General features: G+C 40.2%; 1 protein-coding gene across 2 annotated transcripts; it reads left to right on the top strand.

The window, feature by feature from the left end:
• Positions 1–24,630: 24,630 nt before the first annotated feature.
• TJP2 (tight junction protein 2) lies at positions 24,631–101,351 on the top strand (the record flags this gene model as incomplete). Of its 2 annotated transcripts, XM_079548568.1 has the most annotated exons (25): positions 24,631–24,744; positions 28,146–28,243; positions 47,972–48,092; positions 77,702–77,755; positions 79,988–80,112; positions 81,989–82,091; positions 82,786–83,356; positions 84,806–84,909; positions 85,053–85,206; positions 86,243–86,351; positions 86,459–86,598; positions 87,145–87,211; positions 88,967–89,117; positions 90,451–90,559; positions 92,159–92,369; positions 93,649–93,836; positions 94,719–94,814; positions 94,921–95,000; positions 96,013–96,223; positions 96,575–96,675; positions 97,048–97,260; positions 97,647–97,757; positions 98,729–99,067; positions 99,496–99,581; positions 101,183–101,351. In XM_079548568.1, 24 exons carry the CDS (start codon positions 28,179–28,181, stop codon positions 101,349–101,351), a joined length of 3,678 nt encoding a protein of 1,225 aa, XP_079404694.1. The 2 variants fall into 2 exon arrangements, with proteins under 2 accessions (XP_079404694.1, XP_079404693.1); XM_079548567.1 differs by lacking the exons at positions 24,631–24,744; positions 28,146–28,243; positions 47,972–48,092 and adding an exon at positions 56,436–56,498.
• Positions 101,352–118,636: the final 17,285 nt, after the last annotated feature.

The following is a 118,636-nucleotide window of genomic DNA, read 5'->3' as shown; positions in this document are numbered from 1 at the left end:
CAGTTTTTCAGCAAATCTACAATCCATTATGTAATCCAGTATTATGTTTAGATTTGTTGATCTCCAGATCTGAATCAATCACTTCAGTTACCCAAAATGTTACCAGTAATGGAACCTTACCCATCATTACCTTATAAAATCAGAAGAGGACTGTAGTGTTTGCATTTAGTTCTGTTTTATCAGTACAAAATGACATGCTCTTTATCAGGACAAACCTTGCGTCAGTATTCATAGATGTGTCTCTCTCCATGTCTTATGTCAAACAGGGGACCTTGCCCTATAGGCAGATCTTACCACTCCAATCTCACATCCTTCTTGATCCACCTTAACTTCTCAGCCGAGTTTGCTAGTGCTGAAATCTTTTTAGCCAAGTTTCCTAGTGATTATTTTTTCTCTGAGCCAAGTTCTAATTGATGTCACAATCTGAATACAATTAACAAGGATTAGCTTCTATGTCAGAGCAAATGGCTTTCTTTTACAAATTAAGAAAGCTGCTATATATGCTGAGTATTAAACTCATTTCAAGATCATCAGCTTGGTACCTTCTGCACCAGTGCAGGGTGATCCTTTTTTCATGGCACTAAATGATATGTAGTTTTGCTCTGAAAATGCCTCCTATTTGTTTCCATGGAAACTATAACAGATACAAAGAGTACAATAACACTATTTGATGGAGCAAATCCTCAGCTACAAAACACCATCATTTTAAGCATAGTCACCATCATTAGCTCTGCATGTTCACCAGTGATGAACAAGAGCCTGCATGGCTGTACAGAGCATGGCTTTTCCGCATAGCTGTGGCCGCTGCTGAAATACACCACCCACTGCTTCATTCAGCGCGCTTACATCCACTGCTTGATCTCTTGCCAATGTTCAGCATGTGTTGGTGAGTGGCACGGTGCTGCACGTTTGTTTCATCTGCACTTCCATGTCAGATGCCATGGTGTCAGAGTGCCCCTCTGCTGCCTTGTGTCACTCAGCAACAACATGTAGTAGTGGAATAGTGGCGGGAAGCCTCTACTGCCGTACCAACTCTGACATTGTAAGCCAACATAATAAAATGGAAGCATTACTTTCAGAGCAGCTCTTGTGAATGCAGCTGAAACTTTTGTTTTTATGGCACACTGGAGACATTTCTGTGCTACCGTGAGAAAAGCTGGTAGGGAAATAAAAACACCAAATAATCATGCCGTAATGATGTCTTGAGGCTTAGATGCCTTAAATTTTTCTCACTGGAGCTCTGCTTTTGAATAACCCTGCAATTTGCCAATTGTCTCTGATAACATAAAACCCACAGCAGTCTTTGAAACAAAGCCTAAATGAATTATTTGTTTACAAACATGAGCCTGCTTTCAGTTCTTAAGTACGCAATTGACTATGAAATTTTACTCTAAATTATTGAGTAGAATTAGCGTGGCTTTTTTTTTTTTGTGCTGTTTTCTTTCCCCTTTTAAAGTGTCCTAGCACAAAGTAATGAGTACAAGAATTTCCTCTTAACCACTCAGCAGTTTCTGTTTTATGATATCGAAAGGAAATAATCCCATAGTACCAGTACAGTATATGCATAGGTCCGTAATTCCCAGTAGTGCTAATGAGCAGTGTCTGTCAACACAGTGAGAGGACAGGAGCTGTTGTTTGCCTCACTGAAAAAGAGAGTACCTTGAATATCTTGAGGCACACATTCACATTTTTAACTTTGGTGTTTGTTTTTTTTTTTTTAATTACCTGTTTGTATCAATCATGAATGTCATCATTTTGTAAGGAGAGGGCTGATTACGTTCAGTTCTTGGAGTTTCTGAGCATCTGTGATGTAAGGAATTGCTGCCAGTGTGGCTAACAAGAGGTGATTTGCTGAGCTGGAGCTGACTCCTGAGACTTCATCAGCTGAGGAGAGTTTATCTAATCCTGATTTGGCATGGATTAGAACTAGTGTAATTGGTAGATAATATGGAGAAGTATTTGGGGACTAGTTACTATGGAAAAAAGAGGAACTGAGCAGCAGTCATAGAAATACTGCTTATTCTGAATGTTTGTCTAGGCTGCTCATTGCTTAATTTTCAAAGTATTTGGTCCTTGAGGAATTAGGGAGACTTTAGGTGTTACCGTGGCAGTATGAAGGAGTGGCAACAGGATAAGCGTGGAGGGGAAGGTGGCTGCTTTTTTCAGCATGGAAGGAACTTCATCCACAAATGATGTGGTATTCAGCAAGTGTAGGCTTTTTTTGTCAAAAGGCAGCTGGATTCTGTTCTATGAAGCTGTTTCTTAGTTAAGAGGTTCTATTGTTAGCAAGATCAAGTATTCATTTAGTAAAGTAACAGAAGTAACAATATTTTTACTTCTGTTTAAATTGACAAAGATTTTCTGTTCTTGTGTTCTGACAGAAAGTATGTTTAGTTCAATCAAAAACCCAAATAAAGGCCACGAAGTAGTAAGGGATACTTCACCTCTCTGTCTTACAGCTTTGCCAAGGACCTGGCTGATAGGAAAGGGAACTGCTGAATAAATCTGACTCATTTTAGCCTAGGATCTATGTGAAATGTAATCTTGTTTCTCTTCTTCTTAATGTATTCTGTACCTATCAGTATGTGTATCTTACCATCTTATGCATGTCATACCATATGCATATAAAATGGCCTTCTCTTTCCTCTTCTTAATGGAGGAAATGGCCCACTAGAGATGAGCGTGGAGGAATGATGTCAGGACTGGGGGCAGAGCAAGGGGCTCAGCTGAAGTGTATCTGTACCATTGCACGCAGTATAGGCAACGAACAGGAGGAGCTAGAAGCCATCAGGTGACAGGTAAATTGTGACTTAATTGCCGTTACCAAAATGTGGTGCGACCATTCCTATAATTGGAGTGCTGCAATGGATGGCTGTTCAGAAAGGACAGGCAAGATAAGAGGGGCGGTGGTGTACTTCTCTGTGATAGTGTTCCAGTGTTGTTGAGCTCAGGACTGGGAATTACAAGGTAGAATGTCTAGGGGTAAGGGTCAGGGGGAGGGCCAACAAGGCTGATGTCCTGTTGGGGTCTGTTATAGACTGCCTAGGCAGAATGAAGAGGTAGTTGAAGTGGTCTGTGGGCAGCTGGCAGAAGTTATGCAATCACCAGCCCTTGTTCTCATGGGGGACTTCAACTTCCCTGACATATACTGGAATTAGAATACAGTGCAGCAGAAGCAGTCTGAGAGGTTTCTGCAGATAACCTACCAAGGGATGTGCACTGCTAGACCTGCTGTTCACAAACAGAGAAGGACTGGTGGGAGATGTGGAGACTGGGAGCTGTCTTGGACAGAGTGACTGTGAAATGGTAGAGTTCTCAATTCTTAGTGAAGTCAGGAGGGGTGCCAACAAAACTGCTCCTTGGACTTCTGGGGGGTGGAGACTGAACTGTTCCGGACCCTGGCAGGGAAGATCCCTTGGGATTCAGTCCTCAAGGGTAAAGGCATCTGGGAAGGCTGGATGCTCTTCGAGAAGGACGTCTTAAAGACGCAGGAGCAGACTGTCCCCCTGTGCTGCAAGATGAACCGGCAGGGAGGAAGACATGCATGGATGAACGCAGTATGTTTTCTGAGGCTACAGGAGAAAAAGGGGCAGGCAACTTGGGGAGTGGAGGGGAGAACAAAGAAGCATTAGGATGCGCAGGGGAAAATCAGAATGGCAGAAGCCCAGGGTGAGCTCATCTTAGCCACTGGTTACGTCTGTCTTTTAAAAGTCAGACCAATTATCATAGAGGTATTCTACCCCCTGACTTGGAAGTCTGGAATAAGGAGCAGAATAAACCAGGTGGAAGCAGTTAGAAAGCTACTGCTCCACTTGGACTGCCACAAGTCCTTGGAACAGATGGGATCCAGCCAAGCACACTGTGGGAGATGGTGGAAATGACAGCTGAGCTATTTTCCATCATTATCAGTATTTCTGGTCAGCCAGAGAGGTCCCAGGGGATTGCAGGCTCGCCAGCGTGATTCCCATCTACAAGAAGAGTCATAAGGAGGATCTGGGGAACTACAGTCTTGTCAACCTGACTTTGGTGCTAGGGAAGGTTATGGAGCAGATCACCTTGAGGGAGATCACACAGCACGTGTAGGACATCCAGGGGGTCTGGCACAACCAGTGTGGGTTCATGAAAGGCATATCCTACTTGATCGAGTTACCTGCCTGATGGATGAGGGAAAGGCTGTTGAGATAGTCTACCTAGATTTCAGCAAAGCCTTTGATACTTGTCTTCCAAAGTATTCTCCCAGAGAAGCTGGCAGCCTGTGGCTTGGACATGTGTAGCCTTTGCTGGGTAAAGAACTGTCTGGATGACTGGGCCCAGAGCATGGTAGTGGATGGAGTTAATTTCTGCTAGAGACCAGTTGTGAATGATGTTCCCCAGTAGTCAGTAGTGGGGCCTGTCCTGTTCATTATCCTTATTGGTGGCCTGGATTGGGGCATTGAGTGCACCTTTTTTAAGTTTGTAGATAACACTGTCAAAACCTGCATAAGGGATTCAGAGGAGAGAGTGTGAGCCTGCTTAAAAATCCCAAGTTCTGTGAAATTAGCAGCTCCCTCTGCAAACAGGTTTAAAAGAGAAAGCGGGATCATTTTTTATTCTCTTTACAGAAGCAAGATAGCAGTGCTCAGAGTTTACAAATATCCCAGAACATTGGCACTCCTCCTGGAGTTTCAAGGTCAAGGTTTCAGTGAGCACCTGTGAAACAGAAACTTTCCCAATGAAGCTCTCTGAGAGTAGAGAGAGATTTGCTCTGAACAGCTAAAAGGCAGCTTCTGCCTGCATTCTCCGCCAAGAATGTCAGTGGTTTACGGGCTGGTTCGGCCCAGTTCCGTCACCAGCGGGGTGGATGGATTTTGCAAAATCCGCACCTCTGGAAAAAGGGAACAGGGGACCCCAAAATAATTAAAAACAGCAGCAACGATCTGAGGAGAAACAAACTAATTTACTAAATATAGTATCAAGTATGCAAGATAACACACCATAATACAATATGATCAGAATTGAAGATAATAAATCAAATACAATGAGAATGTCCAAAAAGTGGATAGGCCTCACCATCACACTGAGGTGAGCTGCACAGTCCAGCTGAGCAGCAGGGAGACGGGAGGAGAGCTGAAGAAAAAGAGCGGATGGAAAAGAGTGCATCAGGTACCTTGCCAGCAGTTCTATCTCCTCTCTGTGACTGCAGAGTCCCCAGGGGAATGTAGTTCTTCTCTTCTGGGCAGGTACCCAAAACTTGAGCATTAACAGTTAAACTCCCAGAAAGATGAATGGTTGGACTTGGATGATCTTGGAGGTCTTTTCCAACCTTGGTGATTCTATGACTCTTACTTGTATTTAAATTTCAGTGAACAATTTTTCATGTTTTATTTGCATTTCTGTTTTTTTGGTGCAGATCACTTGAAATTTTGGAGGTCTTCAAAGGATTGTTTTCTCTTACACAGTTAAAAGTTCCTTGAACTTCGCAGCTTGAGCTGACATGTCCATGACCTAATATTTTATCAAACAATCTTTTTAAAGACAGCTTAGGAAATAAAAGCAGCTTTCTATCTTTTCAGTGGAAGGAATTTATAGGTATTTTCTTGCTAGGAAAAATATGCCTTGTGTGAGTCTTGTTTTCTTATGGGCAAACTCTTATACGTTGTATTTAAATGTTCTGTCCGTGTGCCCACTGCCTTTAGATTCTGAAGCTTAGGCAAATTTGCCTAAATTTGATTAAAAGAGGTGCATGCTAGGTGAATGTAAATGAGCAGCTAAGTGGAGGAAGAAGACTTCAGTGCTTAAATGCTAGAAACAGATGCACTGAAATGGTAGGGAAATCCATGTGAAAAAGAAAGGAAACTTGACTGTCATTGAAACAACATGTAATACAAGGCTTAAAGAAAATCAGGCTTTCCTAGTTCTTTGATGGGATTTCTTCTGCTTTTTGTGTGCTTTTTGTTTTTGTTTTGTTTTTAAATTAAGAACCAAGATATAAAGTAGACTGCTTTAGAAGATGAGAGCAACAGCACAGTTGAGCTCAGTCATGGGTGATCATTACTGAGTGGGAGAAAATAACTGTAGAAATAAGTTTTTGCTTGGCTTTTCATTCCCTTTTCCATGTACAAATTAACGAGAACTCTGCATCACTGAAATTGTTCAATACCTCTGTTCCACTCTAATGTATTCTTCTTAATAAACTGTGTGTATAGGGTCTTATTCTCTTCTGATGCTTCCTCACCTTCAGATTCTCTTTGAATGCTCTTCAGGTGTTCTGCCTTCAAACTGAATGATTATCATTCAGTTTGAATGATGCTACAATGATGCTGTTGCAGAAAATTGAACTTTAAGGACTGCTTATAGCAAATGTGTTGCACTAAGAGATTATATACTTAGATACGTATTTTACATGCATACCTTCTTCCATACATACATACTTAACATACGTATTTTTTACCCCTATGCGTAAGTCTCATGTGCATATCAGATTCAGCTCAGTCATTTAATTTGGGAAAAGACTAGTTTGGAAATCTCACTAATGTGCTGGTAGAAGCTGTACTTTGTAATATCTGCAGAGCTTGGTATGCATCAGTTTTGTTTTTTTCTTCTCTTTGGTATAGGATTGCTACTGTAGTAGTCAATAACATATAGATAAAAAGCCATCATGCCTAGAAATATTCTGGGGTACTTAATGGAGTTAAAAAATTTTTCCCGCTTATCCATTCCATTCTGCTGGAACAGCAGTTCTGTGACAAATTTAATAAAAGAAGAAACATAGCAGAAAAGCAAATTAAAGTATACCAGTTTAAAAGGCAGAACCTGCTACCTGCATTCCTGGAGAAGCATCAAAAAACACTGTTAGAGAAAAGATTAAAATGTATTTAATCTTACAGTCTGTTATTTTCTTTGCTCTTCCAGTGCCAGCACATACAATACTGTTGTCTAAGCACACAGAATTCTCCCCCTCTCCAGTGGTGTCAAAAGTTAGTATTGGGATTTATTGGAGGTGTTTTATGAAGTGTTTGTGGAAACAGAAGAGAGAATCTATCTTGAGCAGTAAATGCTTGCTCTGGACATGTAAAAAACAAACAAACAAACAAAAAGTTTCTCACTTGAAATGCAAAGCAAAGTAAATCTGGATGATGTTCAAGTTTTGCTAATTATGCCTTTATTAAGGCATGTCTCAATTTTAATGACATTAACATCATATTATACCTAGTATAATGATCCCTGTCTTGTGGTCCTTATAGTCTTGAGAAAAATTAAACTGAAATCAGATTTTTCTGGCAACTAGCAGGAATATTTCCTTAATGAAAGTTTGTAAGACAGCCTTTTGTAAAGCTAGTCTTTTGTAAAGTGTCTTTCCCTGGAGGGGATCAGTGCTGACTTAAAAAGCAAAAGTCGGTGCGTGTTACAATGGAACTAGAACCAGACAAACAGTAAAGAACTAGCCTTGTGAACACAAGTTCATCTGTCTGTTTTGAGCAAGTGATATGTGCAGTATGGTGCTTTGTAATTGCCTTGAGTAACTCTTTGATTTCATCTGTTCTGTACTCCAGTCTTATATGTACACATGCAGAAGGCGCACCATTTTAGTGGAGAACGAGCCTATGTGATTTCATAAATGAGCATATTTCCTTAAGAAGTTAGTCCTTTAAAGCATCTTTAGAAAGATGTTATTCTACTTCAGCTGCAAATATCTACAAGGTATTAGTCATATTTAATAATTATCAGAGAGCAATACATATAGTATTTGCATCATACCTGTTTATTTTTTGCTCAAAAGAGCAGTCTGTGTCTTTAAAAAGTTCTGGTGAATAACAAGAGGTGTCACCTGTGTTTTCCTTAATTCCTCTAGTGTCAATCATAAGCTTACACATGCCCATGCAGTCGCACTGAAGGACCCTTCTTTTGGTAAAAGCATTCACGAGGTGGTTCCTCCAATTCAGAAAAGTTAAATCCTCCTGAAAAGTGGAAGTTCTGTTTGCAGCAGGCCTGTGTACATCTGCGATTCTGTTGGTACTTGTGACATTAGCTGACCGAACCATCAAATGATTGGGATTAGCAATTTTCAGGTAATAGGTATTAGCAAAACACGTCTCACTAGAACATCACTAGCACACCTTTGTGCTGATTTTTTTTTTTTTTTTTTTTTAAATCTTGCTGTTTTAAGTATAAAAACAGTACTACATATCTGACCACAGTGAAACTTCCAATGTCTTCCCTTGGGACATACTGCCTACCACATAGTAAGTCAGTACGCAAAGGTACTATAGACTTCATCAACATCACTTTAAATGCTGAGTTCTCACATTTGTGTTTCCTTATTTAAGGAGGCCCCTTGTCCTTTAAGCTAGATGAGCGAAGTGACTGCATTTGACATTGCAATTAGAAGAGAGGGAGTTTTGTTGTTGTCGTTCTTTTCAGTACCTCTTAAAAGAAGCCTATTGCATTGCTTTGAGTTTTTCTAGGAAGATCTCTGCATTATATAATAAAGTAGGCATGCTTCTGTCTGCCCTTACTGAATTAATTGGGCATAATCCCATTCAGCTGTTGATACCCTGTGCTCTCAGATGCCTCAAGCATGGATGCTTTCCTTCACAGAAAAAAAGAGCAAGTGTTTTCTTGCATGAATTTGTCTCTGTAGGTCCATACTCATCCTTGCAATTCTCATTTCACAACTAATTATTTCTGAAAGGAGGATTCTGAGGACCGTCTTTGAGCAGAATTCATGTAAATCCCTCCACAAGCTGCCATTACTCAAGAATGCACAATCTAGACTGAGCTTCTGAATGCTGATTGCTTACACATGCAGTCTCTTCAACTGCGTATACATGTCAGCTGCAAAAATAACAAGCCTTTATGATTTTAATTGGCAATTGCAGCAGAGTATGAGTTTGTTCACCTTCATGTAATCATAGTCATAGAATGACTTTCATGACTCTGTTCACACATCATGGTTTGCCATTAGCATGAGTTTGGTGGCACAGAATCTCACTGTCAGACTCCATTACTTGGAAGATAAAAGCAGCATTTAGATCAGTCCTATTTACTTTTTTTCAAGTCTATAGCTTTGATACCTGTGAACAACGTTATTAGAAGATGACTTGCAAGGGTTTTTATGTTTGTCCCAATTCTTCAGGCATGTGTGAAATTTAGGGAGTGCAAGATTGGGTTTTAGAAATGATGTCTACATTGTCAACATGAGCCCCATGTTGAACAGACCCATAAATATCTGTTGTATCCATGGTAGATTTTCCACACTCATCGCTGTTTGAGCAGTATCTTCTAGCAGTAGTTCTACTGCCCATTGTTCTATGTGACATTTTTCTGATTAACCCCTATAAACACATTTTAAAGGTTATGATGCAATAAGCTGATAATTTTCTTAAAATTTTGTGTAGAAATTATGTAATAATCTTACTGAAGATTTTGCATCCCAAACCCCATTTTCCATACTTCCAAGAAGCAAACCCTAATTAACTTCAACTTTTTGAGCTAATTTTTGCCTCTAATGTTCAGGAGAACAAATCAGAAGGACTCTGAAAAATGCAGGGTTTATTTTATTCTCTACCAAAGAAGAAGACGAAGACTTGAGCTTTTTTATTATTCCTATTCAGTGTGTTAAAGTATTCTGTTTTAGAAGGTCCTAAGAACAGCTTTTCCCCTTGTTTAGTCCTAAGGTCAAAATAATTATTGTTTCTGAGAACAGGAGGACATTAAAACAGACTTAAAAAAACAAAACAAAGCAAAACTTATTTTTCCTCACTTTTCATAGGTGAATTGGAAATCTTGTTATATTTATCTTGGGGATGCATTTTTTCATGCTGTTGTTACAAGGCAGGTTCAATGAACAAACATGGTTTTCTGCCATGGAAATCATTTCTAACTAAAAAGATATAACTAAAAAGGTGTTATTACATTATTGCACATAAGCAGTATACTGTAACTGTGGCAGAGTTCAGCTTTTGGCAGAAGTCATTGCTTTCCTCCAGCATGGGCTCCAGATGCAGACTAGGATAGCAGTGACGTTAAATTTCCACTTTCTGCTTTATGCACTTTACTGATTAGCTTCCCAGAATGGACTGCATATGTTCATTTTAAGTTTTCTTAGAGAATTAAATTTTCTTAGAGAATTTTTGGAATCCATCCAGTCTCTGGTTATTGAATTTAGGATTTATGAAAGAAAGCTCTGTCATTCAGCAGTTCTTCTGTACTTCTTTTAGAAAGCGGTTCTTCATACGTGAGTATTAGAGTTGATCTCTGACTGTTCAGTGTGAAAGTCACAGTAGCAAGAAGATTGTTACCTGCAGATAAGTTGTGGGGATTTGATTGTAATTAAAATATGGAGCAGCATCTCTGTATTATTTTTGCCTCTTCTTTCATGCCTGTTTTTGTGCAGGGGCCTTTATCCCATGCTGGTTTTCTGTGCAAGTTTACTCTGTACTTTCTTCTATCCCTTTTCTCCCTTTCATTTCTGTACAGTATTATCTGTTTCTATATGTTCTCGCTTTTTTAGGACATTCACTAATGAATAACCAAGCTGTAACATTAATGGGAGCTGTGCTTTGACTTCTCTTTCCGTATTGTTTGTGTGTTAGCCTTCATTTGCTTCCTCTCTGTGTAGTGGATTCCTGCAGCAGGCAGATCTGCATGTCTCCTTGCATACCATAAAAAGAGGAATGCTCTGAAGGGCAGATGGCAGTCTTTATTATGTGCCATAGAGAGGTAGTTTAACAATCCCATCCCAGAGGTCATCAGAGCTCATCAGTGCTGAGGTCATTTTGCTGTTGCTTGCAATGCAAAGCAGACTGTGAAGTAAAGTAGATGATAACTTAACAAACTAGCAAATTAGCAGCAAAAAAACCCACAACAAGCTAGTGCATTCTAATGGGAAAGTGGGAAAGGCAGAAAGGAAAGTAGATACAGGAGTAAACTCGTGAATTAACCAGAAAAGAACAGTAGCTCTAGGTCTTGGCCTTCTGATCCAAGAAGGCTCTAAAATAAAACGCACTGGTATGAATTGTGGAAAATCTCACTTCATCTGAGTGCAGGTGCCAGAAGTTTTCTGAGTGAGAGAAGTTAAATCACAGCAGTGATGTGGCTTAGTACATAGCAAATAACTATTTCAATTTTTTTTTCTTTTATACTTGACATAATACAGGTATAAAAGCCTGGTATATAAAAGCAGGTATAAAAGTATATGCTGCAGACTGCCTGACCTGCTCATAGTAGTGCAGAGCACTGTTTTCCAGAAGGGCTGACCATTGATTTTGCACATTTTTATAAATACAGTAGCTGCTCACTTCATGTTCGTCCTTTGGCACATGATTTTCTTATATGGGCCTTGGCACATTCTGAGGCCTGAACGGAGCATCCCTGTTTGTCAAAATTATGCAAGCAAGCAAAAGCGATTTTTTTTCTTTCACCAAAAATAGTGTATTTAATGCCAGAGCTTGTTTTGTGGGAGATGATAAAAACATAGTCAGTGTTTGGCAGTAGCTCCTTTCTTTCCTTCCTGTCCTTCCCTTTCCTTTTAGTAAAATGTAGTGTTGGCAGAAAACTGATATGACTGAAATGTTCCATAATAGAATACAAATAGAGGGTGTTAGGAAACTGCTGCTAAGCCAATGGGAGCTGCATCACCGTTGGGACAAATGAGTTAGTCTTACAGTTGAAGGGATATACTATATAGTAAAAGGAGCAGTGTATTGTGGTGAATGTGGTATTGTGCACTTAATACTAATATGACATGAGGATGACTGATGATTCATTATTTTGTTGAGCATTTTTATTTGCTTTTTGCTATGGATTCTAGTTGTACCCTTTCTGATTTGATGTCCAACCTGGAACATACCTAAACGATGAAATACTGCAAAGGGAGGGGAAAATTAATCCTCCTTTCCCCATTTACAGGCTGATGGCTGTGGCCATGTTTTAACAGCCGGTTATAATGCAGAATTGTTAGCTGTTCACTTCTTGTGTACATAGGTAAGAACATTTGAAATATGGTTCTACGAAACTGAAGTCCCTTCATTGCTGACAGCTGGTAAAGGTGGGAGATTAAGGTGCTTAAATCCGATAAAGCACCATGGACAGTTTCAGCTCTGTGGTTCCAAGTATTTACAGAACAGGATTCTTGTGCGGAGGTGTTTGTGTTTTCGCATTCTTTCTCCACAGCAGCAAACATAAATCATATGCCTGACTGAAATAATTCAGCACACCTCTTCTGCCAACATTCCTTGCTTGCAGAGCTGTACTAATTACAATGCACTATTTTTCTTCTCTCACTATCCCATCTGAACTGTTGGCTGAAAGTGATGTCTTATCTATGTGAGAAACTCCAATACTACTGTGCTTTATTACCGAGTCTCTTTTTTCCTCTGTTTTAAATTAAAAAAAAAGTTCCTAGGATTTATACCATTGCGATGTAGAAATTAATGAAGTTACCCCACTAATACAGTGGCACAGATTCATTGTTCCAGCAGAGTTCGAGAACAGTATTACTTCTTGATAACATTCTAATTACAACAAAGGTAGAAATAACATGGTTTGCACATGTTAGTAAAATGTGCGCCCCCAGTTAACTACCTATACACTTACACTTGTTTATTTTTCTACTTTTCAAGTATTTTAAGCTTATTTGTTTGGGAGAAATTTATTTTAAGATTTCAGCTGTGACTGAGCTCTCTGCAACTTGTATTTTTTTGTTGACTGTAGTCTCCCTTCTCTTTCCAGTAAAGAGTTGCCTTCAAGTTCAACATTCACTCTAGAAGATAGTGCCATCTATTTGACATCAGAACAGAGCACACTGGAAACGGAAAACGATAATGCTTCTGTTTTGGATGTCTATTTGGTAAGTTGTCAGTCTGCTTCTTTTTTTCCTGTTATTTCTCTGATTGAGGCTTAGCAGGGGACTTGAATAAATACTGAACTTAAAGAACCAGAGGTTCTTTGAGGTATTTTTAAGTTAGACATATGCTTAAGGATCTTTGCAAAACAAATCATTCAGTAATCTTCTGTCTATTTCTGTTGTGTTAATAACAAGTTACACTAAAATTTCTTTCAGGTTTTTTGTAATGGTAGGAGGAATGGGAGTGGCTTATTACTTGCTTCTCGTGCTTACAGGAGGAAACAAAACATCTTTTGTCTTCATATCTAATATTCCACAATTGAGAAAGTAAATTTTTCCAGGGAGACAAGCTTTGTATTTACATCAGTGATTTTGAAGAAAAGCAAGCACAATATAAAGTATATAAATCAATAACAAAGTATATGAATTGCTTACTTTTCTGCTATGAAGGGTTCTTCAGTGTGGTGTCTGGAATGCACTCACAGAGCTGCATAATCACCCCCTCAATGGGGTGGCGAAGAGAATCATAAGAGTTAAAGTGTGAAAATTCGTGGACTGAGATAAAGACACTTTAATAGATAAATCAAAAGCAGCATGTGAAATCAAAGCAAAATAAGGAATTCATGCACTACTTCCATCAACAGGCAAATCTTTGAGCACTTCCAGGAAAGCAGGGCTTGTCACATATAACAGTTTATTGGGAAATCAAACACCATGAATCCAAACATCTCCTTTCTTCCTCTTCTCCCCAGCTTTTATAGCTGAGCATGACACCATGTGGTACAGCTTATCCTTTTAGTCACTTTGGGTCAGCAGTCCTGTCCTGCTGTTCCTTCTGCACTCACAGCCAGTTACTGTCTGGACAGAGTGAGGAACTGAACATCCTTGGCTCTGTGTAAGCGCCACTTTGCAGCAATTAAACCATCCATGTATCAGCATTACATCAGTTCTTATAAGAAAAATTAACAGACAAAACTATGGGAATTGCTCATATTCCACAAACGTAAAGGCACTGGACACCCACTGCTAGTTGCATTTGAGCGAGGTTTTGTGCATTTGCAAGCCCATTAGAAAAACTCAGTATGAATACAGGAAGCAGTGTGCTGCTTGCTTCTTTTTACCTGAGGATTTATTTTCCTCAAACATAAACAATTCTGACATTATGCTAGAGATCTTTTACTCATGAAGAAATGACATTTGTGGCAAGAATTATATACGGAGGAAGTGAAAAAGCAATCATTAATTAGGTTACTAACAAGCATTTCACTCAAGCATGGCTGTTTTCCTTTTAGTAGAGGTTCCCTGCATTCATTATTAAGTGTTTACTGTTAGTTAGTTTGGTATTTTTTTCTGTAAGAAATACAGTGAAATACAGAATATGTTTTATGTTGTACATAGAATATATTGTCTGATTGCTGTGCTATTCTCTGTATAAAGAAAAACTGAGTTGTTTGTTTTTGGTTTTTTTAACTAAGCCAGCAGCATTTAGGTAAATATAGTACCCACTGCTTAGGGTAGGTTTTGTCTGTTCTGCCTCAACTGAATCAACTCAGTAGCAAGTACAAGCAGCCAGTTGGAAGTAGAATTGACTTAGTTAACTGTGGCTTCATGTAGCCCATTAAATCAGCTTATTCCTGTAGGACTTGTGTTAAACAGGCCTGTTGATGATACGATGTTGACTTGAAAAGTCTGTAAAGACTCAGAAATCCTGAAATGTTGCAGGAAATGGACAAGTAAATCACATACAGTCTAACCTCCTGAAGCTGCCTAACAGACACCACTTCTTTCTGAAAAGAAAGACTTTGGTTAGTATGAAATACAGACCCAACACTGCAAAAGCTTCATTGTGTAGATCAGCCAACCATAAAGACCTTAGTGCAGTTTTTAAGGTATCTAAAATTGAGAAAAGCAGTACTTCCAGTTAGGTAATTAAAAAAAAAAAAACAACCCACCTTAAGTCATCCTGTTGTGTCTGTCCGCAATGTTAAGCTTTCTGTCCATGAAAGAGCAACATGAAATTAAAAACTACTCCTCTGTTCTCTCAGGTGACAAACTACAGTGTCAGTGAAGTCAGAGTAGTAAGGCTTAAGAAATAGGATAACTGATGTCTTGAGGTCCCTTCCAACCCTTGTGATTGTGTGTGATAATTGTTTCACTGTAAGTAGTTTGATACCCGTTATGCTTACAGTGGGATAAGAATATGCACGTAAATAGTAGAGTGACAGACATAAGTTTGCTCCATTACGATGCTCTACAGCTTAAATCAACTGGTGGTAAATGCAGATCTTAAACAAGTATATATCCTGCCTATAGGATTTCATTACTGAACTATTTCGTTTGAAGAACTCCTGTGTTAACTATGACAGAAGCTTCCTTGTTAGGAAAGGAATAGTTACGTGGAAACGTAACATTACCCGCTGTTATTTGTGTATGACTTAGGAGTCACTACCACTGAAAAGAGGGCTGCAAAGGATTGAAAAGGATTTAGAGTGGAAAAAAGGAGTAATTGTAGTGATGAGCAAGCTCTGCATATTTGAAGTCCAGTTAGTACAGCTATGATTTGTCAGATGAATTGCACAGATAATAATGTTAATTCAGAATTACCCATACTGTGGCTTATGACTAAATACCAATTTTACTATAGGATTCTGAAGTTATAAATCCTAGGTGGAGATCTGTTTTCTGTGTATTGTGGCTGTAGATGCATAGCTAAATAGACTGATGAGTGCTTGCCTCTCCCTATTTGGAAATTTGGCAAACACGTCTCCCTCTTCTTACTCTTCACTTCACTGTGCTTCTTTTCCTCTGTTTTCACTCCTATAGTTAGTACTGTGCCTGGTTCTCCTTTTGAACACTCATAGTTTGTATTCGATCCCTTCCAACTGCCAGTTTACTATCTAATCCCTCATCTTCACAATTACTGTCTCTTAGAAATATTTTCACTCCTTCAGCTATTTTTGGATAAGCAGTCTTTGCGCTCTCCTAGCGTGAACTTTCCTTGCAGAGAAAAAAGAATTCTTACCTCAAATCAAATAAATACCTGCAGTTCTGTGTTCAGTTCTGGGGCTCCCAGCATAAGTAAGACTTGGAGCTGTTGCAGCGGGTCCAGAGGATGGCCACAAGAACAATCAGAGGGCAGGAACACCTCTCCTGTGAAGAAAAGCTAAGGGACTTGGGCACATTTAGCTTAAAGAAGAGAAGTCTTGGGGAGACCTCATTGTGGCCTTCCAATACTCAGAGGAAAGATGAGGAGGGACTTTTTATCAGGGATGTAGTGGTCAAGAATGACTGTAGCAGCCAGGCTCCACCTCTTCTGGTCACACAGCTGAATTGCCTTCCCCTATGCTCCCAGGGCTGACCGGGTGCTTTCCCCAGGTGCTCAATCAGGGGTTCAGGCTGTGATTTACAGTTATTATACAGGGTTGTACGTGCTACCATAACTCCTTGACAAGGTGTTCCTTTTTCATTCAAGAACTTCTTGCTTCTCTGTCTTCCACAGCATTTGATTCAATTCTAATCATATTGCAGATTTCTTCAGAGTGCCGTTGTGAAGCAATAATAACCAGGACTGAAGTTAAAGCATTTCCCAGGCAGGATACATGTAAGAACAAGCAATTAAATGTACAGTCACACTACGATGTACACCTCATATTTTGACACATTGCTCTTTCTGGAGCTTTGCTATCTCCATTGAAGATACTGGTAGAAAAAGACAGCAGATTGAATATTAACTTCAGTACTGTGAGAAAAGAATTTAGGCCTCCTTACTTACAGACATTTTGAGTGAATTTCCCCTGAGAGCAGAAAAATCCTTATGTGTTCTGTGCACATACTGGAACCAGTTAAGCACCCTTTCCTCAAAGCAGGGTTTACATAAGGCTGAAAGAGGGAAGATTTAGGTGTTCCACACGGTGAGGAACAACTCACTCTTCCTCTCCTCTCTTACCTATTTGATGTCTGTATTCAATTATCCATTATCTTGTCCATCAGGGGAAAAATAAGCCTATGTCTCTCATAAAACCGAAGGCTGATGCAAGGTGAAACAAAAACCAAGCTCTTGAATATCATTCAGTAGAAGAGTTTTTGCAGAAGCAGTTTTACATAAAAAGCAACAGCAATACTTCCATGAAAATCAGATAATGGAATGAAGTGTTAGAGTAGATTAAAAGCATGTCATTTCTGATTGCAATTAGTACATTACCTGCGTAAGCCAGGTGCTAAAATGACAGCTTCTATTGTTGCTAAACTACAGGTTCTCATGCCCTAAGGATTTTAATGCATTATATGGAGAAATCAATTTACTCAAAACCAAATCCATGGGAAGACAATTGAAGTACAAAAAGATTCCCAATACTGAAAGTACACTATAGAACCAGCATGAGAGATCTCAGATAGCTATTGCAGGAAGGCATCTGATGGGGTCATTTGCCATTAATTATCATATTAAAGTAATTGCTATGGTCAAATGCAGTCTTCATCAGAAAATGCTGCTTTTTACATCAAAATAACGCCACACATTGTGCAGTGGTGACAGAGATGCTCATGTCATGTGCATTCCATTGTAGACTTTTCCACAGTAATGCACACAGAAGTGGATTGTACCTGACACACAGAAGGATATTTAAATCCTGCTGTATGCACAGCATTTCTGTGACTCACACGCAGCTGCTCTATGTTTCTATCAGGGCAATCTTTTCCAATTCTGTAATGCAAATTTTGCAGGTATTTTTTCAATCCTTCATCCTTCTGAAATGCTTTGGAAGGATAAGAGTTAAAGTAATAAAAATGCATATGTTATAATTGTGTACTGCTGGAATAGCAAAAAGCGAGCATTGGCATTATTGCCGAGAGTAGAAAGAAGTGCTGTCCAAACAGAATAGTCTCTGAGAACCTAGTACTTTGCTCACCAGCAGTGAATTGATTATGAATGCCCTGTCCATAACAGTGGTTCACAACACAGCTTAAAGTTTGCAGCACTTAAAAACCTTTCTTTAAGGTTCAAAGTCTAATGCTAGAAATCTTAACTATTTTTGGGTTTTCATTTTTGTAAGATAAGCTTTTAGAATGCCTTCTGAGCTTCATTGTTGCTGTTCACAGCCAAGATTAGATTGTTACTGAAATACTTACTTGAAGGTTAGTTAGACGCTTGTACTGAAAAAATACAGTTTGGAAGGGACTTTAAAAAAATCTGATTAATAAATGCAGACTTGCATCTTCTTTATACTTTTATCAGGTTCTAGAGTGGGGTCAGTCCAGCTGTCTTTGGTTTGCTTTTGTGTCCTTTTCCACATTTAATACATTAGCTGAGATACGTTTGATTCGCTGCAAGATTTTGTTCAGCAAAATACACTATTGTGTAAATGCTAGTAATAAGTTGTTCAGCAGAGAGCAGCTTCTCTTCATCTGTGACTCAGTAGAGATACTAGGGAGTAATCGACTGTTTATATTATTTAACAGCTGCTTCTTTGGAAGGTATTGTAGAAAATGAACTCGCAAATATTGTCATGTTTTTTGTGAAATGGAATGATAGAGAACATCAGCTGTGTCTGAAGAGTTTTGGATAGCTATGTTTTTCAACAGAGGATATCCTGTGGAAGCTAGCAGGACTTTTGCAGAAGACATGCAAAAACTGCACTTTTCCCCCCTGACGCTTCTAATCAGCCTCAGGTACTTCTGTCAAGTGAAAGAAAGTTAGGAGCTGCTGAGTGCTCTCAGTTTGGATTGTCTTCTGTGATGCCCAGAGTGTTCAGCATTTTGCATAAACAAGTGGTTGGATTTTGGTAATTTAAGTGCCATGCAACATCTGCAAGACTGTAGGGGTTGGTTCTTGTACAGAGAAGTACCTGGTGATTTTGATTAGAGGATCACTCTTGAACTGTGCTTCAGCTTCTTCAGAGGAATAAATATGTAACCAATTTATAATTCTATAAGAAAGCAAATAAACACAACTTCTAACTTAGCTTCTTTTTTTGTTTGTTTTTACAGTAATAAAAAACACAAGAATGAAAACTGAGATAGAGAAGTGACCATGGTTAACGAAGAGCACTTTCTGCACTCCTGATTTGCTGAGCCTTGTAGACAGAGTAATAATCAGTTGAACTTGTTCTAAGAATTGTTAGGATCTTTGAATTATAGAAAGGATGGGTAGACTTGGCAAAAGTGACATGAAACATTCCACACTCTACTATCATCTGCTCTTGCTTGCTGAACTGTGAAGACCTGTGTGTTTGAGCTGCTTTCTACTATCTTGCCAATCAATTTTTTTGGACTTGAAAGTAATATTTTCTTATTGGCTCTCTAGTGATTTCATTTGCATGCATCTTGTAATTATGCAAACAAAATATATTATCTGCTTTACCTATTAAAAATAAGCACAGTGGTGAATAAAATTAATTTTTGCATATTTTCACCCTTCAGTTCTAATCGCTTAGATCCACAGAAGTGGAAATTGGAATTGATAGGAGGGTTAAGGTAAGCCTCTGCACATGGGATATGAAAATAAGCCTTTAAAGACATTTTCACTGTCGGTGAAAAGAAAAAATGTTATTTATAACAAGGCCTTATGTTGTGTATATATATTGTCTTCGAAATATTTTTGATTTTAGTTTATTTCTTGTAAGAGAGAAATTATATAATTTATTTAGTAAACACTACTGTAAACTATAGTTTTATTGATAAATAAAGTATTTTGTTCTCAAGACTATCTCAGCTGTCAGTGTGCTCCTGTTCTGGTATGTCTCATGGACTTGAGAGGCATCTCAAGAGATGCATCAACCAGTCTGTAAGATGGCATCTGAACTTACCTTCTGCCTGCTCTTTAATGAAGGGGGCAATCTTAAAGTTGCACAGCAAAGGGAAAGGAAAAAGCAAAGGGCATAACAGTGCCTCAGGTGCTTCATAACAACGTGTCAAGTTTTTCTCTGAGCAATTGTTTCAAGACAAATTCAGATACTGTTCTGTTTCCCTTAATTTCCCTTGCAGCTGAGAGACAATCACAAGCACAAGTTACAAGTTAAAAGACTTCTTACTTTGATACAACAGTGTTTAAAAACAAACAAACAAAAAGAAAAAGCTATGTAGCTGTCGCTTTGAAAGTTTACGGAAGTTACAGAGAGTAGTAGCTATTCTAGGAGTAAGTGCAGGTAAACCTGCTGCACTGCCAAGCCAGAATTTGGCACTTTAATTCCTAAAGTTCTGCTTTGTATCCCTGAAGAATTTTGCACTGGTACATTTTGCACTGATCTAATCCAGTAACATTAACGAGGAGGAGGTTATTTCTCCTTATGCACAGAAAAGAGAAAAGTAACAACGGACTGATGTCTTTTCTTAGAGCCTCTTTATTAACCTAGAGTCTGTGTTTCATGATTACCCCTTTTCCATGCTTTGAAATTGGATTGCTCAGTCTCAGCAAGGTAATGATCTTGTGTCATTCCTCACAGAAATGCTAGGGACAAATCTGCATGCCCTAAGGGGAAAAAAATTTGTAGATTAGAAGTGTCTGTTCAATCATGCATAGTGTGTAGTATATTTAAAGTGTGGACATATGCAAAGTAGATAATTATCATTGGTTTTACTGGGAGTAAAATAAAAAGGTTTTCAGCAGTAGGTTATCCTCCAGAAGGCAAATATTTGTCACATTTTCCCCAACGTTCCCAGTAGTGTCCCAATCATCTGTCTGTGAGAAGACTCCAGAGGACACCAAATTTAATGCAGCCATTCTGTCTGAAACCACTATGTCTATAATAAATGATTCGGAGAATGAACCACCCTTAGTGTACAGTGTCTTTAACATTTTATTGTAAATGGAAACAGTCATCGAGCACTTGAAAAAGGAAATCCTTACAGACTATGGAGCGTACTGAGAAACCTTCACTAAAGCACACACAATTGCAGCTCTTTCTTAATAGTCATTCCCAGTTTAAAAACAAAACAAAAACAACAACAACAAACAACTAGTACTTCACTTTCTAGCCCTAAAACTCTGCAGCTTGAGAATACAAATTCCTGACCCAAAATGTGTTTTCTTGTCGACTTTCTTTACGCACGGGTAACTTCATTTAACTCAGTACTACTTGTCCAGTCCTGAACGACAGGTGGTGATAACGAGCAGCTGGTAGTGCACCGCCTTTTCTGCATGTAGGCTATTTGCTGACCCCTCTGCTGTGATGCATGCATTTGCTTGCAAAAGGACATCAGCTCTGCCCACAGTGAGGGCACAAGACCTGGTCTCACAGCTGCTTTGCACCTGGAGCTGCTGGGCAGTTACTGCAAGCCAGCTTAAGTGCTGACACCAAAGTGCTGGCATGTGAACATTAAGGAACAAAAATCAAGACTAAAGCCATAATAAAAGCATGCCAAAATTGCCCTCTTCATGCCCCTTGTGTGAACACTGTTGACATTTTCTTGGCAGTTTTGATACATGAGACTGCTAATAATGAAGAAAGTGCTCCATCTACACTAATTCGTGATTCATGACCTATCAAAGCACTGGAACTGGCACAAACCACTGGAATTACATGGGAACTGCCAGAAAACACCTATCTGAGGATGCTATATAGGAACAACAGTGTGAACAAGAGCTACCTTTTCCTTAAATCAAATGTCACATGTAAAACAAACAATCTGCCGTTCTTCCTTCTGCTTTGCTCACCGATGTATGAAGAAGAAGCGGCTTTATGAGTGTATTATTGGATCTGATGAAAGTTTTTCCCTATCATCCTTACCTCAGTATTTAGACTACTGCAGTTGTGAAAATATCACTGTTTTTCTTCCAGAGGTGTTAAGCACGTGGGATCCGTCCTCAAGGAACAAGAGAGCATCTCTTCATGTACCACTCCAGCAGGGGAATGCAGCGAGCACACAGATTCACACAGCCCCATCTCCTGGGAAGATCTGAATTTGTTTTTGTTTCCACACAAAACGCGCTCTTTTATAAACTTTCACATCAGAACTAGCTCTTATCTCTCGCCTCTCCAGCTACGCTCACCGCTCTGTCCGCTTCGCCTTTATCTTTACCGTTTATCCCCCTCAGCGCACTGCCAGTGATCGCCACACACCTGCCGCTTGGGGGCGCTCCGCAGCTCGGACCGCCCCGCTCGTTCGCTACCCGCGCCGGGGGCGCCGCACGGCGGGAATCGGCTTCCCGCGCTGTGCCCGGGCCGCCCGCTGCGCTCAAATCCCAGCCGCGGCACCCGGCTCCGCGCTGCTCTTCAGCGCCGGCGGAGGGCGGTAGCGGCCGCGCGGCGCCGGCTCCTCCCCGGCCTCTTCCGCAGCGAGAGGGGCGGCATGTGGAGGCCGGGGGCGGCCGCTGCCTTGCGTGCGGCGCGGTGGGCGGCGGCGGCGGCGCGGCGGAGGAGCGGCGGCCCCGGGGAGGGCCCGAGGGCGGGGGCAGCCGCTGCTGTCCGCGGCCGGGCGGTGAGTGCGAGCGGGAGGGAGCGGTCTGCGCCCAGGGCGGAAGGGGGCGAGCCGGCGGCGCCGGGGCGGGTGGGGTGCTGCCGGTCCCGGGGCGGGGAGGGCGCGGCGTCGGGCTGGGCGCTTCCTCAGCCCCTGCGGTCACCACCGCGAGGGGCCGGCCGAGGCCTCGCCGGGCCCGCCCCTCTGCTAGGCCGGGGCTGCCGGCAGCCTCCGACGGCACCGAGTGCGGCCGCGTCGGGAGTGCGAACAGCGGTGAAAGCCGCGGCCTCGTGGCCTGACGCTGCGGGCTGGCGTGGCGCCGTGCCTTTTGATCCCGGGAGTGTCGAAAACGCGGAGGTGTCGGTGTGTATTTGATCGGCGTCAGGAGTTGCGGCCGCACGGCGCGGGTCTGTGCTCCGTGCTGGAGAGAACCGAACCGAGCAGAGTAATTCTGTGTTAGAGGAAGAGGAAATAGTTCTTCTCTTTCCTGGTTCTCCACTGTGTGACTTCGATTGTAACAGATGAGAGTGCCCCAGTCTGCCTGGGTCAGTGGAGGATTCCCTCTGTGTTATTCCGCTCTGCAATATAAAATATGAATGTTTAATGTGGAGACAAAGCCTTCAAGGAACCATTTGGTTGTGTGACCAATGTACAGTTCGTGGTCTTCACGTTCCATCTTTTAATTCCCTTTAACTTATTTTCAGCAGCAATTGCAATATGCTTCAGAGGTGAGGAGCAGTACTGTTCACTTCATGAGTTTAAGAAGTACAGGAACTCTGAATGACAAAAGGTAAATCTCGTTCTTAGGATATTCTGGGAATACTTCTATTCATATGAATATACATTTGTCTTTGAACAGCTGGTAGGACTGTCAAAACTAATGTAACGTACAACACAGCTGTGAACAGGAACAGTGTAGTTCTAGGGAGAATCATTTGGTGTGAGTGGGAAATAACTCATGCCTAAACACAGGCAACTCACCATTTCTCACAGAATCATAGAATTGGTCAGGCTGGAAAAGACCTTAAAGATCACCGAGTCCCACCACAACCTAACTTTCTACCCTAACAGCTCTCCTCTAAATCATGTCCCTGATCACCACATCAGTTTTTAAACACATCCAGGGATGGTGACTCAACCACCTCCCTGGGGAGCCTATTCCAGTGCTTAACAACCCTTTCTGTAAACAAGTGTTTCCTGATATCCAACCCAAACTTACCCTGGTGCAACTTGAGGCCATTTCCCCTCATCCTGTCTCTGGTGAGAAATAACATGCATTGGGGAACGTGGAATTGCTGACGTGCAGTGGCAGGGCATGATGTGATGCTTGCGAGAGACCTCTTCTCATGCAGTGCAGCAGTTGAAGGCCCAGGCAATGCTGCTAGGTGCCTGGAACAGTGCATGAGTCCCCACCTGATCCTAAGGCCCTCAGTTCTCCACATCTGTAGGTGTTCCTGGGGCATCCATGACTCAAGTGGTGTGCAGCGTTTTTTGGCAACTGTCTTACAAGAAACTTAAAAAAGAACAAAACGTTCCAGTCAGTTGAAAGATACTGAGTCACCTATTCAGTTCATTGTAACAAACTGTTTTGCCGCACCCATTAGCAAAATACGTGGTTTCACCCAGTTGTCTGTTGCTAGAGATACCCACCTACACACTCGGTTAAAAATGACTGCTACGGATAGGAGAATGTAGGTGACTAGATTACATTTACTTAATTAAAATTATTTAGACTTTGTTCTCACTTCTTTAGTTGCTTAAAGATGATAACAGAAGCTGTCTCACAAGTGTTGTAAACCTTAATTATGGGCTCTAGATGTGCTTTGAGGCTCTCTGAAGGAGGTAATTGTAAAAGGATTAGTTCATGTGCACATTGCAGATGATGTCCCACTCCTGGATTGCATTGCTGATCCCTGTTGAGAAATCTAATGCTGCATGTAGTGATAGCATTTGACATTGATGTTTCTAAAGCTCTGCTTGTAGCTGTATTTTTTTCCTTATTGTCAAATGGCATATATGCTTCAACAGGAGGTGCTGGAATCTATTTGTGGGGCCTCAAACAGTGCTTCTTGCACGGCATTTTCATAAGAAGACTGTATTTTGAAGTCTGGGTCTGTCTCCTTAATACTCAGGGGCCATGATATCTATAAAACAACACAGTTTTATACACATAGTACACAATCTTTAATTAGAGGTCTATACTGCTCAAGTACTAAAACTCCACCTCCACATGTAAGGTGCATTGTAACCTCCATTACCATAAGGAGGATGATTATTTGTGTCCTTAGACGTAATGCTAACTGTGAAACAATATTGATATTTTCACTGTGATAAACACAGTAATAAAATATCACCTTCCGTGTTTTACCTCCCTCCTGACTATGTGACTGTGCGTTATTTGTAGCTCTTTAGATGAGACCACTTATGAAAAACTGGCTGAAGAAACACTGGAATCCTTGGCAGATTTCTTTGAGGACCTCACAGATAAGCCTTTTACCCCAGAAGATTATGATGTCTCCTTAGGGGTATGTTTTAAAGGTTTTGTTAACCGTTCTAATTCCAGTAGACTATTTTTTTTTATTATTATTATCTTATTTTTTTTTAACTTCGGAAGAGAATTTTGCACTAGTCACCTTAGTACCAGCACTTAAAATGTCTTATTTATTTATTTACAGCTTTACTGCTAAAAATATGCCTTTTGCTAAGAAGTAGCTTGTGGTCCGTATAATTTGAGGATTTACAGAAAGTTTATTCTGTTTATAAAAAAAAAAAAAAAAAAAAAAAGACATGGGCTCATCTACTGTTCTATACTAAGAGGAGAAGAAAACTGATTTCTAGTTCTTTCTATATTTCTCCAAACTCACGCTGACCTCAGACATCATCAGCATCATCAGTCAGTTCACTCAAGGTAAATGCTAGGGTGGACCTACATGGCACAGTGCATGTGCATCACTGTATGCTACTGGTGGAGCAGTTTATGTGATCACTCTGAGTACTGAGAGGGAATGCTGGTCTCCACCAGGCATTACATAGTGCGTTTGACGTGGCTGTGCTGGAGAAGAGCAACAGAGGATGCTACATTGCAGTAGGTAGCTGCAAAAATGAGAAGCGAGTCTGCCACAGTGGGAAGGCTGCAGTCCGATGGGAGGCAGGGTAGCTGTTAGCCTGACAATTGGAGTCTTTGGTAGGTCACCCTCTCAAATTCTTTGACAGAGGTGACAGGCTGATTAGAAATGCCACTGTGTTTCTTTAAGGAGTTTGTCAGTTTCATATAAAAGTCCTGAAATGGGCTGTATCTTGCAGCTTCTACGTGACTTGGAGGAAACCGCGTTTCTCCCTGCACTGACAGCTGCAGCACAGGTCTTCCTTTCAACATGTTTCATCTGTTTTGCAAAATTGCTGCAGTCAGTTCATATCTTACCACTCAGAGATTGCTGACCACAAGCCCCATCAGTCAGGGTTCGGTGCTCAGGATATCGGGCCATGTGATTTGGGTTGCACTGTGCTAAACAAACAGATCAACCCTGTAGTTTGTTTCTCTGTAACCATGTCATCCTAATGTTCATTGTTCGTTTTGCATAGCTAGGGTAGAAATACTGTTAGTTGGATACCACTGATGCACTCAGCAAGTATTATTTGTTGGTTTAATCAAATGTGCAATGTTGTGGCTAATTACTTTTCTGGTGAATAGCTTAACCATTATCATTCAGCATGTTTTGGCGTATCAGACAAAAATGAGCAAAAAAATTATCGTCAACCTCTTCGGTATTTTTTAACACTTCATTACATGAGAATCGTGACTCATCTGTCTGCCCTAGTTTTATCTTCAGGCACAGAAGAGTGCTTTGTGCTTGACATTCTCTCCCTGTGAGGTTGGACAGAATTATTTGTACATCCATCCTAATTTTTAATAAGTAATCTTTCATAGTATAGGCTCTGTGATGACGTATCATCTTAGAAGTCTCAGTTAAGTCTACCGAGGATTGTTTCACACAAGCAAGACCAGTACTGTAGCATGCCACGAGGTGGCAAGCATGAGAAGGGTCGTCTGGCACCTGTGAGTTCTTAGGAACTTCAGTTCCTCACGCAGTTTGTAACTTTGAATCCAGGCAGGGGGAGAGGAGAGTCTCCTTTCATGAATAGGTACGTTTTTCCAGGAGGTCACAAACATCCGTCCAGTAGTACAAAACACATGCAAGAGTATTGAAACAATTCAAATTTATTGTATTTTAAGTTCCTAAAAGCTCAACTTGTGTCTTCTGGTGTTTCAAAAGTATTACAAAATACATGATTCAAAGTTTTAAAACCATCAATAAAAGCTGACTTTTATTTAATTTGCAATGACAGAGCACTCTCCAACAGCTGACACTATAAGCACTGGTGAAAAAATGTTAATTCCTCACAAACCGATTTGCTTACAAATAGGTTTGTGTGTTTGTAGTACACAGCTTAATATCATGCTGAGTACGGAATATATGGCACTAAGGAGCCCACAGAAGAATGCTGAGATGATTGTAGCCATATTCAGGGCTAATTATCCCCATGTGCTCTTGTTCTGCTCTATCTCTACAGATCTAAGACTGTTGAGGTATGGAAAACATCGAGGTCATGGTGACCAGAGAAGTCACCTACTCTTGTACTTCTAAAACAATTTCCAGTTAATATAACTGACTGGGCAACCTGATGGCTGCAGTAACCAGTCATGCCTTTATGTATGTATTATTGCTCACGCCTGTAAGGGTATCATCAAGCACAAGAAGAGCATGGGGATTGGAATAAAGAACTCAGACCTTGAGAATATAATTTCACTGCTGATAATTCCCAAGATATGTCAGAGATTAGGAACATTTAATTACTCTATAGGAGAAGAAAGCACTAAGCTGCTGCATGCTACAAAGTAAGATGGGAGGGCATTAGGTAGTTGAAAATGATAGGTAATTATTTATACATTGGTAGTAGCATTAGAAGTAAGAGTAGCTCTAGTAGTACATTCTAAGGTGTAAAACATACAGATCCATTAGATAAGCTTTTTTGTGCTGGAAGCTGTGAAGTATTTGAAAAACTATACATTAAATGCGACCACATTTTCTACCCAAATTATCAAATTACAGTCTGTAAAGGTCGAATTTTTGACCAACATAAGTTCAGATCACTTGTCAGTTAATTTGTGTCAAAATATTGTGGGTTTTTTTTTGTTTCAAGTTAGAGCATGAACATTTTTGTTGTCTCCTCTTCTGCATATGCTTGTGAGAATGTCAAAAAGATTAATCATGTTGTCACTTAGAAATGTGCATGAGAGGGAGACCAGAAATTCTTGCTGGGATCATGGCCTAACACTGGTACACCTGAAAGAAAACAGGCCTTCTGGAGTTCAAAAGGGGAACATTTTTAAGGTGTGATTCAGGATCTAGGCACTTCATCAGAATTATTGCAGTGAAGAGTTGTGTTTATTCTCTTGGGAACTGTTGCAGTTTAAAAAAAAAAAAAAGTAAAATTGGGAGTCTTGGGAATTCAGTCTCTACACAGAGAGATCCTTGACTCTGAAACACACCAGCTCATGCATAGAAAACGTTGGTTTTGAGTTGTGTTTCAGCCTTTCTAAAACAAACTACCAGCTATTCCATGATCACAGGTCAGGGCTCAGATGTATTCTCTGAGCAGTGCTATTGTGAGTGGTACAAACACTAAATAAAACTAACCAGAAGGTTTGAAGTCTAGGTCAGGCTCAAAAATATTCAGGTTGCCTTAAATATTAGCACGTGTTGTTTATTCTTAACTTTAATTCTTCCAGGCTATTGTTACCTGGACAATATTTGGGAGTGTAGTGCAGATGTGCGAGTTTCTGTTTATTTACTGCAATTATGTATTTCTTGTCAAGTAACAGGTTACAAATTTAAATTTCTGTTTATTTTCTTTGTGATTCAAGAGTGGAGTTTTAACAGTGAAATTAGGTGGAGACATGGGAACATATGTAATCAATAAGCAAACACCTAACCGGCAGATTTGGCTGTCCTCTCCCACAAGGTGAGTTACATGTGAGGTATGTCACACCTGAAAATGGGGTGGAAATGTACTTCCCCTTTTTCTTAGCATTGAATGGATTGGATTATCTAATGCCACAAATAGCCCCGTTCCTTAACGTATGCTCTAAATATGGTTTAATCTAAATGTTTGTTAAGAATTTGTTAGTGAGGTTTGTGGCATGGTGTAGTATGCTGATATGCCTAAATTAATCGAGGAGATGTGTTAACAGAGTTTTCATGTGCTGCTCCAGTCTGAAACCAATGTTTGCAAGAGTATAACCTACTAAAAGGGTGAAAAAAACAAAACAATAACAAAAAAAACCCAACCACAACAACAACAACAAAAAAAAAACAAGCCAGGCATGGTTAAAAAAAGCACAGAAAAGCTCTGTTGGAAAAGGAGAGATGGTGATGTTATAATCTAAACTGCTCTTTGTATTTAGACAGGGTGGCTCCTTCCCTTTTAAGCTTGTAGGATTTCCTGCTTTATGTGCTCTCCTACTAGTTGTTTTTGTCAAGCTTCTGCACTTTATGGGAGTCTTGGCTAGCTGTTCCTCTGCCTTCTCTAATGCTCTGTTTTGATCCATTTAGTTTTTCTAGCTGGTTTCAACAGGGAGGGCAGCCAGATATGTGGAGAAGATATTATAGCTGACTCCCTTTCCAAAAAAGAAGTGTCCTCTGCCACCATTCTTCACAGAGCACACAGGGAGTCAGTGGCTGTCACTGGTGAAGGAACCAGCTAGCTGGAAACTGTGAGCATGCCCAGTAGCTATGCAGGCACACTTCTTGAAGGCTGTTTGTAGAGAGTGTACTAATTGCAAAGCTGGGAATATTTTTGCAGTAGTTGAATTCTGTAGAAGGTTTTTGTAAGACAAAAAAAGAAAAAAAAATAAATCAGATTTCAAGAGAAACAATTTTAATAAAAGTGAAATTTGCCTAAAGAAAATTCTAACTGCTGTATTAAACTTAGGTACTGCTTGGTGCACAGCTTATTTTGTGAGTCATCTTCCTCTACAAACAACTCCTCTCCAATCCCAGAATGCTTTGTTGTTTTTTTTTTTTTAATTAAATAACTTTAAATAACTTACCAAAAGTATGTGACTTTTTAAGGTACTGGCCTAACAAGCCTATTCTTTTGACAGATGCAGGGTGCGTGTCACCATTCATTCATTCATTTCATGTATTTTGCACAAAACAAAATTCCTGGGCTTGGATTCTGCTTCTGGTTTTTGTGTCGCTGACACAAAGTTTTCATCTGCTTACAGAAGCCAGAATTCAGAGGTTTGTTACCTATCTGGAGCCAAATCTCAGCTAAGACATCCAAGCACTGGAATGTGGAATTTGTGAGCACATGCCGGAGTTCTAGCATTTTTAATTGATCTGTTAGTGAGAAAAAGGGAGAAACCTGAATATTCTTGGCATTTTTTCAGCATTATGAAGAATGATTCATCAACAAGTGTTCCTTTTTGTGCTTCCTTAACTGATAGTAGTGAAATTTCCTTGAGTATTGTTCATTATGTTGTTATCGTGTGTCAGTACACCCAAGTGAACTTGTTTTTCTTGAGCCTAATTTTGTTGACAAGTTGAGAAGAGAAAAAGTGTGTGTGCAATCTGGCAGCAGTGCAACTGCAGTAATTTGATGCAACTCCTTTGACTGGAAAGATTTTTGAACCTTACACAGCACCTTTTAAGGTGATACTGTACCTCTTATTCTTTAAAAATGTATGCAGGCTTTGTGTGAGAATATAACATTTAGCCCTTGTAAGCATTTGTAGAGCTCACAAGATTCTTGCTTAAATTATAAGTGTGTAAATGAAAACATTGTATTTGTACAGTATTTTGGGGATTCAGAGAACTGTGGCAGTGTTTCACTGCTAATTCTTATTACTAATACTTAGCAGGTAACATCTCTGGGTGTAAGACAGTACGAGCACATGATAATGCTGCAAAGACAAAGAAGATCCCCATTCACATGCAGCAAGTGAGATAGCAGTGGAAGTCATTTATTATTTCTTATAGCTTGGTTAGTGGTTTAAAAGCTCATTTAAATACTGTGAATACTTCAGGGTATTTGAGGTTCAGGTTAGTTTTGGGGTGTGTGTGTGTGTGTGTGTGTGTGTGTTTGAAGAGAAACTGCAGGTTGTTTCTGTGTGTTTATAGGACAGTCTGCCATCTAGCAGACCTGTGTGCAGGTTGTCTGAGTTCTAAGTCACTTTGTCCTCTCTATGAGCTCAAGTCCAGGCATAAGAGTGATGGTTCACCTATTTATCCCTGCTGAACATTTTGTTTCCTTCTGTTTGTTTTTTTTTTTATAGCTTCTGTAGCTGTTGCTAGAGGTAGTGAACACCTTTCAACCATTGCTCCTGTTTCAGATGTGGAGAGTTAGGTGGCTACAAAAGTCTGTAATGGAACCCAGGTGTTCTGGTTCTTACTTTCTTGACACTTAATGCAAGAATGAAGAATCAAGCCAACAACTGTATAGTAGTAGAAGGAAAAACAGATTTTTAATGCAGAACTCCCACATGGCAGTACATATTTGCATTCAGACGATAAATTGCATCCAGAAAGTGAGTGAGAATGGTGATAAGTGTTCTGCTGTCTTATCTGCATATAACTGTGCTAAAGCAACTAATCAACAGCATTAATTGAGCCTCACACAAGCATCCCTTAATGATAGTTGTGTATGAGATAATTATGTGGGTGATGGAGGAAGTGGGGGAGACTAGTGCCAATAGCAAGAAGGACAGGAGCTTGTATCGGCTTGGAGTAACTGGTACGTCTTGCCACCTTTCACACAAGTCTCTCAGATGGCGCAGCAGTTCCTGCCAGCTCTGGCCTTTTCTGCTTTGCTTCCTCACACAGCCTGCACATCTGTCTTCACAGTCTTTCTGGGCACTTTCTGGGTTACGTTATAAATGCATGCCTCCAGCATTTCCGTGTGAATAACCTGTACTCACAGCGTGTGTTTTGCTTTCCAGTGGGCCCAAGCGCTATGACTGGACTGGACGGAGTTGGGTATATTCTCATGATAGAGTGTCCCTTCATGAACTACTATCAAAAGAATTTTCAGCAGCACTAAAAACTAAATTGGATTTATCCTGCTTACTATATTCTGGGAAAGAAGATACCTGATGATGTGCTACCTCATGCAAGTTTAAAGACTTTAACTACCAGTGCTTCCGTGGTTTCTGAGTACCTGAGCTTATTTCTGTTGGTTTTTTCTTGACACCACTGTGTGCGAGAACATGAATATAATATTTTTTTTTCCTCTAGTATTCAGTCTTTGAGTTTCTCTGATGCAGCTTGAATGTGTATCCATGCAGTACAGGTAGATTAGATGTCCATTCATTGCAATCACTGCATTTTTTACTTTCTTACTGTTGAAATCAACTGCGGTCCTGTTTGGATGTAAGGACTGGCGTCGGGTGACCTCTGCCCAGTGCACAGAAGCCATATTTTTTGGTGAGATATTAACCCTAAACAAGAAATGTCTGTGAATCACAGTGATGTAAGTTACTGTACTGTGATGCATGGTATTAAAATTTGCAGCTATTGATAAGGTTTTAGTGCTAGTGCAAGTAAATAATGCAGGGGAGCCAAACTGAACATATCATACAGGAAATGACTGTGGCAGAGGAGAACTTTTAGTTTTGCAAGATGGATGTAATTTTTCTCTCAGTATTGCAGAACTTGCTCACTTCTCCAAGTTCTATATTCTTTGACATCGGGATATTTTTCTGAACAAAATTACCTACACATCTGTGTGTTTGTAAGCATCGTGTGACTCAAAAAGGCTGGTGTGCAGTGTTAAAGCTGTGCGGCAATCTCTGCCAATACTTTGTTCTCTTCCTGTGATTTTTTTTTTTCTTCCTGTTTCTACTCTTTGCAGAGCAGAAAGATGTAATTTATTGCCTGTAAGTTAGTTGGTAAATGGAGATTGTGTCGTGCTAGCAAAAATTTGCACTGCTGCATTTCTTAAGTGGGTTTAGATTTTCACCACGATGCAACATGGAAGCAATTAAAAGCTTTTACACATTTTGAACCTCGAGAATGCTTTAACACTTGCAGTGTTGCATTATTGCCACTGACTATTTTTAATTGCCTTTAAAATGGAAGCACAGTTGTTGACTAATTACTGTGATAACATAAAATATTTTTTCATTGTATTATAAGTATGTGGTGTAAGATGTTTCAATGCAAGTTACTTTTCTTGCTCATTCTGACACTTCTGATTAGCTTGTCTGGATGCTTTTGGCTAGCTAGAATTTTACACATGCAGATAATTTCAGATAGCATCATTGCCCTGTACTTGCATTTGAAGTGTATGTTGTTCCAACTATTTCTCACCATGAATTAAATAGAAGGAACCATTTCCTTGGAACACGATCATGATTGAGTCTGCAGACTGTGATCATGTGAATTGTGCAAACTGTTACACAAACTGTTTGGTTTTTAAATCAAAATAAGAAAGGCCAGTATTATCTGAAATAGAAGCTGCAGAATGATTCGTAACTGGTATATAAGATTTTTTATTTTCTCAAATGAAGGCTAAAACAGGACATCTTTTTGCTATTTGAAATTAAAATTTAAAAAATACAATGCATGGAAAGTGATGATATTCTGATCTGTCTCCTAGCAATTGAAAAAGCTATTTAGACAAACCTGGATAGATGCTCATTACCTAATACGAGAATTGGGGATGTTTCCTCCCGGTTCTTCCTTTGCCTGATCACACACAACTTGTCTAATTATTTTTTGACTTTTCAAAAAACTACTTTCCCAAGTAATTTGCATGCAGCTTACCCATCAACATGTATCTGATTCATATTTTGAGACTCATTCTCCATGCCCTCTCATCATCATAGAATCATAGAATCCTTTGAGCTGCCAGGGACCTTTAAAGGCCATTTAGTCCCACTCCCCTTCAGTGAACAGGGATGTGCACAGCTACATCACGTTGCCCGGAGTTTGATCCAGCCCCTCTTTGATGGTCTCCAGGGATGGAGCATCAACCACTTCTCTAGGCAAGCTGTTCCAGCGCCCTCACTGTAAAAGACTTTTTCTGTATATCCAACCTATATCTGCCCTCTTCAAGCTTGAAGCCATTTCCCCTTGTTCTGTCACAACTGACACCACTGAAGAGTCTATCTCCCTCATTCCTGTAGCTTCCCTTGACATACTGAAAGGCCACTGCCAGGTCACCTTGGAACTCTCTCTTCTTACACACTTGCACCAAAATGAAGCTGCATGTAGAACTCATTGTGTTAAGGTGTTATTTCCATGTATGATGATGAAGACCACAGTTATGCATATTATGCTGAATTATTAGTGTTTCTTAAAATGCTCGCTTTATTCAGGACTTGGCTAGCCAGGATGGCCTTTCTAAGAGCACTTCAGCTTTCATGTTTGAAATGCCTTCCCCTTCTCCTGTAGCACTACTGCTATTTATGCAAACTGTTTCCTGGTTTTATCTAGCTGAATAACAATGTGATTTAATCTAACTGGGAAAGATGAATAGCATCAGTGAGATAAAAGGAGGGATTCTTATCCATGTATACAAAGTGAATCATAGGACATGACTCATTTCTGCTCTAATACTGGTATGGCATTCTAAGTAAGGGCAAGGCCTTAAACAGCCATCGTGCCTGTGAATGGAGGCACAGGAGGAGTTCTTATCCTGATGTCAGACTTCTTGTATTGCCCCAAGACAAAATAAGTCTTCTGTAGTATTTTTTTATTTCTGTAGCTTACCTGTATTAACTGATTGCCCCACAGTTACAAACCTGATGTCGTGTCAATTGATTCTTTCTTCATTTCTCTGAAAAGGAAGACCTGAAGGAAAATCCTCTGATACTCATTACAGACAGTTAATAAGAATACTTGCGTTACTGGTGGCTTTTTCCCCACAAAACAGTTGCTCTGTCCTCAGTAGAGGAAAACATGTAAAATGCTTCTGAAAGGCAGATTTTGGTATCTGAAATTATACTGAATGCTCAGGAGAAAGGGAGGTGTGTTTGTTTTTTTCTTAAGGTGTATCAGAGTTTTCTTCAACAGCTAATCACCCTTTCTGCAGCTGGTGATAGTGTTTGCTCCTGTCCTACAGCCTGAACGTCTCAGCATTTCTAACCTTGCTAAAGTCATTTCCTGTGTACCAGCAAGTCCTCTAGAAATCTGTATAGATTCAGGTAGTGGAGCTTAGCATAGCACAACTGCTTTCCATCTGTGATGGTTGTAACATGAGTTATGTGCCTAAATGCTTAGCTGACGTTTCTTGTTTGAGTCTCCTTTCTGCTTGTGGTAACTCTTAAGCAATGATATCTGCTGTCTGCAGGGTTGTTCCATACATTAACTCGTCTTGTTCTTTAACATTCCTGAAGCCCTTTAGCAGCTTGAGAAATTGGACATAGACGTGTTCTGAAGAACTCATAGGTGAGTAGGGGTTGGGGAATGGTGGGGCAGGGGGACGGCATGGAAATCCTGTGTAATTACTGTCAGCTTTGCATCATTGTACTAACCAGTGCTGGAACATGAGGGAGTCTGCAGGAGTGAGTTCTTGGAAGGAAGGCAGAGGCCTGCCAAAATACTTAAAAGAACATTGAAAATAAAGAAGGAAGCATGAGAGGGGTGGAAGACGATCAGAAAGATGCCCAGCGGTTGGTGTTGCTGGCAGGACACAGGGACTATGGGCAAGCTGTGTCTTGTTGTGGCATTTGGGAATGGCATTTTAATTTCGCTCTGCACACCACTATGCACATCAGTTTAACACTATTATTTTACAGTTTTACCTTATCGAACAGATGTTCCAGTCCCTGTTGCTTGTTGAGACTGTTCAACTCATTTAAAAATAAGAAAAGTTATTTGGAGTTATGTCTCTCTATGCCAAACCATCAATGTAAACTGTACTGTTGGCCATCTTAAAATAAAGACAAGATTTGTGGAGATAGATGCTGCAGGCTGTTTCCCCGGGGGCAGAATGAACAGAGCTATGAACAAATACTTTTTTTTTCAAACGGTACTTTATTCCAAATCTCTTCTGGAGCTCAGGTTAAGCGATGACAGATAAAGTACATCAGGAAAGAACAGATTTGTTGGCATGAGCCATACAGAGGTGCTGCTGCTCTCTCCAGTTTGCTCATTAAAAAAAAAAAAAAATACTATTGTTGTAATTATACCAGGTGGTCAGTATTACAGTATTACAGTGAGTAATTCCATAAGCATTGTTTGCTTCCAGATGTAGGTTTCTGTATCAGCCACCTGTGTTCTCTGCTGTTCTTCTAAAAAGTAAAAGGGAGTATACTAAGTCAGTAGCATTACTCCTCTCCAGAACATACCAGCACCGAGCATCATACAGCCAGCTTTGCCAAAGTAGCTTCAGAACAGGAAAACGTTCTAAGAATGAACAAAGTTCTAAAATATTCATTAAGGAAAAAAGACACCCGGCACGGTGTAAACCAAATAATCTGGCGTGCCTGGGTATCACACTGCATTTCCACCCCTTAACGCCTCGATTCGGGCTGCTGTTGTGCTACTGATGGCAGAGCCTGTCAAGAGCTGACAGAAAACATCGAGTTGCTTAATTTGGCCCTTCTGCTCATTCGTTTTTGCTGTTTAGAGCATTTAGAGAGCTGTGGTTGTTTAAAGACTGTGGTATGCACAGGCATGTTAATTATTAACAACAGCTACCATTGCCTTTTGAAAATAAATAACATTTGAATCCAGTCTCAACGTGCTGTCAATAAAATGGGCGCTCTCTTCCTTCCCCCCCCCCCCCCCCCCCCGGCCTCCTTCCAAAGTCCAGCGCCTGGGCGAGTAGCAATGTTTGCCTTTCCTTATCTCGGTTTCTGCCTGAGGCTCCTTGTGCAAACAAACCTAGCGAGAAGGAAACGAGGTCTCAGCGAGTGCGGAATGCTCCGGGAATCCGGAATATTTAGCAAGAAACACCTGCCCTTGACAAAAGGCGAATGGCGCGGTGCCAGGGGGCTTCCGAGCCGGTTCTCTTTCCCAGATTAATTTTAGAGAAGCTCTCGTGGCTAGAGGAGATAAGGGACTCTCTGTGACACGCAGGAGAAACACGACTCCAAAGAATCTTGTTCGGGCTGTTTGGTTTCGCCTTCCCCCTCCTTTCGGCTGCAGGACGGCAGAAAGCTGATCCCGGCCGAAATTCCAGCCCGAAGCACCGGGGGGACGGGGCGGGACGGCGCTCCTGCTGCGCTGCGCTGCGCTGTCGCTGCCCGCCCTGTCCCGTCCCGTCCCGTCCCCGCTGCCCCACCTCGGGGCGAGGCAGGCACCTGCCCCGGGAACCCGCCCCGCTCTGCCCCCGCCCTCTACCCGGCAGGAAATCGCCCGACTCGGCGGCGCGGCGGGACAGGAGCGGCCGTAGCCGAGACCCGGCTATCTGCAGCCCGCTGCGGGCCGGCGGGACGCCTTCTGCGGGCGAGGCTCCGTCAGCAGGCGAGAGCAGGTGCGGCTCTGGTCCCCCTTTCCCCTCCCCTTCGTCGGCGGGAGCGGGGCGAACACCTGGGGCGGGCGGGGAGAGGCTGGTCGCTAACAGGATTAGGCGGTTCTCGGTGACTTTTTCCGCGCTAAGTGCTTCTCGGGAGAGCGCGATACGACGTGGGAAGCGGCGGCGGCGCCTCGGATGAATCGGGGATTTTGTTTACCCGGTCTCGACCCCCTCCGCAGAGGCGGGACCCGGGAGGCGCCGAGCCGCGACGGCGGGGTTGGGGCCGCCTTTGTTTTAGGCGAAATTCCTCCGGTCTTTCTGTTGGCGCATCCTGAGCGGATTCCTGCCGTGCCTTGGGCTGTGGCTAACTGGGTCAGGGGAAGTTTCGAGTTAGTGGCGCCGTGAAACAAAGGAGCGGGCGGCTTCGGGAGCCGGCCCCGCGCATCGGGCCGGGGGCGGCGCTGCGTCTCGGTGCGTTGTGCTCGCGCCGTCCGCCGGAGCCTCCGGTGCCGGGTGGCCGCTCGCTGGCGTCCTGCCTCAGACCTGTTCCTTCTTTGTGTTCTTCCAGGGCGAAGCAGTACGTGCTGTTCGGGTGCGGAAGGATCATACCTAGAGATCTTTCACGCGGGTTATCTGAGAACCTTCGTTCCCCCGGTGCGTCTTTCTAACTATCGCTCCTCTGGAATTTCTGAGTAACTTCCTGCACTCGGGGAGCCGCTGGCGTTGGACGCGGCGGCTGGGCAGCGCGGGGGAAGGCCCGCAGCAGCGCTCCGGTAGGGGCCACCAAAGGGCTTCACTTTAACCTCTGGGCGCAGCCATCGAGGTGGCGTAGCGACACATTGAAATGGCTTTGCTTTTCTTTTATGTAACCGAGTTTTATTTTCGAGGTAGTTATTTAGGTCTGTGATTCAGAGCAAAATAAAAAGGAGCGGCCACGTGTGGTGCGGCTGGTGAAACTGAGGCGTTCCGAATCGAAGGCTCCAAGTGCGAGCTCCTCCAGCAGCAGCACCTGCCAGCTCCCACAGGGTGTGGGTGGCAAGGGGCTGCGCTAGCACAAGAAGTTTGTGTGTGCCTGTTTACAGGGCTTCAGCGTTCTTGAAAAGAGCTGGAGTTGCTGTGTGTGCGTGTGTGTCATTTAGAGATGGTGAGGTTTGTATTCAGTATCATCTAGTGCTTACTGCAGCTTCTGTCAGGCTCCAGAGGAAGCTTTCCGCATTCATTTGACTTGCGGGCTGTTATAATTGCTTACAGACTGTTACATGCAAAATTGCTCTGCGCCCTCAGCACTGCATTCCCTGGCGGAGCTGTGGCTGCACATCCCTTGTGATACAGCTGCTGTGGGTCAGGCACCGTGATGTGCTTCAGTGGCACAGGGCTGCCCCACGCTGGGTGCTGTGGGACCAGAGACAGACTCTGGAGTTATGCAGTGGGGTCAGGGTGATCCTGGCATTCTGCACGGCCTGTAATCTCAGCAGAGCTCCTCAGAATTGCAGCACTGAAGTAATTAAGTGTCTGATACTTTTTTTGATTGCTTAATACTCCTTTCCTGGTTTGGTGTCTGTAAAGACAACCAGGAAATCTTTTTTAGCAATTTAAATGGATAGGTGCTGATGTGGCTCCCAAAATGAGATGTGTAAGAGCAATAGAAATTTCCTGAGTTATTATTCAGGGTAATCCCTGAGTGGGAAGTGAGAAAGTACTCCAGGACTGCTTCACAGCAGCCTCCAGCTGGGTAGGAATTCAGAGGACAGACAGCATCTGTATGTGCCCACAGCCACAGGCAGTGTCTGTCCCCAGCACTTCCTTGTGAGGGAGGGAAATCTCTTGTTACAAGACTGCGCTGTGTAATTGCTACAACAACAGTCTCAAGGACAGTGTAACTTTCATCAGGCCTGGCTGCATCAGTTTTGTGCTCTTGTATCAGTCCTGAAACCACTCCTTTCAACAGAAAGGAAGCACCGACATGGTGCGTTGTTGGTAGAGTTTGCTGAAGCTGGAGACTTTCTTGTCTGGCTTATTTTTAAACAGGTATGAAAACATGCTTTTATAGGAGGAGAAGGGGGAGAAAGAATGCATTAAATCATTTATATCAGCTGCATTAAGGCCTGTGCATCCTAACCAGCAAATTACAGCAAACTACTAACTTTGGAGGGCTTCTCAAAAATGAGGCCGTTGATTTGCCAAGCAAACATTTATGGCAGTGAAGCTGCAGGGGATGGTTTCTAGGTCTGTGTTCTCATGTCTGTCTTGCTTGAGAGTGGGGAATGACTGGGTGTGGGGAGTAGCCCAGAGGGCAGCCACACCACAATGGGTGTTGGTGGTTTTCATGGCCACAGTGAAGTAAATTCATGTCATCTGTCACAGTAAAGGTTTGGTTTCAGCCCTGTGGCCATGTACTTTGAATTGTTTGGGAATTTCCAAGAGAATTATTTGAGTCTTCTGCTTCTACTTGGATTTCTGTCCCTAATGCTTTTGCCAGAACAGAGCTGTGGAACCCTGGCATGCTCTTTCTCAACTGTCTGAATTCATACACCTTCTACTTTCTAACATGCTTGTGTCTTGTCCCCAGAGTCTGCAGAGCTTCCTCTTGTCTGATAACAGTGTGGGGTTTTGTTGTTGTTTTTACCAGTTCTAAAGCTATCCCTACACCCATGTCGCACATCAGAAAGTTTTATTTGTTTGTTTTTTCGGTGAATAGATAAATCGTGATTTATTATGTGCTGCAATTAATTTATCTTACTTACTTGTTTGTTTCCAAAACAAAGCCTGCATTTAATAGTCAAAACCGAGGTTACGTTTGTTTTAGATGTTGCATAATTAACGCAGGCGCTGCTTGTAGTGTGGGAATGGAGCAGCTTTGTGCAGCTGTGAGGACCACTGTAGGTCACTTCACTACTTAAACTGTTACACTTGGATTGTTTTTTTGTGTTTTTCTTTTAAATCAGGTTAGGTTTCTGTTTCAAGTGAGAACGCAGAGTGTGCTGACTCCTTTCTGTCCAGTGCTTACACAGTGTTTATGATCTGAGCTTAGAAAATCAGGGAGCTGTGGGAGCTCTGTCTGTTATCTTGTATGCCATCTACCCTGCTGTATATTCATGAGCTGCATGTTTTGTTTTAGGAAACATGAGCTACCCAAGGCTTCCTGAATTTAGGTCAGGTTGTCATTGTGTATGGGAGTGTTGGAACCACAAAGATAACAGCAGTTCCTAATCTGGAGCTGCGGAGAGGATGAAACTCATCAGTGATGTATTTCCACATGTATAACGTCATAATGCAAAAATGCTGCGTGATTAGTTATTAGGGTCAGTCAGAAGCTGTGTGATATGAGGAAAAAGGCAGAAGCCCATCTGACACCCTCATTTTGTTCTGATTTTTCCTTTCTGTTCTGTTGTCATTGCTTCTCTTGCCCCACCAAATAATAGTTGCTTTTGAGAAATTTATTTCTTAAAAGCATGAGCTTTATCTCAGGTGTGGTCTCCATACACGTGAAATAGCAGATGCAGGATCGTAGCTTGGAGGTGGCTGTGCTTCCATGGAGCGAAGCATGAGGTCAGGTATTTTGGATTTATATTTTTCCTCACATTGGCTTAGTAACACTTCTCACAAAAGCTTTCTGTCATTATTCTGTCACCCCAAACTAGTTCTTTAACATCAGACCCCACTCTACTGAAAAACGGAGCTCAGTAGTGCCTGAGTACATGTTAACCAAAGCTTCGTGTTCAGCCTTTTTTTTTTTTTTTTTTTAAGGGAAATCATTAGAGAAAACCGATAAATCTCCCTTGAATGTCAGTGTTGGCAGCAAGACTGTCCGTAGTCCAGCTTGCTCTCTGTTCTAACATCTGCTTCATCATCTAGCTCTGCTTAATAGCCAGCAGATTTGACTACTGGTGTCTCTAGCCTCCTTAGCACAACTTTGTATAAGCTGATTCTGAGAATCTCCAGGAACATATGGGCTGTTCAGGCGAGGGATGCTGTCTAGGGAGGGGCCAAAAGCAATTTCAATCACCACAGTTGTGTGAAAGAAGTTTCCAAGTCCTACTCTTTCTGTGGAATTCCCCCCTCACTCCCCAAAATCTGAACCTTAGTGCTCCTTTGCCTCAAGACTGTTTGCAGCTTTACGTATGCGCTGACTGTTTCCCATACTGCTCTTGTCTGTACGGTCCAAACAAAACACACGTGCTCTGCAGGTTAACAATTGTCAGCTGTTGTTATTTTCGTCACACAAGAATTAGTGTGTAGGAGAAGACCTTTGGTTTTTAGCTCGCTCCAAGACAGAATTCTTTGCTCTGTAGGTGTTGGAGAGATTTTTGTTGTTGAGAGATGAGGAAAAAAAGGATTCTCACTTTCCAAAGGCTGGAAGTAATTTTTCTCTACACTGGGCAATTGTGGTTTCATTTAGAGTTGAGTCTGAAGTGACTGAAGATGTGATCGTGCTTCTGTCATCAGTTTTACAAGAAGTGTGCTCTATATCCAGGAAGGGATAGAATAGAAAGAAGCTTTTGCTTTGATCTTATGTTTCTTCAGTGCAGGAAGGAGTTTTTGTCATTTTTTCCCCTCTTCCTGAAACACAGCTTGCTTTACACTGCAGTTGAGTCTAAAGTTTTTAGAGTATTTCTGCAAAACACTCTAAAATGCTTAGAGTGCTTCTGAATTGCTCTTGAAAGGTTGAAATCCTCCGGACTTTTTTGTTTCAATTCTTCCATTCTTTTTCTGTGCTTCCTTAGTTGAAACAAGTTTAGGGAAACCTAACAATTTTCACATGTCCTTTTTCCCTATAGTTTATCTTAGTAAGACTGTGGCAAATGTTCCAAGCTTTGATATATTGCCACAGTGCGTTCTATCCATTTACTAAAAATACGTGTTACTGGGTATTCTTAATTTTGTGAATTGGGTGGCAATTAACATGGAATCCATGGGGAGAAGGTTGGCAATGTACGAATACACTGAGTAACCAAGTAATCTTTTTGGCTGAACTTCTAGCTAAAACTTCTGGTAGCTTCTTGATGTTATCTATGTGGATATGGCTGAGGGCCACAAGTTCCTAAAGTTGATACAAATCCTTTTTTTTATCAGCTTAATTCTTAGATTAAGTTTGCTCATTAGTATATATGTGTCCAGTTAGGAAAATTGTGTTGTGTCCTTTCAATAAAACTCATTCTTCCTGAAACAGTACAAAGTTGGAAGAAGGGGAGTGGATGACATTCCTCGGCAGGACACAATGGATGAAAGTATCTTTTGTTTGCTTTGCAAAAGTAGACCTTCATTAACAATGGATGTACTATAGTAGCTTTGAATTTCTGTTTCAAATAAAGTTGAAGGAAGTTGATGAACTGTTTCAGCCCTTACTCACTCTAGATAGCCAGAATCAGTCCTTGGAAGTAACAAGCTTCTTGTATGAGTTTGGCTGTGATCTGTCTGTACAAAGAGCACATGCCCTGCAACTAGCCATTAGGATAATTGGTCTTTCTCTAGAGAAACAAAAGGTAGACCAGAGCTGCCCTGCATGGTTTTCAGACTTTGCTTAGGACGCTGAGAAAAGCACTTTGGGGAAACTTTTCTAAGAAAGATCTGTTTCTTAGATCTGTGAGGGAAAACTTCAAGGTTAAAAAAGTGCTACAGAAAACAGGAAGAAGAATCAAAAGTTCTGAGAAGAAATTGTAGGGATAACAAAGTTGATAACAACACTGACTTTGAAGGAAGATTGGATTTTATCAAAACATTTTTATGTTCAGTAAAATTGGGTATTAACGTAGACTATTGCAGCTAAAAGGTTCTCAGCAAAATGGAATTGTCAAAAATACTGCCTACTTCCTATCTTTTCCTTCCCTGTAGTAGACCTCCAAAGCTGTCAGAAGTTAAAATGCATGCAAGCTTAATTACATCAGCTGTGCTTAGAGACGTCTAGTAGTACTTCACTTTCTTAAGCTTCTTAAACCTTTCTATACAGATGTTTGTTGTTGTAGTTAAGTGCTTTTTTGGACCTTCAGAAGCAATTCATTGCTTAACTTATTTTCTGCATGTTTCATATGTTACTTTTCTTAGAACTCTGCAAATTTTCACTCTATATTCTTTGTACATAAGCATGCTAGGTAGGTATATGTAAGCAGCTAGGTAGGTGAAAACTGAAAGTTTCCCTTTGCTGGTTATTTGTAACAGTACTCCTTCAATTTAAGAAATGCTTAATTTTGCTTTGCTCTTCCAGGACCTGTCCCATAGATTGCCTATTAGTATTAGTTAGCAGTAGTTCTGTATGTGCATATTTGTGTGAACATAACCTACACATTTGACTAAATGTTTAACACCTAATGTAGCTAAAACAGGAGTGTAAGTAGCAAAGGACACGGCAATTGCTATACAAAGAAGTTGTTGTCGAGCTGAAATCTTTTACAACTTAAGTAATGAAAATTCATGTTTTTCATCTTAGAAGTTTGTAAATGCAATGTGAAGTCACCTCAACAGAAATACAGATGTGTCCAGTAATAATAGAGAATAACTAAGCTATGTGATGTAAAGGAGTTGTAGCTAAAGTCTTTAGAAGGACCTCCTCTCCCGCCTGTTCTTGTAGTATTTTCATATAAATATTGTGCACCTGTGTAGTAATGTAAGTAAAATTATACGTTGAATATTTGTATTTGCCACGTTGGGGTCTGAACAGCATTAAAGCAGTTCCTTAATTGGCCTTTCTGCAATCAGATAAGCCTACTGAGGCTTGAAGGTACTGCAGCGTTTCCGACACATCACTATTAATTTAACTTCTGCATCATCTCCTGGTAGGTACTACCTGGGGCCACCTACCTCACAGCTCAAACAATTTTCTTATACTAAATGGCTTCTGGCATTGTGTGAGGCACAATAGAATGACTAGTAGGTGTCCTAATGGAGTCGTTAGTGTTCTTAATTCCTTCACGAGTCAAGTAAGGGAAAGTTTTGCCAGGCCATTTTTGGGCAGTTTAGATCTCACTTTCAATATTTTCTTAGTGCTGAGGAGAAAAATTGGAAAAAAAACAAAAACCAACCCAAAACTCTTTGTCTTCCCTAGTATCTTAATTAAAAAAAAAAAAAAAAAAAAAGTCTCAAGTTTTCTGTGCAGATTTGACGAGAAGTTACCTAGTGTTCCATTAGTACTTGGAAGATTATAGGCAGCAGAGATTTAGCAAGGGATTAGTCAATTGGAGAGTGTGCATTATCCGGCCAGGCTTAGAACCGTGATTGTCTCTTCAATCATTTTCATTAGTGTCTTATTCAAAGATCGAATTATGTAACAATGACGTTTCAGGGGAATCCGGTAGGAGTTTTTCTTTGTTTTGTTGTTTTTTTTTTCCTCTCTTGCTAACTCTGGAAGAGAGGGAGAAAACATTATTTCTATGCTTTGAACTTGCAGCATGTTTTGAAAACGGCAGTTCAGATAAGTGAAGAACCATGACTTCAGCTGCAGAATCTGCATTTGGAGGATACCTTAGCTGCTGAGAGAGGCAGGATGCGCTACAAGAAATATATTACTATTTTAGAAGCAGCAATAGGAATCACTCCCCTTAACAAGAGGGAGCTGCTTCCTGAGGGTAGACATGCAAACCTGTGGCAACATCCAGGGTAAGTGTGAAAGTGTTATCAGGGAAAAACAAAAGGAAAACCTGTGTTCATCTTGCAATTTGAAAACTTTTCATTAGGAAAGAAGTGTGTTGTTCAGACAGGTAATCTTTTTTCCATACCTTCAGTACAGTCTGTCTCCTGCAAGTGTAGTAAATCATGGTTTTCTTAGAGATTTCTGTGTACCTTTTTCTCCCTGGCTACCAGAATAATCAGATGTTCTTCCTAAGTGAGGTATTTGCTCAAGAACAGAATGAAAATGAAATAGTTGCTGTTTTACGTTTGTTGCTTTTACTGCTAAATCTGCTATGTGTGTGTCTGTCCACTCCCCAAACTGCCCTTTTTGAGAAAATACATACTCTACTTTTATCCATGGGAGAACTGGCAGTTTCTAAAAGTGGAAGAGAAACATACTTTTCCACACGTGTGCATCTTTCCTTCTCTGCTATGAAGCAAGAGTTCCTCATACCTAGAAATACTGTTTTTTTCCTGAAGGAAAGTTTTAGTTATTAAAAGATAAATTAGTGAAGACTACTAAATATTCAAACTATGAAATGCAGAGCATTCTGTTTTGTTTAAGAGCAATACAGAATGCTTCCTTCTGCCGTACAGCTCAGTATTACATTTCAGAAAGCCTTGTTCATTGGTGTTGCCCTCAAAAACCAATAGCCTGAAAAGGACGTTGATCATTTTTCTGCCCCTCTACAAGTAGCCTCAATGGATGGTCATCTTCACAGCCCTCTGGTCCCTCACCGTCCGGTTCTGTGTTAGAATGTCGCTTGGTTTCAGACGTAGCACAGAATGTGTGAGGCTTTTGTTCATGAGTAATGGTTAGACACGTTTCTACTGGCTCAGGTTAGTTTTGTGTAAACAAGACTTCAAAGTGAAGATTGAAGTAAAATGTGAATATTAATCTATGACTGATGCACATTTACTCTGTAATTTTTTCTGCAAGAGAACTTCTTCTAATGGTGGCAGTGAAAACAACTCCAACCCAAAGCACAGGATGATTTTTCATCCTGTGTGCCACCCAGCCCATAACAAGTAGTCTAGCCGTTGCATCAATGCCAACAGTTTCCAGACTTACCAGCATTAATTCTGCAAGTTTTTCCTATGTTTCTGATATTATTCTGAAGAGCAGTTGGTGTTGTTATTGCTAAACTTGGCCTGCTAAAAGGGATTCTTAGTACAATGTATTTGGACATGGGACAGTGTAGTGTCCTAGACTGTGACTTTCTTTGATTGTTCGTGTATGTAATCTACAAGCCAGTCTCTTTGAATTTTGCAGCCGTTCCTTATGTGCTGACAAAAGACTTCTGTGATTGCTCTCGAAGCACTGAGGAATTGTGTTGGAAAGCGCTGGTGTATTCTTGCTTAATTCCTCTTTATTTTCAAGGAGGCTTGTTTGGCCAGAGATGCAGCTTGAAACAAGCAGTCCAAAATGAAAGTACCTAGCTGCAGCTTCCATTATTTTCTGTTTGGTGACTCAAACATGTGGCTGCTTAGCTTTCATCTACTACTGAGTATCAGTATAAAAGAGACGATTTCCAGTGTTCTTAATCAGGCATCTCCCTCCTTTCACAGAGATTTAGTTGATACAATTGTTGTATACACTTGAAATTCCAAGCTGTTTAAGATGCATTTGGATTACATCTGGATTTGCTATTCTGACTGCTTCACAAAAGCAGAAAAGCTGTTGTCGTTGGACTAAGGTGGGGATCCTGTTGTATTTTCACTGAGTACTGGTAACCAATAATTGCTGTAACGTAAAAGAAGTTCAAGAGAGAAAATAAACACTGATTTTTTTCATATTTGTGGGTGGCTTATTCTGTGCAAAAGGAATAAGCAAATTAATAACTCAATTTGTTAACATCAGTTTATCACTCAACTTCTGTCAGGTTCACATCAGGAAAAAGTCAAAATAAGCATTTTAGAAGTGTGTATTTTTACATCATAAAACAGTTTACAAAAGCTAATACTGAATGTTAGGTGCACAGGTCCCCATCTGACAACTGCACACTGTGCAAATTCAGGTGCATTCCTAATTTCTTCCTTTACTGCACTTAATTATTTCCTAAGACAAAAATTAGCATTAGAGCATGGTGCCTGCTCCAATACTATTACTTGAAAGTTTTAAAAGGAAAATACACCATTTTGCTAAGGCAATTATTTGCATTTCTGTATCAAAGGCATTAGAAAATATGTTTTCCTATTTCCATTTTTACTTGGAATAGTGATGTGATTTCTGTGACAGGTGGATTTTCATAAATGTTGACATCTGCATGGTGTCAACTTATGATACTAATAATGACATGGTTTCAACTTTCTTGTGTAACTTTTCTGTTGCTTCCAAAAGAGTAGTATTCTGCATACAGCCTGGAACTATGAAGACTGGAACACCAAAGCTGATGTTTACTCATGATTTGTATATGTTGTTGCTCTTTGTTGATAATAGAAATCCATATTAAGCACTGTTTTGTTCTGTGACTTCAGAAATCCTACCTTGTTTAAAAAAGTAGTGTTTGATTTTGAGAAATGTACTTTTGTGCTGGAATAGTCAGCAGAGAGGGAAAATTACATTTTATCTTCACAGTGTAAACTGCACAGGTGCTTGCATTTGTGAGGCTTTGAAGAAATTAATGAGACTGTTTAAAAAAAAAAATCTGAAGTTTGAAGTGTCCCTTATTGAACTGGGAAGCTCATTTTGATTGTACTCGGGGGAAGAGTGAGACAAAACACATCAATAAAATAGGTGGACTTGTAGATATTTGGGGAAGTTCTGCAGAGTGTTTTCACTATTTATTTCTTGTGGCTTTCCTGTTAGAAAGTAATAGCTAGGGATTATTAACCTAAAAAAAACATAGAAATTATTTAAAGAAAGAAAAACAATCCATCAACTGCCATGCTTGCACTACTTCTCTAGGGAAGTCTGGCTGCATCTTTGAAAGTGGGATACTTTGCAAAGCTGCCCTTTGAGAGGAATTAAGACAATCAAGAGGCATTGAGGGGAAAAACATTCTAACCAAGGACTTTGTATTTCTTTTATGAGTTTGCCCTTCACTGTAGTGAACCATTCATTTTTCTCTTCTCCTACATAACATAATGAAGGGCTATGACAAGGGGTGGGGAGAGGAGGAGCACTCTAAGAGCGATACTTAAAGGCAGTGAAAATACTGCCTGTGCAAAGGAAGGTTAATGGAGGCCTGCTGAGCAGTCCTAAGCAGGGAAGGAGTAGGCAGTGCAATTGCAGCTGGCAGGTGGATCTGTTAAATTAGCAGCTGAAGTAACTGAAATGCACGTATTTGTTCTTACTGGGATTATGCTCAAGATAGAATGTTGTTACTAGTTTAACTCTTTACAGACTAAGTCATAGGGAGTACAAGAGCAACAAATGGAAAATGAATGTGCTTCTTGTCTGTACCTTGTTTTGCTTGCAAAAATGCCTTATGCCCTTATGTGCAGGCCTGTGTGGTTGCTTGATGAGGGTCAGTGCTTGACTTGAAGTTTGTAGTGGTGCTGCAAGTGGGTTTCTCCTTTGTTTGAGGACTTTTTCAACCTGACTGCCAGGGAAGCTAAAGCATGCCAAACTAACCAGGAAAATACATTTTATATCTTCTTTATCTCAAGGACCTATGCATCCCAGGCTTTCAATCACTCTCCTGTGGTTGAACATAACTAAAATGAGGCTTTGTTTTTCAGGGAACAAACTACTGCACTGCCATCTCCTTGTGAGTGGGACTGGGAGCACAGCTGTACTTCACGCCCAAAGTATTTCACTGCAAACAGACCAAAACTCTCAAAAATCAACATTCCTCACAAGGTACTGGTCAAGTTATGTCAGCTAGAACCACTCGTTAGTTTGAAACGATGACTTTTTTGTTGTGTGCTGTTCATACTGTTCATTCTTTTAGCTATGTTTTTAAAAGGTTTTATGAAGCTGTATTCAACAGAGTAATACACTGAAACAGAACTAGTTCTTCTGGATTTCTCTAGTGACTTAGAATGAACGCGTGCAGGTTTACTGAGAGCTTGAAGTACTAGAGGACTGAAGAGGAGAGTGCAGTGAACTGTGCTAAAATTATGCAAATAATCATGCACAGGCCTGGACTAGTTCGTCTCTTTGCTAAACATTGGAAAAGAATGGATTTACTCTATGGTGGTGTCTTCAGCAAATATAAATATTCAGCATGTGTTTGGGAATAAATAAATTACTTTAAGCACAAAGGGTAGTCTTAATTGGAATTGCTTAGTGACTCAGTACTGAGTCCTGAGAAACAAGATAGCCACACACAGAGTTGTTTTGCTGCATATTTTTGTATAGTACATCATTAAGGTAAATATAACCCTTTTGGCGTCTTAACCTTGCAATTGAAACCTTTTCTCAAGTGCTTTCAGAGAGACTATGAAAAGTGTGCTTAGTTTTTTTTCTAAGTCATTAGCAGACGGCAATTTTAAGAGAGCAAATGATCTTTATACTGGTATTGCAAAACCAAAAAATTGACTTACCTTTCATTGTTGAGAGCTGGATAGCTACAGGTGGTTTAGTAATTTATTTGGAGATGTGGGCATCACCTGTGACATACTTAGGTTGTTCTGAAAGTAATGCCTTCTATTTGTTGCCATGGAAACTACAAAAAGAACACAATAATACTATTTGGTAGAGTAAATACAAAACACTATTTTTCAACATAGTCACCACTATTAGCCATGCATTTTTGCCAGCAATAAGCAAGGGTCTGCGTGCCATGCTCATAAAAATCTGCATGGCCATAATGTTGTTTGTCTTGTCCACTGCTTCACTGCACTCGCATCCAGTGTTTGGTCTCCATAGACATTCAGCAAGTGTTGATAAATGTATTGGGTGCCATTTTTTTTCTGCATGGAGGAATTCAGGGACAGACTTTTGCCTCATCTGCACTTCTGTGCCAGATATTGTTCTGTCAGAGCGCCCCTCTGCTGCCATCTGTCACACTCAACAACAGGTAATGGAATGCCAGTGGGAAAGACCATCCTTCACTTCCATAGCACCAACATCCACCTCTGACGTTGTGGTCCAACGTAATCAAATAGGAGGCAGTTTTTTCGGAGCAGCCCTGGTATTTAACCAAAGCTAATAGGACTCCAAAGACATCATAGAAAGACCAAGAAAAAAATAAGATGCCATTATGTAAACAAACAAACAAGCAAGCCCCGTTTTCATATGAAGCTGTGTGGCAGAAAATATGATGTGAGAATGTCAGTGAAGTGTAGATAGGCAGGAATGTCCCAGCTGGGCTCTCTAGGAGACTCTCTAGCAATGTTTCCCTGAGTTGAGAAACTCTGATGTTGTATGGTATGCAAACCTTACATCAGGAAATTTGGATACTAGCAAGCCCAACTCAGTGCAGAATTCCAGGGTCACTTCTATATCAAAAAAAGATGCTTCAGAAGTTATGTCCAGCCACCCAGCTTGAGACCTACCAAGAACTGTGGGACTGGAAAGTGAATGATTAAGGTGGCTGAGTCCACCTGCTTTCTCTCTGATGGCTCTGCTCTCTATTCTCCCATGCACTCTCAGCAGCCAATTTCAATCTTTCCTGAAGAGGAACACCCAGAAGTAGGTGGAATACCCTAAGCTGGGGCCCTTCTATTACTGAATAAGGCTGCAGAACAGCTTTGCTTCTTAACAACTCTTGAGCAGGAAGTTTGCCAGTATAAATAAGGTAGGAAGAGTTAGAACTTTGACGCAGAGCTTTAGTTCTCTGAAGGACTAATTTGGCTGAAGATCTGCTATCTGGAGCTTTGTTTTTTAAATTAACCTCTGTATTAGGGAAAAAGCAAAAGAATGTTCTGCATATATTACATTTTGTGCATTCTCCATATTCTTTTGTATTTTCTAAATATGTGTAATGATCTCCATGAGAAGGGGATCTTTGTTTTCTTTACTGTGCTATCTTAATTAATTTTTGCTGTAAGAATTTATTACCATGTTAGTTCTTGATGTTGTAAGGGCTTGTCTTGTTGTGAAGGAGGGCAAATAAATTGCTAAAAGCAGAATATTGTTTCACTGCTTTGCAAGGAGCAGTCAAGAAACATAAAGGAAAGAGGAATGACTGAGATATAAGCAAAATGAATGTTCAACCGGATTGTGCCCATGTCACTCCTGCATAAAATGGACACATTCAGTGTAAAGAAGAAGTCCTTTTGAGTGTTGATAAGCATTTTTGTATGATATTTGAGGAGAAAAATAGTGCAAGCTTGTTGGGATTTGTTTAAAATATTTTTTTTTCTAATAAGTTTTTATAGCTTCTAAAATTAATCGACCAGAAATTGTGTGTGCTAGAGGAAGTTGTTTCAATTTTACTTACTCTGCTGGTGAATTGATTTTTATCATGAGAGAAAGGATTTAGCAAGGACTCTACCCAAGATCTCTGTCTCACGTTCTAAATTATGTCCCACTATTACATTTGGTTATCAATGTACTTTTCAAGACACTGCTGTGCAGTTTAAAACATTGCAGATGTGCTTAGAAGAAACATGTTTAGGATAGATGCTATACTCATTAATTCTCTCCACTATCATTTTTTCTTACTACTGGTTATCAAACACTTCAGCTTGTTCCTGTGCTGCTGTTTTATTTTTTATTTTATTTATCAAAAAATAAAGGGAAAGAGCGTAGAGGTGCTACTTATCTTTATGCTAATCTGTATACTAATTCACACTTTCTTTGCAAAGATATAACGTGAAACAAGCAGTGTCTTGATGTTTTTCAGCAGAATAAAGCTTTGAAATCTTTGTGTGAGATCTAGTGGACTTGATGACCAAAAAGATTCAGAACTATTGAGAAAAATATGCTATATATTTCTGTAGTGCTCTTCCTAAGTTGTTCATCATATAGCATCTATCACAATATACTTTTCCCTACTTTTGTGAATACAAAATTTAGTAGCTTACAATTGTGCAGCTTTGCACTCCAAATCTAACAACATCATTTGTGAAATATCTAAGTCTGTATGCCTAGGTTGTGAAAAAAAAAATAATAATTAAAAAACATAATAAAAATCCATCGTAAAGGTCAAAGGATGTGGCCAGGTGAGCCATGAAGAGGTTTGTACTGGTTATTACCTCAGGAAAAAATTGTGGATGCCCCGTCCTTGGACGTGTTCAAGGCCAGGTTGGACGGGGTCCTGGGCAACCTGACCTAAATGTGTATGTTTGGTGGCCCTGCTAGGCAGGGGGGTTGGAGCTACATGATCCTTGAGGTCCCTTCCAACCCGGGTGATTCTGTGATTCTGTGTGAAAAAATACCTGTGAAGTATGGGATATGTTTATGCTGGGCTGCGTTTCTTACAGGGAAACCTTAGCTTTCTAAAGTAACAAATTGGGAATTACTGCTTTGAGATATGGAAAGCATGTATATTTGTGCATCCTTACAGGGCAATATTACAGACCCTACAAGCTGCATATCAAAATCTTTTTGCAGTGTATCACAAGCTGTACTTTGGAAGCAGAAACAAGGGGCAAGATGATGAATGTGGTGCCCTGCTTTAAGCTGGCACTAGCACTTGAGTCATGCGGTAACTCAAGAATGATGGAATCATTCATGTGGAAAGGAACCTGAGGAGGCTTCTAGCCCAACCTCTTTACCAGCCTAAGGTCACTGGGTTGCTTGGGCATTTACCCAGCTGGGGTTTAGAAAGCTCCAAGGTCAGAGACACTAGAGCTTCTCTGGATCTGTGACTTGGCTATTTCCATGGGGAAAAAAAGAATAATTCTCCTTACATCCCTTCTGAGCCTCTCATTTGACCTTTTGTCTACACTCTCCCGTTCTCCCGCTGTGCACTGCAAGAAGATGCGGTCCTGCAACTCCTTGATTCCTCTTGTCAATGTTGATGGGCTGCTGTTAGGTTCCCTTGCAGCTATCCTTTCTCCAGGCTGAACAACCCCCCCGTTGCAGGGTTGGTGCTCCAGTCCCCACCATCTTGGTGGTCCTCCGTTGGATTCACATCTGCATGCAGTAACAGCTGTGAGGACAGCATCTGTGGCTTTTCTAGTCCCTCCAAGACAGATGAAGATTACTGTATCATTCATGTGCCTTCACTGCAGTGTAGAACTGTGTGTTTGAACCATATATATGCCCTGAGCAGTTAGAGAGTCAGAGGTCAGCTACCTACACATCCTCTAATCCTGAAGGTTGAGTCTGTTAGGGCCTAGCTCGCTATATAAAGAAGCGGACATAATTGGATTTATGAATCATTTAAGTAGGACTGGGCTGACTGATTTGTGTAATTTTGCAGGCTGATGACAAAAAGCAGTCTAAAGAGATTGGAAGGGAAAGGGGAAGGGCTGTTTGGCAATGTGGTATTTTTAGAAACTTCTACAGTGCTTTTCATCAGAAGATCATGAACACTTGCTTAGAAACAAAAGCAAAACTGATGTCTTTACTCAGAGAGTTCAACAGCTGGACTAGCAACTACATTCCTGGTCTCTTACTGAAATAATTTCCCAGTTCTGTGAAGTTACTAGTGCTGCCTAGCACTGTAAGTGTTAAATTCCAGTATTTAAAAAATAACTAAATAGGTGTGATTGTCAGAGGAATTAGTTAAGAGGCTCAATTGGAGGTGTGGATGGGACAGGAAGAAGCAGAGAGCACCTGCATCACAACACTGTGCTGCAGGCAAATTGCTGAACAGCCTTGCTTGGTTGGCAGGAGTAACCATGAGAGGCAACTGTATGTTTAAATTTGCATCCCATAGTGCAGTGTTAAATGGATAGTGCCTCTGTTGGTGCTGGAAATAGCACAACGACTGCATTCACAGTAGCGTTAGATAATTTATGGAATACATCTGAGGTTTTACATGACTCAAGCTGCAACAAGCTCTCTCTTTAAATTAACTAATCTACATGGACTGCCGCAAACGGTGTCTGCTTGATTAGATAAGCTGAAAGACTCAATGGGAAATGTTATCACTGGAAATTATTTGCTTGCATGCATGCATCTTACACAGTTAATAATGATAAGATATTCCATGAAAGTTCATCATAAAATCTCTAAACATCTACATAACGTTTCATGAAATTCCTGAATGTAATACTGTTTTATACAGTTATTGCACATGCAGAACAACTGCCCCTAAACACGAGGACAGAGCTGCACATTTTTAGCCCAATTCGTATGGTTTTGACATTACACTGGTAACCAGACTTCTGTCTCCATGAAACAATATCCTTTGAAAGACTGGCTTCAATTGTACCTGCATCTTCCTTTTCAAAGGAAGTGAAAACTGAAGGCAGCCCTTCCTTCAGACACTCACTCTCGGGTGTGTGGAGACCTGCACAGGCAGAACAGACCATCCTGCTGAGGCTCTGGCCCCTCTTCTGCTTTGCTGCTGTCACAGACAAGTTTTGCCTAGACTGTGGGCCTTCTGTGTTAGTCATTTCATAATTCACTGGGCAGGGTCTTGTTGCCTTCTTTATCTAATCTAAGATGTATCTGATTATTCCTTTAAAGATGTGCTTGTGTGAGCTGTATTTTAGGAGGTTCTTTTATTCCCCCTTCCTTCCCCCACCCATTTTCATCTCTACAGCTTGCAAGGCAAGAGAATAGGGATGCTGACCTCTAATGCAATAGCTGTAAGGTGAATTGGGTACCTTAGTTACCTGCTCTCCTTTTCCTGTAAGATTTATGTAACTTGCAGTGCTAGAGATGCTCTTGCAGCTCTTGTCATGGTCTGACTACTGTATTTTATTCTTCCGCTTCTGTTTTCATTGGCATCATCCTCCCCTCTTACGTCCAAACAACGTATCTGCATTGGGATGGTAGCTTGGTCAAAGGGAAGAAAGTATCCAAAAGGCCTTAAAGTCTGTTCTCTGCAGGCCACCTGCAGGATGAGTAACTTGTAAATTGTGATTGCACTGACTGTCACATCAATCTGTCACATTGTTATGAGCACCTGGAAACTTTGCCAAGCTCAAGTGTGAGGCTGAGCATCAGGAGTCATGGCTCAGGTTTTCAGGTGACAGTTGTGATGGACTGCTTGTTGTGATGGACTAGCTGTTTGGCTTGAAAAAATAAATAAAAAAGCAGAAAAAGTTATGTGCCCACTGTGCTTTCATGGGGAACACAGGAAATAAAAGCCCAAATGAATTGTTTTTCATGTGTTATTATAGGAAAGTGAATGGAAATAAACTGATAGGCACTTCCTAAGTGATGACTTGTGTTAAAGAATTAAAAACAAGTCTATTTTGCTTGAATTGCCATGGTCAATTCCTGCATCTGTGCTGCATTTACCTCAGGCTAGCTAAGTATGTTAACCTTGGCTGCAGCCTTAAAGCTCAAGGAAGCACAGTCTGATAACCTCAAAGTTAGCGATATAACACCATGTGGCTCTGATAACGTCACAAAACTTGCTTAAACAAGGCTGTAGGCTAAATCACAGCTCTTGACTGAAATGAGAAGTGATCCTCCTTTGTCTTGCATAGGATAAGCTTAGATTGCTCCGACAGGTGCTACCTACACTCCACAGAAGGCTGCATCAAAAGGGGAGGCTAGGAATGCTGGCACTTCTTCCTCTGCCAGGGCCTTTGGGAGGGAGGTGTTGCAGGCGGCTGGTTCTCTACGTTTTGCAGCCACTAACTTAATATCTGCATCTTAAGAGAATGCACTAGTGGGTATCTGTTGACTTATCCTTTCCCTATTTCACTTGGTGTCTGGCAACTGCTCTCTTAAGAATAATAAGAAAAAAAACAGTGCTCTGGGACTGAAAAACAAAAATTATTCTTGCTTTTAAAACTATCTTCTCACATGCAGCAAAATCCTACTGTATCTTAGCAAAGCAAAAAGTGGACCATGTTGTTTTCCTCATGTCCTGTCTTCTCCGGGATGTGAGCATTGGGCAGTCTTCCTCTGCTGAAGCAATGGCATGGTATTATGTGCTGATATTCCCACACTGCGCTGGCTCCTTGGAAGGATGTCTCCAATTTCAGAGAAGCACAGAAGTGCTCAGCACTGCCTGACATGGCAGCTGGTTTGCCTTGCCCTGCTGTCCCTCATTTAGCTGTTGAGGCCAGATGCTATTATAGCATCTCAATCTATGGAATGTCATTTATAAGAAGACACTGGCTTCTGTGCTTTAACTTTCCTAGTGGTCTTGACGTTTTACTGTACACCAGGCTGCTAGCATTGCAACAAAAGTTGAATGATATCACTGCCTTATAAAACTGTGGGGAGAAATGAGATGAAAGTTAATGGTTTGGCATTTTTCTGAATTTTTCTGTCCAAGTTTAAGAGCAGGCCATAGAAAGTAACATACTGTTTGCCTTCTTTTTTAAATGCTATTGCTTAAGAAAGTTTTTCCCTGTCAGTTCCTCCTTGTTCTGTATTTCTTCCTTCCAAAAGAAGATTCCAGTATTGACTAATCCACCCCAAATAAAGCAACCCTAGGAGGACAGTGGCACCACAGAAAGAAACTGCATTTAACGCAACCGTATGGTTGAACTTCTGCGAGTCTGCTTTTTTGTGCTTTTTGTGACGGGGCAATGCCAATACGGTCACCTCTACACCACTGCTGTGTAATGATGGCCTCAAAATCATCTCAGCCTCTGAATTTACTGCAGCACTGTTGAATTGGAGACAGAGCTGAAAATCCTGCTGGGTGTTGGGAAGGCACCTGATGGAGTCTGAGGGCTTGGGAGATTGTCAGATGTGTGTGGCCATTCCTTCCGACACCGCACAGACCAAGAAGGCAGAGGAGTTGGGCGCCTTTCTGTCGGCGATGCTGCAGGTGCCATCCCACAGCTCCTGACTGCTCTCAGAGATCCCACCCAGGGCATCTCCCTGGTTTATCCCGTGACAGGCGTCAGCTACTAGCCACTGCCAAGGGCAGGAAGACAAGAAATATTTTTGTAAACGGAGAATAACAATTCTTTTCATCCCGGGGAGAAATCTCCTCGCCTCTCCGGGGCCTCCGCAGCCGGATTGGCTGCGCAGGGCTGCGGGTGGCCGTGTGCCGGCGGGACAAAGTCGCTCTGTGGGGGCTCCTCACTGCCGCCTTTGTCCCTGCGGGGCTCCGGCCACCGCCCCCACCGCCGCCCCTCCCTCGGGCCGGGCTGCCTCCGGCCCTTCCCGGGCGGCGGGGAAGAAGCGCGGCTCTCCGGCCGTTAGCGCCCGGGCGGCGATGTTACCATGGGAGCGACGCAGGGCTCCGCCGGCAGCGAACCGCCAGGGCCCGCGGGGGAGGCGGAGCAGGTCGGTAGCCTCCCCGCGACCCCGTTGCGGGCACGAGGCTGTGGGAAGCGCCAGGCTGCGGGCGGCGCGCGTCTGTGGCTCGAAGCCCCGCTCGGTGTAGCGCGGCCGCCTTGGGGGCTCGTGGGCGTCGTGGTTGGCGGGTGGGGTCCGCCCAGCCGAGCTGTGCAGGGCCGTGCTGAAGCCGAGGGGCTGTGGAAGTCCCGCGTTGTGTTGCTTTGGGGGCTGAAGTGTGCGAGGAAACTGTGAAACTATCCATCTTGCAAGCTCTGTGGCACGGGACCCGTGTTTCTCGACCACTTCTGTTACATCTAATCAGTGTCTGTGATCGTGTAGTCCCGCTGAGAGACTGCAGTCCCCGTGCGGCTGGGTTGGTGGCTTGCCTCGCAGGGGTCTCGTGAGGATGCGGTTGAAGCGTATTGATGTGGGAGAGTTGAGATGCTGACGCTACACGATTACTGCCTAAGCAACAGCAGTTTCGGAGTTTTGTATTTACAGATGAATTTATTCTACAAGGCTATTGTTTAAATTATCTGTATGAGTCAGTTAATGGTGACTACGCTTAAAAAACAGAATTGTCCCAAAGCAGGAGACTTGCAGTGTATTTCAGCACGTGATGGATTGGTAAACTGTGCTACCGGCCTTCTCCCCTTAACCTCCAGTGACAGAGTTTTTTGGACCGGGTTTCATCAGTGCTGCTGGAATCCTCTTGATGACAAAGCGTCTGTTGAATTGATTCAAGATTTTCCCCCTTGTTTATTTCCCTTTTTATACCACAGACTTGCCAATTTTTAATGGGAAAAAAGAATGTGATGGTGGTTTGCTGTTGTGATTTGTTGTTTTTCTTTTTTCCCTGTAAAAAAAAAAAAAGTAAAGAAAAAGTGTGGATTGCGTGGTTGTCCTTACTGAGTGGTTTCTTCCAACTGTTTTAAGGTTTGCCTTTCGTGTGAAGAACTAGGAATGACATGGTTAGGATGCAGGTTCCTTTCATATTGCAGCTGTGAGCCCTAGAGAGTTTGGAAGTAGGCCATATTGGCTGTGAATTCTGTGCCAACGTCTGTATTAACAGAAAAGGGAGCTTTGGCTCATCTTCATTCCCACTTACTGCTTGAGATGGTGAGAAAGCTAATGTTTCTTATATGTACTGAACTTTGATGGGGACAAATTGTCAGTGTGGCTCTCCCAGTGACTGTGTTTCTCATATTAAGGTTATTGAAGTCCACTGTTCTGTTTCTTTTATAAAGAAGATTGTTCAGTATTTTATAGAAGAAGACATAAAAACGGTCTGGTGAGATATGACAGCTATGATTTTCCAGTTCTGGTTGTTTTTTGTTTTTTTTTTTTAAATTATTTTTTTGTTTTTTTTTTTAAATGGTGCTATTCAGACAATACGAAATTTATGACTTCAGTTCTCGGAATTCCGTTTTTCACAGCTTGTGGTTATTGGAATTGTAAGACAAATATGGATTCATCTGACACTCAAAACAATTTTAGAGTCCTTTGTGTACCAGTAAGTAGTTAGTTGCAGCATTTTTTTTGGAAACTAACGTATCTGATGCCACAGAACTCTTTTTTTTTTTTCCAAATGATGTCAACATGTCCTGTATTTGGTGTATAAGCCAAATGATACAGTGGAATTCAAAGCTATGTTTAAAATGTAAACTAACATAAAATCACTTGGTATTATCACAGACAAATACTGCTTAAAGGCAGAGTTATATTCCTGAATGTATCTTAGCTGGATTGTACAGCAGAAGCCAATATTTAAATGCAATTACTCTTAATACTGTGTAAGAATGAAGTATCATCTAACTCAGTAGACAGTAGTGGATATACCTACATGAACACTCCAGGCATCTCCATCCAATGTCTTGAAATAAAACAAAGATTAAAGTGCTCCTTCAAGGCCTTCAGTTAATTCTGTAGATAGGTGATCGTCAGCAGCTTCCAAGGTGCGTGTGTTTGTGCCTTCTGTCGTGCCCTGTTAATCAGAGCGGTATCTTTATGTACTGTGGTGGTGGAGTCTCTAGAGTTGATAAGCAGTGTTGTCTTAGTATTTCATAACTGTTGTTTAGATAAATATGTCTTTAAAAAGAAAAGGAAAAAAAAAAAAGCCAAAACAACATAAATAAAATACAGTATCCAAAAAGGAAAGCTTTGCAAAACCCCTGCTGTAACCAAACCTTAATACAACTAAGAAATGATGCTCCTTTCTATTATTTTCTCAGTTTCCTAAGGTAAGAGTATTCATCCTTTCAGGATTCCTTTGCGTATACATATGCTGTATGTGGTATTTCAGACACTCGCTCCTTAAGATTCATAATGCATACGAGCTTTTTGGAGGGAATGCAGGATGTCCAGATAGGCTGTCATTCCAAGCTTCGCAAACAGAGCATTCTGAGACAAATTGTTGGCCTTTGACATAGCTGCAAAACTTGCTGCCAGGGTCAGCGCTTGGCACTGATTGCACTTATTTCTGTGTCCTAGCACTGCAGAAATCTGCTGGATAATATGCATTTCTTCTAGTGGTCATGGCTGAGGATTCTTCTGTCCAGTGTTTCAGAGACCTTCTGCAGAGTTGCAGAGCAGAATGAATAACATTTTACTGTATTTTTTCTCCTATGTAGATTTGTGTTGCAGAAGTAGGAAAAAGTGGTCAGTGGATTTGATTCCTCTGCTCATAAAGTCAAGTGGGAATGTTTTTAAACAACTGATGTGACAGTGGCATAGCTGATTGGAAAAGGTGGCTGTGCACATTCCTTAAAGGATGCCATCCAAAATACTATTTCTGTGCAAGTCTGCGCTGCCATTGTTTTGTTTGAGGACCTGGTTACGGTTTGGCTTTAAATTTTTATTTTCCAGCACTTCAGATTTCCTGGAAGTGTGTTGCTGTTTGGCATCAAAGTGGGTGATGTCATTCCTGACCCTTTGGCAGAAACTCTCTTCAGTTGCTGACTGAGTTGAGTAATTCTTGTGTGCGCTTCACCTCAGTGTGGTTGGTGTATTACTGGAGGTCAGGCTGCAAAAGGTCATGATTTTATGGACCGAGTGTTGATTGCAGATGGAGGCCTGCTGGCATTTCCCAGCGCTGCTGTGCTCTCTCTTCTGCTTTGGCAGTTGCACTCCCCTACCCGTTCATAAGCAGTGCCCAATAAACTTGAAGTATAAGAATATTTAAGATGGAGGAAGAAGACAGCGAGGCTTTCTGTCATGTGCCTCAGACACACTTGTCAAGCTTTTGATTAAATGTGGAAAACCCTGGACCAGAGTACTGCTGGTACATCAGTATTTGCGGGGCCTTGGGCTTGTGAGAGATACTTATCTGTTCTGACGTACAGGGATGCTATGAGTAAGAGGTTTGACATTTTCTGTGTGGCTTTTCCTTTGTTAGGATATTATGATGCCTTTCTACTTTTAACAGTACTGTGGTTTAAAACTGTACAATTTCATTTGTTAAGTTTTATCCACAAACTTCTCTGCCTCTTGTAGTAATTTTATTTTATATTATTTTTAAAGTGTTTTTTCTTGCTTTACCTTGTAGATGCTAGTGGATACCTTCCTAACATCTATTGCAGCAGTAAGGATGAACTTCAAATTCTTGGGTCATGATGGTTTGAAAATGGATTTCATTTTTCTTGTCTTCTTGTAAGGCTTGTTAGCTTACAGACAAGTACTTTTGTTGTTGTTGTTGTTTTGTTTTGTTTTCCTAAGGAGGTTAATAAGAAGCAGAGCACTTAATCATGCTTTGCTTTTGCTTTTGCTTGGTGTGTTAGAAAGCCCTTGGGTGTAAAATGTTCTGGTACATGGATCAAACTGCAAGAAGAAAACTCTATTTTGAATCTTGGTTGAAAGTGAAGTTGCTACTAAACTGAGCTGTGTTACAAATGATAACTGAATGGAGCTTTTCTTATTGATTTTAAGACCTGTCATTTCCTTGTAGCCACATGTGCAGGACTCTTTTTTCTTTCTTTCCTAGTTCTTTCAAAGCCCATATAAGACACTAGTAGTTGTGAAAGAAGGAATAAAATTTACTCTGTCACTCACTTGATTCCATTCTGGTCTGTTTATCCTTTGTGCACTACAGTGTGCATTATAGCGGCAACAGCACTATTCTGTAGCAGCAAGATGGTTTGCTTTCTTTTAACACATAGAGAGATGCCTGAACTTTCTTACATTGATGTTATATGTGTGAGAAGTGTTGACTGAGCTGAGAGATTGCATTAACGATTGCAGTTCCAAGTTCTTTTGCTGGCATCCTTTCAAGTGAGGTACGAATGGCTGCAGATGAACTCAGATTAGTGCTCTGGGAACAAATCAACAAAGTAGAAGTTGCTGTCTATCTCAATACTACAGAAAAAAGAGGTGCTTGACTTCACTGCACACCGTTCCTCCTTTCCTGCCCTCCTTGTGGTTGTTTATGCGTTGAAAGTTATCAGAAATCCCAATGGAATAATTTCTACGTAAGTTGGAAGTGTTCAATTGTTCTTACTATCGATATGTTTAGATGTTAATGAAGTCATGTGCTAGTCTTTAACTGCATGGTATGCTTCAGCTTTGCATCCTCCCTCACCAAAGGACTGGGAAAGAGGAATGGAAAATACTTGAAATGTTTCCATTTTCAACTTCCCCTGTATTGCTTTCTTATCTCAGAGTGTTTTTTTCAGTGTGATCCGGTTCGTGGTGAGTTTCACTGTAATGCAGTTTTGTATGGGATGAAGGGTGGCCCAGAATATTCAGAGTTGAGGGTATCATTTATGCTTACCATTTGTGTGTGACAAAGCAGTTGTAGTCCTTAGGAGGTCCTGAGGATGAAGCTGTGCTGTGAGCAAAGGGATTCTGAATGTGATTTGCGAATTGGGCGTAGCTGCCTTAACCCTTTACATCATGGTAGTTGATGCAGCAGGAGCAGTTTCGGATGAAACAAAGTGATTTTTTTTTGACTGCATGTTCCCTATTCTTCCACATGCACCTCGAGGTGTATGTCAACGTGAGATTTATAGCCCTAAGGCCCTTACAATGCAAGAGCCATTGTATGGATTCCATATGTAAAATACTGAGCTTCTTTTGCAGCAGATTTAGGTGTCATGTTGGGAATGTGCAAGATATGTTAAAGTTGAGGAGTGAACTTCAGTACTGCTTTCTGGTATGACTGAGTAAGCTGTTGAGCTGTCTTGAAAGGGAGAGGTGAGTTGCCTAAGGCTTTAGGATCAGGAGTAAGGTGACTGAAGGAAGGAGAGGAGGATAGATCCACATGGTATCACTAGAACTGTTAAAATCCTTTTGAGAGGTGGAATATCAAAAAAGTAAGAATCTGCTTTGAAGCAAGATCAGCAATAGTTTTTTGTATGCTGATTAATGAAATTAATAACCCTGTAAGAACTGGCTAACAAACAAGGTGAACAGATTATTGGCAATATGTATCTGAATGGTACTGAAATTATGACTTTACTCAAAACTACTAAATTTTATTTATTTATTTGTTTGTTTTGCAGCGATTTGATTGACAATTGAAAAAAACCTCAGTTTTTAACTTTTTTTATTTAGCAGAAGTCTGGACACTCAAAGCTTCTTACTGTATTTGTGTGTGTGTGTGTATGTTAAATCTGCTTTGCGTGACAGCTGTGGTAGTAGTAGTATGTAGTTTTAGAGCGTAGTTAAATGTACTTTTAAAACTTCTACGCCATACATAACCATAGTAGGGTTCATTTCTGTCAGCCCAAAAAGAAAAGCAAACATGATCAAACATGATTGCACTGCAACGGGAATACTCACACAAAAGTAGGATGCCTGTAAGACTATGATGCATCGTTCTATAAATAAGAATTAGAAAAAGGAAACTAGATATCTTAGCAGGGAAGGAAAACCTGAAATGGTTTGGGACTGAGCTCAGAAATTAACGACTGTACAATTATTTGAGTTGTCTTGCATTATGAGTAGATTATTAAATGAAAATGCTGACCTGATTGGATTATATACCAGCAATGAATTGACCTTTTAAAAAAAAAAAAAGAATTACGTGAAGCATTAGATGGTTAACCAGCTTGTTTTTTCTCAGATTTGGGAGTTTTAGTTGATAAATAAAGATGTTCATGCAGTCACAGAGTCTGTCAGGACAATGGAATAGCAGAAATGCACTTTCTCAACTGGTAGTTCCTTGATGCTGGAGATGGTTGCTTCCAGTGCTTGGTTTGCTGTTCTACTATAGGTAAAAGTAGCAGGAGCATTCAGAAATAGTACCAGTAGGTGTTTCACTGAAGTTGAATAAAAATTGTTATCTGCCTTCTACATCACACAGTGAAAATGATGTTTGTTCTTTTTCTTTCAAATTCTTTGTTTAAAGATGGAAGTGTAAAAGTTATACCTGGACTACACAGGGTGACTGGTTCTCAAGCTGGACACTTCAGTTACAGCAGCTGCACTTACTTTTTTCACAGTTAAACTAAAAAAAAGACATATAGGCTACTTAGCATAATGAAACATTGTTTAGAGCTGTTGAGTTCCATTCACTTCCCCAGTGAAACTTGAGCCACATCAGAACAAGCATTTTTTTATGACTGCCAAGTAAAAGGTGTCCTGCTGAACTTTTGGTTCGTGCACGAGCTGCTTGTGTGCTTTGTTTCTCAGGCTGTGTGTGTTTGGGCAGTGGGCATCTTAAGGAAGAGGCAGCGCAGAAACAGTGCAAACAGAAGGTTCTGTAGAGTTTACAGGTAAAGTGAATGGACGTGATTAAATCAGGTAACCTCTAGAGCTGTTTTGGATTAGGCAAACTGAAAGTTGCGTTACTGTTTTGTAGTGTATACAGAGAAAAAATAGAATCATAGAATGTCCTGGGTTGAAAAAGACCATAATGATTGTCTAGTTTCAACCCCCCTGCCATGGGCAGGGTCGCCAACCATGAGAGCATGTTATATACATGCTCTGTGTTATATGCAACATGTTATTCTGTGCTGTGTGAAAGTCCAGGAAACTGAAGAAAAACAGGATATATCCAGATTGGAAAACGACGGTTTACATGCTGCATGCACAAGTGTCTTTGATGCAGCTGTAGCTGCTTTTCACATAGATTAATTAGATTAGTTTTGATCTTCAACTGAAATTACTTTGTTTTCAGCTTCTTATGTGCTGAAAGATTTCTTTGTTATTGAAAAGAGGCAGTAGGGAAAACCTCTTTATTGCAAGACTGAATGTGTGCCAAGCAGAAAGGTGAGATTTGTGCTTTCCTTTAGAACCTGTAATGCCTGTGGGAGAGTAAGTTAATATTTCCAAGGTGCATCTGCTGAGCAGTGCTGTGCATCCCAGAACACTTAGACAAAACGCCTTCTGTTATTCCTCTGAAGCAACATGAGAAACAAAAAGCAAAAAACAAACTTTGGTGGGAAAAATGCTAATTGCCAAAGTGTTATTATTTCTCAATAGGCAGAAATTGCTTTCTGAAAAATGAAGGAAATAATTTCAACATTTTTGCTCTTTTTTTTTTTTTTTTTAAAGGAAATGGGATGTGTTTTCTCCAAAATGGCAATTTTGTATTTGAATTGAAGCTGTTCTCTGCATAGACTTTGAACAATCGGTTGCTTCCTGCTGGGGGAAACACTGGAACAATTGCAGTGTGATTTCAGTGGGATAATGACTGAACTGTTGTTGGGCAAAAGGTACTTTTGGAAGAGGACTTGCTCCAGAAAGAGATCTAAGCTGTATTTCTATGAGTGTTTAGGTTTTTTAGTAGGCATGACCTGTGAATCTTGCTTATTGCATTCTATTTGCAATGTCTGATTTTTTTCTCTTGGATAGGTTACTGTTTGTAATGGGATAGAATCATAGAACCGTAGAATCGCTCAGGTTGGAAAAGACCTTACAGATCTGAGTCCAACCATGACCTAACCATACTACCTAACTCTGACAATCCTCCACTAGATCATGTCCCTGAACATCACATCTAAACAGTTTTTAAACACATCCAGAGATGGTGACTCAACCAGCTCCCTGGGAAGCCTATTCCAGTGCTTAACCAGCCTTTCTGTAAAGGACTGTAAGGATATTACACTTTGATACACATACACGTATTGAAGCTCAATAGAATTCAGCTGTAACATGCATATTCTACTCTGCTCACCTCTTCAACCCCATCCCAGGCAACTTTAGAACTTTTGCATGTACATTCATAGTAAGTGTAACCTGCCAAGGCTGTAAACGGATGGTGAGTTTGTGTTCTGAATCTGTTATACTCTGCCTTGTATGGATATTTTTGTTGTTCTTCTCAGCGCTTCTGTTCTTTTTCCCTCTTGATGGTGGTAAATAAGGACCTGCTGCATCACAGGAGCTCAGGTGACTGCTTCTACAGTCACCCCCTTGAACAGTTACTAGCAGACAGCTGTTGAAAACATACTCGTGGGAAAAGCATCGTAGTTTTTAAGAAACCATATCATCCTAGCTTCCAGGTACTGAATTGAAAGAAATAACTCTCATTCTTGCTGGCATAGGTCACAGGTACTGTGAACACATCAATGGATTTTAGAAAATTCCTGGGTGTGTGTTTTGCCTGCCTTTTCCAGATCAATGAAAAATTGCATCTCTGTGACTGAGGTCCATTGGGATCTTGTTTTTGCTGATGATATACTACCAGGAAGTATGCAAATGTAGTGATTCCACACTACTTCTGCTCAGGTCAAAAGTAGGCTGGAATAAAAAGCTTTACTCTGAAAACAAAGCTGTGTTTTTCCTTTTTGTAGCTAGTGCTGCAATGTTGTGTTTCTAACTTCAGATACAACTGTCATTTTGTATTGGCTCAAAATCTTCAGAATTTTTCTGCTACTCGTTTCCATGCAGCATTGGTTGAAAGGTTGTGTGTTGACATGATCTCCAGAGTCCCAGGCAATTCTCTCTTTTCAGAACAAAAACCTCTTGGGAATAGATAGATAGATAGATAGATAGATAGATAGATAGATAGACAGACAGACAGACAGACAGACAGATAGATAATTTACTTATTTACTTACTTACTTACTTACTTACTATTTGAATGAACTTTACCATTCATCCTGGAAGTAATTGTGGAGGAAAGTGAGTTAATGAAGCAGGGATTTTGAAAAATCGAACATCTGTTTGTCTGATAATATGTGTTCCTAAAAATTGAGATTTAAGAAAACAAACAACATGTAACAACTTGTTTCAATAGAAAGATTCCTGTCATTTTTAATCTGGGAAAAAAAAAAAAAAAAAAAAAAAGTGGGATTTTGGCCCAAAAGATGTTAGTTGTCCCATTTTTTTTCCCCCTTTTCTTTTTTTGATGGAAAGAATGGAATACCTCACCTACAAGGACAGGTTGAGCCAGCTGGGGCTGTTTAGCCCAGGAAAGAGAAAGCTCTTGGGTGATATGACAGCAGAATTTCAGGTTCCGAAAAGGGGCTATAAAAGAAAAAGGGATCAGTGGTGACAGGACAAGGGGAAATGGTTTCAAACTGAAAGAAGGGAGATTTAGATTGGACGTAAGGAATAAGTTTTTTACAATAGAAGTGGTGAGGCACTGGCACAGGTTGAGCAGTTAGCTGGTGGATGCCCCATCTCTGGAGATACTCAAGGTCAGGCCAGATGGGAATCTGAGCACCTGATCTCACCGTAGGTGTCCCTGTTCACTGCTGGGACATTGGACTAGATGCCTTTACAGGTCCCTTGCAACTCACACGATTCTGTGACTCTATCTGAAAATCACAGAAATGCCAACATACTCTGATACATAAATAGTATAGCAAACCTTGCTCTTCACGGCAACAGCACAGTGCAAAAGTGACAGTCTGAGGTTGCGCTCCTTAGAGCAATTGCTCAACTTTCTGCGCAGAAAGTGAACCGCGGGGGCCTCTGTTACAGGGCCACTGCGCCACCTAGTGGCTCTGCGGGTTAACTGAGCGTACGGCTCGCAGTGCGGCTGGGCGCTGTCATTTGTTAGCTCGCATGGGCTGTCGACATTTTGCAGAAACGACTCGTCAGCTTGAATTCCTTCTAAGGATGCTCGTTTCCGGTGAAACAGAAACCTTCGTGAGCCGGAGCAGAAGAAAGCACCTTAAGAAAACAAACAAATAAACAAAAATATGTGGGGTATTTATTGGCTATTTGTAAGGTGACCTGGACTCAGAATACTTCTGGAAAAAAACCTTTTTCTTCCTTTTTTTTTTTTTGGTCACCTCAAAGTGGTTGGCCTTTCTGAAACTTCAGTATAATCAGTGAATGTTAGGCTTTAAACAATTTTCCTATTGGCATTGACATGTAAAAAGCCCCATGAAAAGCAGTAAATTTTTTTTCCAAATGAGACTAATGCATGCATTGCACAGACTCTTGTATGTAGAACCTCCCTGGTTTTGTTCAGGAGTTTTTATACTTGAAATCAAAATGCTACTACTTTTGAATTAAAAAGAGCACAACTTGTCAAAGCTCTGGATCAATCAAGGTGTTGTGCATATATATAGCTTTTCCTCATCTTCTTTGGATTTATTTTTTTTTTAATAGAAATTATCTACTGGAAGATCTGTGGTGGTGCAGTGTGAATGTTAATTGCAGGGCAGCAATATAAATGGGACATGGATGTGTTCGGTGCTTAGTGCTCCCAGTAGCCTGATGAACAGTTCTATTGTCCTTGATCTCTTGAGTTCTGAAATAGCACTGGACTCTAGTTCAGATTTCAGACTGGAGGGTGTTTGGAGTGTTGGTAACACAAGAGGTGTGGAAATGAACGCAAGTTCTGCAACCTCAAAACCTTTTGCCCCATCTATTAGCCAAGCAAAACTTTCTAAATATGGGAAAGTTTGTTCCTGTTTTCTTGTTTCACGTGCTGGTTTTGGTATGAAGCTTTCCATTGATAGACAAGGAGGAAGTCTGTGTGCGTGCTTCTTTTGCCATTGTTTCGGTGGAAAGGCTATTGACTTGAAGTTCAGAGGCCCAAACTACTCTGCAGCTGACTAGATTTGGGCTCAGATAATTTTGAAGAAGGAGTAAAGCAGAATCCATAACGAAATATTGCTGAGCACAGTGTAAAGCAATGGCCATGGGCATTGCTGTCATATTGGCTTCAGACTGTTCCTGAAAGCAGTAATGTCAAAAAACTTTACACCATCAGTAAACGTTCTTTATTTGATAGTTTCAAAAGTTTTCATGCAACTTAAGAAGTAGAGATTGCTCTTTGAATGCCTAGAATGGGCTTGTGGTACTCACATGGTGTTTGCCAGTGCTTTTGCAGACAGAATTTACAAACCATAACAAATGAATAGTGTAACTTTTCAATAAAATATGATTAAGAATAACTTTTCAAGTCATCACTTATTTTGCATGAAAAATCAGTTTTGTTTCATAAAATCACAAAATGGCTTCGGTGGGAAGGAGAATCTGTGGGTCCATCTGGTCCAAGCTCATTACTCAAGCAGGGCATCCAGAGTAGGCTACCCAGGACCATGTCCTTCTAAAGATCTCTAGGGAGGAGACTGCAGCTTCTCTGGGGAGACTGTGCCAGTGCTCCCTTTCATGCATGGTGGAAAAAGTATTTCCAGGTGTTTGGAGGGAACCTCTTGTGTTTTAGTTTGTGCTCGTTGCCTCTTGTCTGTGCATTGAGCTCTACTGAGAACCGCATGACTTTGTCCCCTTTGGACCCTCTTTTCAGGTATTTATACACACTCATATCTAAGATCTCTCCCGAGCATTCTCTTCTCCAGGCTGAACAGTCCCAGTCTGTGGGTTTTTCACACTGATGCTTGCTTATCTCATGTGAAAATCTTCAGGATGGAAACCTGTGAGGTTGGCATAAAAAGCAGTAAAAGGAGAGTCTTACAGGAGCAGGACAGTCCTCTTTTGGCTTGAAGTTGTAGAAATAAGCATGTAATGTTTCAGCACAGAATCTAGAAGGCTGTTTTGCACAGCGTGAGACCTTTTGCTTTATTAACCATGACATTAATATTAAAGTTAACACTCCTCTGTATGCTAATGAGCTGTAAGAAGAATGTGTTAAACACATATGACTACAATACTCAACTGTCCACCCAAATCTTATCAAATACCATCTCAGGGAGGGAAACAGTTAAAATTTAGGATATAAGGGAAAATGTCTTGATAAGGAAGCCCAGTGGAGAAGGGAAAGGAAGCAGGGAAGAATATAGAAAAGAGACTGAAGGAGCAGAGATGAGAGATAAGAAGTTGCCACCTTCTGTTGAATCAGCAACTTCACCAGTTTTCTGTCATCAATATATTTACTGAGGGTGTGCCCTGCCTGATTCTCCAGATCATTAATTAAAGTGTTAAATAGGACTAGACCCATTTACTGACCCCTGGGGTACTCTGCTTGTTACTGGCCTCTAGCTGCTGACCATTGTCCTCTGGGTCCAGCCATTAACCATTTTCTGATCACTTTACTCATCCAGCTGGTATTTCAGCAACTTCTCTGTATCTTAAGGGGCTGGTTTTTGTACAATACTGTTCAATGTATCAAATCTGAAGAAGAAGTGATTAGAAAATTTATGCTTGCACTGGGCTTATGCATTCAGTTTTTGGCAGCAGGTGGTCTGTCTCTTGTTAGATCAGAGCTTCAGGGTCTCTAAAAGGGACCTGCTGCTGGACAGAGCTGAGCAATAAGTGATGCTGATTATACTCAGAGATAATTTATTTGAGAGGAGCTAAAACACTGCACCAGACGCAGTGAGAAAAAGGAGTAAGTAAATGCAAGAGAAACAGCCCTGCAAGCATCATGGTCAGTGCAAAAGCAGCAGCATGTGCATGGGCTCCCCCTGAAGCCCAGGAGGGGCCCATGGTGGATCAGGCTGTCCTCCAGCAGCCTGTGGGCACCATGCAGAGCAGATCTCCATGTGCAGCCATGATGGAGCCTATGATATGGCAGTGGACAAGGCCTGAAGGAGTCTAGAGCCCCTGCAGGAGAAGCTCCGGGCTGAAGCTGCAACCCATGGAGAGGAGCCCACAGTGGGGCAGGAGGGCTGGAGGGACCCATGCTGGAGAAATCCACCCCTGAAGGGTGAGCCCTGTCGTACAGAGGCACGTTGGAGCAGTGCTCAGAGAGCTGCAGTCTGTGGGAAGCCCACTCAGGGTCACTTTGGGAAGGATGGCATCCTGTGGGAGGGATTCTGAGTGGAGCGGGGAAAGGGAGTGACCAAGAAGGAGCAACAGCAGCAAACACTGTGATCTGACTGCAGCCCCGATTGCCTGTTTTCCTGCACAGCCTGGGAATGAGGTATGAGGGTGGGGTTGGGAAGGGAGAGTGTTTTTGCTTGCCTTTAGTTCTCACTGCTTTAATCTGTTAGTAATAAGGAATAAATTAGTCAACCTACACTGAGTGTGTTTTATCCATGACAATAATTGGTGAATTATCTCCTTATTCTTAATTTTGAGCCTTTTTTCATTATATTTTATACCCCTGTTCCTTTGTGGAGGGAGAGTGAGTGAGATAGTGTCCATCATCAGCACAACAATGCTTCATTTATACCTGTTTAAACAATTCTTTTTAGATAACCCTTCTCTTAAGATTATAGCACCTAAGTGCATTTTTGTGAAAATATTCTTCGTAAGAAATCTAATAATACACATGTTCTGTGCACTTCACTTGTTACAAGAGAAGTTACTATACACTGTGGCAAAGTACATTTTTGTAACACGCACAACATGCGACTTTACATCCTGAAACCCAAAGGCAGGACATGAGGAGAAATGAGGCAGATTAGGAATGAAATTGTTGGATATTAGATTGGATATTAGGAAAAACGTCTGATCCAAAACAGTGATAACTGATTGACACATGCTGCCAAGGGAGGTGGTGGAACACTGGAGGTGTTCCAGAAAAGGATACAGATGTGGCACTGTGGGGCATGGTTAGTGGGCGTAGGGGGTAGGAGAATGGGTTGGAATAGATGATTTTAGAGATCTTTTCCAGCTTTGGTGATTCCACAGTTCTGTTAATAGACTTTAACTGGAAAGGAAAGAATTGTTGTACTGCTTCTTTCCACATGAAAGAATTTTTTTTTAAGGAATGTCACTTCAGTGCTGAACTGTAGGTATTCTTGCATGTATAGTAAGTGACAGGGATTGCTTTTTTTTTTTTTTTTTTTTTTCCAAAGCTCCTGTGTCCTGGTGATAGCAGCCATCTTAATTTTACTCAAATGTGAAAGTAGAACTGATGATCCTGAATACAGAGTATCTTTTAATGTGGAGTTGTCCGTTTCATTAATTTCTTTCTCATGACTAGGGGGAAAAAAAGAGTTTGTGCCTTGATGAAGAACAGTTGAGAGTTACTCCAAGTGGTTATTGTTTCCAAACCATTTTCTATCATTTTTTTTCTTTAATGTGAGACATTTACTATTATAAAATGGCTGTTTTCATGTAGTGGGTTGGGTTGGGGGGGACTTTAAATAAGCCCCCTGCCACAGGCAGGGCTGCCACTCACCAGCTCAGACTGCCCAGGGCACGATCCAGCCTGGCCTTGAATATTTCCAGGGGTGGGGTAACACAGCTTCTCTGAGCAACTGCTCTGTTAGCTTTATTATAAAAGATATATGGATAAATGGTGTTTCCTATCCTTCTAGATTCTGATCATAGATCTTCCTTACCATATGCAGGCATTTGATGAGAATAACTAAGTTGGAGCCTTCTTACTTCAAAGTAGCTTGAGTGGCATACTTACTGCATGGGGAAATGCTTGATGAAAATGCCATTTCTTTTCAGACTTTGTGGTGATTTGTTCACTGTGGTTACTGCAAACATTTGGTAGGCTCTGGATACACTGTTTGTGTTACATGATTCTTTTTGTAATCATCTTTTATAATCTACAGCCTTTGAGGCCAGGCATGCTGCGAACATATCAAAACAGCTATGATACATCACCACCTGTCTGCTCTTATCACACACTGTTATCAGAATGTTTTGAAATTCTGAAGTTGCTCTGCAGAATTCTGGAAGCTCTCTTTGTCTTCTAACACTGTTTTTTAGGACAGGTCGTCTTGTTTAGTTTTTAGTTTACTTATCCCTGCAGGACTCACAAACTCTTCACTGTCTAAACAGACAGAGAACCAAGGCGTTGTTTGCTGCTTGGAATTGAATGCTTTTTTTTTTTTTTTCTTTTTTTCCTCCTCCCAAAAGGAACTTCAATTTAAAATGTACATTGTTATAAATATCAGGTAGATGTGAAATGTCATAGGCTTATGCTTGCATTTGTGATCTTGTGCTGAGTGTGTAGCTAGGCTTAGTTAGTCTCCTTTAGTCTTTGCAAAGAGTCATGAAGGTAAAGTCAAAATAGAGTGCTGGTTATATAATTAAATGCAGGTATTGTGGATCTGCTTGGCCAATGGTTTTTGTTTGTTTGTTTGTTTTGTTTTGTTTTTTAAAAAGATTAAGAATAGCTTTCCATCTCACTTAGAAAAGTTAAATTGAAGAATTCTTATCCTCCAGAAATTGTTTTCTCCCAAAATGAAATCCAATTGCATAAGGCAGCAACTTTCTCTTAACTCACTGGCCACTTGAAAGCTGCTGCTGTGACTGTGCAAGAAAAAATTCTTACATTTGTGGTGATACTTCTAGACTGCTAGATTTTTATTTATTCCCATTACTCTTTTAAGTGTTGCTAGAGAAAATCCATCTGCTTTCTCCTTTTCCTTTAGAGGAGAGAACAGACCAAAACCAAAGAAAGGCTGTTGTTATAAAGACCTTAACTTATGGTGAATGCTTTGCTGTTTTTCTTTACCACATCTTCCCTGTCTGGAAATGGGGATGTTTGTTTCATGCTACTTTTTAAATTCAGAGTTTAGAGTGCTGTGGAAGCGTTGTCAGGGCAGTGAGGAGAACACGTGAGCAAGGACAGGGATAGAGGCATCTCCACTACATCTTTACATTTGTTTCTTCTTATTGACACTTTTCTTTAAATAAATAGATGAAAATGTGGTTTTAGAAGTGTTGAATGTGAGTTTGTTCTGCAGAATGATTATTTTCCTTTAGATACATTGATGAAGATTCTCCACTGTTTTGACCAGGCTTCAGTGCCAAGTCCTCCATTCACTCAGGTGTTCTGGCAGCAGAGGCCCACCCAGAGGCTGCTGAACAGCACAAACCTCTGTGTGATGTACTTCTGCTGACTAGTGCAAGGAATTGCCAAAGATTGGCAGGATACAGTTGAAAGACAGGATGCAGAATTCAGTCGAAACACAGGATGCAGAATTCAGTCCTGTGAGAGAAAAACCTTCAACTCCAGGTTTCTCAATTGAATGTTGTTCACCTTCAGCAGTTAGAACTACCCATCTGGAGAAGAAACACAACTTGTAGATGGGGTTTTTCACTCAGTGTTGCGTAGTGCACTGAGTGTTGCTATATGTTCCTGTCTGTTTCACATTTTAAACAGCCTGTGAGACTTGCATGAAGTCCGGGGGAAAACTCTGGTTACGGTTTAAGTTCACACCCTTTGTATGGAGTAGATGGAAATGATAGCCTGACGTATTTTCCAGTAAAGTCATCTTTTGGGCTATATGATCAGCTTATTATGACAATTTTACTTCCTGCTCTATCAGACATCTAATATCTGCTACTCGTGGTTATTAGCAAGTTGTTTCTATTTTTCTTGCTAGAGTCATATCCCCAGGATATTTTAAAATGTTAGTTCTGGAAGTGTTTAAATCTAATTATACATGTGCAGGTGAAGGAATTACTTGCATGTTTACAATTACTTCTGCCTAAGGACTTCCTGGGTCCAGTAGTTAAATTGTTGAGACTTGATAGAGGCTGTTAAACACAGTTTAAAATGCAAAATGCAAAATAATGGAGTCAAGTGGTAATTCTTGCTATACAGTGTTATGATCAGAATGTAACTTTCAAGTAAGCTTCATTGTGCTTCTCTGTGCCTTTGTCTTAAAAGTCGCTAGTACCCTGTTTCTTTAAAGTTTCAGATATGTTCGTGATGGGAGGGAACCAAAATGTGCTTGTAAAAAGAGTAGCTTGTTATGTTTTGATCTGTTTCTGACACTTAAAATAACAACTATTCCTATTATTTTAAAAATCAAGGGGGTAGTCTTTTTTTCTTTTTTTTTCTTTCCCTGAGGCCTCTTACAGCGAGAGTTGGTAAAACTCTGAGTAGATTTCCCTGCTGTGGTTTTGATGCATTTCTGTGTGAAACGAACAGCAGGATTTGTTCTAGTATGTAGGCCACTATTGTATTAGAATTACATAACCGTGTGGAGTGGTAGAAACAGATGAAAAGACCAGGATGCACGGCGTCCCTGAACAGACCATATCCCGTGACAATGAAGACAGCGCAAGCTCTGCAGAGAATGTGGTCACATGCAGTCAAAAAGTTGAGGATTTTAAGGGGACACGTGAGTTGCTTTTTGTTGCATCTTGCTCTGGGTCTTTCCTCCCTCTCCCCCCCCCCCCCCCCCCCCCCGTGTGCCTTGTGTCTCCTTCTCCCCTCCAGCTCACTTTCACAGCCTGATGATAGTGGTGGCAGGTCTTCTGGTGGTGGTTTTCTGGAAGAAGCTGCCTGGGGCCATCTCTGAGTTGCAAGTAATTGCATAAATCGCAGATGAATGTCAATGGGAGTTGCTGTTTGTAGCTCACAGATTATTTTTTTTAACTCTGAACTGTTTCTTGCCACACATTCTCTCAAGTGGTCTGTATTGGGCATGTTGAAAGCACCTGTCGTTTTGGTGTTCAGAATTAGGCAGATTTAAGCAAATCCTGACTGCAGTGTTCTCAATAGAAATTGACTGACTTTAGTCACTAATGAATTTAGACTAGCTAATGACAATTCGCACTTCCTGCAGCTATCCTGTAGCTATCCTGCTATCTGTGCAAAACCTTGCAAAACAATTACTAGCAGTTACTAGCAGTTACTGGATGCAGAATCCTCACTGTTTTGCCTGCCTTTCTTTCTCTGTTTCTGTGTATGATCTTGCATTGAAATGGCAATCGTACAAGGGAAGTCCAGGCTGTTCAGATCCTTTCTTGTTTCCCTAGAGACAAAGAGCAAAGAAATTGGCTAGGATGATGAGAGATTTTTGTAACCCATCACGTGATGCAGACAGAGGACAGTCGTGTCATTAGGTGTGGAACACAGGAATTTTGTTATTCTGGTGGATACTTATAACCATAGCTTTGGAAGTCCTTGGCTGGTGATTTTTAGCGTTTGTAGTCTCTTCCTTCCTTTTAGTCTTCCCCAGTAAACTGTCAGTATCAGTTAGTATCGTGGCAATGGCATGCAGCAGTATTTTTTTATAATGTTAAAGGGATTACTGCTGAGTACAGATGTGTTTTTTTGCCTTACAAGCTTCCAAGGTGACCATTCAGTTCTCTGAACTGTGTTGCAGAGCCTGAATGGCTTTATCAGTATGGCAGAGCTGGTCCTGCTGTCGTGGTAATTATGTTGCACAAAATCAGCTTTGCAAGTACATAATGTACTTTCCTTTACTAATATGGTATACAGCAACTGAGAGTCAGTTTCCCAAGGACCAATTTCTGAAAACATATTAATTACAAATTTAAAAATGAATTATTCAAGTGTCTTCTATTTAATAAGTTTCAGGCTAAAAATTCCCTTGCCTTTCCCTCCCCCAGATTTACACAGGAGGTGTGTGAAGATCACAACTGATATTTTAAGGAACATTTTCTGGGCACAGATGAGATGATGCTGTTGGCTTGACATCCTACAGGATCATAACTGTAGTATCTGTAGGCACTAGTTTCTTTTCCTTTCCTACTGTTCGTTTTTATGACCAGATATCACGAGACTTGTTTGTCAGAGCAAATACTTACCTGTGTTAGTTTTGTATACATTTGCTACATGATGCATCTCTTGTCTCGGGTGCAAGGTTTTACTACACAATTCACTAGAGCCATTGTTTTGGTGAAGGAAATTCGTGTAAGCTCATTTTTTTCCTACCTATAGATCCTCTCCCAGTATCTTTACTCTCCTTTACTTAATCCCTTTGCTGTAGCATTTCACTTAACAAGCAGTCATTTCTCAGACCATCCTTTTACAGATAGAATATCAGAAGGCTCAATGTTAGAGATGCTGGAAGAGGAGGGTCTGTGTACTGCCCTCTGCCCATAAGAGCAGTCTGCCTGCCTTACTTTTGTTTGAACAGAGCCAGTCTCAGCAGTGTGTTGGGCTGGTAAATAGCATTGGTAAGGACTGCAGGCAGTGTAAATCGAATTTAAATGATGCTCTTGCCACATACGTTAGTTGTTTGGGCTTGTATGAAGTAAGAGAGATAGAAAAGATTTTCCATCTACCTGTCTACAAAATCTGAACTTGACTGCTTGTCCTTTAAATGTTACCAGTCATTTGATCCCATTTCATTTCTAAAATTCTCTTCAGTGAAGCCGACTGTAATTTAAATGACTGAGGCCTTTCTTCAGCACAGACCACAAAGTTTGAAGGTACCATATAGAAAAGTAGGACAGTAATGGTATAACTGAGGGTCAGTAGTAGCTAAACTATCAATTTTCATACATGCTGGACAAGCAAGTGCCAAACAGTGCTTCTGGTTCTCATAGCAGATTTTTAAATTTTTTTAGTCTACAGGATGTCTCTGTGTAAGGGAATCTGTGTCATGAGATGGTTCTCTGTCAGCTTGCTGAAGGGTTAGGCACGTAAATTGCTATCAGAGAAATATGAGAGAATATGAGAGAAAATAATTTCACTGTATGTTTCAGCAGAGTAACTCTCTGGCAGTAGACACATACATTTTAATAGGAAGTTACAAATGCCGCTCATTCTAGACAAGTAGAAGTTGAGGAGTACTCACTTGTGTTAATTTCAATTTAAGTCATTCTCTTAACAGATGTGCTACATGTGTTTTTGGTTAGACTCTTAGAAACTTAGTCTTAGAAACTGGATAGTGTCCATTTTGGAGGAGAAAAGTATTGGTGCACATTTAGTGTTGTTTGGTGTTGTGAACTTCCTGGTAAGAATGCTTCATTCTACTTCATGGTGTTTGAAACTTCCACTGGAAGAATACATCATGGGATTCTCTGCATTTGAGAAACAGCATCCATGGCTTGCCAAATTGCTACTGACTGCCCAAAAACATTTGCTTTGGAAAAATGAGGGATGCTTTAAAGCACAGGCATATCCATCGTGTGTGACATCTTCTCCTTTTTTTGGGCTAGTGCTGTCACCAGTAATCCCTTTAAAGCCTTTCAAAGGACAACTAAGTCAAAACTGAGCTTCTAATATGGCTTTTGCTTCCTCAGGAAACTCATATCTTACCGAGAGAAAGCTCTATTTTTAGCAGTAAAAACAAATAAAACTTTGACTTCAGCATACATGCACATTCTCATGAAGAACCTGAATTTTTTTTTTTTTTTGCAAGTGAATGCTCTGTGTTTTGAATTGAAAAGTTTTTAGTGTCAAATACTGTGGTTTGTTTTTTTCTCCTCATTTCAAGGCTAGGCAGTGAAGGAGCTAGCACCATATGATGCATTTGCCGACAACATAGTGGTGCATCATATGGTGCTAGCTCCTTCACTGCCTACAAAATAACTACTCAGTAGTGGTGTTGCATTGCCTCCTAAGCAGTTATTTTGTATTTTACTTTAAGTTGGAAAGATTTCAGGTTATATCACATAAGGTAAACAGACCCATTCAGGATCAGTTTATATTGGAAATGTGGAAAGAAAAAAAAATATTGAAAAATAGACATCTGAGAAGTGTCATAGAAATGGATATAGTAGTGCTATGTAGAGATACACTGTTTTTCTGTAAAATAAAATTTTAGCTGGAGAATCTAAATATTCAATTGTATAACTCAGTGGATTTAGCATTTTGCCAATTCCAGGCAAACAAGAGGAAAGATCTGAAGGCTCACTGGTTTTTAATATTCTCAGTTTCAACTACTGATCTTGTGATATGTTGAAATGGAGAGATACTCAGTTTGTGTACTTTGAATCAGGGTTATACCATGACAGTGTGATTTGAATTAACTACTTATGCTAAAAGAAGCTTTTCTGAAAATTAGAATGAACTGTTGAATCAGTGAAATTTGAAGGAATTCTGTCAACCGGAACCTTTAGATATTTTTTTCCATTTTTAAACAAGCCATCACTAAATGAAATGCACGTGTTTCGTACTAATTATATCAAATGCTTATAATAAATATATTATGTTTACATCTGTGTTTTAGTGGGTATTTAACAGTCTAGGTAGTTGTATGCTTTTTGTTTTGCTAATTGGTTTCTGTATGCAACAGGCCCCAGGCATGGAAGAGCTGATATGGGAACAGTACACTGTGACCTTACAAAAGGTGAGTGCCTGTTAATATTTTTTGGCTTGTGGACATACTAGTACTGCTGATACCTAAATATGTTTCACAATAAATGTTATTAGCATATCTGAGCCCAGAGGATGACTAATGTGTTGTACGAATTAGATATGTTTTCCATTTCAAAGCTTAATTGCTAGTTACTCATACTATAATGTGGCTTTTAATGTTAAAATTACATTAAATTAACTGCTTAAGTGCTATATTTATTTTTATTAAGCCTTTGTAACAGCAGTCTAATGTACTACACAACAGCCACATAGCAAAATTCGTCACTGAATAACCTTAAAAACAGTGCAGATGGCTTTATCTTGCAGTTGTGATTAATGCTCAAGCTTTGTAAGTATCATTGAACACATCTCCACTGATTTGCTTATATATACGGTCATGTCAACCAGTGTGGAATTCAGTGGTAAAGTACTTCATCTAAATTTCTAAAATGTGCAAGGTACAAGTGTTGCTTTAACTTTCAAGAAAAGCTGAAGTTATGATTGGTATGTTGCAAGTCCTTTTGACTTAAACAAAGTCTGTCTCTTGCTTGTGAGTTCTGTAAGGGCTAAGCCACCACGATACAGTACAGGATATGTTGCTCAACTGTGTTGGTAGTCTTCCCAGCAGTTTTGGTGATCTGTGTTCAGTGAGCAGGCTGTACTATGCTATTAATGTTTTTCATATGTCCTACATTGAAATGAACTCAATGACCTGAGGTAAAACAGTCGCCTCACAAAACTGGTTTTATGGGTGAATTTCTGAGATGGATTGTTTTTCATGTTGCAGACATGGACAGGGGAAACACTGCAGAAGATCTTAGTTCCTGAAATTCCCAGCTTTTCGAGTATTGAGTTCTTTGCAAATGTGCATTAAATCTTTAATTCAGAGATAGCTCTGTATCACTTGAGCAGTATGAGCCATGGGCTTGCTGTTTGAAGCACTACCATTGAGTTCTACAATTAGTTTTAATTCTGTACTGTTTTGGCTTGAAGCACCAATCTGCTTCCTGTAAAGCTAAGATGCAGAAAATGTGAAGCTTCATTATTTCCTTGAAGAAATAATCTCTTAATATTGACATTAATAGAGTGCAAGCTGGCATGTGATTAAATACATGTGTAGAGTTGTAGAAGAAGTACCGCTTTAATCTGGTGAATTATTTCATGTGTAAGTTAATTAAAATTTAAAATGTTCCTGTGGCATAACTTGTGTGTGTATATATACACATTTGTTTTAAGGAATGGGTCTTTTCTGAGTAGCTAATAGCATTCAACCTGTGTGTTAAATAAAATGTATGGTTTTGTGCACATGTTCTTGTCTACATTTAAATTATGCTAACACTTCAGGTTTAGTGTTACAGGCATGATTCCTTCACATCTCGTTAAGTACTTCCTTGACTTTTTTGAATGCCAGACTTGAACATTTACAGATCTGACATTTCTATGAGAGCAGGTTCAACTTTAATTACTTATTTAAAATACTCAATAGTGAGAGGGTATAAAATTCACGAGTACTTTGGCCTGTTTTTTCTGGTCAGCCATGATCTTGTTTAGCCTGGTTGAGGAGTAAATAAGTAATGAAAGACTAGATAGCAGTTAGTAAAGATGACATAATAGAAATGCTGATCTGATTTCCTAACAAAATAGAGCCATATATCCAACAATAACTTTGGCATGAATACCTAGTGGGATGGTATAGCAAAATGTAGGCTAAATTAGTGAATAGTCTGCTTAATTAATTACCGTCGCAGGGTTGAAGTTTAACAAATATAAGTGCTGGGTTCTGCATGGGGATCAAGGCATCCCTGGGGTATATGTACAGACTGGGAGATGAGAGAGAAGCCCTGCACAAAGCCTGCTGGTGTTCAAGAATCATTTGGAGAATGCTCTTAGAAATGTGGCTTTAATTTTGGGTGATCGTGTGTGGAGCCAGGATTTGAACTCGGTGTCCTTGTGAGTCCCTTCCAACTTAGAGTGTTCTGTGTAGTCTGAGGATTTGGAACATGGGAACATGTTACCTTGCTACATGGATTGATTTATTTTTTTATTTTTATTTATTTGTTTTATTCCTTTTTAAATCTAGAAGTATTGTGTGTTTCTGCAACTGTTCATGCAACTATTGTATTTGGAATAGAGTGCTATCATAAGAATATTCACATTATTCTTCTTTCTATCAAAATGTCTGCTGGTAGCATTGAGTTTTGTTGTATTTGTTTTTATTTCCAAGGATTCAAAACGAGGATTTGGGATTGCAGTTTCTGGTGGCAGAGATAACCCACATTTTGAAAATGGTGAAACCTCAATAGTCATTTCAGATGTTCTCCCAGGTGGTCCAGCAGATGGATTACTTCAGTAAGCAGTTTCTTACTTCTTTGTCTGACAAACATATTTTTAGGAGCATGGCTGTAGAATACTTAAAACCGTCAGAGAGTTGTGGTTGATGTCTTGGTGATTTAGTCCTACTGAGACTTGATAATTTCTTGAAGTCCTAGATGACTGCTTTAAATGGAAACAAAAACCAAAACAAAACAACAATACCTGGGGTTGTTATTCTTTGCTGTTTTCTAAGAAAATAAATTTCAGTAATGTTGAAAAGCTTTTATGGCCAGTGTGTTTCCGTTGGGAAGTCTTTTAAAGAAACAACAGAAATACTTAGCATCTCAAAACATTCATTCTGTTCTTCTTCTTCCAGGAAACGTACTTCCTGGTCATTTATTAGTTTTCATGAGAATGGCCTAAGTCAGGTAGTCTAATGGAGGGTCTCAACCATTAAGGTACTAGAAGTAATAACAGGCGAGGGAAGAGAAATGGAATTGTTTGCTAAATATTATTTTCAAAGAAATAAAGACATTCCAGTGTTTTTTAGATTACATCTTCCTTGGTGAGACAACATTTATTGCAGAGAAGTATTTTTAAATCTATAGGCTGAAATAGTTTCCAGTCCACTGCTGATTGGATTTTCATCCTAGAATATCTGATGAACTTCAGAAGAATGATAATGCTGCACAGTAATTCAAAAGAGAAGGTTCTGGTCATTTTTTCAAACAGAAATCTGGCAAGATAATGGAAAGGCTCTCACATTCGAGTGGTTATTGAAGGACTAGATGAGTACTGCAGAACAGAAAATGGCATACTTTTTCAGTAAAAGGAATTGGAAAGGTATGAAAAGAGGCACAAAAGTCATTCAGGAGTTAGAGGAAATGCTCTACAAGTAGAAGCTTAAAGTATATAATCTTACTTAAAAAGAAGATGGTGATGTGACTTGATTACAGAGTAGAGAAAATAATTGGTACTAAAAATTTCTTTTATCTAGCTGAAAAACAGGTACATTAGCCAATAATTGTTTGAACTGAGGCTATGTAAGGTTAGTAACTGAGTAAACACCAGAAAAAAGTAATATGTTGAGTTGTGATTTTTTTTAATCTCCTGCACTTTGTAGGTTTGAAATGCCTTTTGAGAAGATACGTTTTTAATTTATCATGTTATGGATTTGTTTCCTGTGGGTGGCCAAATGCTAATGGTCTCTTTGACACACACAGGAAGTTTGAAAAGTTGAATTTATAATCTCTTTTGACCTGAGTCTTTCTGCTTGTTTTGCTTTGTTTTGGGTTTTTGCCTTGTTTGTTTGTTTGTTTGTTTTGTTTTTCTGAGGGAGGTGAGTTTGGTTTGGTTTCCCCTGGTCTTGTTCTTCCAGAATAGACAGGGCTTGAATGGCAGTCTTTCAGAAGATTGCGCAAAAGTAGTCTTTTTGTTTAGATTTGCATGAATACTGTTGTGTGCGTGAGTTTGAATCTATCTTGAAATTTGCATGCTGCTGTGAAAAAGAAGCTACCACTAAGTGTGAAAGATGGTGAGTTAACGAATAACTTAATAAATAAATGATAGAAAGTTTGATTGTTGTCATGAATATTCTTAAAACAAAAGAAATCAAAGTCTGCCTTGAAGCTATGGTAGTTAACTGAAGCAGGACATAATAATACACATACAAAATTATGCTACTCTACACAAACTGGTTATCAAACATATTGAAAGCTTCTTGTAGCAATCTCAGGTGTTACAGTGTCTGTCTAACAAGTACTGTTTTTAAGAAAAAATTCTTGCTAAGGTGAATGAAATTCTTTGATCCATCTTTCTCCTCATTCCTGAGGGGGGGTGGGGGAGGAAGGTTTTCTTCTTGTGTTTTTATGAAGACTAAAATACTTTTCTCTCTTTCTCCCATCTTTTTCAGAGAAAATGACCGTGTGGTGATAGTTAATGGGACCCCAATGGAAAATGTTCCACATTCTTTTGCAGTACAGCAGCTTAGGAAAAGTGGAAAAGTGGCCACCATTGTAAGTGTGTTATGAATATATTCATTCTGCAATAGCTGTGTGATTGGTTAATCAATGAAATGGTCTGCAAATATGTGAAGCAAAGCAAGCCTTTGCCCAGTAGAATGTACAAGTAAATAAACAATGTTTTTGCTTTAGTTTATGCAGGTGAAGCAAATGGAAGTTAACTTTGTGACACTGTTATTTATCTGACTGAAAAACTGGGAATAAAATTTGTCTTCAGTCTTTAGTTTTAGTAATGAGTGCTATTTGGACAAAATAAAATAATAATATGAAGAAAATGATGTCCAGCATACAAAGAATTTGGTTTTCATACTGGCTTTCTTTGGGACATGCACCTATAGTTGTTTTGAAGGGGCTGTCACATTTTCAGTAGCATACTTATTGCAGAGCTGAAAAAATATGGTTACTGATGTGTTTCTTGTGGTTCTTTTGTGTGTGTGTGTTTTTATTTTAATTCTTCTGATTTTTATACTTCCTGTTAGTAAATATTTCTTCTGTACATCTAAATAATCTCATGTGCTTGTTATTCTATAAACTTCAGTTGTTGTAAGTACAGCACTGCAGTATTTCAGAGTTTTAAGGTTCTTTATTTTTCCCCAGCTCTAATCAAAACGTGAAGAACTTTTCATTTGTCAAACGTTAATTTCTGACTGTTGGAGTTGCTTTCTTTGTTTTGTATTGCACTGAATAGGTTGTGAAAAGACCACGGAAAGTGCAGGCTGCTGCTTTGAGGAGAAGCCCTTCCCTTGACTATGAGGACAGAGCTTTAGATGTAATGGATGACCATGCAGAATTTGATGGCAAAAGCGCTCGAAGTGGCTACAGTGAAAGGAGCTGGCGTAGTGGCAATGGAGGGCGCAGTCAAAGCTGGGGAAACAGCCTGGATCAGAGCTATAGAGATGATCATGACAGAGAGCACAACCGAAGCAGAGGTCGTAGTAGGGAATGTAGCTATAGCCGTGATCGAAGTCGAGGTAGGAGCATTGACAGGAGCTTGGATCAAGACTATGGCAGAGATCGGAGCAGGGGAAGAAGCGTGGACAGGGACGGTGGCTATAGACAGGAGTACAGAGGAGACTACAGTCCAGCCAGTTACAGATATGGATCTCAACCTGATCCTAGATATGTGAGGAGCCTAAGTCGAGACAGGCTTCATTCTCGTAGTCCTTCACCTGAAACACACCATCAGCATGAGTACCTAGGACCACAGGATCAGAATGGACCCATCAGTGTTCTCTTAACAAAAGGCAAACATAATGAAGGTAGGTGTGGGAGGGGGGGTTGACTTTAATGTAACGTGTTGGTTTTTTTGAAACGGGGATACCTAAATATTCTCTGCTTTAGAATTTAAATAGAGATTTTTCACTGGTTGTTTAAGTTTTCTTATTCTCTCAGTTTGTTCTCAGATGTTTTTGGTGGTTGTTTGTTTGTTTGTTTGTTTGTTTTTTCCCCCAGCACTTTGGACTTTGCCTTTGTACAAATAACTGTTCGCCCACATCATTTGAGTCTTTTTGAGCCTCTGTGTCCTTTAGTTTTCTATTTTCTTCTCCCTATTCTTCTAAATGTGATTTGAAGCATGGATATGGTCATAACTGAGATTACATTTATCATATCTATACAATGGGTAGTTAATGAGTGAAGAGTAGACTGCTGTTAATGGTGCATTTACTTTTATCATGCAGAAGGAAATAAGTGGTTCCAAGAATTGTTTGGTTCTAAATACTTCAGAATGTAATTAATGGATACCGAAACAGCAACAACTGAAATTGCCTTCTTTTTTTGTCAAGTGTTGGAGTGTGTAGATGAAGACCAAAAGTGTGATATTTTAATGTGCAGTGAAGTAAAGACTCTTGTGTTGTAAAGCCTATCTGAGATTAGATTATGCAAATTTTCTGGGTTTTTTTTTGTTTGTTTGTTTGTTGAAGGTTTTGTTCTTGTTTTAACTTTAAAATTTGCCTGTTGTGAGAATTTTCTGCCTGTATAAGACTTGTATACAGAAACCATTCTTGTTTTGACTTTGGTGAGGATCATTTTCTCTCCTTCTTGTTCTTCCCATGCATGTAATGTTTCTACTTCTAAAGACAATGTAGACAGTTATCCAAATAAGGATATCAGATGACTTTAAGAAGTTTTATATGTAGCCAGTATTTCCTTAATACTTCCTGCCATTCATATATATATACTCTGCAGTTTCTGTCAAGTGTGGTTTTCGTCTTTCTATGCTCAAAGACGTGCTTTTTGTAAAATCAGTGTTAACTTTTGTGGGTTTTTCTCTCCTTTGCCCAAAACAAAGGAGACAACTTACTGGGTTGTTATAGATAGGAAAAGGCCCCCATAAAGCAAGCAGTAAAAGAACTAGCTCTTCTCTTAGTCTTGTTGACACCTTCCCATGCTTTTCTATACCATACAAACTATAATGCAGAGAAAATGTAGCCCAATGTCTTTATGAGCATGTCCAGAACAAAGGCATCATTTCACTTTTGAAGGTGCAGGTCTATGATTGTTTTCAGAAATGTTTGTACAGGTGGGACAGCACTGAAATAAAAAAGAGTCTGAGGTTAAGTTTGTATACTGAGTTCCCTTTTCTTATTTTTCTCATGGTGTTTGTACACTATGCTAATGCTGCTTGTACACAATGTTGTTTTAAAAAAAAAAAAAAAAGTATTCTTGCTTATTATCTAAGCTACAGTGGGTTATTTTTCTGATTCTAGAATATGGTCTCCGACTTGGAAGTCAGATCTTCATAAAAGAAATGACCAGTACTGGCCTAGCAACCAAAGATGGCAACCTTCACGAAGGGGATATCATTCTTAAGGTGTGTTGTGGTTAAACAACTAGCAGTGTAACAAGTACTTGTTAAAGATGATTTATCTGTTATCATGTTAAAAGTGAAATTCAGTATTGAACTTCAGTGCAATATGGGTTTTTATTATTTACTTGATACCTTTTTATGTCCAGATCAATGGTACAGTGACAGAGAACATGTCTTTAGCTGATGCCCGAAAGTTGATTGAGAAGTCTCGGGGAAAGCTCCAGCTGGTTGTCCTCAGGGACAGAAAGCAGACCCTGCTCAACATTCCTTCATTGAATGACAGTGACTCAGAAATGGATGGTGAGGTTTAATTTGGATGAAAAATTCTTCTTTCTGCACAGAGATAAATTGGATCTTATAGTGTTTCGCTGTGATACAGTGGCACTAGGTTTTAAAACACAAAACAAGCAAAAAACTGCACACACAACTAAGTACTAGTCAAATAAGCATCAAGCCATCTTCCTTTTAGGTGAAAGAATTCTATAGTAATCATGCAATTACATATTGGGCAGAGGCAGAGACAGAAAAAGTAGTAATGGTCAGGCAAAATAATGGTCAGTGTTACTTACTTCTTGTACCAAGCAAGTTGGTTACTTTAATAAAAGGTTTTACTATTAAAATCATGTGGAGTGAACTGATCTGTCCTTCTGAGGACATTAACATTCACTACAGAATTCATTAGAAAAGTGTTCAGGACAAGGATATGAAGTCTCCAGGAGAAATGGTTTCAATTTGCAGTATCCTCACAAGTGATCTCTGACAGTGTATGAGCTATATCTCACAATATGATCTCACTTTGGGAAGGCCTCAGGATGTCTGGGGGAGTAGGATGTTACATTACTTGGTGAAACATATTTGTTTCTCAGATATCAGCATAGTCTGTGCAGTGCTTCATAGGTTTTACTGTCATGACTGAAATGTGGCTTAAATCTGAAGGCCACTCTGTTTTGTCACTGAGAAGCAGCAATGAAGATGGTTAATGTAGTCTTCTGTTTCTGTTTCTCAGCAGAACTCAAATTAATGCTAGCTAATCTAGGAGTGGTATGGTGATAATAGTTCTGTGCTGCATGTTTCCCAAAAGTTGTGTGAAAACTTCTTGAAGGATTTTTGAGTGGAGAGCTGGGAAGCACTAAAAAGCATACAGCACCATGGAACCCTAGTCAAATCCAAACACCATACTTGGAAGGGAAGTAGACTTGAAGATTCTACATGTATGTGAAAGCTTTTGTAAACAAATGTGGTTAATTATATGTACAGACAATATAGGCATTTTTTGGTTTGTTGCTGTGTTTATAGATATTTCTCTTGTTTATATATATATTTTTTGTTTCTATAGACATTTCTGAAATAGAGTCAAACAGATCGTTCTCACCTCAAGATGACAGATTACATCATTCTGATCTGGATTCGCATTCATCCAATGAAAAGCTGAAAGAGAAAACAAAGTAAGAAGTGTTGTTTTCTAGTATTTTGGTTATCAAGGGAATGCTTAAAATACACGCACTGTTAACTATTTTTACTGCATTCTTTCATTTTTTTGTGCTCAATTTAGTGCAAAAGATGATCCATCCAACAGGATGTCCAGGATGGGAGCAATGCCTACGCCATTTAAATCAACTGGTGATATTGCTACAACTGCTGTCACTGTTGTAGATGCAAACAAAGAACCAAAGTACCAAGAAGATGTAGCAGGTCAGAGCTTCCCATTACAGTTTTTTCCCCATTTTTTTTTCCTTCTCCTGACTACAGAAAGTCTGTTTCCCCCAGTCACATCCACAAGTCTAGCATAGTCTTCCTATTAATCCCATACTTGTGTGCAGAAGAGATCTGTCTTTGCTTTGTGGTATAGAGAAAGAGGAAACATCTGAGATCACCTGAAGGTAGTTGTCCATTGGAATTACTACTGCAAAAAGTATTTACATATCTAGATGCTACCTAGTAGCCTCGTAGCCTAAGTAGACAGGAAAAGCTGTTTCTGATGTGTGATTTGTCTTGCCTGTAAAAAGAGTTCCATATTTTTCTAATGATATTTTTTTCCCCAAGAATTAAGTAAAAACAAAGAAACAACTAAAAATAAAGGAAAGTAGATAAGTTCTAGACAAAAAATAATAGGCATTTAAATTTGTATTAATCTTTGGCATGGGCAGTTGGGCTGCTATCTGATCACTACAAAATTGCTGCCAGTTGAACCTTTTTTTGTAGCTTAGTAACTTCCACTGACTTTTTTTTTACATACAGTGCCTCAACCAAAAGCAGCTACAAGAACGATTCTTAAACCCAGCCCTGAAGATGAAGCGATATATGGGTAAGGAGGCATTTTCCTTGTTCTTTTGCTCTCAGTGGTTTCATGACTTGCACCTAAGTATTGGTTCCATGTTTTGAGAATTTCTGTACATTTGGACTGATACTTCTTTTAAAGTTTAATGCCAAAATCACATGCCTTCTAAGTTTATATAATTGGGAAAAAGATTAGTTTTACAAGTATTTTTATAGAAGATATATACTTATTTTATGCCTGGAAGATGTAACAGCACCCTGTGCTTCTGTGCATTCATAGGAATTTAGACAGTGATATGTTTTTATTCCCTATTTTGCACTTGTGGGATAGCTTTTGGAGTTATGTGTCCCTTTTGAGGTTCGCAAGGCCAAGAAAAGACATAGATACACTGGAGTATATCTAGCTCTGGCACATCAACAGAGTCAGTGTATGGCACACAAGAAGAGACTAAGAGAATGGATGTTATCAAGCCTGAAGAAGAGAGAACAGAAGTCAGCGTTGATTCCAGCTACCTAATGACTACAGTGCTTTGAGCACAGGTCCATTCTAGCTTATAGCTATGGAATGTATATAGTGTATTTTAAACTTCTTCACCATTTTGTACTTACAAAAGATAACACTCCCCTTTCCCTCATACTAAGATACTAAGAGAACATTCTCTATTTGGGAACAAGTCTGTTGGAAGCAAAGGCCAGCCATACAAGCTGAAAAATTCTATACAGAAGTTTGCATCTTTTCTTCAAACTCAAGCCTGCACAGTCCATATCTGCTCTGAACGACAGAAAAAATACTGCTTGCAAAATCTGTGGAGGTGGGGGGTTGGCAGTTTTATGTTGTTTTCTTTTTTTAATCTGGTACTGTTGTTGCCTTAAGAATTAAGATACAAAAGGTTGTAAACAGTATTGATAGGAAATCAGCATACATGTTCTCTTTGACTGTTCCCAAATACAAAAATTAAAGGAAGAGGAGCGCTAAGCTTGTGAAGAAAAGCCTAAATATTGTGCGTCTTGAAGTTTTTTTTCTCAAATTGATTCTCTTCTCAGATCTTCCCTGGAGTTGGACCTTGTTGTCACTGATGTACAAATTAATCAAGTGATTATTTTGATGAAGGGGAATTTATAATACAGGCTTAGGGTATTAGTGAGAAAGGCTGACAGATAAATACTGTCCTCTGTGTTGGAAGGTCATTCAGGCATACAGCTTTTCTGACAGGAAAAAAGCTGAACCTAATCCTGTAGCCTCTTCCCTTCTGAAATATAAAAGGTATGACAGATAACATAACAGTAAAATTTATTTTGAAGTATTTGTCAGTGAAAGTAAACAGAAGTTCCACGTGATCTAATAAATGTTGAACTGCAAAGAAACTGTCATTTGTTTGACAGTTCTTGGTTGCTTGGAGGAAAAAACTATGAGTGGGATTAGTCATTACTCAGGCTTCATATAAAAAATTTAAAATAAAAAAGAAAGCTGCTTATGTGACAGAAAGTCCAGTAGGTGGTGAGTATTCAGGACGTCAGAAACCAAGAATTTGTTTGCTCTCTGTCATGTATGGGTATGTCACTTCGTCTCTTTTTCTAACTCAGTTTCTACTCTAAAAAATGTAAATTTTCTGCTTTCTTTCTTTGAAGCATTACATGGCTAAGTACAGCCTGTCTAGTGACAGAAAGGATATAAAAGTATTACTAACATGTTTTTTTAAGTTGCAGTTTTTTGCTCTTGACAGCCTGTTATTGTCATATGCTTAATATTCAGCTGTCCTTTTTCTGCCTGTACATCTTGTAGTCCTAATACGAAAATGGTGAGATTCAAGAAAGGGGACAGTGTGGGTCTACGGCTTGCTGGTGGAAATGATGTAGGGATATTTATTGCTGGAATTCAAGAAGGCACCTCAGCTGACCAGGAAGGACTTCAGGAAGGAGATCAGATTCTCAAGGTATGAGTTTGTGTCCCTGAAATTCAGGCTTTTATAATTTCTATTTCCTTCTTAGTGGAAATATAGAATAAGTCATGTTCTCAGAAAGTCCAATTTTTGCTTGATGTGTCACCGTGTGATGGAGGGACCTTACTGTAATCAGCTTATGAAGAGCTCAAATTATGCATCAAGTTGTATAAAATTCTGTGGAAAGAATATACAGGGAAAAGATTAAGTTTAAAAAATGCCTCAAGATGGAAGAGAATAAATTTTCCATATATTGTTTCCTCCTAGTCTTGGAGAGAGGAAAAAAAAATGGAGACAGTATATTTTTCTTTTTTTCATTTTTCTTCAACTTATTTGAATGACACCAACTGGCTTTCCAGGGTTCTGAATTATTTCTTCTATGATATTTTGTCCTTTTTCTTTCTTTTTTTTTTTAATTCAATTTTGGGAGCCTAATTTTCAAGGCCTTTTGGAGACTATTCAAGTCGTAGAAGAAATTGAAATTATCTAGCAATGAACAATCAGAACCTTATTATTTTGGAAAGGCTACAGTGAATGGCTAGATTAAAATATCCATATTGACTTAATAAATAACTGTAGGGGGAAAAAAAAAAGGAAGATAATATATAAGACAGGACTAGGGAAGTCATCCTGCCCTTGTACTCAGCATTGGTGAGGCCTCACCTCGAGTACTGTGTTCAGTTTTGGGCACCTCAGTACAGAAAGGACATTGAGGTGTTGGAGCAGGTCCAGAGAAGGGCTACAAGGCTGGCAAAAGGGCTTGGAGAATGTGCCCTACAAGGAGAGACTGAAGGAGCTGGGGTTGTTTAATAGGGGGAAAAGGGGGCTGAGGGGAGACCTTATTGTTCTCTTCTAAGATCTGAGAAGTGCTTACAGTGAGAGCAGGTTTAGTCTCTTCTCACTGGTGACAGGTGACAGGATGAGGGCAAATGGCCTCAAGTTGTGCCAGTGTAAGTTTAGGTTTTACATTAAGAAACACTTCTTTACAGAAAGGGTTGTTAAGCACTGGAATAGGGAGGTGGTTGAGTCACCATCCCTGAATATGTTTAAAAACTGATGTGGAGCTCAGGGACATGATTTACAGGAGAGTTGTCAGAGTTAGGGTAGTATGGTTAGGTTGTGGTTGGACTTGATGATCTTTAAGGCCTTTCCCAACCTGACCAATTCTATGATTCTATGGTGATATATATATGATGATATATATATATATAAAAAAATAATATATATATATATGTGTGTGGGTTTTTTTTAAGTTAAACAAAAAGCTTTGGATATTCTTTTTAATTGTTGTTTTTCTCTGGTGTTATTTTTATTTTTTGATATGTAGGTAAACACTCAAGATTTCAGAGGCATTGTTCGGGAGGATGCTGTTTTATACCTATTAGAAATTCCCAAAGGTGATACAGTGACAATTTTGGCTCAAAGCAAATATGAAGGTGGGTGCTTTTAACAAAATGTATGTATCTATGAAGCTTTTGGAGGTTTTAGAAGGATGCTATGATCTATTTTGCCAGTGAAACTACAGATAACTTCTCTCTTGCTTATTCTTGACAGCATTTTACTTACCTTTTCAGTAGCATACAAGACAATGTCTTCCATACCACAGAAATCATAGAGATACCTGTGTGATATATCTATAAGAACATTTTATCACCATTTGCATTATTAGCTAATAGCATCTTTTCTTAATCTTGGTAGCATACTGCTTGTTCCTTCTGCTTTTCTTCATGTAGCAGCTGGCCTGAGATCTGGTGTTTACATTCCTTTTCAGCTTTTCAGCTGTGCCTTGGCAGTCATAAGGTATTCACAGTCACCCAGCAGAAAGTGTGCAACTGATGAGCAGTTAAGGAGCAAGCCTTTTTCTTTTTGAGGGTGCAAGTTCATGCTTCCCTTTTGCTATAATAGCTATATATGTACAAATATAGAGCATTATTGATAATTATAGGTGCAGGGTATTGTTTGTGGATGCTGTTCTTTTGTGTATTTTTGAGTGGATTGGAAGAATTGATTGGAGTTAAATCCATCTGGTGACTGATCACTGGTGGTGTTCCTCAGTGGTCAGTAGTGGAGTTGGCTCTTTTTTATTATCCTTATTGATTATCTGGATGAGGGAATTGACTGCAGCCTCTGTAAGTTTGCAGATGACACCAAGTTTGAAAGACAGTGTGCCTTAGGAATGCACTACAGCAGAATCTGGACAGGCTGAATTGGTGGGTTGAGGCCAAGTGTATGAGCTTTAAGTAGACCAAGTTCTGGGTCCTGTATTTTGGCCACATAACCCCATGCATTGCTACATTCTTGGGGCAGAGTGGCTGGAAAGCTGTGCAAAGGGAAAGGACCTGAGGGTGTTAGCTGACAGCTGGCTGAACACAAGCAAGAAGAGTGCCCAGGTGGCCAAGGCGGCCAATGGCATCCTGGCTTGTATCACAAATAGTGTAGTCAAGAAGAGCAGGGAGGTGAGCTTTACCATGTACTCAGTTCTGGTGAAGCCACACCTTGAGTACTGTGTTCAGTTTTGGGCCCCTCACTACAAGAAAGACATGGAAGCCCAGGACCGTGTCCAGAAATGGGCAACAAAGCTGGTGAGGGGTCTGGAGCACAATCTTATGAGGAGCAGCTGAGGGAACTGGGATTGTACTGGAGAAGAGGAGGCTCAGAGAAGATTTTATCACTCTCTGCAGCTTACTCCTTGTAAAGAGATTGTGGTGAGATGGTGTTGGCCTCTTCTCCTGTGTAAATAGCAGTAGGTCACGAGGTAATGGCCTCAAGTTCTTCTAGGGAAGGTTCAGATTGAATATTAGAAAAGAATTATTCTTAGAATGGTGAGGAATATTTGAACAGGGAGTAGTAGACATAGCAGTGAGGGACATGGTTTTGTGGGCATGATGGTGATGGGTTGATGGTTGGAGTAGGTAGTATTCTTAGTCTTTTCCAGCTTAATTATATGTTTCTAATTTTAAACTCTTATCTGAAATGACAGTTTGATCTTTCTTTCAAATGTAAAAATCATAAACTAAATGGAATTCCTTCTTTAGTATACAGAGACATCATGGCCTGTGGCAGAGGAGATTCATTCTTCATCAGAAGCCACTTTGAGTGTGAAAAAGAGTCACCACAGAGCTTAGCCTTCACCAGAGGGGAGATCTTTAGAGTAGTTGATACACTGTATGATGGCAAACTGGGAAACTGGCTGGCTGTGAGAATTGGAAATGAACTTGAAAAGGGCCTCATTCCAAATAGGAGCAGGTAAGCTGACAATGAGTTGTCCTACTCATTGTTAAAAAAGATGTTTCTCTTTTCTTAGAAAATATTTTTGTTTCCTATGCCATATTTTTCTTCTTTGTTGTTTTATTTATTTTTTTTCCTATCTTCCGTAAAAGAATGATGAAATTGTTCTGTCTTTACTTTCACAACAGTTGTTCCTTCAAAACTCTAGATTTTAGACCATGGTGTCATGTGAGAAGATGATGGGAGAAAGGATAGTTTTATGTACACACTGAGCTGGGCTTTTGCAACACAGCCCTAGAGCTCATGATTCAGTAATCACCCAAGCACTGACCATTAGCTTCTTCAATTCCTCTTGCACAAAATAGGTAGAAGATTCCTTTTGCTTGAGAATATTTTAAAAAAAACAAGCAAAAAACCAAAACCCAGCAAGATCTCACTACTGCATGTGCAAGGATACTCTAATGATTTATCTCTTCTACTGCAAAACTCTTTGTAAATTCTTGCAGAAAACACTTCAAGAATTTATTCCAAGCTAGTATTTCTTGGTAGCCTTAGTAGCCATTTTTGCATGAACTGTGGAGTTAAACCACAGCAATGATTTTTTTTTTTAATTATTTATTTATTTATTTATTTATTTATTTATTGTTATTTTGCTTATATCACTCTGTTCCAGTAAAAGGTAAGGTGAGGTAAAAGTAAGTGTCCATAAATTGTGCACTGAATAAGAGAATTAAAATCCATCTGCAAAAACAGTAAGGATGTTTTTTTTAAACTCTGGCCTTTAAGTCCTTTAAGTTAGTCATGATTTCATAATGGGGAGAAAAAGAAAAAATGTTCTGAGTTGCATTGTACAGAAATTCCTGAAATACAGTCATACATGGTTCCCTTGCCTCTTTTCTGGTTAGTACATTCTGTCCTCTCTGGTAATTAATCTGTCCAAAACAGCCTTTATTTCTATACTGCAGTGACGTAACTTAAAAGCTCTAATAAAGAAGAGAATAATGGCTGTAATTATTTAGGCCACCGTGATCTTTTTTCACAATCCTGTGCAGTTGCATTCTTTTATTTATGCCAGTGTGAGTTATCAGTTTAAAACTTGTGGGCTAATCCAGCTGTTTTGCGGCTTTGGCTGAAGCTAAGTTTGCCCCAAGGCAGAAAACTTATATTTCTACCTTTTCAAATTCCCATTTGTGGCTGCCTAGCTGTCAAACTGCCGACTGCAAATTCAAAACGCATAGGGCCTTCTGCCCATTTTTGACTAGTTGCATACAAATAAGCACTATGCTTTCTCTGTCAGAGCCGAGCAGATGGCCAGTGTTCAAAATGCCCAAAAAGATGGCCCTAGTGACAGGGCAGACTTCTGGAGAACACGTGGCCAGCGATCTGGAGTGAAGAAAAATTTGAGGAAGAGTCGTGAAGATCTGACAGCTATTGTGTCAGTGGGCACAAAATTCCCAGCTTATGAACGAGTTCAGTTGCGTGAAGGTAAGTGAGACCACTGTAGCCAGCTGTCCATTTATTGATGGCTCTTTTGGTGTCCAACTGATTGTTCAGCTAAATCAGTGATTTGGAACAACTTTGCTTAAGTATTAAATGTGAAGAACAGAAAAAGATAATGTTTTTTATCAGAATGCAAACTAACAACTTTAAAAAGAAAGCCTTCTGTCTTTTCTAAACTGCTGTTGTTCTCACTTGTCTCTAAATTACACATGCCAATTTCAAATTTCAAAATGAAGTAAAAAAGAAACAAGTAGAATTTTTTCTTTGTTTCCTCAACTTCTCTGTGGCTTGCTTGGAAAGTACAATTCATGTGACTGAGATGATTTACCATTTCTAATGTGCTCACAGGCACCATTCGACAGTATCTTGAGAGCAAGTAAATCCTAAGTATATTCAGTAGCTTATTGAAACAAATTTGGAGTTGATATGCTCTGTCTCTGTGACTCCAAATTAGCTGTTAAAAAAATAATCTATATTGCTCATTATGTTCGCTAATGTTTCCTGGACATTTGCACATGATAATATTGTGGGGAAAAGAAAAAAGAAAAAAAAAACAATAAAGAAAAAAAACTGTAAAATGTATTTTGAAGGAACTCACCAATGAAGACTGAGAAATACATGCTCAAGGGTCATGTTATTTTGTAGATGGAAAGACTGCTGAAGATACATCATGAATTTTCAGAATGTAGAATCTTCTCAACCCATTATCATTATGAGGAATAAGAAAATTAAACTGAAACACTTCTATGCTTTCTCAGCTGATGAAGTTTTCTTCGAGTTGTAAATGAGGATATTTTGTACTACTTCACATGAGTATGTAAAAGTAATCTTACTGAGCTTACCTTTTCTCCTACTATATTTTTGCAGCTGGTTTTAAGAGACCTGTTGTGATATTTGGCCCTATTGCAGATGTTGCTATGGAGAAGTTGTCAAATGACTTGCCTCACCTATACCAGACTGCAAGTAAGTTGTCCTTCTAGCTTCCTTATCATCTTCAGCTGAAAAAATTGGTAACTTGATCTCATACCTTTCCATCTACTATAGGTGAGATAAAATGTTTTCTTTGCAGAGACAGAACCCAGAGATGCAGGTTCAGAGAAGGCAACTGGGGTAGTACGCTTGAACACTGTGAGGCAAATCATTGAGCAGGTAGTGTATATTTTTCTATGAGAATTACTTACTCTTAAAGGCATATTATTCAGTTTATTTGCTCTTAAAACTTGGGAGTTCTCCCATCTTCACTGAATCTATTTCTGTGATGATCAGACTTGTCTAATCATAGCGATGTTTTGAAATGTATTTAAAATCAACTTGTGTAATTTAGATAGCTGTTTTCTAAATGAGAATGCAAACCTGACAATAAAAATTAAATTCTGCAATATTATCCATTTTGAATTGAAGCAGAGGGGCATCTACATTGTACAGTTTGCTTCCTGAATTTGCCGGTGTAGTTTTTCTGTCACGCAGTGCTCTACACATTGCAATTGCCTTCAGAAATCCAGTATTTTAGTTTGCTTCAAAGTTTCCCTTTGAACTGACTAGGAAGGGATTGTGATAGCTGTGATATCTACTGCGACTGGACAGACACTTTTTGTAATACTCTTTGGGGATAAAGTAAATAGGTTGCAATCAAAGCACCTAAAAAAGTAGGCTAAATAATGCATTCTGTTGCTTATTACCCCGAGATCAATAAAGGCAGTGCCAAAGCGGTTAAAATGTGACACACAAGGCTGTTCAGAGCTCAGGCCCCATTGCAGCACACATCCCATTCATCTTAAAACTAGAGGTAATTAAAGGAAAAAAGACTTTCCACAGCTAATAAGTGTAGATAAAAGTCCACAGTTAACACCTAGAATAATTGGGTTAGTGGAAGCTGTGGTATGCACAGGTAGAGAGAAAAGCCAGTTAAATTCAGTAGAATAAGTGTATTTAACTTAGTGAGTTAGTTAATTAGCATAAGAATGTGGATACAGTTGGGCAAAACTGTTTAGAAAAATGGAGATGAAGAGAAAACATTGCCTGCTGTGGCTTCTTAATGTAAAATACCTGTAGAGAAAAAATCCAACAAGTCGGGCATCCTAAGTTTCCTGGGATAAGATGTTCCAAACCCTGCCCCTTAGTTTGTACAGGCAGAACACTGACTGTGCTTTCTTGTTAACAGGATAAACATGCTCTCTTGGATGTGACTCCTAAAGCAGTGGATCTGCTAAATTATACCCAGTGGTTTCCCATTGTAGTCTTCTTTAATCCAGACAGTAAGCAGGGTGTGAAAACAATGAGGCAAAGGCTTTGTTCCGCATCTAACAAGAGCTCAAGGAAGCTTTATGAGCAAGCAAGCAAGCTGAAGAAAACTTGCTCCCACCTCTTTACAGGTAAAGAAGAATATGTGTCAAACCAGTTTATCAGTGGATATAACTGTGTCTTCAGACATCCACTTACTGCTCTGCGTATTAAGTCAATATGCAGACTGGAACTAGGACTGTGAAAGTATGGTCACGAGCAATCTCTTCTTTGACTTCCTTTCAAAATTCCTTGTTTTGCCACGTTACAATTCAAAAAGATCTGAGAATCAGCATGCTGTCTTTCCAAGGCAATAAGCATATGAGTTGATAATCTTAGGATATGGACAAACAAAAATAATACATGTTTGTGATTTAAATGAAAAGTCTGTTTAACATTCTCACGTAAATGTGTATAAATACTTTCTCTTTAATTTTGTATAGCCACCATCAATTTGAATTCAGCTAATGATAGCTGGTATGGTAGTCTGAAGGATACAATTCAGCAACAGCAAGGTGAAGCAGTTTGGGTGTCAGAAGGAAAGGTAAGCAGTCAGTCCATGCTAATCTATACAGATGTCTCAAGATTGCCTCTTGCTAGGGAAAATGTTCAGATTTTTGTTAGCTCATGCTGGATGTATTAGACAAGTAGTCAGTTGATGTCTGTCTTGGTAACTAAAAATTACCTGTTTTTCTGTTATGCTTTGGAACTTTGATCACTAATGCTGTGGCTAGGGAACAGTGATGAGGAAGAATAAACTTCACAGGATTTTCCTTTATGATTCTTCATTAGAATTTCTTTTGGTTCTGCAGAGTCAAATTCTTACATAGTTGTTAGCATGATGTCATGACCTATCTAAGCTCTAATTCTTATTTCTTTAGTCTTTATTCCTTAATTCTTAATAACTTTTCTGCAGGTAGATGGCATGGAAGATGATGCAGATGATCGTATGTCTTACCTTACTGCCATGGGTGCAGACTATTTGAGTTGTGACAGTCGGTTGATCAGTGACTTAGAAGATACAGATGGAGAGGGAGGTGCATACACTGATAATGAACTTGATGAACCTTCGGATGAACCAAGAATTTCATCTGTTGGCCGGTCCTCTGAACCCGTACATCATGAGGAGGTGAGATGCCTGGATTTTCAATAAGACTGTGCTTTCAACTTTATGAAAGAAAGCCTTGTTTATGTGGTGTAGAAATAAAGAAAAATATTCTCTTGTACTTTCTTTATGGTGCAGCATTATGTTACTTATGACAGCGTTTCGGAAGTATCTTCTGTATGGCAAAAGTAATTAGAAAAAAAAGTCTGCTGCTCTGCTTAATTCTGTAGGTTACTGCTGGTGTCTCATCACCTTGAACTTGACAGTTATATCTGCAGTGATTATGATCAGATTGCTGACAGTCTCTAACTTTTGGTTATTCTTCCAAAAATAGTAAACACGAGAGAAACCAAAAATGGTTGAATTACTGGATACTGCAGGTTTTTTTAATCTCTTATGTTCTTTCACAGAATATAAAGAAATTTAGCTTGGAACAAAGAACTCCACTGAGGAAAGCTGGTAGCAGAGAGATCCTTAGAGAACCTAGTCCACCTCCAGCATTCAAGCCTGAACCACCTAAGGTAAACTTGTAGAAACAGAATACAAAGTTCCTCTTTCAGGAGAACTTTTCAGAGTGGCACGTTAAGAAAAGCCACAGGAATGATCAAAGACAAAAAAAACAAGGAAAGTGTGGAGAGAAAATGAATTTGGAGTTGCAAAGCCCATTGGAAAGAAAAGCGATTATAGCTGTCTTCAAATTTGTAAGATCTCTGTATGGAGAAAGAAATGATACTGCTTTTTGTGTCTGCTAATTAATTGAAAGTCACTTTTTGAAAGCAGCAAGAACAAATCTAAGCTAATCATCAAGAAAAGTGTATCTGATTAGCCATTGTTGTGAAATGCAAAAGCAGAATCTACCACCTCTGTCACCAGTTTCCATTACTAGAAATTGTTGTTAACTAGCTAGTCAAACCTTGCTCAAGAATGAAACAGGGGAAAAAAAATGTGATGTTTGGAAACCAAATTCTACTATTGCAATTGCTGATTTCCACTGACCTTAGAGTCTTTTCTGCATGAGACTGAGTGCCCTCACAGTCTTCATTCCATGTTCAAATATATTCCAAATACACTTTAGCAATGGAGGTAGGGCCAAGTAGAATGCAAACAATGAAAATAATGGTGGAAAAGAAAATAGGCACGGTGCTGTGCGCTTCTAAACTCCAGCTAATAGTATTTTGTATTAGGCAGAGTGGAGAAATCATCTACGTATTCAGTATCCTGTGTTGTTCCTTGGAATGTCTTGTAGTTATGGTAATCTTCAAAGATTTTTACCCATAAATCTAAATGTACTACTCTTCTGTTGGTTGATGTGTAGCATATATGGTTGTATGGCTACCCAAATTATCCGAATGTTCAAGTACGTTCAAAATTTTCTTTGAATGAAGAGTGACATTACTAAATACAAAGGCAACATGATTAACTTCAGATTAAAATCTTCATTCCAGATAATAATATGAAATTGCTATTGTAATCGTATTATTAATATTTCTAGGGGAAGTTGCAAAACAGAGAGGATCTATATGACTTCCCTAAGAACTATGACTCCAAACCAAGTAATATCCATGTGAGCAGTGAGACTTCAACTGTATCAGCCAAAGCAGCACCACCACCTGTTTCTGTGAAACCCACTTTTGGGCGTCCCATCCTGAGAAATACTCAGCCAGCAATCCCAAGTACAGAAGAAGAAGAGGAAGGAAAGTTGGAAGAGGAAGGGAGTGAACAAGAAAATACTCCAAAATCTGTACTGAGAAAAGTAAAAATATTTGAGGAGATGGATCATAAGGCGAGGATGCAAAGAATGCAAGAGCTACAGGAGGCCCAGAATGCCAGGGTATGAAGAAATGCATTCTCCCCTTGTTGTGCTTTCTGCATACGGAACAGCCTGCATCCTGAAAGTGAAAACCATGTACTTACATTGTGCTGATTCTGGAGGGGGAAAGTGTGGTAAATTACACAAAGGGGAATACCATTGTATAGATCTGCATGTAAAAAGAGAATATAATTTTTGACCTCTTATTTTAGTTACAGAAAGCAGTATTTTAAAAATCCTTCTGTTCTTGCAATCCCTCATTTCTGCATGTACTTTTAATCAGTACTCTAGCAAAAGATCTTGCAACTGCAGGAATATAAATACGATAATTAATCAGTTTGTGCTTTAATTGTTTCAGATGTAGCTGTGACATGCTATGTCTATTATCTAGGGTTCCCTCATGGATAGACTTCAAATGAACAGTTATTTTCTCCAATTTTATTTTAAAGATTGAAATAGCCCAGAAGCACCCAGATATTTATGCTGTCCCCATCAAAACACAGAAGTCAGATCAGAACTGGCCCCAACCCATGAGGTAAGGCATATCCAATTTAAAATATTCTGTCTTGAATGTGTAGTTCAGTGTCAAGAGGATACAATCCTACCTCAGTAATTACTCTCTTGTGATTCCTTGAAAATTACTGTAATGATGAGGCAAGACTTCAGTTAACCCCTCTTGTTTTTCATGACTTTTCTTTTAGTACACTCACAGCATTTTAGTTAGCTAGGAAGAAACAACTGTGCATGTTTACTGAGAGACTTGCACAGTCAGTTTTTAGTTCCAGTTACTATTAATCTAACTCAGATGCTTTTCTGCATTCATGTCCTTTGAAATCCATTCCCTCTGTGTTAGACATTTAGTTACCTTAGTCTAGCCTAATGAATAACTGCAGTTTTAATTACTCAGGTGCTTTGTCAGTTGCAGATGTTTTGCCTGAGTAGGGTAACCAAGAATGAAACTTTGCTGAGGTTACCCATCAGGGCACAGCTGAGGAGAGAACATTTTTTGAATTTAACTAGTCTCATGAAATTGTTAGACTCTTTCATTAAAGTTCAGTGATTTTTCAATTGTAAGAGCACTGTGTCAGCTTAAACATCCACAATACATAGACATAAACACTGTTGTTTTGTGCTCGACAGAACTCTGAGATTTTCTTGTTTCTTACTTGTAGCCAGTAGAAATGGGACTTCTTTCTAAAGAGTCAAATCCTTTGATGTCACTGTATATAATATAAAACGTAGAAATGTACTAAAGTGCAGAAAACAGAATTTTAATTTCAGGTTTTCTTGGTAGGTTAAAAACTTTTATGTTTAGATGCTTTTTGGAAAGCAGCCAAAAACATAATTTTTAACCACGTATGCTGAGTATTTACCTACTTCCAGCAATCAGTGGTGTTAGCATTTTAGAGGAATGGTAACGGCTGCCCTGGAAAGGGGCACAGTGGCAGCATGGAAAGAGGGTGACACCTTATTTGTGTACAGAGTGGGGCTGTGAAAATCATGTATTTTGGCACCGGTGCCTTTGGCAGACTGCATTTACATATGTCTGCTTGGTGTCGCATTGAACGGGCAGCACCAAAGTGTACAAAAAGGAAATACATGCTTTTTTAGGGATGGGAGCCATCGTAAGAGCCTTGAATGAAGGCTGTGAGTCTAAGAAATATCACACCTCAGACCTGGAGACAGCAGACCAGAGGTGCAAGGAAAGGAAGCGGGCGTACAAAGAATGGTGCAGAAATGAATGGTGCAAGACAGTTTGAGGAAGACATCTCTCAGTTGTGGTACCAGCAATAGCATGGAGACCTCTGTGCTCGGGGAGTGAAGAGCAGCAGAGCTCTTGGTCATGTGAGGTCAGGTGCAGAGTAGTCAATACTTTAAAATTTGGCATGCCTCCAGGCTGAACAAGTTGTGTTGAGTGGAGCAAATCTAAGCATGAAGCTCCAGCGTGCTGCAAATAAGATGCCTCTGTGTTGACAGCCCTACCGTGGCCGTACAAATGTTGATGGTGGTAAAACGGGCTAGATCTCTGTGGCTCTCTGTGCTGTGTGTGACCATGAGGTCAATAAGGTATTATTATTTTCAGGTTCCCAGAATGGAAGTAAACATTACCTTTCTTTCCTTCTGTCTGACTGCTAGCTGCCGCGCTCCGGAACCCCAGAAACCTCCTACCAGGCCTTACCTGGAGGATCGTGGCAGCTGTGGCAGTGATGGAGACGAGGAGGAAGAGTACCGTCGGCAGCTCTCAGACCACTCTAAGAAAGGTTATTATGGACAGCCGTCCAGATACAGAGACACAGAACTGTAGGCTTGCTGGTCCATGCAAGCAGAATGCTGTTTGGAGGTTCTCTTCCTTGCCAGCCAAAGTGGAGCACAGTTAGTCTTGCGAAGCTGTATTTTTTGTTGGGGATAATTAGTAGGTGTGCTGCACAACTTAGACATATCCATAGGCTGAAACTGGAAGACTTTGTTTTTTGGGGATATACTATTTTGTTAGCATCTAAGAAGAGAAATCACTATCGCCTGAACGCTGTTGCCTGTCTTGAGAGGACCAAATCCTGTTTTAAAATTTGTGTTAATTGTTGGTATTTTCATACTTTAACATGAAAACCTTTTTCCCTTTTATTAACGCTGCCAATTTGGGCTGTTCTGTGAAAATATGATCTAGGAGATAAAGTTCTCGATGCAACAGAATTAAACTTAAAAGTATTTAAAAATAGTAAGTGCCTTTAACAAGAAGCGTTTCTAATTGTTTGGACATCTGATACATGTGTAAAGCCATAACACACTAATGGGGGGTGGACTCTTTTGCCTAACTTTTTTATCAGATTCATTGCAAGAATTTACCTTGCATGTTGTTTTTCAGAGTTCATATAAGCACATACGATATTTCAAAAGTACTGACTGTACATAACTGACTGTGCAGCTAGCCAGGTTGGCTGGAAAAGACCAGGTTGTGCTAAAACAGAAAAAAATGGTGTAGAAATTCAGTCATGTATCGAAATTTCCACAGCCACAAATAATAAATGATAGATTCTAGACAAATGTTTCATTTCCCTCTTTTTTTTCTTCTGAACAGCGTTAGACTACCAGAGCTTGACTTCCATGAATGTACTTACAGCAGTACGTTGTTGCAGGCCTCATCTCCTACTCTTCAGTAAGCTGAAGATGCTTTCATCTTCAAAACAGTGATGCTTTCATCACTGTTACTGTTATCTTAGCAGTGTTTTGATGCTTCGTATTTTTTTGTATTTGTTCTCCTTTAAAAGAAAGCCAACACAGAACTACAGACTGCCTGTAGGACACTTACACTTAGTGTATTGCCTTCTGCCTTTTCTTGCCAAAGTGAAGGTATTCCTCAGATGAGAAAACATGGGCTGCTCACCTTTGTTTACTTTCATTAAGCTGCTTTACTCAGCTAGAGAATTTGTTGTCATCAAAACATTTCTGGCTCCAGCTGTATGTTCTTCTAAACTTCTGTGCCGCAACTCTGTCTTTGCAGTGGTCACATACTGCGTACATTAGATTTTAGCTTATAGGTTGGTTGTGTATAAGGAAGCTGAAGCAAGAGTCACGGCCATCAGTTGGTCAGAGTGGTTTCTGCTCCACGTATGACCCTCACCTCGTTCTGTTCATGCACGGTTATGACTTGGTGCATAATGAAGATGCGGAGCTGGTGGAGTGGGCACAGAGGCTGGGAAGGTGCTTGGAGGATGGGAGCACCTGTCGTATGAAGAGAGGCTGAGGGAGCTGGGCTTGTTCAGCCTGGAGAAGGAGTGGCTGTGGGGAGACCTCGTTGCGGCCTTCCAGCACTTCAGGGGAGCATCTATGCAGGAGGGAGACCAACTTTTTACAAGGTGTGATGGTGATAGGACAAAGGAGAATGGTTTTAAACTAAAAGAGGGGAAATTTAGGTTAGATGTGAAGAGGAAGTTCTTTACATTGAGGGTGGTGAGGTACTGGCACAGATGCCCGGAGAACCTGTGGCTGCCCACCTGTGGCCAGGTTGGATGGGTTACTGGGCAGCCTGAGCTGCCCAGACACTATCTCTAACTTAAAAAGAAAAAAAAAAAAAAGAAAAGAAAAAAAAAAAAGAAGAAAAAAAAAAGTATCTAATGATTTTTAGAAGCCAGTCACCTTTCTTCTGCTGACACATAAAGAGTAACACCAAGCAACAAAGGTACATGGTTAGAATAAACTATGTTATGTAACTTCTTTTCTTTTTTTCCTGAAAGAAATAGATGCTGGCTGTTCTAAAGCTGCCAAAAAATTGACCAACGATTCCTTCTTTTGAAAGGAAAATGGATGGTATGATTAGAAATTAGAATGAGTTTGGAAACAAAAACATCAGTGTGTATGCATTTTCAATTAGTAAACTTAGATTTTCATGTCGGTTGAAACAGTGACATTAAAAATGCATTAAAGAACTACCAACAGAAATAAGATTCTACATATTGCACCTAAAATGTAGTAAAGTAAAATCAGAAGTAAAGTACAGAGGAAAGAAAAGGATCCACATAAATGCCAGCGAGTGCATATGTTGAATGGGATCATCTTGTGGGGTAGAAGGGAAATCCCTTTTCTACACGTTTTGCAAAGTGAAAGTGAAAAGATGAAACTAATACCTCCTCTTCAGAATGAACAGGCAGCTTTGTGAAGCAGAGAGCAAAAAATAAGGAATCCAGCAGAACAAAGATTTTGAGCACATATTCTTAGCATACTGAAGTCAGTGCAGCTAGAGCATATTCTAGAACATATGTTCATATTATTTTGCTAGCCAAAACTGGAAATGAAATTTGAGCGCGTATTTGCCAAGGAGGAAATTGAACCCAGGTGTCTCTCGTGGCAGAGAATTACTGCTTTCGGGTCATCGTTTCACTGCAGGTAGTTAAGTATGTCAGAATGAATCACAGCTTTTGCAGATGAGAAATATATTTTTCTCAAATCACTACTGCCATGCAGGATTGCACAAAGTCATCCTTATCTGGAGTGGTGGTAGCCACTCTCTCCTGCAAGTAGCTTGTAGTGCCTTTCTGCTTCTGTTACTGTTAAGCAAATTAGACATCCTAGCACAAAGAATACTTTTTTGAGAACATTCTTGATCATGCTTGCCACCGGATAATTTAATAAGAGGAGTAAGAAGAGAGATGTTGTATCAACATTCACTTTCCTTACACATGAGAATTCCAGCAGCATCCAAGACCTATTTTGAAACTCCATGTAAGGAAACAATACAGAATCCTAACTCTTACTCAGGAAAAACTTATTAGGGCTGTTGGTAATACAGCTGTTGATTACTTCATTCAGGCAGTAGTCAGATTTACAGGTCTGGCACAGATCACCATGGCCTCAGACAAAGGTTTCAAAAACTGGGTGAACATTTTTTACAGTTTCTTGGCTATATTGTAGAAACCAGGTTATCAAATCAGAAGAAAGATCCTTCAGATAAAAGGGGAGAAAAGGCAGAATCGTTAATGAAATAGCCTGCCTCCACATTCCACTGTAAAGCAGAAGTAATTCTCAGCTTTTCTGGTAATCATGCTATTAAGATGTAACCTTCCCAAGCATTATCTCAACTGCCTTGTATATTGCTTTGTTTTAGGTGGTTGGTTGTTTAGTTTCCTTACTGGAAAGCGGATTGTCAGTCAGTCATACATAATAGATGCTGAAACTATGATCCATAAGAATGAGGAATACATGTGTGTAGCAGACAGCCTGCCCAGAATAGCCAACAGCAGCAAGACGGACTCTGTCCCATGGCAGAAGGGGCTGCCCCAGATGCTGACATGCTGCACTGCCGAGCATGGCAGCTGTGGGTGCCAGTGGCCAGCTGTACTACAGCAGCTGCTCCTTGTGTTACCATCATGTGATAGACCAAACCCACAACCTGAAATCCAAACACTGGAAACACAGGAAGCACCTGTCCCAGCCCCAGCCTGTCGCACCAGAGCTGGGCCAGGTCCAGCTGCAGGACTGGTGGCCATCCTAACAGCCCTCTGCTGGCTGAGTCTGGACATGTCGATCAGCAACAGGCTTTCTGTTACCTTCTTAATAGATGCTGAAGCTATGGTCCATAAGAACATATGTGAAGGGAGAGCCCCTCTTGCAGGAAGCAAGGATTCAGTAATAGGAGTGAACAGCAAAGCAGTGACATACCTTTTGGTTAAAGCTAAATAAATTCTGGCAGTGGCAGCACTGTGAAACTTGAAAATGGTTAGCATCCTGCACAAACCTTCTAAACACAAATATAAAAACTTAGAATTGCTTTGTCAAATTATGTGTACCGACACTTTTCATTGTTATTTTTAACATCTTTATTATCAGGAAAAAATCTCATTTAGAAATAACTTTCACAATTGCAGTACAAAGATGAGCTCTACACATCCATCATCAAGTAACCATGGATGGAATCAGTGAGTACTCTAGTCTACTAAATTTAAAATAAAAATTTAAAAACAAACAAACAGAGGGGCTAGGAATGCCTTGAATGCTTTCTGATCTCTAAGATGCTCCACGACCAACCCATTGTCCCCAATTAGTTACAGATTCCAGCCTGTGGGACAGGGAGATTAAGTTTGCACTGATGGACGTGTAAAATAGTGGCAATTTCTACTTCAGTAAGAGCTCAATAGACAATCAGTGCTAGCACAGTCTACATAGGTTCTTATGCCAGTATGGGCAAGGGGCATCCCATGGGTACACAACTGGGTCGCAAATGGATAGAAAGAATGTATGGGGACTATTCCAGAGGGAAAGATTTACAAATAGCTTTAAGTAACCAAATAAGACATGTTTCTGCCCATGATCAACAACATACCCCTGAAGCTGAATGGGAAGGGGCAACTAAAAGCATTGGGCATAATTGGCAGGGCTTTGGTAGTGCATGAGGGACTGCAGAAGTGACTTGTTAGGAGAAGGTTAGAGACTGTCCTGTGCTGGTCATAGCTGGGACCAGCTTGTCCCAAGACAGCCCCAAATGTAGCAAACTATGAAAAAGAATATGGTGCCTCTGAGAGGTATATTTAAGAAAGGTTTGTAGCTACTGTGGGAAAGAGATGTCAAGGAAAAGAGAAGACCCTCAAGCAAAGAGGGTCAAAAAGCAAAGAGGCACAAAAGCTACGGCAGGGGAGATTCAGGCTGGACATGAGGAAGTATTACTTTTCAGAAAGGGTGGTCAGGCACTGGAATGGACTGCCCAGGGAGGTGGTGGAGTCACCGAGCCTGGGGGTGTTCAAGGAAAGGCTGGATGTTGTGCTGTCCATGAGGGACATGGTTTAGTGGGAGCTATTGGGAATAGGTGAACGGTTGGACTGGATGATCTCTTAGGTCTTTTCCAACCTTGGTGATTCTATGATTCTATGAAAGACAAGAGAGAGGCGAGTAGGTTCCTGAGCAGGGGCAAAGCAAAGAGATGCCTGAGCCAGGCTGGACTAAAGAGACACCAGAGCCAGTCACAGAGCAGAGCCATCTGAGCAGGGCAGCACCACAGAAGACAAAAAAGGTGATACACTCCTAAGGGGGCTGCAGTCTGTGCAGAAGTATGAGCAAGAGCATCCAAGTAGGAAACAAGGAGCTGCAAAGGCAAAGCACACCAATAGACTGACCTCAGCCTCCCACTCCTCCATCATATCCAAGGGAAGTAATGCAGCATTCAGCAAGGGGATGGGAGACCAGTAGAAGTACCCAGAGATATCCAGGGTGAAGATGAGGTGTGTTTCCTAACTTCTTGTTGAATTGGTTCTTTACCTCTCATTGTCAGAATCAGTAATTAGAAGTTTCTAAACTGGCGTAAATTTAAGTAAAATTCCATCTTGGCTGTGACACTATTAATGTAACTAAAATTAGTATAGTCCAACAAGCCTGTGACGAATGGTTAGAGAGTTACACAAATGGTCAGAATGTGATGGGAGTTTGGATCTGTTCCAATGTGCAGACAAACCACTGTCACAAGCTCCTACTACAAGAACAGTTTGGTATAATTGTGCCAATTTTGCTAACCTATGGTTTGGGGCATCACCAAGGGCCACCAATATGCTGACATAACAAAAGGGAAAACATTATGGGAAACCTCATAGATAGATCATGTAGGCCCCATGCAGAGAACTAACAAGTGACAGCAGCATATTCTGATTGATAGTAAGAGCTTGGGGAAAATGCATACCCTGGATGGAGTTACACAGCACTGCCCCCACTAATAGGATTTAAATAATGTTTTTTCTACACTCCCATTGTCTCAAGAAACACAATCAGATAACGGATTCCATTTTAAAAATAAATAAGTACATGGACAAAAGGGCTGTGATGGACCCTCCATCTACCATATCAACCAGAGAGTAATGGTACTGAAGAAAGACAGAATGGTCTGCTAAAATAATTAAATATCCACAGACAAAATCTTGCAGACAATTTAATGGAATTTAGATGATCATCCAGGAGAAAATATTTGAAAAGTTGTGGCAGTCAGGTGAAATCCCTGGTGACTGGAAAAATGACAACACAACATCCGTTTTTAATAAGGATGGAATCATAGCATCATAGAATGGCCTGGGCTGAAAAGGACCACAATGCTCATCTAGTTTCAACGCCCTGCTACGTGCAGGGTCACCAACCACCAGATCAGGCTGCCCAGAGCCACATCCAGCCTGGCCTTGAATGCCTCCAGGGATGGGGCATTCCTCAGGTGACCTCCTTGGGCAACCTGTTCCAGAGCGTTACCACCTCTGTGCACAAAACTTCATCTTAAACTTCTTCCTGAAGGATAAAAAGGATGACTCAGAGAACAACCAACCTGTCAGTCTCACTCTTGTGCAGGAAAGTTCATGGAGCAGATTCTTCTGGAAGCTATGCTAAGGCACATGGAATACAGGGAAGTGATACTGGAGAACAAATCTTGCTTCATCAAGAGCAACCTAATGGCTTTCCAGGATGGTGTTAGTGCATCAATGGACAAGGGAATAACCACTAATGTCATCTATCTGGACTTCAGTAACCTGCCTTTGACACAGTACCTCACAAATCCTTCTCTCCAAATTGGAAATATATGGATTTGATGGGTGGACTGTTCTATGGGCAAAGAACCGGCTGCAGAATTGAACCCAGAGGGTGGTGATAAATGGCTCAATGTCTAGATGGAGATCAGTGATGAGCGGTGGGTGCCCCCCAGGGGTCAGAGCTGAGACTGATACTCTTAAATATGTTCATCATTGACACTGACAGTGGGGTTGAGTGCACCCTGAGCAAGTTCATGGATCATACCAAGCTGTACGATGAGGTCAACATGCCCAGGGGATGGTATGCTACCCAGAGGGACCTAGACAGGCTTGAGCAGTGGTCCCCGGAGAACCTCATGAGGTTCAACAAATCCAAGTGCAAGGTCTTGCATCTGTCTTGCACCAGTGGGAGTCATGGCAACTCCCACTACCAATGCGAGTTGAGGATGAAAGGATTCAGCACAGCCCTGCCGAAAAGGAACTGAGGGTACTGGTGGATGGAAGCTGGACATGAGCCAGCAATGTGTCTTGAGCCCAGAAAGCAAACTGTATTCTGCATCAAAAATGTGTGGTCAGCAGAGCGGGGGAGGTGATCCTGTCCCTCTACTCTGCACTGGTCATGCCTCACCTGGAGTACTGCGCCCATATGTGGAGTCCTTGATACAGGAGAGATACAGACCTATTGGAACACGTCCAAAGTAGGGCCACAGAAATCACCAAAGGGATGGAACACCTCTCCTATGAGGACAAACAGAGAGAGCTGGGGCTGTTCAGTCTGCAGAAGAGAAGGCTCTGAGGTGACCAGATAGCAGCCTTTCAGTATCTGAAGGGGAGCTACAGGAAAGAAGGGGACAGACTCTTCAGCAGGATCTGTGGTGATAGGACAGAAACTATTTCAAACTTAAAGAGGGGAGATTTAGATTAGATATAAGGAAAAAGTGTTTTACAGCCGGTGCTGATACACTGGAGCAGTTTGCCTAGACAAGTGGTGGAAGCCCCATCCCTGAAAACACTCAAGGTCAGGCTGAACCATGCTCTGAACAACTTAATCTAGCTGTGGGTACTCCTGCTCACTGCAGTGGAGTTGGACTAGATGAACTTTAAAGATCTCTTCCAACTCTAAGGATTCTATGATTCTATGAGAAGTCTTTCTAATCAGTGATTTGATTTCAATAACCTATCCAACCCTTTTACACCAACTCTAATCCACACAAAGTACAGAACACAAAAGAGTACTTGTCCACTCTGCATAAGGAACTGAGAGGGTTACCTTATTGTGCAATCAAGAAAAGCTTTGAATAAAAATAATGGGGAAGAATTATTAATAGATGAGGGGTATGTGTGTATGTGTGTTGGTATTCTGGACTTCTCCATTAATTTATAATGAGAATCACATCTACACCCTACTCTGACATTCTGCTTATTTCTCAGACCCAAGACCAATAGCTGATTGGAATGCAAGCTGAGGGGCTAGAAACATCTTTCATTCTACTTTTAAACTAAATAATTGGAAGTCCAGTTATGGACCATGCTAACATGCCTTACCCAGTGATCTTGCAAATAATTCTGCAGGGATCAAGTTATTTTACTACAGTGTAATGAACCTCACCTTCAAGTTTTATAAGCATCCACAATGACTTCCAGACATTTTCTAAAGCTAAAGCAGAATGTGAATGCTTTAAGAGTTGTTTCTGCTTTCCTCAGTGACAGCGATACATACACCAAAAGAAGACTGAAATAACACTGTTAATTCTTGAGATGCAGTCAAGATATTATGGAGTTAACTTTCACGTCAGTTGCATTCCATCAGAATATGCATCTAAAGTACTGCAAAATATGCGAATAGGAAAAAGAGGCACATATGTATTAGGGGATAAAACAATAAGGAGATAAAAAATTAACAATACGGAGCAGAATTTAACTCCCTCTGACTGAATTTTGTCTTTCTTTTGACTGAACAGTTTTGTGGGGCATAGGAATATTTTACATAATGAGCTTTCAAAAAAAAAACCAAAAAAAAAAAAACCACCAAGTCAATGCTAACCACTGTGATAACTTAAGCTTGGCACTTTCCATGAACTTTCTATGGCTGCCTGAACAAGCTACCTGTGTAACTGGACCCGGAGGTGCAGCTTGTAATCAGAAATTGTTTGCAGGTGGCTGTGATGTTGCTTTTGGCTTTCCTGTAATAATGTCATTTCAGACAAACTGAATTTGCTTTTAAATGCTGAAAATCCACAAACCACTTTCTCGCTTATTAAACAAACAAAAAAAAAACAACAAGCAAGAAGACCCAGAAACTTTTAAAAGGAAGTCTCAGTTTTGTCCGTGAGATAGTATGTCCACTTATTAAAATAGAAAATAAAATTTCCACTGTCTTGAAAAGCAAGTGGAGCTCTTTTTCCCTGCATGTTTTAATAGCTCTGCAAAAGCAGAGGCCTCTGGATTTCAGTGCTAATTTGATTTCAGATTATTTATCATTTGTTAATCAGTCTTGTTAGCATAAGTAAATGAGTTGTATGTGAGATCTAGGAAGATTTGGAATCCTTACATAGATGCTGCTAATATCAGAATTTAAATATGCATTCCTATGCTGTTCCCTCTACTGCAACTTGTGCAATCTATCAGACACTAACTGCACGTTACCTGGGAAAATGCATATGTTGAGGAACGGAGAACAAATCAGCATCTTCCACTTCTGTACAACTTTCGGTGACAGACAGGCAAATGGAGGAGGATGAGAAGCATACTCTATTGGCTTATATCCAATCTTATCTCAGTCTCTAGTGGATAGCCTACACATGTCTGAAAAAAAAGGTATGTGGTTAGAGCCTCACAGCAAAAAAAAAAAGGGAAAAAAAAGTTGTTTGAGAGAAATCTCTGCATCCATACAGTTTACATTTCTGCTTGTGACTCCTCTCAGATAATTATCTCAGGATTCAACACTATCTTCTACATGTAGTAGTTGTCTGTGCTTACCTATATTGCTTAATATAGAGAAATATCAGGTCACATAGGTAAAAGGAATTTTTCAGATAGCTAAAATTCTACCTTCGTCTAAAATGCAAGAGCCTACCTAGCAGAGACATGGAGAGAGAGTCAGGCAGTATGGCAAAACAAAGCCAAGTTGTCTCAAGTCAGTTATTTTATATCTTGGAATATTTGCCACGTTCCAGTTCATTAACTGATATTTCTCATTCCGTTGTGGGTTTTTTTGGCTTTTTTTTTTTTTTTTTTTTTTTTTGTTCAAATTCTGACATTTTGGTGATATAAAAATGAAAATAAGAAATACGTAACATATACTCTGAATGGATTTAGATTTTCTAATTTGGACATTGATTACAGCAAAGGATACCAAGTATGAAAAGAAATTAAAGAGCTGACTGCACAAATCCTGTGTTCTGAAGCCCACAGTACTACTCATTTCAATACCTGCAAGGATGCTACTGCTTTTCCTGAGCTGAGCACAGCTGGGCTGACAGACAGGATCTGAATGGAATGTTCCTGCACTGAACCCCATTCCCTGCAATTAAATAAGGTTGGCATGCCTCCAGAATGCATACGTGACCTACAGAAATAATATAGCAAATTTAACACTGCTTAAATAAGTGAAATTCCATTGTATTTTTATGGTAATAGTGTATGGATATATGTCAAAGAGCACAAGAACAAATGAAACAGAGGAAATGCTGCCCAAGACTCAAAAACATAGTTGGATTCCATCAGAGACAAATCACAAATTGTAACTTTTAACTATCACAAAACTCAATAAAATAAGACAATGAAAAGATCCATTTTTTGTCTACAGCATGAAATGTGGGCAGAAGGAAAGCAACATGTATGATCTATTCCAAGACCAAATTCTACTCTGTGGATGCCAACAGAGATTCATGGTCACATGACCATGACTTGTCTTCGACAGCCAAAAGCAGTCGAAGAAAGATGCATCTGTAATATATGAATTGTCTATGCCCTGTAGAATGCGGAAACATTCTTCCACAGTTCAGATACCTTGAGGCTCCAGGGAATGTGAATGCTAAACATTTTTCCCTTTAAGCTTCCCTTTAAGCATTAAGACTGTGAAGGAGCAGTGCATTTTCTGCATTACGTTTTACCGTAAAAAAACCTCTGAGAGAGCCTTAAAACTTGGCTGTGCAAAATGAAGCCACATAAGGACAGGACTGTTTATAGACTAGATTCCAAACTCAGGAGTGGGTTAGGAGAAATGGGTCAGCTTTTTGTTCTGTTTTTTTCACCCACTTCAAAGGCCAACTAGTCTTCTATGAGCAACCACCATTTTTTTACAGGGAAAGAAAACAGAAATGATGAAATCATCCCAAATTATTTTCTTTAACTTTTCCATCAAGGGAAAAAAAGAGAGTAACTTCATGTCAAGACTTAATTTTGTGTCTGACCCATGCTACAAATCTGCTTAGAAAGTCTATTGCTTTACGTGTGTCAAGACATAGCAACGTGATCAAGAAGCTCTGTATTTCAATATATTCCTCTCTAAATTTCCAGAGATGATTAAGGTCCTTAGGGCTCACTTGAGTGTTTTGTCTGAAATTATAAAAAGTAAACAAACGCTTGTCTTCCAACTACTTGTTAACCAGGACAAGGGCCACGCACTGGTTACTAGAAAAAAATATCTGAACGATTACAAACTAATTGAGAACAATCCATGGACTGAATGATGCAAGGACCGTGGTTGGAGAAATCACACAAAAGAGCTGATGATTATAACTATCATTTGTTTATTATTTACTTCTTATCACCCCTCATTTTTGCTTTCTTGTTGCACTACCAAGCTATACATTCTAATACATGCAGTACTTAACTATTCCAGAGTTAGAGTTGTAGTGCTGAAATTCAGAGTCCCACATCTTAGAACAGATGGCATTAACATGAAAGTTTTAATGCCAACAAATTGTTTTCAGCTGGGTATGAAAGAGCTTAACAAAAGTATCAGAAACTTAGCAAAATGGATGTAATATATAGATAAAATTAAAACTAGCTAAGTGCAATTATTAGTTTTGCATTAGTACAGTATCGCTAAGAGATGGCAATCTTCTTGTACAGAGTACCAGAACTGACTCATTTTAAAGACAGTCTTTGGGAATTAAAGAGAAAATGGTCATAATGGTGGAGGAGTCTTGGAGAATCATTGTAGAGCTGTGGGAATGGTATCTGCTGTATCTCCATGTAGGGTGATTTTGCAAAACAGCAGAAAACATGCAGTTCAGTGCTGAGCTCTGCAGCTCCTGGGCAATTTTTACCTAAACCCCATTAGATAAAAATAATATACCACTCTCATTTTCTGTATGAGATAATCTGAACCAGAAGTACTCATTAATGGACGGTGTAGTGCCTGAGCCCTCCTGAATTTTTTGGAGTGTAGAACTGATCCACTGGCTGGTAAATCTGCTGTACTGCTTTAATTCAAGTGCTAATGCCTTACCTTTGCCAACCCCTCAGTGGTTTCTTCTTGGAACCTTCTCATGCTGTCTCATTGCCATGGTATGGCTCCCAGCATGGCTTGCAAGACACAGGCCCTTGGCAGAGCACTGTCTGTAAGCCTCCAGCAGGCCACTGAGGACTTTATCACCTGTACATCAAAGACTGGGTGAAAATCTCATCAATTTTTGAGACATTCCTGTGTCATGGAAATTGACAGGTCCAAAGGAGCACAGGTGCAAACGTCCATTTGCTGTTTGCTCTGCATGGAAGATCTCTGGTGGAGTTTGCGATACCGACCATGTGAAGTGTATAGAGCTGGGGTAGCCAGTGCTCCCCATACGAACAACAGGCATCTATTGGAGGGACACTTGGGAGCCCTTGGCTGCTAGCTGTCACAGCGGATCTGGGGCACAGCTTTGAGTTATCCTCCAGTGCTGGAAGAAGCTGAAGGGCTGTGTGACACTGGATGAGGCCCACCTTCCAGCACTCCAAGGCCACGGCCTCTGCTCTGAAAACACAAGAAGTGCCAGTGACTCTGTAGAGATTTCTGCTCCTGGGAAATAAATCAGAAATCTAGAAGGAAACCTGAGAACTGAATGATGGGTTGAGGCACGACTGAGATTGGCAACCTGCATGAAATCTCCAAAGGAATTTATCAAACAAGCATCCTTAACAGTGTGTTGAAATGACAGATGAACACCATAACTCTCCTGTTTGCATCCTTCCTTTTTTTTTTTTCCTTCCCTGTTATGCCTGTGTCCAAATTTTTGGATACATATGCTACTGATTAATCCTGGAAGAAGCTTCTGCAATGCTACCACTGCTCAAAAATAATGCTGGGAATGTTTCACATCCCTCCCCAGAAGTGTGGATAAGTTTTTCTACTCCCCTTTCGCTTGTTTCATTACTTCATTGTGAGGCTGCACTCAGCCAGGCACAGTTGATGAATCCACAACAAATTCTTGCATCCTGTTTCATAAACACAGCAGAAGCAGGAAGCAATGGAGAGTGCCTGGTGTGCAGGTGGGTGTTTGCTGGAGTTGGTTTTGCAGATGATACAAAAATGATCATTTTAACTTGCAGCACCACATATATCATGTCTGCAAAATGGGACATCTGTATAGGAGGCCATCTACAGCTCAGGTTATCAGATCTAGGTGACAGTGACTTTTGTAAAACTGGCATGCTTCCTGAACATGTAATGCTTTAATTAAAATTAACAATTTGGAAAGGATGCAGCACCCAACAGTTGTGAGGCTGCAGCAACTCTCTGGTCCCAGGTCCAAACAACAGTGAGGCTGAGCCTGGGTTCCCAGGAGGCATATGTAAACTGAACACGTGCATTCAACACATGAACATAGTGGTGTGCGGAAATCAAACCCCATAGCCTGAATAAGGATATAGAGCAGGTACATTTATTAGTGATGCGCATATACCCTGGTGCAAGGGGGACAGCCCCACCTAATTTGCACACTGTAGGGCAAAAGCGTGGTACAGATATAGGCCGAACTAATACGTAATGAATTGTTTCCTGGAATTTGGATACACATTCATTATATTTCTGAGAATCAATGAGCATGTGGTCCCTCTCATGGGGATCTCCTCCTGTGGTCATGGGATGAAGAATCATCATCTTCCTCGTGGAGACTCATAGTCTTCCTTGCTGTAAACTCTTGACCCTGCAGGAAGGGCAGCCCCCGACCCAGTTCTAACTTGCCTTGTGGACATCTTATCACTTACTCACCAAATGTCCTCGAGCTGTTCTCAAAACTTTTATCTTTGTCCTCTAACCCCACATTCTTCTAATCCCAGCTTGTTGCAACCCGCATTCTTTTAGCAGCCTCTGCACGTTTGCTTCTGTAAACTATCTTCTATCCTTTGTTTCTGTGAACCATCTTTTACTCTTCAATATCTTTAGATGTGACCAGCAACAGCGCAGACAGACACACAGAGCACTCAGACAAACACAAACAGTACCAACGGCCTTGTCCAGCTCTCCCAAACAAGAAGACTAAAACATTATACAAAGATGATCAGGGACTGGAGCACTTCCCCTATGAAGACAGGGTTGATAACAGCAGGACAAGGGGAAATAGTTTTAAGTTGAGGGAGGGAAGATGTAGGTTGGATGTCAGGGGGAAGTTCTTTACAGAGAGAGTGGTGAGGTTCTGGAACAGGCTGCCCAGAGAGGCTGTGATGCCCCATCCCTAGATGTGTTCAAGGCCAGACTAGATGGGGCCTTGGGCAGCCTGGTCTGGTATGTGAAGGTTGGTGGCCCTGCATTGTGGCAGGGAGGTTGGAGATTCATGATCCTTGAGGTTCCTTCCAACCCTGGACATTCTGTGATTCTGTGATTATCAACAGGAGGAGATGGTTACTTGCTCCACTGGAGGAACCAGAAGAATAAATGCCTTGTTTTTATCCCTATGTGTTTAGTATTTATGCGAGTCTGTGCTTCACAAAATGACTGTTTTCCTTCCAGCAATTATTCCTCATCTACTGCTATTTCAAAATGTGGATTTGCTACAAACTCTGTTCCATCTACATGAGAAATTCCATGCATATGCTATGCTTAAATTAAGTTGAGAAAATCCATATGAAGTATTTTAAAACTTCATATTTTTAAGTTCCCAGCAGGGAGGAAGCCCTCCATTAATCAATTTTCCAGGTTAACATTTTTTTCCAGGTCTCATTGAAAACAGCTCACTGATTGTCCAGCTCATCAAAGTTTCAAAGGCAACTTGAGCTCATAAAACATCTCAAGGCTGTCACAAGTACCTTTGACTTTGCACATATTGATAGTTCTGCATGCTGTATCAAATACACATGAATTACACATTTCCACTATAACCTTTTCTTCGTTGTACTCTGACAACCACTAGTTAAAAAAACTCACTGCTGGTACCTGTATTGCACTGCGAACTCCTTGGAGCCGGATCTTAACTTTGCTTTTGTTTTCTTAAGTGTGGGTTCTAGTTAGGATGCTGAACGGACAAATAGTGAATATTATCCATGACGTTTGACACTCTTACATCAGTATGACTGCCAGAACTTCCTCACAAAGGAGAAAAACATTCCTCATGCAGTAATTACAACTACATGCATTTTTGCTCTGTTAAATAAAGCTTGAACAATAGTCTCTCAATAAAACAATGCCAAGACATCTTCCTTACCAGTCATTAACAAATCAGTGCAGCTTAGGCTTATCAGTACTTAAGAATAATCAATAACTGATATCTTGTTAGAATTTCTTTCAGCACAGAACATCCATCTGCTCTCACATAAATCCTAAAAATGTCCTTAATTTTATGGCAGTAATGTGTCTTTCTCATCTGAACTGTGGCACTGCATAACATTTGTTCTCCGGAGACAATTGCTCAGAGAAATATTTGGACAGAGATCATATCTCACCTAGTACTAAATCACTTCTGCAGCAGCAGCTGCAATGAAAACAGTGAGAGCCTGGATATGGTGCTTTTGATAAGGACCTGCTGTTTCCTCAAGCTTATTACCTTTTTTTTTTTTTTTTTTTTCCTCCATAATACAAAAGTCCTGATGATGCAGAAGTTTGCATCTGATGCATCATACAAGCAAACAATATTGGGATGCATAAAAATAGAACAGGAAAAAGTCCCCAAAGTGTTCCGATTCTTGTAGTTGTGCTGTCATTTGTCACGTTCTGCCTCATTATCCTGAAGAAAGAATTAAACAAATGGAAGGTGCAGATGACAAAGAACACTGAAATGCTTTGTTGGTGTGAGAGGAAAGAAGTTCCAGTACTGTGCTGAAGCCCCCCAACATGAAGTGAGCGGGAAATCAGGGGTGTGTGGCAGGAATACCCCAGAGCTTCTGCAGAGCACAGGAACACAACAGAGTCCTCTCCGGGACAAGAAAGAAAAGCTGCCAACTATTTTTAGCACAGCATTGCTATTTGAGCGTGCACGACAGAGGGATCAAGGTGACTCTGTTAGCAGAAAAAGGAGAGATCAGAACACAAAGGTTCAACTGACCCAACTTCTCACACAGTTCTGGAATAAGTTCTTCTTTCTCTTTCTGTTCTTCTTTCTCTTACAGCTACAACTCATGGATGCAGATACTCTGTTCACAGAGTGAACTTCTTTTCTCTTTGTTTAATGAATGAGGTTAGGCTGCAAATCTCCGGCTGCGCTTGCAAAGCACCCTGTTTTGGTGCATTTGGACAAAGGACTCCTAGTGTCTTGTGAAGCACAATACATATATTTTCAAAGACTGGCATGATTGTAAGTAGTAATGAGAATGTGGATAATTAGCCAGCCTAATTACCAGTGTGATGAATGACTTCTCAGAGATTCCAGAAAATAAGTATCTGTTTGGTTTGCTTTCTTTCTGAGGCATACCTTGTTCAGTCTGCCACAAGCGTGCTAATTTAGAGCCTTCAGTCTGGGTGATCCACTCTCTGTTTGGCCCACCCAGTATCTGTATAAGCACAGCTCATCTGTGACACTCCTGGTATTTTCTGGATAGCTTGTGTCCTGCCATGATGCTGGGACACCCCTCTCCCAAGTGAGGATGGATGTCTTTGACTGAGAGTTCCTTTAAAGGTATCACCCATTTCCTCATTCGGATCAGCAGTGACACGCTCTGAGCACACCATCAGTCAGTGGCTGATCCCATGGAAAAGTCCCGTAGAACTGAGCTAGTCCTTCAAACAGAGGGAACCCCATTCCTCTCTCCCTTGCCTGCCTATCAGAAGTGTTTGGATCCACCTGCTGCAGCAATCAGCTACGTACACGGCCCCATATTTCAGAAATGAGTTAAAGATATGGCCACCATGCAGAATGTGTCTTCTTTGGTTCAGTCCTCTTCTTTGGAACTGTAGGCAAATGGAGCAGCATGCAGCGTGACGGAAAAGGATCCAGACTGTCTTTCCCGTTTCCCAGCTTAAGACAACAATAAAAGACTACAGAGAAAGGCACATCCAAATGGCGGAGAAACTTTAGCTTGTCAGATGAATGAGAACTTTGTATGTTTGCATTTTTGAGACACGAAATAACAACTTGCTGCATTAGACAAAAGAAAGAACTTTTTGTCCTAAGTGCCTTTCTCAGCCTGTAGTTAAGAAACGCAAAAAGAAAATTATGCTCAAAGTGTCAGAGAATGGCAAGGC

This window comes from Tetrao urogallus (genome assembly GCF_951394365.1).
Source record: "Tetrao urogallus genome assembly, chromosome: Z".
Taxonomy (NCBI): domain Eukaryota; kingdom Metazoa; phylum Chordata; class Aves; order Galliformes; family Phasianidae; genus Tetrao; species Tetrao urogallus.
The sequence above is the reverse complement of the archived record's forward strand: the minus strand, read 5'-3'. Positions and strand labels throughout refer to the sequence as shown.